The sequence below is a fragment of the Limanda limanda genome, chromosome 9 (genome assembly GCF_963576545.1).
Source record: "Limanda limanda chromosome 9, fLimLim1.1, whole genome shotgun sequence".
Classification (NCBI taxonomy): Eukaryota; Metazoa; Chordata; class Actinopteri; order Pleuronectiformes; family Pleuronectidae; genus Limanda; species Limanda limanda.
This window is the reverse complement of record NC_083644.1, coordinates 12,845,454-12,989,632: the sequence shown is the minus strand read 5'-3', so window position 1 is coordinate 12,989,632 and position 144,179 is coordinate 12,845,454. Positions and strand designations below refer to the sequence as shown.

At 41.4% G+C, this 144,179-nt stretch overlaps 5 protein-coding genes across 8 annotated transcripts; 4 read left to right on the top strand and 1 right to left on the bottom strand.

Moving 5' to 3' along the window:
- Positions 1-32,543: 32,543 nt before the first annotated feature.
- On the bottom strand, positions 32,544-34,377 carry fam43a (family with sequence similarity 43 member A). The gene is made up of 2 exons (XM_061078335.1): positions 34,313-34,377; positions 32,544-34,195 (listed from the first exon to the last, which is right to left on the bottom strand). The coding sequence occupies exon 2, from the start codon at positions 34,188-34,190 to the stop codon at positions 33,147-33,149; it is 1,044 nt and encodes a 347-aa protein (XP_060934318.1). The 5' UTR covers positions 34,191-34,195; positions 34,313-34,377; the 3' UTR covers positions 32,544-33,146.
- A 1,247-nt stretch (positions 34,378-35,624) lies between these two features.
- On the top strand, positions 35,625-41,830 carry lsg1 (large 60S subunit nuclear export GTPase 1). The gene is made up of 14 exons (XM_061077670.1): positions 35,625-35,826; positions 36,341-36,467; positions 36,729-36,849; positions 36,935-37,021; positions 37,202-37,288; positions 37,820-37,880; positions 38,101-38,277; positions 38,416-38,787; positions 39,371-39,472; positions 39,571-39,718; positions 39,853-39,972; positions 40,448-40,527; positions 40,905-41,078; positions 41,214-41,830. The coding sequence occupies exons 1-14, from the start codon at positions 35,734-35,736 to the stop codon at positions 41,391-41,393; spliced, it is 1,929 nt and encodes a 642-aa protein (XP_060933653.1). The 5' UTR covers positions 35,625-35,733; the 3' UTR covers positions 41,394-41,830.
- A 1,396-nt stretch (positions 41,831-43,226) lies between these two features.
- tmem44 (transmembrane protein 44) lies at positions 43,227-50,986 on the top strand. The gene is made up of 10 exons (XM_061078876.1): positions 43,227-43,390; positions 43,472-43,601; positions 44,004-44,094; positions 44,274-44,425; positions 44,581-44,667; positions 44,786-44,956; positions 45,453-45,614; positions 45,745-45,831; positions 45,943-46,053; positions 50,801-50,986. The coding sequence occupies exons 1-10, from the start codon at positions 43,227-43,229 to the stop codon at positions 50,984-50,986; spliced, it is 1,341 nt and encodes a 446-aa protein (XP_060934859.1).
- A 5,755-nt stretch (positions 50,987-56,741) lies between these two features.
- Positions 56,742-90,213, top strand: atp13a3 (ATPase 13A3). The gene is made up of 34 exons (XM_061078059.1): positions 56,742-56,974; positions 64,356-64,436; positions 68,749-68,835; positions 68,925-69,098; positions 70,655-70,888; positions 71,445-71,515; positions 71,794-71,877; positions 72,652-72,721; positions 73,213-73,347; positions 73,951-74,023; positions 74,814-74,945; positions 75,106-75,285; positions 75,598-75,755; positions 76,129-76,317; positions 76,566-76,627; positions 76,732-76,882; positions 77,135-77,254; positions 77,583-77,600; positions 78,054-78,207; positions 78,411-78,531; positions 78,960-79,084; positions 79,834-79,994; positions 80,077-80,205; positions 80,308-80,387; positions 80,569-80,611; positions 80,718-80,827; positions 81,106-81,202; positions 81,310-81,382; positions 81,501-81,678; positions 81,802-81,980; positions 82,074-82,162; positions 82,372-82,452; positions 83,213-83,305; positions 84,901-90,213. Exons 3-34 carry the CDS (start codon positions 68,785-68,787, stop codon positions 85,093-85,095), a joined length of 3,810 nt encoding a protein of 1,269 aa, XP_060934042.1. The 5' UTR covers positions 56,742-56,974; positions 64,356-64,436; positions 68,749-68,784; the 3' UTR covers positions 85,096-90,213.
- A 2,334-nt stretch (positions 90,214-92,547) lies between these two features.
- Positions 92,548-124,907, top strand: opa1 (OPA1 mitochondrial dynamin like GTPase). 4 transcript variants are annotated; one of them, XM_061078060.1, is made up of 31 exons: positions 92,548-92,711; positions 93,554-93,878; positions 94,122-94,218; positions 94,458-94,565; positions 95,302-95,352; positions 96,979-97,061; positions 98,659-98,838; positions 100,456-100,509; positions 100,797-100,901; positions 101,068-101,154; positions 101,415-101,528; positions 101,693-101,773; positions 101,879-101,953; positions 102,046-102,117; positions 102,297-102,396; positions 102,601-102,731; positions 102,945-103,017; positions 103,222-103,294; positions 103,380-103,495; positions 104,501-104,565; positions 104,719-104,795; positions 105,818-105,983; positions 106,244-106,396; positions 106,660-106,768; positions 106,971-107,050; positions 107,265-107,405; positions 107,501-107,617; positions 107,726-107,819; positions 108,404-108,514; positions 122,680-122,753; positions 122,915-124,907. In XM_061078060.1, exons 1-30 carry the CDS (start codon positions 92,683-92,685, stop codon positions 122,742-122,744), a joined length of 3,132 nt encoding a protein of 1,043 aa, XP_060934043.1. In that variant the 5' UTR covers positions 92,548-92,682; the 3' UTR covers positions 122,745-122,753; positions 122,915-124,907. The 4 variants fall into 4 exon arrangements, with proteins under 4 accessions (XP_060934043.1, XP_060934044.1, XP_060934045.1 ...); XM_061078061.1 differs by lacking the exon at positions 95,302-95,352; XM_061078062.1 differs by lacking the exon at positions 98,659-98,838.
- The last annotated feature ends 19,272 nt before the right edge of the window (positions 124,908-144,179 follow it).

Genomic DNA, 144,179 nt, shown 5'->3' with positions numbered 1-144,179 from the left:
TTCCTTCTTTTATAAATTCCCAATTGCACTAAAAGGATCCATTGATCAAAGCCTGCATGATTTAATAAATACATCTGTTTATTATTCATCATTTCATACAAGAGTTTTATTTTTTACTGTCGGTTATCAATCTTTGTCGTTTGTAGTCAATATGAAAAATACATGTGAGTGTTTAGATGGATCCAGGTTTTTAAGGGTGGACATTTTATGCTTTGTTAAGCTGTGTGTCTCATGCACAGATGCTGTGAAGATATAAAGATGGATGACATGATGGCTTCCCAAAAGTGGAGCCCAATTATCTTGAAACCCACCCTGGTGAAGGGCTGCAGTAGAGGTCATAATCCCTGCCTCCTCCATGTTAGCGTTGATGACATGAACCAATCAAAATTTTCAAGTACATGTTATAAATCCTTTCTTACAGATGGTTCTGTCATTTTAGGGTTGATATCACACTGATGTTTGTTTAATTGTTCGTTATTCCAGTTGGGTTAAATTAGTTGATATGCTTTTAAAACAGATTGAAACATGAGTGACAGCGGAGACTGACTTGTAACTGATCTGGCGCGTGTATCAATGGAAACTCATGGCTCCATCCTGTGATCGATTCTACACAAACCATGGCTCCAAATGACGTCTTTGTTCGAAGATGGCAATACGTATGGCAATGTATTAACATATAGACCGACAGCATTGAGCTATGTAACAGTTAATTAACTACAAAAGGTATTAAAAACAGTTACTGCTGTTCTTTAGTAAATAGTTCCTAAAGACTCTTTCACCCATACATTGTTACTGTGGTTAGAAGCACAAGTAGATTATCAGATCAGAGAGAGTAATGACTTCTCTGTTGATTTGAAATTTTTTTGATCTTGAGCCTTGGGTTTAATTTAACTATCATTAAAGAGTTCTTGAAGCTGTGCCAACTTTTGGCAAGATTAACATCCAGAATGTAAGATAAACAATTTGCAGTTTTCATCGAGATGCTGCCAGTGATTTACACAACATGTATTGTCTTCTTTTGGTCCAGTCTACTTCCTTGCAAGGTTTATCGCAGTTGCACAAATGGTGTACATTTTGTCAGTTAAGAAATGTAGCGCTGAGCTTAGTATTCTGTTAGGAGTCTTTATTTACAAAAAGACTGGTGCAGTGGCCATTCCAAACATGTCTGTTTCTGTTTTCTTGACCTGCGGTAACGCCCCAGTGCTACTTCAGAGTTATTCACTGTTGGCCCAGATGTTATTGGCTGCAGACTACCAGTTGCAGACTGCTGCTGTGGTTGTTTTGTTATTCAAAGTATTCATTTTGAACATGTCCAAAACGGACTAAATTCAGCACTGCACTTCCTTGGACAATGAGGAATACACATACTAAGTGTGCCGGTACAAAGAACAGTTTAGGAGATATGCGTTCGAGAGCCAGACAGAAAGACAAAACTGGTTAAATGGGTAGCACTGTCGCTTCAAAGCACCATGGTTCCTGGTTAAGCTGGAGTTTGTGTGTTTTCCAGTGTCTTTGTGGGTTTTCTCCTCTAACTCCAGGTTCTTCCCACAGTCCAACGACATTGGGGTTAGGTTAATTGGAATCTCAAAATGTACTGTTTTGAGTGGGAATGGTTGTTTGTCTCACGGTGTACCATTCCTTTCACCCAGTGTCCACTGGGATTGGCTAAAGTTCCCCCGCAACCCTCAAGAGAAGATAGTAGATGAATGGACACAATTTGTCAAAGTCTCACCATCGATCAGTTCTGGACAGAGCAAGGTGTTAACAGCAGCGTAATCCATTGTCCATGCTGACCTACATTTGCTGCGCTTCTTGTGACATGTATTAACCTGATGCAAAGATTACAGCTGAAATGTCCAGTGTGTGATCATCAGCGATGACTCAGTAACCAGGTAACATGCTAACCCTCAGTCCCGCAATTTCAATCATGGGATTATTTGTACAGTAAAGTTCTTTGTTCGCCGAAAAGGTAACTGGTGGAGAGAGTAGTCATTTCAAGACCTGGCAGTTGATGTGGTGTAAAAGACAGTTGAATTAAGTTATTTTGATTGTAATGTTAAATGTGGCTGTGTTATTGTTTCCTGGCAGTTTTTATTATTCCAGATCATTGTATTGAGGCTGAGATGCTCACCCGAGGTAAACCCTTGATGACTTGTTTCCCCCATTTGTGTGCTGCAAATTCAATCAAGGTCAACCTCAGGGGCGACATTTATCTGCCTCAGCACTCACACAAAGGGAAAGTGTTTAGTCAGAGGTGAACAGTGTGGTGGTAACTGGGGCAGCCCACTTTAATTCCACGGATGTAGCAGCTGACCAAAGGATGACCTGTCTTTTGACGTCTGACTTCTGGCTCAGAAATAGTGGGCACTTTAACGGTGACACATTCACAAAAAGAACAAGGCACTTATATAGAAATATATAATGTATTGCGGTAGACATCTTGAATGATAACCTACAATGTTAGATATTTATTGTGTTATATGATCAAATTAAGCTATAATTAAATAGATAGATTTATTTTAACAGATGGCAACATTTGAATTCAGCTGATTAATATATGTGATTTTTATTTACATTGAGTAGACACAAGGCCGCATATTAAATGAAGATTAGAAAAATGCATCATCCGACTCATTTGACTAGATTGATAACATTTATGATCCACGTGTCTTTAAAGGTTGGACTAGTAGCAGGAAATAACTTAAGATATAGCAGACTTTATAAAAACATCAGATGTACCTGCACAATAAATAGAAAATAGTTCACACATTTCCCTTTTTCCAGTATTTTCTTGACTGTCTTTTTTAATTTTTTTAATAAGACATGAGAACGCCTTGTTAAGTTACCAAGAAGTAATTGAAGAAACAAATTACCATTTTGCCTTTTCTACACAAACTTGCCTTACATAATTTTTTATGTAACATTTATTTCTTTAGATGTTCTGTCTTTAAGATGAAAAAAAAAACGAAAAACATTTGTGAGTCATCCTCCATGGACGGAAATTCCAGCATGTGCCACTGACCCTGTGTGCAGATGTTTCCTCTCTCTGTTGTTGTTGTTGTTCTCCCTCAGCACCCTGGGGGTCTCTTCCACTCAGCCAGGTCCAGGTCACCAAGGTTGTATTGACAATCTTTATTAACAGTGGGCGATTAAAAAGAGCATGTGTGTTTCTGACTAGAAACACGAATGAAGCAGACAGATTTTGGCTTGTTACATACAGTACCTGTCATGACCAGAGGAAGGTAGAAGGGATTTTAGGATTTTTGAAACATAATAGCATTAAATCTTTGCACTTTGCATGTAAATGCTTTAGCCCAATTTCTAAACTCAATTTGTAAGAGATAAAAAAGCCTTTTTACTGCTGACATTTTTCAATAATGTTGTCCAATAAAAACTTAATAATGAGAATGTGGCTTTCGTGAATGAGAAAATCAGTAATGTGTGGAAAACAAATGTACCTGACACTAGCTTCCTTCCTTTATCTCCCTGTTGTCTACTTCTTCCCTGATCCACATATCACATGATGTGTGTGCCTGCTGCATGTAAGATATACAGTACAGGAGTGTGTGTGTGCCTGTGTCCATAGAGACGACATGTTGCCCTTTTCCTGCCTCATCTTTCTCTCATTCTTGAATATCACATGCGTGCTGCACACAGAGGGATGGTGGTCTTGTGATGAACATGGCTATAAGGATCTGAATTTAAACCAGCGACCCACACGTTTCTCTGTGGGGATACAAACACATCATGTGCAGGTATTTATAGGAGTCATGAATGATTTTCTCCTGCAGCTTTCAGAGCACAGGCGCATACGTCTAAAGATAGGGTACCCCGACTGTGTCTGACTAATGAGATGCTCTGATTTCCTCTCAGAATAGAAAGCGGGACACTCCAAGTGATCCCACAGATGCTGAATGACTGCAGCTTATAAATGGAGACTAGGGCTATACTAAAGTCTAATTTTCTTGGATTTGGAATAGCCACTTAGCTTCACATGAATTACAATCATCTGAAAATCTTACATTTTAACTGTCAGAATTATATCTTTTTATGTCCCAATTATGTGTGAATAGTAAGTCTTCTCTTTATCTTCTCCATTAAATTATGCTTTTTTGCAGCATAATCTAAAGGCCCTTATAGCAGATGATGTCAAAAGGGTTAAGATGTCTATTATTTACCAACTACTATGTACAGTTTTATATGTACTGATTAATCAAGGAGAAATTCATCAGAGGAGTCTGCCTTAAGGGATAGTATCTTGAAAATGCAATGAAAAACAGGTGCAGCTCTCACTTAATCTCAATTTAAAAACATTAATCAAACTGCTCTTGACTTTTCTATTCTTTGTGTTGCGCTGAAATCAAACTTTGTTGTAGCTGCAGATGAACTTTACAGGGATTGATTTGTTTTGGCCTTGGTTTATGTGCTTTGTCTTTTTAGACCTTCTAGGAGGTGATGGTCCTTGTGCACAAGAGTGTTTACTTGCGCATGTTTGTGGGCACTGCTGGAAGTGAACAGATCAATAAAAAGCTGATCACAAGATATCTGGTTTCCCTGAAATGTGAAACCACCACACATTTGAGAAATTCCACAAAAAACCCTCTGGAAGACATGACAGACTGAATCAGACCTTGTTCATGCTACTGCAATATATTTGGGGGGGAAATGCTGCTGTGCTGAATGTTGTGGTCATCAATCGATGAGTCATCCCGACAAATTCACAGGAAATCATCAGGAACCTTGATTGGATTGAGATCGAGGGAATTGGGAAACCAAGTCAAAACCATGGAACTTTCTGCCATGGCCCTCCAACTTGTCTTTAACGAATTTCGCAGTGCAGTAGAGCACCTTGTCCTGCTGAAAGAGGCCAACACCACAGAGCACCATACGTCTGACAGGAAGGAGTGTACTTGGTTTACCACAATGTTTAGGTTGGTGGTCAAAGTAACCACCTAAGATTTTCCTAGCAGAACAACTTGCTACTTTCTCTTGTGAGAAAATGTGATTCATCAGACCAGGTCCTCCATTGCTGCATGGGTGCATCGTAGGCACAGTGGTTGCAGCGAGGGCACTCTGACCACAGAGCTGTGATGCACAGAGTGTTCTGACATCTTGTCCAATCCCACCTCATCTGTCGGATTGGACCACTTTTGGTAGTTTCTAACCACAGCACACTGCGAACATCCCACACGTCGTCCAGCCATCACAATCTGAGCCATGTCAAAGTGACTCAGACACAAGCCCATTTTTTTTTTCTGCTTACATCAGATCAATTTTTCACTTCACGTCACCTGTCAGTATTTTTTACCTAAGTGGCTGGTTTGTGAATGTCTCAGATTTGTTTTTGGACAAATAATGAATATGGCTGAAGCTTCTCTCTCTCTCTCTGTGAGTGTGTGAGTGTGTGTGTGTGTGTGTGTGTGTGCGTGTGTTATGTGACACTGGTATTAAACAGAGTGTGGCCTCAGGCTACATTGTTGCAAGCCAGGACTCACTGAGTCTAACCAGCACATTGTGCTTCTCTCCCAGTCGACAGTTTGCATTAGACAGAGACTCGTTAATGCTGCGGCACTTCCTCCACTCGGACTACCCCGCAGCCTTGAGGGCAGAAGTGGCAGAAGGTATACGGAAATTATTGTTTACATTTTAAGTTGCTCAACCAACTGTGAAAACCTGGAAAGTGAACAATTTACACAGAGAACATTAAATAAAAAGAATAACTAGTTATATAAATAAAAGGTAATGAATTATTAACAAAACCTTTAATTAAAAATAAAGCTGTTATACAACTTATATCATAAATAATCATAAAATATGACACCAAGGCAATTTCCTGTATGTGCAAACATACTTGGCAAATAAAAGAATTCTGATTCTGATTCTGAACAGAGCTTACAATGCATTATGTCACGGTAAAAAAAGAAAACGGGTCAATAGAAAAAATTAATCATGGCTTAATTCCATCTTCCGTCTCCACTTCCTCCCACTATCCAGAATTTAAGCCAAAATATCCGACATACAAGCTCTGCTAACTTTAGCATTTTGAGCCAAAGTCTAGTGATCAAGGGATGGAGCCAGTGTATTGAGCCCCCTCCGATACACGCCTATACTGACCTATACTGCAGCAGACCAGTAGGTGGCGATCAAGAAGCTTTGGCTTTACTTTGGTGGGGGTGTACTGACTGTCTTTATATACAGTAAATAGGTTACATGCACAAAAGCAGAAACTTCCCTATGCAGCTTTTTCCACAGTGATCCAGAACCTACAGTTGTGGTAGAATAATCCTCTCCACTTTGTCCATAATTTCTGCTCCAGCCCATGAGCCGTGGGAAAATGGGCATTTCATTCAAACCTGATTTGGTGGAACTATGCTGTAGTTTTATTTATAGATGAATGAAGCTCGATAATAACATCAAGAAACAGACAAAAAGCTAAATAATTGAATCTAACATCCTGGATGGAGTCTTCATCTCCAGGTGTCTTAGGGAGTGTGTTTTGACACTGATGCTGAAATATTATATTGACGTGTTTTTAGCAGAGAGCGTTCCCTTGTGGTTGTAATGAGATCATTGTGTTGAGGTCATACGTAATGTGGTCGTTGAAGAACCAAAGATCGATAAAATCCTGGAAAGGCACTTCCAGCGGTCTGAGACATCTGCCATTTAACTGTGATGTCTCTGGTAGTCATGCAGGTTGGCTCACTGACAACTGACTGGTTTGAGATACAATACAACAAAGAGACTATTCTTCATCTTTGTGTTTTGCTGAGTTGTGCACTGTTAGATTTCTGGCAAGCTCTAAGACTTCCTGCTAAATCTTTTTCTCTCTGTATGTTTCCATTGTTTATCTCTGGGTTCAATTTCCTACAGCTGTGGGTTTGATTTAAAGCCACCAAGCGGCTGAACTCGCAGCAGAGAAGACAAGTGGCTGCACTCATACTAGCTGGACAAATAAAACACCACCAGGGGACTTCAAGTGCTCAGCAAATGTTTTGACATGAGAACTTGATCTGAGGCCAGTTTGTAACCCAGTGTCCCCACACAGACACAGGTCATGACCTTTCCTACTGAAAGTTAAAAAGAGCTTTCGTTTAATTTTAAGTTAAATCTCTGCTCAATTTTTAAACAGGAAAAAATATATGAGGAGAAGTTTCACATTGTTTTTGAGTACGATTCCCCACACAAGGAAATTCAAAGATCTTAAAAAATGCAGAGTAATAAATTCATACTAAAACATAAAATCAGATTTAAATGAGAATTAAAAACAGGGATATATAAAGCGTTAAACTATTTAAAAAGATCATACAGCAATAACATGTCTTAGCAGAAGGCCTGTAATAGATGATCAGCTAAGCCAGTTGCTTTCTATCTCTTTACTTCCAAAATCATCAACTTGTCTCTCATGGAAGGTTCTCCTAGAAAGGACTTCTGTGTGAAGGCCTGATAAAAAATCAGTATGCAGATTGGGAAAGTTTGTTTTATACCACTTATTTTGTGGAGTACAGTTTTTTTCCTTCAAACAAGGTAATTTGACCCGATTCAGTTCTGATTAAACGATGAATTTTTCTAAGGAATTCATGAAAGGTCATCTTAATCTACCGGCTGTGTGCTCTTGTTTTTGTACCTAATGCATTTTTCATTCTTAGATCTTTCATGGTATCAACTCTCTGTTTGGTTAACCACAACTCCTTTATAAACACACACCCTCTGAATACTTCATTAGTGCTGAGATGCAGACACTCTTCAGAATGCTGAAACTTTTATGGCTCTTAACAAAGTACAAACATTCAGTTCCTTATCGGATCCTGTATCCACCTCCTCCAAATGCACCTGTTCCTTCATTTTGTCCTAAAACCTGTGAGGGCTCCTCATAAATTGTGAAGAGCATTGAGATTTCAGCAGTTTGCATCAGACACAGCTAGTGTGTGGGGGTGGATTTGTAGGCAGTGTGGGTTGTGTGGATGGCAGGTTATGTCTCTGAGGGCCTTGTAGGAGACTAGAGATTATCAGGATGAAACGGTTCAACCAAGTAGATGAGGATATTTGAGATTAGTTTTGAAGAATGCGAGTGTAGTCAAGTAAACCCCATTACCACAGTGGGTTTTAAAATGACCTTCTTCTTTTGTTTCTATCTCATGATATGCGTATCACAGTCAGTCTGTGTGTGTGTGTGTGTGTGTGTGTGTGTGTGTAAGTGTGTGTGTGTGTGTGTGTTGATTAATTAAATAGTGAGTTCAGGTTGGAGGACGACCACTCTACCCCTCAGCCACAGCTGCAGAAATACCCCCCAAAAAATCTTAGTATGGAAAATAATATAAATTCTATTGGCTGAAATTGAAAGGTTGGTGTATTGTGACAAACTTATAATGTATAAAAATGTGCTTAGTGCATTGTTAACAACATACGTAACATATGTAACCTAAATGTTTGTTAAAGATCCAGCTCAAATGAAGAGATGCATGACAAAAACATCAGATCTGTGTCGAGCAATGAGGCGACTGCTGCTTTCCTCATATGTTGATGAAACAGGCCTAAATACCACATTTACATAATGTTTACTGGATTTTTATCCCATGCTGAAGCTCTTTTAATTGTGTCATCTTGTTGTTTAAAATGAACACCACCAATTGCTCATTTTAATAAATATACAAACAGATCTCGAATGACACTTTAAATTGTCTTGCAACTCTTTTCTAATGTATAATATTGTTGACAAACCTCTTTATTTCCAATTGTCTGTTTTTTTGACTTGTCTAATGTCTGACCATGTTTTTACAAATAGTTATATTTTGTTTTCAAGGTGGATCATTTTGATTTGCCACTTTACTTTTTAAGGCCTTTTTAATTGTTTTATGTATATTTGTTTTTCACCTCTTGCACCATTGTGTTGGCAAGTTACGACATTTTGCATAATGCTCCCCTTGCAGTTAACAATCGTTCACGTCATGTCTTATGACAGTATTATTTCCTAATTGGAGAGACTGCTCTTTCATCTCAAGGGGGTGAGCCACTTTCGTCATGTACTAACAATACAATTGCTTAATAGTTATGAAATGACTGATCACCACACCCTCAAATTACCATTACACTCCACTTAAGTGTTTTGCACACAGCAATAAAAACACTTGGATACACAGTCATTACCTGCGTACACACGAGCTGGTACATTATACTGGTTGTTGTAAGGGTAGACTACATCCCAGTAAACAGTTTTGGGGGGAAGGATATTGCTGCTATTACTTATGCTCAATGCAGAGAGCATGGTTTTATAAGTATAGTGTGACATGTCCCCGGTAACATGGAGCTAAAAAAAAACACTTGCTTATTCCTTGTCCATTCTGTATCACAAGCACTGACAATCTCCTTGTGTATTTTTTAGCTACAGATGCACACATTATTACAGGTACCCCTACTGATTCTAAAGTATATGCTTACATTTGTCTCTGCTTGTGCCTGTTGTCTGCTCCTTGTGTTCAAGGTTGAACACCGCTGCTCCCTTCCCTTGTCCAACGTAACCAAGAAATGTGTGCCGACCATTCCATGAATCAGTGAAATAGGTTTAGCGTTGACTGCAGATGGCCCTCTGTTTGTCAGAGTCATAAAGATATGGGTGATAAAACTTCCCTGGACAGACATCAGCAAAGCTGATGCTGCTGGGGCCTCATCAGGGCCATGCTTCCCTGGAATATGGGCTGTCCGCTGAGCGCCTCAGTGGACAGAGCGGCAGAGCATTCATTAGAGTAAGTATACCCTCTTTAATGTGACCTACTATTCCTGCATAGAAAGCTCAGGGTCACAGTATCTACCAAACAAAATCAAACGTAGTGTGTTTTCAAAGGGAGTCGGACTCTTTGAATACAGTATGCAGCTCCTTCCTTTGGGCATGAAACACTCCCGGTCGAACTGAAGTGTAGCTTGCTTCTTCCCAGAGGACGGCAGCTGTAGTCGGCTTGGTTTAAATTTTGAGTGGATTCCCACAGTTACACTTTGCTGGAGAGAAAAATAAACCTTTAACATTCAAAGGAACTTCTTTAACTTTCACTAATAATAATATAAGTGCACTGCTATCACTTGCCAAAGTATTCAATGTACAGCTTATCTTCCAGTTGTCCCTTATTTAAACCTTTCTAGATAGAACTACACATTTTTTGATCTGTATTTACCTAACCTTCATTCTACAGATACAAAGGAAGGGTATTTCAGTCAGTTTGTCAAAAACAACCCATAAGGATCAACTATAGTTAGATCAATCACTTATAAAATTCATTAAAAACTCATAAGTTCCATTATAAGCATTCAACCACACACCCGACATTCGAATCACTGAAATGTGGCGACGCCGGCGAGCTAGTTCTGGCAGGCAACTCGAGCTGCGCTGCGCAAATCATGTTACATACATCATGTGACACACCTCACTCTCCATAACCATCTATAGTACACACCCACCTTATCAGGTGGTCTATTTAACCAGAGAGACATTTCCCATCAACCCCTCTTGCTCGCACTGCTGCTGCAGTATTGCCACCTGTTGCTTAAGTCCCTCCACCACCCCAGCATCCACCTGTAGGCTCCAACGGGGGGGTTACAAGTATTTGTTCATCATTCCCATAATTCCTGTGTAATCATATGGGGGAGTGATTAAGTTGGAGCCCAAACACTAAATCTGTTGTAATGCTGCAATAAATGTTCGAACGTGAGTTGTCTGACTGAAATGTCTTTTCTTCAGCAAAAAGGTAATCACCAAACAATTTGAAAAAAACATTGATCACAGCAAAATATCTGCAGTAGCACTGTTAACATGATGGCAGTTCTTTATAACGCCTGAGAACAAACACAGAGGCCATAAGGCCATAGATCCAAATAAGCAAAGCTTCATTAAATCCGCATTTAAGCAATTAGTCCAAGAGGCCTTCATTAAAAGCTCAATGCCAGAGCCAGTTGGTTGTTTTCATGTTATATAATGATAGTAAACAGACGTAACACTGAATAGACACAGGCAGAGGCCAGTTAATGTCTTGCTTTTAAACATTCTAGACAAAGAGGTGTTACAAGGAAAGACTTTCAATGGTAGGTGTGTATATTTACAGTACACTTAGAATTTAAACTGCAAAGTTTAAAAGGTTTCTGCTCATTCTTGTTTGTGCCCCTTTGATGCTTTGGTCTACATGTGACAGGACTATCAAGTCCTCCGACCTCACCACCGCTAACTGTAGCACTTCAACAAGTCGTGTTATTACAGAGATGCTCTGTTTTGTGGTTACAAAGCTTTGTCCCTTTTCAACGTTATACATATCTTTACACCTGCCCATTTCTTCTACGTCAAACATGTGTCATGGTGTCATGCACATGGCACGAGTTTATTTATGGGTATGTCCAAGTCTAACAAAATATTGTGAATACACAATACATGATTCAAATGAGTTGTACTCAATGTCGTAGTTATTCATGGGTCGGGTCTGGACATAACGTGTAGTAAACCAATCAGAGTTTGGTTTGTGCCTGAACACACCTAATTTAATGACCAACACACCCATGGGTGCTTCAATCGGCACAATTGCATATGGTAATTAATATGCAATTGATGACAAAATGACCACGGCATCAGTTTGGAATGAGCAAAGAATCTGTGTGATGAATGTTGACACTTAGACCTATTATAAGGTCCATTAACTACAAGAACCAACTCACTCTGTGTCTAATAGGTCTCGGACATAAGAAGAGTCACATTATTCACTTTATGTGGGAGTGGTGCCTAAAAAGTAAATGTATTGGAAAATTATAGGGGCAGCACATAAACAAAGGTATCATGTTGAAATTCTGTATTTGTCACTTCTAGTCAGGTCACACAGTGGTTACTTAGAAATTATACATCAGTTTCACTTGAAATTCATAAAAGAATGTGCAGAGCGACACCTTCTCATTATCACAAGACAGTGACTCATTATTGTGTGTGTGTGTGTGTGTGTGTGTGTGTGTGTGCGTGCATGTTTTCAGGAATGCTGGATTAGTCAAACAGAGTCCACTGCCATTGTGCTGCCATGAGTGTACGTTGCTGTGCAGCAAACATGCAGTACATTTTTCTGCAGTCAGCAGAACGTCCTGGTAGCTGACAGAAGTCAACGATAAAAACTCACCAGTAAAAGCGGATTTTGTTTAAGGATATTCTCATTTTATTTCCTTTGCATTAGCCGGCACAACATAACATATTACTCACAGTGCATATACCTATCTCCCTGCGCAAGAGCAATAAAGGGCAGGGATTTGCTGATACAGATATCATAATAGTCATATTATATACATTACTTTTCGTCAACAAATCCCACACAAAACTGTGTTACCCTGCTTGAGGTTGACCTAAAGTACAAACGCTTTAAAGCTGTGCACATAAATTGAAATCTTACAAAAATGTATTGTTCTGTTGTGTGTCATATAATATCATAGCCTATAACTTGCTGACACATTTATCAACACCCTGTTCCTCCCCCACTCACTGATGCAAACACTGATAAGCATCAGTGTCAGTCATAAATATGTTTGTAAATAACTGAGGTGGAATAGAGTGTTTGTTTCCCAGGCGTCAGAGTCAGTCTCCCATGTGTCATGTTTCAAAACATCTGAAAAAATCCAGACAGATCCCTTTTCAAAAAATGTGAGAAAACATCATCCATCCTGAGTGCACTCTAATAGTTTCAGGTTAAAATCAGGTCAGTGTCTTCAGGGCAGCTTATCTACATATAACTTCCTCAGACGTTGATTTATTCCTGGAGCTGAGAAGCCAGGCCTCCTGTGCTTAACTATACTTTGAATCTTAGTCCTCTACTTAGACAGGGCTGCCTCTAAGAATACCACATGTAACGGTATACACGCCACTAGCATCACACCCTGCAGCAGCTCCACACGCGTTGGATTCTCGTGAGGGCGTCGATTATTGTGAACCCAAACCACTAATGACAGGTGCAGCTTAAGGTTTGACTTGACACAGACGTGACGTCATCGGCTGGTGGTGACGGCTGATCAGGGTGCTGGGAGAGTTGCTGCTTCAGTGCTTGAGAAAAGATGGTGGGGGACGATGAAAAACAAATTGTCTTTTCCCAAAACAACACCTCTTGAGGTTTCCTTTATGACTCGGTGTGACTGTTAAACAGAGCATCATCCGTCCATCAACTTTATCGCGAGAGGATGGGTACACCCTGGACAGGTCACCAGCGTATCACACACACAGAGACAAACAACCAGTCACACCTACAGACAATTTAGAGTCTTCAGTCAACCTAATGTCAATCCGTCTTTGGACTGTGGGAGGAAGCTGGAGTACCTGGAGAAACCCCACAGAGACACAGACAGACCCTGGTCGAACTGGGATTTCGAAACCGGGAACCTTCTTGCTGTGAGGTGACAGTGATAATCAAAGTCAAATTAATTAATGTAATTAAAACTTAAACATAGGAGAGAATGCAGTTAACAGGAGGTTTAAGAAGCTCAATCTCAGGTTAGTTAAACAAAAATAGATGCTGAGTCAGCTCTTCTGCCAACAGCATCACAAGGCACTGCTTCCTGCAACATCAGTGGCCCTTTGTGTTGGTTCTGATCAAACAGAGTCATCCATTCCTGTCCTGTTTAAAACAGACCTCTAGGGTTCATGCCCAGGTTGGTGTCTTCAGAGGCCACGAGGATTCAAATGCCTTTAGAGCCCATTTTCCGGAGCCACTGAGGACACGAGCCAGAGACAGGGGTGGATAGGATCCTCTGCTTTCTTTCTTCTTGCTCTGGACTGCATCCTGAGGCCATGCAGGCGGCGGCTGGAAATAGCTCAGACATACGGGCCAAGTTGGAGCAGCGAGCTGTTGGTGTTGTGTCCTGTAAGACTTCCTCAGCCATGCTGCTAATCAGCACAGACATAGGAGGATGCCGAGCGGGAGCCAGACAGAGATCAGGCTCCACTGGGTGAGGGAGGCGACAGGAGCGTGCACGTGTGGAAGTATGTGGGCGTATATCAGAGTGTGCATGCAGGTAAGCATGTACAACTCTGAACATGTGCGGACATGTATACAGGAGACAGGGGAGTGGCGTAATCTGACTTGGATTCTTTCATCAGACACCTTAATTTGGAGGTGGTAAGTACATTTAGTCAGGTACGGTACTTAAGTACAAAGTTGAGGAACTACTTTCTGTCCTCTAAATCTATGTCACAGCTACGAGTTACTTTTATCATTTTTATCATCACCTTCCAAACACATTTCTACCTTCTACAGCCGACTTGTAAATGTAGACATCCATAATGCACCAAGGCACCGAATGAAGATTCGATTTTTAATTTTATGTTACATTAATCTGTTTGATCAATTATTCAAAATGTCCCTGAGGTCAGATAATTTCATTACAGACAAGCCAGATAATTGATACCTACTTTCAGGCAATATAGATCTACTGTGTCTGATACAATGCTTTTACCGGCCAGAATGTGGGTTGGACCAGAACATTAGGCCAACATGGGGCTAACATGGTTTCAAACCAGCTGTAAGGATGGTCTTTACATGCTCCAGTATTCTGGTGTATATGTATCCCAGCAGACGTAATCAAATCTCAGGTATGAGGTCATCTACTGTCCTGTAAAGCATGGGACAGATGGGATATTCCTGATCATTATTAAGCATGGAAATACGATTTTACATTGATGAAGCTGTAAATAATTAGCACTCCATTGTTTATGGAGTAGTTTTATCAATTCTTTAAGTTTTCATGGATTGGAGCCAGGAAATACATCATACAGTGCCTTTCCTTTTCTTATTTGTTCCTTTTGGTTCAGATATTTGGCTTCACTTTGCAGCCGCTCTATTTAGCCTTTTTATGATACCTCGAAAAATGAGGTAAAGCAATGTAAATAAGCCACGGGAGATAATGAGCTCTCTGGATAGAAATTGGCACCTGTCTCATAACCCAGCAATCTTTTCCAACACTGCTGAGGCATCATGAAAACTCTTTAAGGAATATAAGTGTAAGTTAAAGGTCTAAATTAAAGGCAGAGGATTTCCTTACAGACTAAAGAATATCAATAGTTTTGATATCCTAAAGACTGACTTTGGAGATCTGAAGCAGGCCACAATTAGAGTGTTCTTTGTGTAACAATTATTTTCACTGAAAAGGAAGGAAGACCTCAACAGGAAGGATCTGGATTTCAGGGCCTTTCTTGCTGCTTCTACTCATATGATAACAGCTGATTAACTTAGGCTTTAAAGTCTTATGAACCTATACTTAAATTCTTTACTGTGTATGAATCAGATATTATTATCTTTTAGATCACATGTATATGAAACATATTTATGAGTTTGATAACATTTGTATTCTGTCCTTTTTACTTTTGACTTTGGCTCATTCTCAGTCTTCTTCCCTTTATTTCCGTCCTTATCTGAGATAACACACACGTTTGAGCGACTGTGGCATTTCAGCATTTTATTTTTAGAATGATACTAATTGGCCCAGTCTTTTAGGTGGCACTGCATCGTCTGTTCATTTGGCTGCATGAATGTCAGATATGATAACGGAGCTGGAGTGTATTCCCCGGCAGCACTCTTTCTAAATCACTGAGATAAGACTGTCAGTTTAGTGATTCAAAGTAAACACAGGACTAGTGTTTGGAAAACCCTCACACTTCCCTACTGGCAGCTCTCCAGACGTCCCTGCTCTGTTTTTGCATTAGTGAAAATATTTCACTACGGTGTTGCTCATACTAATCGGGAAAATCAGTTAATTATGTCCCTGCAGCCATTGTCTTGTCTCGTTGACTGTACGCCTGCAGTGTGTGAGTGGAAGTTCACTCTATAATACCCGAAGATTACGGCGCCACCTTCAGCTGACCGTGTCGTCCTGAGTGTGCGAGGGTTCATCTGTTCTTGGCCGAGGGACTTCAAGACACATACACACACACACACACACAAACACACACACATACACACACCCCCACACACACACAGTCTGAGGTCTTTATCTACACTACAGCGAGTGTGTGAGTTGATGAATGAGCTGAGACAAAGAAAGAGAGATGTGGCGGCTGAGAGGACAGAGGAAGTTAAAGAATCACGCTTCCCCAAAACACACTGAGTCAAAACCTCTGTCCTGTTTCCTGTTTACAGCGCTGTGATGGCTATTTTTGTCCACTAGCTGTTCGAAGCGAGGCCTTCGGATTTTAACAATAGACCTTAGCTAAGAGAGCTTCCATCTAGACTTAAAGCACCCACACTCACTCCTTATGCATTTCCTGTTTTTTAGCTAAAGTATGTTATGTTAAGCTTGATTTAATTTGTGCTGCCCCCTGTTCTCGCTAGTTTCCAGTTTCTACTGTAAGCTAAGCTAACTAGCTTTTGGCCATATCATCATATTTACTGTACAGACCTGAGACTGATATTGATCTTTGAGACCGTCCACCACAAAAAAATGATCCTCAATGCCAAAGGTTTTCGGTGAAAGCGTATACGAGCCATAGTTATGTTTTATTGTTCAGCGACCTCTAGCAGCCATGGTAATTATGATCTTTAATGAGGAAAGCAGGTGACACAATATATAATGGGACAAAGTCTGCGTTAAGAGGAAGTAGAGACGATAGTCAGGTCCACAAAATAAAGTAATTTTACAGAGGAGGACCACAAAAGAGCGTAAATATTAAAAAAAAAATTTTTAAATATTCTTACATATAATGTAATATAATCCAAAAATGTTGTTGTGTAGATCTGATGCAATTACTCTTCATCAACTCCTGACTAATTACAAGTAACAGAGGCTTGACACAGACATAGGTTAAGGCTTTACTATTTCTTTCTGGTAGACGAAAGGAGAATGTCCTCACTCTATATTTGGAGGTGGGTCAAAGGTGATGTCGTAGGTTGAAGAGCGCAGGTCGAGGAAAACATCTCAGTGCAGCCGCCTGCTCTGGCCCCACCAAACTAAATACCAAACCCTAACCCTAAACCTAAACCTAAACCTAAACCTGACTAAATATAAATGTAAAAATCTGTACTATGTGAACAAATCTTAGCTGCTTTCCATAGAAGAGAGTTGCCAGCGTTTTGTAACCAGCTGAATGAAACAAAGCGTTATGACGTTCCACAGTGTTCAACTTCAGATTTTGCCCATTAATAATTTATGATTTGCCCTAGTCTGGTTTTCACTAAGGGAAACTTAAGTGTTGTGTTGCTCCTGTCTTGTTCTGTTGGCTCAGTTTAGTTAAGCCACATTCCATGTAACTGCAACCGTTCCAGTCTGTCTCAGTCCCATAATCACATGTAGGATCCTTGTCGAGTCTGTCTATTGTCTGTAAATGTTGTCAGACGAAGAGAAATAATCCCATCTAGCAATTCACCCTGTCTGCCACAAGAGTTTGAATGAAAGTGGAGAAAGAGAGACACAGACCCAGAAAACAGAGGGGATCTCCCTCGCAGCCGTGCAGTCTTTATTAAGCTCCGCCAACCACAGCTTCCACCCCCACCTAATTTTCCCACACAGCAGCCAAAAAGGCATAAGCTGCAGCGACAGCCGGCTGCAGATACCCTGTGTTGGGGGTCTATTTTTAACCACGTGCTTGTGTATTGGGCAGAGTTAGCTTTGTAGGTTTCTTTGTGCTGAGCTCTGGTTCCTGACACACAAATGCTGTAAACCCGTGTTTCCCATCCAGCCGCAGAGATAAGAGAGTTTCTGCTTTTCTAGCAGACAGGGGCCTCTGCACAACAACAACGAGCTACACATGACACACGGAGCACAGATACATGCAAAACAAACATGCACATTCTCACACACATTCTTTCCCTTGCTATGTAAGCATGTATGTGTGTGTATGTGTGTTCATGTGGGTCTTTTTTGCTCTCACTACACACAAACATAAACAAGCGAACATAGTCGGCAACATGCATGCGCGGCCTTGGTTATTATTTTTAGATGGCAGCTGTTGATATGGAATATTTTTAAACGTGAATCATTACCGAAATTTCCACAGAATGTTCAACAAATACATTTTCACTTTCACAAGAGGAGATACCAGTTTGATGAAACCATTATGTAAGTATATACCGAGTGCATACTGGCACTCCAGCATGAATAATAGATTACAGGAAGCCCTATTCATACACATTATGCCGACAGACACATGCGCCTAACGTACACACACGTTTTCAGACATGACATGACAAATCCGGATAATCGGCTATGGAGTTTACGCGCTGTTTGTTTTTCACACATGTACAAAGCAAGGAGAGGTTTTCTGCACAGACACAACAGCAACAAATCCTCCCCATTATTCAGGCGAGAGGCGGAGCAGCCGGCTGCAGCAGGCAGAGGTAACATATTACCTGACAACACACAGTCATCGGCATCATCTCTTATCACCACAAACTCTCTTGATAACTTTGTTGGTGTCTGTTGCGTGTGGGTCACTGCTTTTCCATATTTGTTTTGTTTTTGTCCTTTTTGCATCTGTCTCGTGGTGATAAGCGTTTTCAACCCAGCCACTCGTGTGCGATCTCCAGCTGTGATCACTCTTCGAATTCTTCTAAATTTCCACAGACTTTATGCTAGGAGGTCAGGTGGATAAAGTCTGCAGAAACTGTCTCTAACTCTAACTCGGACATTTGCATTCACACATGCACCTCCTCTGGAGAAAATACGGTAGATGTCTGAAAGCAGCCATAGGGAATGGAAACAAGCATATGCTGTGCACCTCATTGCCTCATTGTCACTTTATTCTCCACCCTCCGTAGTGTTTATTAAGGTGTGATAAGTGACACCAAACAAGGCACAGCAGCAAAAACATCTTGTCTGGGGGGAACGCTGTCCTACCTGAGCTCAATCTCTTCACAGCAGGCTGTTGTTATCAGGGCACAAAACAGCTGCCGCTGTTTTTTAATTGTGTTAATGCATATGCATCAACATGACCTATATTCACCCTCTGCATTTTCTCATTTCATTCATCTTTGACTCTCATTGATGTGTCTCTCTCTTTCAGGTTAGGATGGAGGGAGAAAGGGGAAGGAACAGAATGTGAGGAATTTGACTGGAGGAGAATAAAGATAATGATAAAGGACGTTCCTTGTAAATCTAATCCAAGTGGTGCCATGTCTGTGTTGTAAGGTTGCTTCTTAGCAGGTCGGTTTACGAAGGAGTCACCCTGAAAGCTTGTGTTGTTTTGTGTTAAAGTACTGCAGATGTTCTCCTTTGAAAAAAGTCCTGACAGCATCTCTTGAGCTTGCACAGAGTTTGCACATAGTCTAATATCTAAAATACGATCTGTTTCCCTGTCGCACTCATCAACGCCCTTTCCAGAGAAATGCCGCTATGGCTAAAGTCATTTGTCGTGTTCAGCTTCTGGTTTTGTCTTTACACATCACTTTATAAACTCATCATACCAGTTATACAATGTGTAATTATATTAATCTGACACATCCCTGGAACCGGAAGAAAATGACAATAATGATTTCAGATGGCGTCCTCGAATCTCTGCAATTTACAGATTATATAGGCAGAGGATTATACAAACCCATTTCATTAATTAGTTTGATTTAGAGCCCCTTGTCTGTCCGGTCCAATCTGTGGGTCTGTAACAAAGGCTGCAGCTTTCTGACTGCAGCTTGAAAGTAGCACGGCAGGCAGACTCACATGTTCCACATGTTCTAAGTCACATGTTAACTCGAGGAGTATATTCACCGAGCTGCACAGAGAGTTCAGAAGTTTTACTGAAGTTTTGGTGCTGAGACAGTCTGGTCGAACAGGAATTTGAAGATCGGAGATTAATCAAACTGAATAGAATGGCATGTGTTTAGACGGCTACAATGAAATACAATAATGCTGCAGATTGAAATCAAAAAGAAAACATTGTGTTTTGCTAGACCCTGAATAGGAGCAGGCCAAAAGTATAAGGACCCCGACCAAGCAACATTGTCTCTGTTGGCAGTTTACACTGAGCTTAGGCGTCATTGGGTCATTAGGTCTGTTGGCCTCCTCAGAGCTACGTTCGAGTACATAAGTTATAATTTCCATTCTAATCAAGAGACACTTATATATTAACTAATGGAAATGAGTAAATTGCAATAAAGTAAAATGTATTGTGAACAAGAGGAATAATGCAGTCGCATTAAGGCCGGCGCATGCTTCTGCGTTTTCACAGGCCCGGAAGCGTAAGAGCCCTTCTGGGCCCCTTACGTACTTACGTATCCCTTCTTACGTGCTTACGTGCGTCGCCAAATTTTTCTTACTAGACGGCAAAGCTCCGCAAGCGTCACGTAGCCGGCAAGGCTGTGATTGGTCTGCTAACTACATAATTTCCGGAGTCGCATTTCCGGTTCATGCCCGATAATACCGGCGGAAACCACGGAAGATTTAGAAGAACGAATATGGACCAAATAGAAGAGCACTTGGCAGAAGAGATCCGAAACTATGACCACTAGTATAACCCGTCACTGACCGGCGGATTTGTCCGCCAGAAAAAGGCTCTGAGGAGCCGCCGTGGCGATGTAAATAAACCGTGCCACACACGAAGAAGAGCCGGCTTCGACAAAAAACATTACTCCGCCTATTGTTCTGGCGGGGAATTGCATGGAAACACGTGCAACGCTTGGAAAACCATGAATGACAACGAGTCCTGCGTCACGACTGCGTGAAAAGCCGCAGACGCCGTTGCAGAAGCATGCGCCTGCCTTTAGTAGGTGCTGTGGATAGGAAGCAGACTCTCCCCAGGAACCTTCACATATGTGGTGGTGATGAAAACGGAGCACGAAGACTGAAAGTCTGGTGAAGGGCTTCTGATTGGACGGTTGAAAGGAGAGGATCGGGTAGTAGGGCTGGGCGATATGACTTCAAATCAATATGACGATTATTTCAAACTTTACCTAGATTACGTTTATTGAATGATTATTTTATAAACCCCCCCAATGGGGTGGGGGGGGGGGCTGCAACACTGTGCTGTGTCATAATCTGCAGGAAGAGCTTCTCTCCTGTCTGTAGGACGTAAAGAAAGAATGAGCTGATGGAGCAGAGAGATAGCAGGACATCTGCAGGTGACTTAGGATGGATATGAAAGAAGAAAGTACTAAACTGATATTTCATTGAGCAGATGTTTGTACGAATAGTGATTCAGTGTATTGATGAAATACATGCAAGCAGTGATATACACTCAATGCCTACTTAATCTGATTGGTTTATACGTCTGACTGTTAATGACCTTTGGGTAATCACTGTCGGTGTCTCCTCCTCCTCCCTCCTTCAGTCTGTACCTCGTTCCCTCTTGTCCTCTTCTTTGAACTCACATTTTTCTACTTTCATCTCTCCGTCTCTCAGCCCATTGGAGGACTGCCAAAGTCTTCTGGGGCCAGGCCAGTTATGAGCGGCTTTGCATTCCAGTCTGATCTGCAGTGTTGGGCTGGACAGGTTAGACAGGCGGGCGGAGGCACGGGACTCCTCTTGTGACAGAAGGGAACAAGACCCAGAGGAATCAACCTCTGCCCCCACATCTTCCAATCCTCATCTCGACTTTATCTCACTCGAGGATTTGACTTTCTCTTATTTTCTCATGACCCTATCGAAAACACACTCAAGGTTTAGCAATGTTCTCTTTTCTATAATGTTGATAGTCTATTTATTTATTACTTGAAGGCTCCATAGCCACTGTAGTTTTTTGTACAATCAAATATTTGTATAAATGAGCATTTGTTGAAGTAAATGTTTCAGTGTTTTGCTGTGGTATTGAATTGGCTATCGAGAATCATGGAAATTTCAGGATATCGGGATTGACTACAATTTTTTGGTATCGTGACATCCCTGCTAAATGTCTCCCAATTATACAGATTCTTTCTCAATGTGTTTCCTGCGGCAAATTAATACATTCAGAACCAACTAACGAAAACAAAGAATTTTTCAAATTTGTTTTAATGGTTGTTTTGGTTGAATTGTGCTTTTGAGTGTGTGTGGGGGGGGGAAGTGACATCACAGGGTTGGGCTGTTTGTAAACTTGTGGTTTGATACTTTTGGCAAAGCAAGCACATACAAGCTCACACAAAACTATGTCCCGTTCACCAATGGGTTGTAAAGTATGCACACGCACACTCACAGACACACACAGCAACACACACAGTGCAAGCCCATTTAATCACAAGAATCCTGACTGGGAGCATTCCTGTCGCACGGAGTTAGCACAATTTGCTTATTAGAGCAAACAATGGTATCTGTCAATTTCATTTTCATAAGCTGAGAGATTACAGAGTGTTGTGCTTATCCTCTGTATCCAGCTCAGCGCTCTGCAGTTCCTCTGTGTTCCCACGTCCGATAGGCTCCTCGATGTATGTGACTTCAGCAGACCTGATGTACTGCATGACCAACTCACGGATGTTTTATTGGCTGCTACTTAAATACTTTCTCTACACATGTTGAATACATATTAGAAAACCACGGGATGAGTCGTGCTTCTTGTTATTGTCTGAAGCCTCCTTGCTGATGGCATCTCTCAGCTGGCCATGTGTCACCAGGGTGCCATTATCCATAGTAAAGAACTCCCTCTCAGGTATTACTGCAGCGGTGATACAGAGGAGCCTCTGTTCAGACCTGCTGACTCCCAGTTCAACAACCTGCTGCACCTGAAAGCCTGCTGTGTCACTCACAACCACCACTAATGACACAAATTCACACGGGTACGCACAAAGTCTCATAGTTCTAAGCATGTAAGCATATGCAAATACACACATAGACTTATATAATTTTTATAATATGTTTGGCCTGTGACATAAAGTATTCTGTTTCCCAATCCTATGTACTGTGTTTCCATGTGTAATAATGAATATGAATTAATGTGAGTTATATTCATGATTGGACATCTGCTGCAGAGCAGGATCACTGTTGCTTTGTTTTGCGAAGAAACCTTGCAGATGCACCTGCGTTTTGTTTCCGTGCTTTTGTGTGTGTTCAAGAGAATGTGCAAGTGCATGGAAAGGATTTTGTGAGATGTTTATGCGGTGTGTCAAACTGTGTGTGTGTGTGTGTGTGTGTGTGTGCGTGTGTGTGTGTGTGTGTGTGTGTGTGTGTGTGTGTGTGTGTGTGTGTGTGTTTCCAGGTGGAGGAAAGAGGGGGCAGTTTGCAGCAGGGGACCGGAGAATGAAATGAAGGAAACGGGAAGGAAATGACGAAGGCTTATTCTCTGAGACTGCAGAACTGCCACTCTCACTCTCTTTTTCGTCCTGTATGGAAAGCCTGACACACACACACACACACACACACACACACACACACACACACACACACACACACACACACACACACACACACCGAACACACACACACAGCCTGTTGTTGATGTGACTGTGTTGAAAACAGGATCTGACACACGGGATGGTAAACACAGATTTTGGTGAATAAAGTCAGAGAAGGAGGACACAGACAGAGAGAGGGAACAGAAAGTCATATATAATGTTAATAAATAATGAAATAAAAAAAGACTTAGTAATACAGATGTGTACAGCTAAAATGAAAAAGAGTTGACTGTGGTGGAGAGGAACATTTTGTAAATGTCAATAGTTTGAAAAAGGTTTTGATAACTTCAATAATCGGTCCTTTTATTCAGGATCCAATTTGTCAAACTGCGGTCAACTCATAATAAGATACATTAGAATATGTCTCTAAATAAAGCACTTTCTGCATATTATAACTTTAAGCCGAGGGAGCGTAGGAAGTCAGTCCTTCCACAGTGTTAACCCTCAGGTCAGCGAGCTGCAGTGGCGACACAAACATCACTGCGGCCCGACACAACACGACAGATCAGGAGAGGGACGTGTTTCCTATTTGTTTGCGCTGTGGCAGAATTATCAGTAAGCGGTGGTTTAATGGAGATTTTTCCTGGCACTCAGGAACAAACATGATTCTTCTGCAGAAGCCGAGAAAAAAACTAAACGAGAAAGGAATGTCACAGGAAGGTCAAATGTCACAGGAGGAATGTCACTGGCTTGTTTGCTCTCACGTGTAATCACTCCTGCACCTTACACCAGGCTGATCATAAACATGTCCAATAAATGTTAGGTTGAATATGTGCATGTGTGAGTCCATTTCTGTGTTTGCAGTTTCTTCCTTTCTTCATTTATGGGTTTAGTTTGCATGTTTTTCAACACTTTTCCCCGAGTGAGCCTGTTCTGTTTCGCTGGAACCAAACTAAATCCCATGACAGATCAAATAAAGGCAGCTCAAAGCATTTTAAATGAGATATCAACTGCGAGAGACAGAGTCCCAAAGTAAGCTGCATGGATTTATGAATCGCTGATGCTTTTACAAAGAGAAATTTGCTCTGCGACTAGTTCATGGAACTAGTCCAGCCTCTTCATGAAAACTTGCTGTGGATGGTGCCTCCATCACAGGAAAAATCCCCTGGTGAACAGGAACTGATGTGTTTCATGTTCTTGGCAGCAGCAGCAACAGGAGGCTGGAATAAAGAAAAACTTTGTATTTGGCAGGATGTGCATTAACAAGCCGGACTTATCTCAAACGCCAGTAGAGGAACAAACAAACTGCAGCACATGAACACACATTAAAATCACAGTTCAGCACCTCCAAGCACAAAATCAAAGATGACACCCATATGTTGCCTCTTTCAGGCTGGCCTCCAGGTAAGCCAGGCGACAGAGCGGGGCCTAGCAACAGCCAAGGTCAGCGTGTGTTTCCTCGATGGTGAGAGGCTGATGAGGGCTGATGACATGCTAATTCCATGGAGACAGAGTTGTGGGTGGGGCCCAGATTACAGTCTGGTAGTGGAAATGCAGCAAGGTTGCTCTGTTGTTTCCTGGAGCTCACGGCCTGTGTCTTAAGAGGCTTTCAGGGGCTTGGAGGAGATGAGCTGCCATCTGGCTAAATCCCAAGCAGCCAGCCACACTGGGTTGGGGACATGTTGGCGGCGCTGACGTGTTGCGATACAGGACAGGACGTCTGCTGCTGTGGACCACTCAAATCCTACCTGGGAAGACATGATGCACAATTTAAAGTCATGTCTTGTATCCAAATCAGCCACACTTTTAATAACTCCTTTTTTGTTTGATTTATTCCTGCACATTTTGACCTAAAATATTACATGTTCACGTATTTTAATGGGGGACACAGTGTAAAGAACTATCAGCCCAGTCTTGCCACCTCTTAACTTGAGCTGCTGAATTTGCAGAAGAGTCTTGGCTTCGTTCAATAATACATTAAGTAATATAAGCTGAAATTCAAAACAGTTTTATGGTGACAGAGTTCACTGCTCTGCGGAGAAAGTTTGTCTGACATGGTTGTGAGCTTAAACCCTCAGAGAGTTTGTTAATTTAAAGTTCTGTAAAGAGAACACACAGTTTAGAGGAAACTTAATAATATCCTGGTTAATTTATTGTCGTCAGCATCAAACGTAAAGTTTGTAAAGTAACGCAACCATATAAATACTGAAGAAATATACATTTTAATACTGAATGTGTCTGTAAAATGGCAAAAAACAACAACAAATATTTCAATTGTTATGTTTAGTGTCTGCCAAGACAACATTATCATACTTTTTGATGTAGTATTTTCATACTCACAGCACATAGTTAAAGTTAGAAGTGTTAAAGTGAAAGTTATTGTGGTCTTAGTTTAACACTGTGACTACAGTCCTTCATCTTAACCTGAATGTTTTTTCCCCCCCGTCTAACCAGATGTTAAAGACCCATATCTGTCGTAAAAGTCGGTGTGATACAAAAACATTGGTATCCTTATCATGGAAAAAATAAATTCGTCTCTCACCACAAAATATATTTCTGTAGACAGGATGGCCCTTCCCCAGGACAACTTTAGTTTTTTGTCAATTTTATAAACCTAGACTATGAAATAAGTGCTGAATATGATTGAGTCATGCAGAGAGGTTGTGGGTGTTCACCACATCTGTGTTCGGTACAGTACAAACCTGCAGGAAGTACAGCTGCTGGCACACAGCCTTCACCGTACCAGTCTGCCCAGCTCTGACAAAGCTCTTCACACTTCACAAAGTTGACTTTATCCTCCTCTGCTGTGGTCTCTGCTTTTAATATAACAACAGTTTGAAATCTTTAGTCACGACAGTGTCAGTCATGATCCCGTCTGTCAGTTATGAGTCACTCGAGGGGATACTTATAGTAATATTGATATTTATAGATATTAACTGACTTATATATAACTAACTTTCTCATTGGATGCATTAGATGATATTTTAAAACTACAATGTGACAGTCTTTTAAATTAACAGCACTGCAATACAGTCTTATCATTATTAACCATCACCTACTGCAAGCTACTGCACTTATGTTCTTTTCATCTTATTTTCAGGAAGTGTATCTTCAATAGTAGCAACAGATCGATATCGCTGAAATTTCTATGTGACCTAGTTTTGTTTAGATTCCGCTAACAGGAAGCTTCATGGTTCTGACTCTGCCTGGGGCTGAACGACTTCTAATGCGCCGTCCTCAGACCTCCTGATCCAGTGGAACATGTCGCGGAGGTCAGGAGTGGACAGAAATGACCTCAACCTTTCGAGCCTGTTATGTCATACTGTCAGGGAGTAAAATGGACATAATAATGGTTCATGCAGACAACAGTATGGAGGCTCTGTGGCCAATAAAAGAAGACTGTTGGTCGGATGCTAAAATGACCCGACAGAGTGACATGATGAAGTTCATTAAACTGCTGGAGGCAAAAGTTTACCAGCTCGTGCACCTTTTCATTGACTTTGAATTCAATCAGGCTGCATCTTAAATTTCTCACACACATTTTTTAATTTTGTCGAGTAGAAACTCTTAAATCTGATATGGTGACGTTCATGTTGCCATTTCGGGCAAACGATGTTATGATCCACGTCATTTTAAGACTTGAAAGTACTATAGAGCCCGGACATATAACAAAATAAAATCTGTCAATATGACACCTATCCCCTGATGTCAGCTGATGATATGCAGAACAAAATGCTCTGGAGCCGTTGCTCGGTCAAAGCAGGGATCCTGATCCCTTCTCACAGCAACAGTTTGTCGATACCAGGCGACAGTGCAGCCTGAACACAATGACCTGCGGGGAATTGATCTACATGCAGCACAGTGGTGACGATGTATCGGTCAGTGATGAGGTCCGTCTGTTGCAGGTCATGTAATGGAAACTTCAGATTTGATTAGTGCAATCGATGCCTCTGAGCTGTTGGAGTCTGTCAGCAAACATGTCGCTGTGGTTGAAACCAGAGAAGCTTCCAGGTGTGGGGACATTTTACACAAATAGCAAACAAATTCAGCCTGTGTTGAGATAACAGCCACTTGTAAAACCCTGCTAGGTGCAAAGTAGATAAACATAGCTGAAGAATCTTTATAGTCGGGAACCTTTACACTTGGGTTCTGTTTTTTTAGGGAAGCCTTTCTGTCTGTTATGTAAAAGCACCTCTCAACTCACTCATTCATGAACACAAAGAAACATGGACATGAGGTGTTGGACACTGCATCTGTTTCCTGTTTGAAACGGGACAATGATACATGTGGATTTCACCACTGTTTTCTTTCTTTTATTTGTACATATGTAAAAAGTAGACCACAGTATCAGGTGAATAGAGGACGCCTAAACCCCGAACGATAAAAGCAAAGATAAGCAAGTGTTTGGAAAGCAGAGATGGGCTTTCAGGTGTCCTCCCTACACAAAACCTGCTGATGTGATGAGTATCTCATTAAAAACACTAAAAAGCCTCACCAATCCAATCGCGGATTCCACATAATGAATCGGGCAGCCTGTCTGTCGGAGGGTCAGCCCGTGATTTTCTCTCTCTCCTCTGTTATTATTCCATTTCCTCCCTGTTAACGGAAAGACCGAAATAACCCGGCTGAAATCTATGGCTCTCCAGGGGCAAAGCTTTTGTGTCGGAGCAAGTGGAAAACAAGAGCAGAGTTGCCTGACTGGGACACTGCGAGATATAAGGTTTCACGGGCTCCTGGGGCTCGGCCCACAGTCACGGCTCGTTACATAAGCAGACTGTATTCAGACCCACCGAGAGGTGTCGTGTGAGATGCTCGGCGTGAGATGCTCGGCGTGTATGACGGGGATATTGTAGCCTGGACTCTTGTCTGAGGCTGAATGATGACTCAGGTACCTGCAACAGTGTATTTAGTGAACTAAGAGTGGAGAGGTTATGATCCCAGCTCAGGGAGACTAAAGGTCAATCCCACAAAACCTCTTCTCCTTCTGCTTCTCTGATTTTTGAATCCATGATGTCAGAGGTAGGTTCATCATTAGATTGATCCCCATTATAATTTCCCATTCATGATCCCCAGAGAATTAACCTCAATAGGTTTGGTGAGCTTTTCCTTAGCATCACCATAAGGTCAAAGTTTTCCATTATCCTATAAATTATATAAACATCTATATGTTGGGTTGGTATGTATTGGTACAGATATTCATGGTTCTCAGATGATGATCGTAATTATTCCGGTGATCCTTTAACTTTTCCCCAGACACCACCATGAGGTTGGCATTCAGGGTTTTGGTGTCAGATCACTAGCATGAAAACATGCTAAACTATGTTGGTGAACGCGGTACACACTACTCACAATACTAACGGCTACATGGAAGTCCCTCAGACACAGTTGATTGTATTGAATCCACATTCTCAATAATGAATTAAAGTCTTTAAGTAATTAAAGTCTTTGTCCACTGATGTATCTGTTCTCCACTTCAGCCGGGGCAGCACCTCAGAGGACACAGTCCACAAAGTGTCTCCTAAAACAGGTGACCATGAGAACGACCTGTACCCACACACAGAGTGCACTTACATGCATAGATACTTACACAACTCCCAGCGGACGGCTGTCAGACTCAAACTAATGAGAGCTGAGGCTGACACCATAATGCATTTCTCTCCCTCTCTCGCTCGTGTCTTTCTCGCCCTCAGCCATCACCCTGATGTCTGCGCTGGTCTCTGACACTGACACAGACTGACACTGTCTGTCTGTGAACCATGGGGTCCATACACATCATCGTCTCCCAAAAAACACCAGCAAAGTTCCCCTCAACTTAGAATCTCTGCATAACTCTTATCCCATGTTAGGTGTATAAATTACCCGCGGCGGTGGTTTGTGTAATTGTAGAGTGTGTTGATTACACACCTCCACCCTACAAATTGTAGCGTTCCATGTCTTCCTCACCTGCCCGCAGCTCTGGGCTACAATTTGCATACAGCATCTGATTATGATCTGAGGGCTTGACGGGACATGTTGCTTCTCTTCTTAGACATTGATTCATACGTTTTTCCTCAGAAGGCAACTGTGCCTCCGTGCTCTGACTCAACCTCTCTGACATCTCTTGTGCAACTGGTGAAAAATCAAGTCCAGGCACCGTCTCAGTTGTTTTTGTTGTTCAGAATGAAACTGCGTGGAAGCCTGGAAGTGATGATGCTCATCTGGAGAGTTTTCCCCACGGCAACGTTCGACGAGGAGCTAATGAGGAAACTCTGCTCTTCTGCTTCTGTGTCAGGTCGGGTCTTGACCTCCAGGTTCAATGGTGCTTCAGTCAGACAGTAGCTCTCTCTGTGAACTATGAATGTGATCAGTTTTGATGAAGGGTTGTCATGTGTTTGCGAGTCATCGCTGCAGAGAGACCTTGTGTTCACTGAACCCTGTTACATATTTGTATATAGTAGCCTATATATACATTGTTAGAGAGCACATTGACTCAAGTACTGTGGGCTATACTTCAGATTCCATGCCTCTTTCTTCTTCTACTGCACTCAGAAAAACATATTAAATTTGATAGAAGATATCATTGATTTTAGGAATAAAGCGTCCAATGGCTCTTGCTTGCTCCCCCTAAGCTCTATCAATTATTGGATCGACACAAAACTCTATCGAAACTATTTCGAAGTTTGATTATTAATTTTAGTCTTTTTTTAACAGTAGTTCACGCCTCTCAGTTTTGAAGACTTCCTGCTTTCCTTTGACTAACGTGACAGTTAACTGAATACCCTGGGGGGGAGGTTGAACTGTAGAATCGTAAAAAATAATCAAGATAATGATCACCCGATTACTAAATATGAAAATTATAATTTATTGGAGCCTTTCACAGCAGTGTTGTTGTCTTCAGCTGTTTTTTATTTACAACTAGGTCGCACACTCATCCTCTTTTTAGATCTTTTTACCGCTTGAAACCTGTCATTTTCAAGAAAGGATGAAAGAATAAAATGCAAAAGCAAAAAGGCTTCTGTGATTGACAGTTGGATGTGTAGCCTCTTTCCCTGTGACTCACACACATCTGACAGGCGGTCGATAAACACCTGAGTGTTCAAGGGAAAAGTGAATGTGACGTGGAAAACCCACAGCCCCCCTTTTGTTTTTACTTCTCTCTTATCAGTCAGGATCTCTGCTCACTCCCTTGGCAGGGTGTGACACGTTCTAGAAACACTTGTCAGCAAACACTTTCAGACACTTTAATTCTAAGAATGAGCTATCTGCACATGTGGCTGATTTCCAGGCTACACTGGGAGACTGCAAGACCTCCATTGCTTGTGCAGAGGTGGGGCACCCCAGAGAGCCTGTATGAAAATGTAGGTCAGAGAGAAACACGGAGCAGTAGATGCGTCAAGCAGCTGCACAAAGCGGGAGCAGCAGTTTAATGGCCTGTTGCTACGTCTTTATGTTTATGAGTCCTGGCCGTCCACTAATTACATTAAGAAAGGCATATGCTGATGATGTCATGCTGTCTTTGTGTAATAAGCGTGACCTCCCTGGAGCTGCAGCTGGTGTAGACAGGGCAACAGACCACATGAGGAACTGAAGCTCACTGAGTGGGTTTCTGTGCTCGGCTGGTGTTTCAGTCTGTGTGTGTGTGTGTGTGTGTGTGTGTGTGTGTGTGTTTGTGTGTGTGTGTGTGTGTGTGTGTGTGTGTGTGTGTGTGTGTGTGTGTGTGTACTCATGTTGTGTGGACCTAAATCTGTTTACATTGTCACATTGTGGGGACTTGTCTTCCTTATGGGGGCAAGTTAAAGTTAGGTTTGATTAAGATTAAGGTTAAGGCTATGGTTACTTTAATTTAGATGTAGTTTAAGGTTAAGTTTAGGTTAGGGTTTGGCAAGTAGTAATATGGTTAATGCTTAGGAATAAGTCTCAATGAAATAAATGTAAATCAATGTAATGTCCTCTGAAGTCATGGAGATATGACTGTGTGTTTGGTGAAAGCTATGAGTTTGTGTGCGTGTGTGTGCGTGTGCGAGTGTGTGTCTCCCCCGAAGGCACATCAGCTCATAATGAGCCACTGGGAAGCTTTTGATGGGATTCACCCACCGCTGGCTGAAATACACTGACCCCCCTTCACTGTGGATTTTCGTTCTAAATCCATGGCGGGAATGTTTTTTGTTTTTAGTGAATACCTCAGCGTGGCAAACGGTTTTGTGCCAGCTGGTGAAACACAGTTTGTCCACATAACAATCCCCATATTCACCTCCTCTGGGCAACAGAGAGCCTGTTTCCTCCCTCCTCTGGCTTTACTCAGCCCTGTTAGTGGGCAGCACCAGTGGATTAAGTGAGGCAGAGCATCTCTGCATGGTTCCAACTGGACTCTGGAGGTGCAGCCCCGACACAAACATCAATATTTGCGTGTTTGAGATAATACTGTTATATTCGTCTCAGCCAAATGACTTGTAAGCACAGCCTGGTTTGTGTGCAGGCCTGCGGCTGTGTGCGAAAGTGAAAGAGAAAGGTCTTCCACTTTTAGATCCGCAGCAGCAGAGCTTGTAACACTGCTGATAGGTCACATCCTTGCAAAGACCATGTGTGATGTCACGCCTTTCAACACAAACTAATTTAATCTGTTATTAGTTGCTCTGCCACTTAAAAGCTGACATCTTGATGAAGTTGAGCTGACATCCATCATCACTTGTGCATTATTTTCGGATTTCACGTGGAGGAATTTTTACCTGCTGGATCTTGTGTATTCTCTGAAATGTCCAACCAAAGGAGGAAGGATAGCAGATAAGTAACTGATTGTGTTGTTTCAGAGCATCTGATGTGCCTGCTGCCTTGTCATTAAAGGATCCATGTAATGTTCTAAAGGCTTGTGCTCATGGTGACGTCCGCCTGTGGCCTGGCTTCCCCGAGGCCAGTCTCAATGAATGGGCCTTCAGTACCTTAACTGAATAACTTTTACAGCCTGTTCCCTGAAAGCACATCTGTAAAAAAGAAAGTGTATAAATCCAGCTGAGAATATTGAATCAAAAAAATATTAACAGAAAAACAGACGTCCTAGATATAATATTAATACTAGAAAGCTGAGATACGCAGCGTCTTTGTGTTTCCAGCTCCGGTGACTTGTGTTCAACAGCAGAAATCTGACCTCGATCTCAGACTCTCTAAATCCCCTCTCATATTAAAGAGCACTGGAGGGAAACATGGCCCACTTGTTTTCCAACTCACATCGATATAAAACTTCAACGTTTTTGAAATCATTTTCTTTTTTTTATTTATAATTCTATGAGGTTCACATAACAAACCACATTTTATTCTTTTAAAAAATAACATATTTATACTTAAAACATCTTACTTTACATCATAATACATACAGGTGTTTTTTTCTTTTGCACAGCAAAGATATGACACTTATGTTTCCGACAACAAACATATTTACATGTAGTCAACATAATACTTGAATTAATTCCACAACAGTGCAAAGTAAAATAATGAGCAGGCTGTTACAGGGAAATTAAGGATGCCTGTTCAGAACCACTGAGGGAAAACGTGCTTTAAACCGGAATGTTGTTTGGATCATTATGAGCATTGCTCAACAGAAAAATGCCTTTTTCACGAGAGAGAAAACCCGGTAAGTAAACAAGTTTGAAGCTACAACAAATCCTCTTAAATAAAAAGAGACGGAATTAGTGCCTGCGCCCCGAGGCGTGCTGGGATTTCGCCGGGAATGCACTTGTTTTTCCACTTTGTCCTGTGGTCACACGATCTCAAACTTGTGTGTCCGTGTGAATTGTCCCGGAACCTGAGAGGATCTTCTGTGGACCCTCTCAGTGAGTCGCGGAGGCACAGATCAGACGAACTCTCCCCACACACTGCGATGGAGGAGATGTCTCTTTACAAAGGAGACATCGTGGCTCATCAAAACAATCAGAGGCGCACAGAACAACCGGAGAACATTCAGGCCACTTCCTGCACCTTCACCTCCCCGAACCCGTTGCAGAGGAGCGGAGGGGGGTCCTGGTTGCTCTCTATGGAGGACTCGCTCCCCGTGCTCTCCCCGGACAGGAGCCTGGTGACCCGCAGGTCAGCCTGCAGGGTCTGCACGTCGTTCCCTATGCTCATCTCCCCCAGGTCATTAATAATCTGAGTCAACTCCTGTTTCCCGTTGGGAACAGAATCCTCGTCCGTGTCCAGAACGTCCTCGCACTCAAAGTGCATCGCCTTCTCCTCCTCCTGCTCCCCGACCAGGTCCTCGGTGATGGAGCCCAGCTTGGGCGCGCTCCGGCTGCGCTCCACGGGGGGCTTGTAGTAACACTGTCCGTTCAGCAGCTTCCGGAGGGGCACCAGCGGGATGGTCTGCTCCCCGATCAGCTGCTGCTGCTGGTGCCGGGCGTCGTCTCTCCGCTTCAGCCTCTTGAACTCGGCCAGGGCCGTGGCCGAGGTCTGGTACAGCAGCAGCGCCATGGCCTTCGCCTTCTCCGGCTTGGACACCAGCACGGCGTGGCAGCGCAGCATCACCGCCTTGTGCTTCATCTCATGCCGGTAGATCCAGGCGAACACCTTGGGCAGCCTCGGGTCCGCCACGCAGTAGGTGACCCGGTGCAGCAGGTACAGGTGTCCCGGCCGCTTGGCCTTGTCGTCCACATGCACCATGCGGATGCCCTGCGAGCTGATGGTCAGGCGCATCTTGGTGCCGTTCTTGCCCATCTCGCTCTTGCCCCAGATCTTGCTCACCGCCACGTCCGTGCAGCCGTCCCCCTTGGACTGGATGGTGGTGGCGTTGCCCAGGTAGAGCACCGTGTACGTGGGGTCCTCGCTGGTGATCTTCACCTTTTTCCTCTTGGTCTTGAACATGCTGCCCACCCGGCTGAGCGCGCTCTCGGGGCAGGACTTGGCGAAGGAGGTGAGCGCGGAGTAGTGGAGACTCACCGCATAGCCCTTCTGCTTGGACTGCTTGTCTTCCTCGATCAGGTCGAACTTGTTCTTCTTCCACGGCAGCATTTTAGCTTTGAGAGAAAGAGAGTAAACTTTTGATTATTCTATACGTCTCGATCCTACAGGTGTTTCGCTGCCTGTCACGTCATAGGAGATATTCTGCAAGAGCTGAGCGCGGAGCACCGTACGTCATGTGTCCAGTGCGTAAAGTGCTCCTGTCCATAGTGTGGCTCCAGGTCCTATCTCATCGTAGAGCAGTGAAGTGACTGATGCAGACCGAGGAGCTGTAGGGGGTATATACAGGGACAAACCATTTCTGCGCCGCTGCAGGGGTGGAGGGAACCAAGTGTCGACAGAGGCGTGTTTGAAATGCTCATTGATTGAAAACTCTCACATGTGTTCGCTGTTTTCGAAAGGCTGCAGGAACTGTTCAGTTTGGATGAGTTATTTTTTTATTAAAAATGACTCCAGGTATAAACGCTGCAATGAGTATTTAGGTGTAACAATGACCCGCAAGAATGACATTGTTGTTACAATTTTAATGTTGTTATAAAAGGAAATTTATTATATAATAGTATTTTTAGTCATTTTGTGTATGAAATAACACATGACATTCATAATTATATTCTAAGATATCAAGTGAACACAAATAAAATAAGTTCATGAAAGGTGTATATTATTTCATAATCTGTCATTTTTTATTTTACTTTATTTAGTCTGTTGACATCTTTTATATTTCCATTCTATCTATCTATCTATCTATCTATCTATCTATCTATCTATCTATCTATCTATCTATCTATCTATCTATCTATCTATCTATCTATCTATCTATCTATCTATCTATCTATCTATCTATCTATCTATCTATCTATCTATCTATCTATCTATCTATCTATCTATCTATCTATCTATCTAACTATCTATCTATCTACCTATTTATTATCTATGTAGCCATCTATCTATCTTTTATCTATATATATCTATATCTTTCTAGGAAGCAGCTGACAGGAGTCACTCTGGTTAATAACGTGGTTTTACACTGCCATCTACTGGTTCACAAAAGAAGTGCGTGTGTTAAACCTGTGTGTGTGCGTGTGAGTGTGAACACTGTTTTTATTATTTTGTTTGCAGCTTTTCGAAACATTAAAGTTTTATTTGCTACTATTAAATTATTTTCTATTTTATTAATTCAATAAATTACATTCATGTTGCTGTAACCCGGCTGTTGCGAGGAAGGAGGAACAGAAGATTGACACGGTCCTATTTTCTTCAGGACACATTTAAGAACTGGACAAATGAGCGGGTTGTACCACAATTAACGTTGCTATTGGTGGTTAAAAAGCCCAATTTCGTGAGTTTGTTTGGTGTAATAACTGCGATATTTAATGTGAAGCACTACTCATTGAATACTTATATTCATTTCGCGTTTATTGAAACAGACTCGTCCGGATATCTGTCTTCCAAATGGTTTGGTCCACTTCCGGTTCCTTACGACAACAACGCTGGGCACATGAGGAGCAGTGGTTAGCGACGGATCCTGAAGTTGTTCTCTAACGGATCAGTTTAATTTGAGCGTGTGTGTGTAGTGTGCACATCAGGAGTTGTTATGGGCAAGAATAAGCCAGGAGGAGGAGTGGGCAAGTCCCTGATCAAAGAGAGGCTCCAGGCGGGCAAAGGAAAGAAGAGGGGTGACTGCTGGGTGAGCTACCACCGCTAGCTTCTGTACAACGTGTCGGACACTAACATGTCTGAAACTAATAATGTCAACATGTCTGACACTAATAATGTAAACATGTCTGAAACTAATAATGTGAACATTTCTGAAACTATTAATGTCAACATGTCTGAAACTAATAATATATGATAATGTGTGGTCGTGATGTCGCCAAGAGTTCATCATATCATTAATGCTGCAGTTATGATCCTGGACACTTTGCTCCTTCACTGTACGTAGGCGTCGCTTCAGCTGTGACCACATTCCCATAAAAAAATGTAAATTTACAGAAGAAGGTGAAGCTAATAAACTGATATCTCCTCTTAACAAATAGGTTTCCCAGGTTATTGAGACAGATTAGCGTTGTGTTTTGATTACATGTGTATATACAGTTCATGGTTTTGATGCAGTCATGGGAATCCAACCTGCCAGAGCTTAGAGTTGCAGTGTGAATTGATTGTGATTTTATCTCACTCCCTTTTCACCTTTACGTTTCCAGCGCCACACCAGTGAGCTGAACGATGGCTACGACTGGGGGCGGCTGAACCTGCAGTCGGTGACAGAGCAGAGCTCCATGGATGACTTCCTTGCCACCGCAGAAATGGCCGGAACTGAGTTTGTTGCAGGTTTGTGGTACCTAGCTTAACTATTCTAGTTCTTGGGTTTTAAAAATGTAAACATGGTTGTACATGCTCTGTCCAAAGATTGGGAATAAGTTTCACTCTCAAGCATTTAGAGGTGTACTTCTACATGTACTCATGTATGTTAAAATCCTGTCAAAGTGATTCCAGATGTTCTATAAATCGCTGTCTCTCAAACCAAATAAAGGTTCTCACTGCACCTTTATCCTTTCATTCCGATTCCTTATTCTTGCTTTGTTTTCTTAGAGAAACTCAACATCCACTTTGTGCCAGCGGCGGCCAGAGCCGGTCTGTTAACAGCTGAGGAGAAAACCAATCTGAAGAAGCTGCATGAAGACAACAAGCATTTCCTCAGAATTCCCCGACGGTAGACACAGGAGATCTTGGTTGCGTGATAACATTTAAGTGTATTCTGTGTTTTAATAGTTGAAATGTCTCTTGATTGTTTTAAGCCCCCACTGGGATGAAAGCACCAGCGCAGTTGAACTTCAGACGGCAGAGAAAGAAAGCTTCTTGGAGTGGAGACGAGAGCTTGCAGCGTGCGTATATTTCTGTCCTCTTTGCTTTTATCAATTAGTAATGTATCCAGTTTGTATTTTTAGTAAAAAAGTTTAAAAAAATCACACTGTAAAACATTTCTACATTTTTAGATATATGACATATTTGTGTTGGGTTATTAGTGTTAATAATGTAAGAACATATCTTTGTTTCTTTAAAAGTCTGGAAGAAGAGCAGAAGCTATTTCTCACACCATTTGAGAGGAATCTGCAGTTCTGGAGACAGCTGTGGAGAGTGATCGAGAGGAGGTACAAACCAAATCTCTGTACAGCTGCTGGTTTAACCCTGTTCTCAATGGAGCGCTGCAGGAATGAGTCCTAAAGCATCAGTTTATTCCCCATTCATGCTTGTTTAGTATTTACATGTTTTTAAAATGGTGGTTGCAAACAAGTGGCTAAAGAGACTGCAGAGTTTATTGGGGACATGTAACGCACCAAATATGAAAATCACTCCAAACGTTAGACTTCATTTACAGCCTCTTTTGTTTCTATACTCATGTCATTCCAAAATATTACTAACTTTTTAAAAAGCCAAATCAAATTAGAGGTTTTAATCTTAATGGTGGTGATGTTGAAGTCATAAAACTGTGATCTCTAGATCATTTATAGTCTAACATTAGCTTGGCTTTCCATATGGAATTGTATTTAGGAAGAAAAAAATGGAAAGCTCCCATTAGCTGTTTCTTGCCCTACAGAAATACATCATCCCTGCAGCACCAATGAGGAATATCTTCATTTCATGTGACACTCAAAGCAAACTTTTGTTTTGGTTTCCTTTAGTGATGTTGTCGTTCAAATTGTTGACGCCAGAAATCCCCTGCTGTTCAGATGTCCTGACCTGGTAAGAACATATCTTTAAGGAAATGTTTATTTATGAAAGGAGTTTGAAAGGATTACTTCATTTACCTTTTGTGTGTCACATTATTTATTATCGGTGGCCGTTGTTTAATTTAAATAACATAATCCAAGAAAATCCCCAAATTCAAAATACTACACTTTAGTGAACTCAACACATCACTATTCTCTCGATTGATTGTACTTCTTTCTTGTTGTGCTTGTAGGAGTTATATGTAAAGGAAGTGTCCGGGGATAAGGTGAACATGCTGCTTGTGAACAAGGCCGATCTGCTGACCAGGGAGCAGAGGCGAGCGTGGGCCAAACACTTTGAGAAAGACGGGATGAGGGCCGTTTTCTGGTCGGCCCTGGCTGAGAGCAACAGGCTGGATGCAGAGGAGAAGGTAATGGGATGGAGATTCAATGAGCTGCTCTCTGAGTGTGTAAATACATTTACAGTGAATTTATGAAATTTCAAATGTTTTAGACATTTATAGCCGACGTTAACCCCAAATGCATGTGTCCAACTTCTCTTTTCACAGGGTTTGGCAGCAGAGAGCATGGAAGTGGAGGAGCCGGAGTGTGGAGAGAGTGACGAGGAAGAGGACAGCAAGCCGGACAATGAAGTCTTGAGCCAAAAAGGAGCGGATGGAAAGGAGAAAGTGAAGACTGAGGAGGAGGGAGATGAGAGTAGTTCAGAGGATGAGGAGCAGGAAAAGATAACCGTGGCTGATGAGGAGTGGTTCACCTGCTCAGAAGACGGGTATGAAGACGACGAGAGGGCTGGCGGTTCATCCAGTGAGTCCTCATTCCACAATTCCAGCCGCCTCCTGCATAAAGATGAGCTGCTGGAGATATTTAAGGCTGTTCACAACGGGCCCAGGTTGAAAGAAGGAGAACTGACCGTGGGACTGGTGGGTAAAAGTTCTTGCTCTGGTACATTTGTAGTCATCTATAGGAACGTTGATGTGTTTTTTTTCACCGGAAAAATAATGACAAAATAACTAATACTGGAAGATGATTTGTCATAATTTGGTGATCATATCATATCTTTCTACCCTCAATTTTGACTGGTAATGTTTTAATTGTGTTCGCCTCAGTCTCCTATTTCCATTGATTAAACGCTTCGGGACTTGGTCCCCGATAACTGTTTATGATTCGGGACTTTGTGAGACGCACAAGGGGGAAAGAGGCAGCTTTTTACTTTAGGTTCTTTCTTTTAAGGTGGTTGAATAGATTTACCTGTGGAACGCTGCCGAACAGAGTTTACTTTCTCTGCTAACTCAGGTTTAATAGATTGTTCTAATTTAGTCAAGACCCATGATCGAGACAGATATTATTTATTGGTCCAGACAGCACAGCCATCCAGTGGACAATCATTCTACTGGTTTGCAGACATAGCATTGATCACCGTTATTAGGGGCAGGTGGATTGCTTAAAGACCCTAATCACAAAATGATGTGAATAATGGTTTCTCGTCATGTCTGAATCTGACAGGTTGGCTATCCTAATGTGGGAAAGAGTTCCACCATCAACACAATTTTTAGGAACAAGAAGGTGTCGGTTTCTGCTACTCCTGGACACACAAAGCACTTTCAGGTGAGGAACTACTTCACCCACACCATATGAAATCAGATCATGTGTAACATCAACATCAGAAAGCCTGAGGTTTTTCCTTTTTTTAACATATATTTCAGACCCTGTTTGTGGAGCCTGGCCTGTGCCTCTGTGACTGCCCAGGTCTGGTCATGCCCTCCTTTGTCTCTACCAAAGCTGAGATGATCTGCTCTGGGATCCTGTCCATCGATCAGATGAGAGACCACGTACCTGCCGTCTCTCTTATATCCTTTCAATGCTTTCGGCACAGCACCTGCAGAATTCGACGGCAGCTTTTTTTTTCCCTGTAAGAAAAGAGGTGTTGATTAACTTTAAATACACTGTCATGTTAAATAAAAGTCCTTAACAGATTCGATACATATGTCAGTCAGTCCCTCGGCATGTGCTGGAAGGCACCTATGGCTTCAACATAATCCGACCACGAGAAGATGAAGATCCGGACAGGAACTCGTCCTCTGAAGAGCTGCTGATGGCTTATGGATGTGAGACAGACATCAATTACCAGACCAAAACATTTACTTGTCGGCATGTAACTGACGGAGAAGGCTTAACAATTAAAATGATAACAATAATTATTTCCAGCAGCAGTATAAGAAAAGCTCAACATATGCTGGTATAATACCCATGCATTGCACAGGCATAGTTAGAGGTTTGACTCATAGAATTGTTTTAAATTGTATTAATGTTCTACCTCAGAGTTTTTAGCTTGTGTTTGCCATTTTCTGGCCATTAAGAAGAGTTAAAAAGATTACAGTCATGTTTCTTCAACTTCCATTCAGGACCCAACATTTTTTTTTTTTTAAAACCTGAAAAAAACATTGATTTAGACATTTATCGTGATGAGTATCGATACTGACCGAAATTACATTTTATCGACTTTTTCTGTATTTGGAAAACCATGATGTTTTTAGATAAGACCTAGATAAAGTTTGTTATTCTTTGTTTATCTTTTTCCAGACATGAGAGGTTTCATGACGGCCCATGGCCAGCCTGATCAGCCCAGATCGTCCCGCTACATCCTGAAGGATTTTGTCAACGTAAGTACCAGACCATCATCCAGATTGAAGTCTCAGTTTATGGTGGGTTAAGAAAATAAGGGACCTTTTTAACGTCAATATAGAGCCTGTCTCGCTAGTAAAATCAAACATGAACATTTATCCAATTGAATGAATGTATTTTAAACTACTGGATGCAAAATGTCTCTATATATATTAAGCTGCTGCTTTAAATGCACAAAGTGTATATCCTGTCCTGCTGTATGTATAAAACTCAGTGGGGAACAAAAGTAATTGTCCACAGAGAAAGAGAAATATAGATGGCCACATATGGCTTTACCATCCAAGCAGTCATTTCGAATATGTACATCTTGTGTGGAGCATTGCCTTTGTAACATGCTCTCCCTTACACTCTGCAGGGAAAGCTTCTGTACTGCCATCCTCCTCCACATATAAATCCTAAAGACTTCCAGCCACAGCACGACAAGTTCCAGAATACAGCTTTAGAAGAATGTGACTTTTCCACGTCAACACACAAACATCACAAGATCAAGAGAATAGAAAATTCGGTTGACAAGAACTTCTTCAATCAGGTACAGTACATCTGCTGTCCTCTTACTAGTATGAACAATTAATGAGTGGTTGTAATTTATTATTAATAATTAAAAAAGAGAGTCTTTTCATTTTATAATTCAGAGTTTGAGCGTTGACGTGTCTTCTGTCTTTAGGACAACGTGCGGGCTCTCACCAAGGGCGTTCAGTCAGTCATGGGCTACAAACCAGGCAGTGGACCTGTCAGCCGAAGTAAAACCGAATCAGAGGTGCCGGTTGGCAAACCCTGGAAAAAGCACGGTAACAAGAACAAGAAGGAGAAAGTACGCCGGCTCACAGGCCATCTGGACGCCTGACGGTGATCTAGAAAATGAGCATTTTCACTTGCAGATCCTTTTTAAGCAAGAATGGGGGAGAAATAATCCAATGTACAATTCACATGTGATTCCAAGGGAATTGAGCAGTATTTGTTAAGATTTACACTTTGGCCACTTAATCCTGTGAGAATGGAAAGGTCAGGCTGTTGTGATATAAACTAAAGAGGAGCATAATCTGTCAAGGACTGTTGTGTTTGTTAGGATTGTTTTGGTGCAGTGCATTCCATCATCTGGATCACCAGTTGAACAACAGAGCTCACCACAGTGTTTGGAAATCGTGTGAAATTAGTTAAAAATAAAGACATTTTCAAGTCTTTATGAATTGACTGTATGTTGGATACATCTTTTAACCACATGTTGTGATTGACAAATGTAAAGAAGCTGGATCATAGAATAAAATCAATGTTTTCACGCTATTGTGTTGCTGCTTCCATTTCTACGCGGTTGTTGATTGGTGCTTCACAAAGTGGAAAGAAAAGTTACTTTGCATTTACAAATATAAATTATGGAATTAGGCCTTATGTCATTCAATATAAAAGATAAGACACTGACACAAGCACACACATCTGCCGATCATTTATCTGGTCTCTGGTCAAACGGTGTCTCACCTTTGTTGGATAAAACAACTCACGTGTGTAAATTAGTTGTTAATAGCTGCTGTAGTTTGTTCTTTAGTCACTGAAGTTGAAGGAAAATTCGAGGAAGAGAGACGGAGTTGAAGAGGAAACAGCGCCAAAATGTTCAGTGGCCGGAGGGGACATTACATCAATAGTGGTTTTGAATTACCACAGAGAATGAAGCTCGGGGGCTTGGAAGTCGAATCCCTGTTCTACATGTTGTCAAATGTAGAATTATAAAGACAACGCTCCCTTCCCCTTACACAACGCGTCTTCATCCATGAATATAAACACAGTGGTTCCTGGATCAAACCAATGTCCTCTCACCTACTACATTAGTTATCATGCTGATGTTGGACGGTCAAGCCGAACCCCGTTTAAAGTTTTCTCTTCCTTTTGGCTTTCAGAGACAAAGATGATTTCATTTTTGTTATTGAATCTGCAGATTTATTTGTACATTTCTAGGGGACAGTTTGGAAAGTGTCGGACCATCTAGGTCTCTTCAGTAACATTCTAATAGTGTGGACTAGTGGCAGAAACTTGGACTATGGGCAGAAAAGGTCTCTGGTTCGTCTCCACTGAGAAACAACAAAAAGATGAACCTGGATTGATCTGTCCAAAAATCCAAGAGGATTCTCCCTACCCTGTCTAGTGCCCCTGAGCAAGGGACACCCCCAACATCTGCTCCCCGGGCGCCATACATGGCTGCTCACTGCTCTGTGTGTCCTGCACCAGATGGGTTAAAAGCAGAGGTTAAATTTCCCTACAATTGCATCAGTGTGCTTTTGCATGTCTGTGCATGTGTTTGGGATAAATAAATGTATCTTAATCTAAATCCTAATCAAAAGCAGTTTCAAATTTCTTCGAGCTTGCATTTTTGTAGTTTGACCACAAGTGGGCGCTACAGAGAGGTGAATAGATGTTCTAAACTGAAATAAAATATTATGACAAATAAAAATGTGTTGTACTCTGAAAATGTTACTGTTATAAAAATAAATAAAATTCCCATTAATTCAATTTCTTGAATTGATTTTAGAAAAACGTTTTTGTTGTTTGTCCTGCACCTCGCCTGTAGGGGGTGCTGTAGCCCCTCAGCTCTCTCTCTCTCAGCAGGTGTGTGAGTTGGTGTGTGAGTTGTCTTCCTCTTGTGACACTGGATGTCTGCGTGTCAAACACGACGGGACCCGTGCTGATCATGGATGTTCACACTGGACCGGGATTCAACTCTTTCTTCTCTCATCTGTCCACTTTTTGCATGGATTCTTTCTCCACCTGTTTCTCACCTGACTCAGACAAACCCTGTGTCCTCCTCGCTCTCAGCTCTTTGTCCTCGCTCGCTTTACTTCTGTCCTGTCTGCTGTAAGTCCTCATCCTTTCGGACTCTTGATGTGGTTACTCCCTGAAACTGTTCTGCATCACACCCGTGTTCAATTGTTTAAGGTTAATGTACCAGAGGTGCAGATGTCGTGGGGGAGATCCTGCAGAAGAAACCATCATTTCCCTCTACTGCCTCCTGGGTGACCTGTGCAGCACCGTGGGAGCCATTCTGTCCACACAGCTTTATATTCAGGTGACTTCTGAAAATCCAGTTCACTTTTCTTTGTTAACATAAGTTTGAGACCTTAAAGATCAGAGAGAAACCCAACAAGGGAGAGAGAGGAGAGGTGGGTGGGAAAGAGGGGACAGAAGAGAGAGGGAGCTGGAGAGAGAAGAATATGATAAGAATGATGTTTATAGATGTAATGGTGTTAATACAGTTTATATGATTATAACAATTGTCATTATTTAGATTATTATTATTTTATAGTATTAATAATGGTGACAATAATAGCAGTTGTTGATGTTGATGTTGAGTATTGTCAGATCTGGATCCTGCCGCTCTGGACTGAGAGAAACCTGCAGAATGAAATTAATCGTACTTTATTCAACTTTTGCAGGCACTATTAATTAATGTCTGCTGCGCCCCCTGTAGGTTCTAATGGGCGCCTTTGCAGCTGCTGTGGATGCTGTCAATGTGATGTTGTCCTGCTTCCCAGTGTTGCTGTGCTGGAACACAGAGACAGGTAAGCTTAGGGTCGTATCGTAACAATTTGTTTAATACAAATTGCAGGTCGGCCTCTCAGGGGTTTTAATACTAGCACCCAGCTGGCCAACTCCTTTAGGCAAATGAACAGCAAGGAGACTTATCAGAGAATGCTGCAGATAAGCAAACAAACCTTCTCCTCTTTGTGGCCTCCATCAGAGAGGAGGCTGAGGGTCATGAGGAGGCGGAGGAGACAGCACCTCCTCGCGGTGTGCGTACTGATGGTAGTCGCAGGAGGTTTTCTGAAGTCTCCGGTCAAACCAGCAGACGGGCTTCTCAGCAGGAGGAGACTGCTGCACTTCACCCTCCAAGTATCCACTCACCGACTCAGTGGACAGTCACAGTGTGGTCGAACAGCCACACGTTTATACATATTCATCTCTTTCAGTTTAGTCAATGATTTTGACACATGTATACGTTTTCATATATAATGTTTTAACACATTTTTAAATGGTTATTCTTAAAGGACAACACTGAAATCCTGGGTTACACACTTGGCTTGATCTCTTTTGTCATCGTCTGTACCTCCAGGTTCCCTCCAGTCTGCAGAGTCGTAAGTGAAAAACTGCCCTTGAGTGTTTTAATATCCGAGCTACTCATGTCTATAGTCGGATTGCTTTCCCTAGATCCTGCCCAGTGTTAAGGGAATGACGTTTCTTTCCCCCGTGTAGTACAGAGGACGGATGTTGACCCAGGCCCAGGTGTTCTCAGGACTGCTGTGCTCCCTGGCTGGTGCCCTCTACGCTGCTGTCCTCCTCCTCTACGACACTCAGATGGGATTCCTCCTGAGAGTCATGCCGTGGCTGCTATCAGCAATATGCGGAGTCACTCTGGATCTTCTCGTATCCCTGTTTAACAAAGTGTCTCTTACTGAGTCTTTAATGTGCAGGATTTCAGCTTCGAGAAACCCAATGCACTAGCCAGAGCTGTACTTTGCAATTGGTGGCATTTATAGCACAATATTCAGCAAATGAAAGGTTTTACATTTTTGCAAAGCCATCTGGTTGCTTGTTATTTCGAATTACAAGAGTTGCAGCAACAGATGTAATGAAATAAAAAACACATCCTAAGCAGTTTTCAGACGTGAACTTGTGCGCTTATTGGGTCAGTTATTTTACTGGAAATTGATTGGATGAAATTGGATTGATTGACATATGAACAATGCAGGGGGCTTTCCTGCTCAGACACGTTCACAACAACACAGTGATCTCTGGAGCGTTCAGGTGACGGGTGGTGCAGCAGGACGTAGCAAATTAACATTAGCATCTTGAAATGTGCGTGACTTGTACATATTTTCAAATGGGAGTGGTGTGTTGACCCTTTACCCAACATTGTCAGATTCTAATCCTCCACTGGTACAAGAGAGGATCCATGCAGCAGCTTATAAGCTTGTTTCCAGACACAGAGCGTCTTTTAGGCGGCTCGGGCTTTTCCACTGAGGAGAATGTTGCCATGAAGAACCACAGAAAACAAAAAATTAATTCATCACCACAAACGGAAGTAAGTTTTCTTCTTATATAATGCTGGCTATTGGCTTTGTTTAATGTAATTCTGAATAATTAAAGTGCTAATGATATTTAACAGGAACCCTTTTGTCATCTTTTTGTACTAGTCAATGTTTTCTTCAAAGACAAAAAATGTCCAGAAGATGTCTGAAATGGGCCGTTACATGGACGTGAGTGTTCACCCTGCAGGGAAAGTCATCAAAGCATCTTTTGTTCACAGTAGTGATGTGGTTTCTGCATGTGAAGATATCAGCATATTTTCTAATCTTGTCAGTGGTCGCTGTTGGTGTGTGATATGTAAGTGGAAACTCTTCTGTTTGCAGGTTTGCTTAGAGGCAGAGGGCGAGCGTCTGGACGGGACAGGGCAAGGGATCCGAGCGGAACGCATGTCGGATACGTCCTTTGACTCCTCAACAGTCAGCTCAGATCTGGAGGTGTGCAGGAAGAATGAAACATCTAATATTTATATTTTTTATTTTGTTGCCTTTTTTTATGTATTTTTTTGAATATTTATACTTGCACAACCAGACCACTGCAGATTCCTTGTATGTGTAAACCCATTAAGCAATACAACCCGATTCTGTTTCAGGGTGTTTAGGTAGGTAATGTTTAACCGGTGCAGGAGCCGTGTTACATTTTCTTACAGAGTGGCGATGCGTAAACCAGTGGCAGATCTAGGGTTTTTGTATATTGGTATTTATAGGGCATTTTAACTGAGGTAATTTAGATAGATACATAGTAAGTTACAGCAGAAATAGTTTGGCTGTGCAATAATGAAGGTTCAGCTGCTTCAGTTTCACAGTCCTTGTACTGTCATGACTTACTGGGACACTTGTTGTAAAAAACCCATAGTTCCCTTTGATTTAATGTTTATTCTTTTTTTATGAACCAGTAAGGCCTCAGACTAGAGTAATATTTTACGTTTTATGGCCGACCACAAGTTTTCACCTGAATGTTCGCTTTGCCTTAAACAGAAATTGAAAACTGGTTTTAACAGTAATCTCGGATACAGAAGTCCTGAAGTGCTCTTTTCAAAGTGTACCACTAGGTGGTGACAGCTGTTCGCCTGCTGTGATAACTTGTGTTCTGTCACCTTGTGTGAACTGCTCTGAAGACCTGTGTCATTTCAGTTTATTGCCTCTTTATCTCCCCTCATATTACCGGTGTTATCATTTTTATAAGTTCATGAAGAGGAGGAAGTCGTCTCCTCTGCTGTCCAATAAATGTTTGAGAAGCTGAAGGACAGGAATGGAATTAAAATGCTGTCAGCCCATTTTGGGACATTCAAATTCAAAAATACAAATGGAAGGCTGTGGCCGTCAGAAATTTACAACAGCAAATCTCTGATGTCTGAGTGCAAGTGAATGCAGCAAGAAAGGACGCTCCCTGTAGACTTCGCAGTTGTACCCATCACACAACAGGAGCTGTTTTCAACTTTGTGTGCATTCAATCAGCAAACCGTGGGGTGAAGGAATGAAAACAGCTTTCATTCTCACAAGCTTGTGAGGTTGGGAAGAGATGTGGTATTGACAGAGGTTCAGAAACATATTTGATCCATCATTATAGACACAGGGTTGGTAACAGAGTAATTTTACTCTCTCCACCTCTAGTTTCTACTGGAGCCAGCAGCTTTCTGTGCAGCGTCTCCGGGTCCTGGCTGCAGGCATCCTCTGTGGATGATTTTTTTTTCTTCTGCTAATTGCATGTGTAGGGTTTCCAACTTCCACCAGTAAAACACCATATGGCTGCAGATGGAGAGTGGCAGGGTGGTAGCACTGGTAGTGACACATTAAACCTGACTGACCAAAAATTGCCATTTTTCACTCATTCTGCAGACGCATGTCAGCAATGCAGTTAAATTTATTTCAAACCTGAGGATTTCACCACATTTCAAAATAAACATCAGGGAAAAGGACTTTTACGGTTTAATCAGCTGAACATCTAGACCACACGTGTTGGTTAACCAAATGTGAGTATCCCAGTTAAATATTACCTTTTTTTAAAATAGATTTAATATCTCCATTTTGGGGCTTTACAAGCAAATATCAATATATTTGAGTGATTGCGGGCATTGATATTTTTCTGCTACCTCCTAAAGTCCCCCCCCTCTTGACAAACCATGAATATTTCTCTAGATCCACTCATGCTGAACCGATGTGCTGCTGTGCTACATGAATGTGTTTCAATGGGTTTAAAGTCAACTTTAGTAAACTCTGAGGCCCGGCAGTGTCACAGAGCGAGATGTGGCTCTGTCCCTTCATGAGGAGAACACACGTGGAGACAGCTAGTTAACGGTGAAGCCGACGATGGTGCAGACTTTAGTTTCAGTGCTTTAGCAATTTCTTATCTGAATCAATGTTTGCTCTGTCCGAGTTCTTAGAGTTGAACTCAGAATAACTACCAGTGAGGACAGTGTGTGTTTGCCGCTGGAGACCAAGCTTTGTTTTTCACGTGATGCTCACAGGAAGTAAGTCAGACAGTTGCTTGTGAGGAGAACAGTCAGCAATGTTTTTTTAAAGCATTGATGAGTCAAACTATAGAGTGATAAGCTCATGTGGACAGAGGTTTATGGCTTAATGTATGCATGTCATTTACGAGAAGCAAGAGAAGCAGGGCTTGTATTTTAAATTCTCCACAGTGGACAGTTTCCTAAGAGCAAAATTGGCCTCGACGGTTCACATTTATATAACTTCCACTGCTCTGAAAGGCAGAGTTTGAGTTTGCAGGCGGAGTGAAATTACAAGCTTTAACTTTTTCATGCAGGCCCTGATGCTCACAGCCACAAGAGAAACTCCCTCAGTATGCTGCCGCTGAGAGCCAAGCTGTGGAGGATGTCATTTAACCAGAAACAAAGGCAAATGGTGTGAGCCCAAACAATTGGAGCTTGATACTGTTGACCTAACAGGAAAAAGCAAATCGTTGGGAATGCCTTTAGCACAGTTAGAGTAAGAGGACTCTAAGAAAAGCATTCAAATGTCTGGGTTACAATGTCTGCAGAACTCCTCTTTACTTGAATCTCCCGTGGTGGACGTCTGTCATCCTCCAACAGGACTGCGACTGTTTTAGGAGCAGCTCAGATCAGTGTGAAACATAAGTATGAATTTGTGCATTTCTGACAATACTCTTTGCTGAGGAGTACTGAACAGATCTCCAATCTGTAATGTTTAACAACTGGAGAAGTCATATATTACTCGCTTCCTCCTGAACTCTCTCTCCACTTGGCAGTTAGAATTAACAGAAGCCGTTTACTTGGTGATTTAACAGAAGGGTTGTTTCCCTAGAAGTTGACTCCATGTCTAATGTATAATCCATAATACACAGAACTCTAGGTGTCAGTGAAAACTGTGGAAACGTGTTTGTCCTCAACTGTAGAATGCAAGTAGTGTCAGCAAGGAAGAAGTGTTTACATAGAACATGAATTGAATTTTTTCCCCCTGCTTTTCACAATAACTTCATAATCGCTGATCATGATAAAACCGCGCTACGCTTTGGAGCGTGCTGCCTGTCTAAACCGAGCAGTAGGAGCTCACTTGGCTCACCGCAGCTTGAATTGTCCATTGTGCAATTTGTTCCGTGAGCGCTTCTGCTGAGTGCCGGTTCTTATTTGTTTGGGTGAGGCTGAGGCAGGGGCTGGTGGACGGAGGTGGGGGGGTGGGTTGACCGAGGGGGTACAGTGAGGGGTGGAATTGTTTGAGTTTTGCCTTATGGCCCAATTGTTCTGCTGTAAAGGATCTTTGATTAAAGACCGAAAACCGGGCTGGGCCTGTCTGCCTAGGAAGTCGTGCGAGATGTTTGCCCCGTCTATAGGGGGGGCAGTGCTACCCTCTGCTATTCTGGGAGATGTTTATAGTTTCTGGTGTGATGGCTCCTGGCCTGGAATTTAACTGTGTGTGTGAACACTGCTGAACCTTTCATGTTCTGGGTTTAGTTGATGTGGTCATACTACAATGGTCATTAAAGTAGACTTGTCTGAAACATAGACAACCAGTGTTGGAAAAGGACAAGGGACAGGGCCTCAGAACACGTAGTAAATCGTCTCGTGTTTCCAAAATAATATGAATGATCTGTTTGTCTGGTTGTTTGTCAGCAAGATTATGCTAAACTTGGTGGGAGGATGTTGTGTGGGTCAGGGAAACATTCATTACATTTTGGTCTCGATCCGGACCAGAGGGCGGATCCAGGAACCTTTATATCACTCTTGTTAACATTTTGAGATTTCTGACCTTTTCACAGATTTTACCCAGGGAATAATTCATGCATCTTTGTTTTTGGGCACTTATTTCTATAAGTGTTTGATATATATTGACTATTCGACTATTGGACCTTGGCAGAGGTAAACGCTCTCCTGAGTCTCATTCTAAATAAGTATGAGGCAGAAGAGTTAGATGGTGTTGATTCACCAAAAACTTTTATGCCTTTTAACGACCTTTTTAAAAAATATATTTTTACCATGTAGAGTAAGTATGCTAGTATTATTATTATATATGTGATATGTGTTAATATAAACCATATTGATATTATATATAATTTTATACAATAATATTGTCTTTTGCACACTGTCTACATATTCTTACGCTCATAGTATATTATATTATCTATTGTATAGTTAAATACTTATATTTATACCTCTACTATATACCATATCATTATATCATACTCTTTGTATATTCTTTGTATATATAAGTCTATATACACATATTTATACATGTGTACATATTATTATTATATTTACTATTATTATATATACTGTTGCTGCCATTATTACTATACACTGCTATTATATTGGTATAATTACTATCATATATAAATATATATTATGTTGTATTATATACTATATATACTGCACTATTTTTATATACTGTCTAACAATAACATTACCATCATATCATCAGTACTATTACCATCATTTTGCCACTGCACCTTAGCTACCTATTTATCTTGTGTTTCTGTTTTTATTCTTTCTACCTCAATACTTTATTCTATTGTATTGTATTTTATTGTTTTCAAATATACCGGCTGCTATGACGACTTAATTTCCCTTCGGGGATGAATAAAGTAATCTATCTATCTATCTATCTACCTATCTACTAAGATGACTCCTTATACAAACATGGTATGACATTTCTTTACCCTTCTGCTGCAATTATCCAAATAATATTTTGACATCTCCATATTTTCCAGTGGGATTTTGAAGAGGCAAATGGTCAGTGGAGAGGACCAATGGCAAAACCACAGGAGGATGATGAGTTCCCCCTCCAACAGTGTCCAGCAAACCCCAAACCCTTCACCATCTGCACCTGTTCTATATCTGGACTCCTAAAGAAAACTCTGTCTGGTAAAGACGAGGGTGTAAGATCCACAAAGTGATGAAGAAGAAAAGAATAAAATCTGAAGAAAAGGACCTGTCATCCGTCTTGTTTTGGGACACAGCTTTATCATTTAGCAAATATGCAAAACGTATTGTTTTTTGTTCAAGGATGAGATTATAACCATGAGAGTCTTTTGGCTGGTAACAGTGGATGTTTAATTATAGATGCATTGTGCAGCTTTGTCTAGAAGTTGGGGCCGTTTCTCAGAGCAGACGAGCAAATGCATTAACTGTCGAAACTCTGTCCTGAGCGCATTCATCAAACCCTCTGACAACTGGGATCTGTTAAGGAGGTTTACGGAAAAGACCTCCCCTAATAAAACAATATTGCTCCCCCGCTGGCTTGCAAGGTTATTGGGTCACATCCTGTATTTTGCTAGTGGACCTGGGTTATCAGGGCTGGACTGGGAAAAGGGCCGACAGAGCAGATAAGCGCCAGACTAGACGGCCCGAGCTCGTCCGTCCTCTCCATCATCCATCGGACTTCTGTCCATCTGGCTGCTCTGGGGCTTTAAAGGTTGATGCAGGAACTACTAACCAGGCCATTTTAACTGAGGGGACTTCCTCAAAGCCTGAAAACCAAACAATACACAGATAAGAGCTAAGTTATGAGGCATGTTTTCCTCCTCCCTGTTACATTTCCTCAAGTGACATGTCTTTCTGAGACAAATGAGTGGAAAACCACTAATGAAGTGTAACAAAGCGATCGCCGATTTCAGCAGTCGCACTCATGTTACTCAACACCTTGTTTTTCCTGTAAACACGACTCGATGGATTGGACTGGGAGATCATTCAATTATATTGTTTACAGAATTTCACCAACACCATGCTGAGATGATAAGATCTTAATTTGTTATTGTTCTACCAATTTAAGTGGCCGATGAATTAATAATGTTGAGACAACTGTAATTAAGAACTAGCAAACTTGGCAACTGAAGTAATTGGACGGATGAGAGGAAGAAATGACTTCAACAAGGTAATGTTTTCACCCCTTTCTGTCTGTTAGTGTGTTTGTTGGTTTGTCAGCAGGATTACACGAAAACTACTGAACGGATTTCCATGAAACTTGGTAAATGGAGAAGAACCCTTTTGTTAAAAAAATTTGTTTGGGTATTTTCTGACATTTCCACTGATTACCAAGGGAATACATGGATCTTAGTGAAAATAATCTGTCATGGGACTGACAAGTGGGTGCAATTTGGTGCTACTTGATTGAATTGAGGGGACTATTGGGCCTTGGTAGAGGTATATGCTACTGCTCAAGTATAATATACTGGTATATTACTGATTTGAGAAAATCAATCTTTTAACATTGATATAATTGTTTTAACCATATTGTCCAGAGCTGCTGATAGCGTCTTGTTATGCTTTATGATTCACTACTTTTAGTTAAGTCTGTAATACCTTCTGGTTTTTGATGAATTAACCCACAATGAAGAGCCTTACGCTTCTTGCTGCTTATAGGTCAATCTTATGTTGCTGATGACCAGCGATAACTTTATCTGGTGCAAACAGGTGTTATTTGAAAAAAAAAAAACATGTTTATCCGACTGGCTGTTGTTTACCCGGGAACTTAAACCAGAGAATCTTCTTGAAAATAGACCTAACATGAGTTGTGGTTTTTAATCAATTTTTTCTTAATATATCCAATAAATTCAAGAAAGAAAATTGCATTTGCACTCCATTAATGTCGTCTGTAGTTATGATAAACGCTGAGCTAGCATTGCCCCATCTCTGGGCCTCATCTCTGTCCCTTCTGAGATCAGCTGAAAGGAAAACCAACAGCGTGTCCAACATAAAAAGGTGGAATTCTGTTTGCAGAAGTGATCAAGAGCAAGGATTAGCACATCTGAAGCAGCAGTGTGGAATGGGCCTTTCTGTTTTTCTTGGCCGTGCGTCAGTGATCACTCCAGAGAACATGTAAGATAGTGGATGATTTGAGGCCGCGGGACATTTTGTTCACCGTGCATGTTTGTAAGAGGGGGAGGGGGGCAATGTTCAGGAGAAATACAAAATCCTGAATAAGCCAGGAATGAATGATTACTGAAGAAAGAATTGTACAATAGTTCATTGTGAATTTCTTAAGAATAGTGATATGACTCATAGCTCAGTTTACTTGTCACAAATGGTACCACTCAGGCTGTGAAAACATTAACACGTACCCAATATATTTGATTGTATCATGAGAAATGAGTGGATCTGTTTATGAAACATTACTCACCTGGGAAGAATTTTTTTATATCTAAGCTTCTGGTACTTTGATTCGTTTATTCTTTAATTAAATGTTTCTCTTGCAACTCCCTCAACTTTATGTGTGTGTAGTTCAAACTCACCAGAGAGCTCGGAGCACAAATAATGAATGTTTCACAGTGTATGTAGGTTTGAAATTAGCATGATTGGAAATATCCTGTTTGTGGGCCCCGGGACAAGGAGGTTATACTTTCATCAAGTGTCTGTTTGTGTGTTTTTTTCTATTTCTGTTTGTAGGATGATGCTTAAAACTACGAAACCTATTTCCACCAAACCTAGGAGAGGGATGGAACCTGGTTCTGGGAAGAAACCATTAAACCTTTGTGAGGCTAAGGATTAAGAGGTGGAGCAAGGATTTTTGTCTCTTTGTTAAATAATGACTTATTACAAGTAATTTCTCTGACCACTTCCTTTTATCTTTTATACAGTATTTCTACTATGAGAACTTTACAATCGTGTGTAGTATTGCTGGGTCTTGGTGGAGGTATGTGCTCTAATGAGTGCCATTCCAGTTACTTGCTTTTCAGTACTCAGTAAGTACATCTGTCTGATAAATGTAAGATATTATTTTGTAATGGAAATATTCGTGAGTTGCTTAACTGGTCTACTTGACACATGCCCATGGGCTCAATGGATCAGGTGGCCCAAAGTCTTCACCTGACAATTTTTCCAAAAAGAGACTCTAAACCACCAACTTTATGCAGAAACATTACTAAGAGGCACAAATCATATACTCGATGGCAACCACAAACCAAAAAACCTGAGAGACTCAAAGCCACCCAACAACATGATGCTATAAGCCACACAAAGATGAAGAATGACACCATGGCTTTGGTTAAGAACACACACATAACACACACACACTTCAGCTCTACCCACAGTCCGCCTCTTTGACTCAGACGAGTCAGGCGCTGGCAAAATGGTAACGGCTGAACAATATACACACTTAACCAATTGTGAATCAGTCTCATCTGTCCACCATGACATTTCACCTACTTAAAACCAGACTTACAGGGGAAATAAACATACATTAGGGTGACGAGAATAATCTAAAAGGCAGTAGTGGGAAGTAACGAAGTAGAAATACTTTGTTACTGTACTTAAGTAGATTTTTCACATATCTGTACTTTACTTGAGTATTTATTTTCCTGACGACTTTTAACTTTTACTCGCTACATTTGAGCAGAAATATCTGTACTTTCTACTTATTACATTCTCAAAACTGGCTCGTTACTTGAGCAGCGGAGTTTGGCGGAACGTGCACCTTTACGCACGGCGTACCTCTCTCTCGCTCTCTCGCTCCTGAAGTCTTTATTATTAGGGCCCGAGCACTGACAGGCACTGACAGACGTGAGGCCCTATTGAAATTGTAAGGATTATTATTCAGGCAAATTAATTGGCTTTTTGAGGGCTTTTATTAGGTGGCTTTACATCATTTTTTGAAGGTATTCCTTTTTCGATTCACATTCGTTTTCCCTTTCCTGCTTCGTGTCAACATCTGCACATAAATACATAGCTCGAAGCAGCAAGTGGTTAACTTGTCTTAAAGAAAATATTGGAAGTAGTTGGTTTAAACAAAAACTGTTGGCAAATAGACTATCATTGGTTGGCCGTGTCTACTTAGTCTTAAACGTCCACGTAAACAAAACAAACAGATTTAAAACAAGTCAAGATGGAAAAACACACAACCACTTATATAAACAAACGCAAAAACAACTTACAGCCAACGCAACCTAAAACAAACACTGTGTCGTGGACTACTGCATATTTACGCACACAATTCAGGTTTTTTAATGGACCTCGCCAAATGGAACTCTGGGTAATCAGGCCCAGTTTTCCAGTCACTATAATGGCAATAAAATTTTTGCAAAGATATTATATATCTATATATTGCCAATTCTAATGATAAATAAACAGGCTTACATGTAGATGCATGGACAAGCTGGCGGGCAGTTATACAGGTAGGTAAACATTCAGCCACCTACAAAATACAGCTAATAGACACAAAAGGTTAATTTGGTCTGTTAGTGGCAGGTCTATTAGTGTTCTTAGGTAGAATCAAAAGGCACTTGATGTTGTGTTGATTCTTTGTTGTCTCTAAAAGTTCAGATGCACTTGTCCAATACTATTTTAACCTCAGCATCTCGGGTTCAAAATTTGTAAAATTATACATTATATATATAGTGTTGTTATAATTTTTCAGTCAGTTGAAATAAATCCTGAACTGAACAATTTTGGGTTGTTTTGTGTCTGTATAGGCCTACTATAAAAAGCACTTAGCTTTTTTTTTTAAATTTTGGTACTTGTACTTTTACTTTTGATACTTAAGTACCTTTCAACACAAGATACTTTTAATACTTAAGTACATTTAATATGAGCAACTCTAAGACTTTTACTCAAGTCATTTTCTGACGGGTGACTTTTACTTTTACCGGAGTCACTTTAAAGTAAGATATCTGTACTTTTACTCAAGTATGGCTTTAAAGTACTTTATACACCACTGTTAAAAGGAAAGACACCATGTTTGAGAAAAATTAACTGTGACTAACTCTGGCTCTTTGGTTTGATAATTGCCCCCTCTGCTGACATTATGACCTTCACCTCAGCCAGACAATAAGTTGGACCATATCCCATTTGCTAACATTATTATTATTAGCTGTTAGACTTTTTAATTTGGTCTATACATCATTTGCTAACATGGGGGAGACAGGGTGTATGCACTGTACCTCAGCCAACCACCAGGTGGCGATCAAGACAATTTGGCTTCACTTTTGCAGAGGGAATACATGAGTAGCAAAACAAAGTAGCATAAAGAGTAAAGAGTCAGGTTAAGTATAGGTCCCTTGAAATTGTACTTATATACATTAGTTGAGTAAACACACATTGTCATTAATAGCTGTATGACTTTTTAATCTATCCCATTTGCTGCCATGGGGGAGGCGTGGTTTATGACCTATACCTCAGTCAACCACCAGGTGGCGATCGAGACGATTTGGCTTCACTTTTGCAGAGGGAATACATGAGTAGCAAAACAAAGTAACATAAAAAGTAAATAATCAAGTTAAGTATAAGTACCTTGAAATTGTACTTATATACATTAGTTGAGTAAACACACATTGTCATCATTAGCTGTTAGACTTTTTAATTTGGACTCTATCCCATATGCTGGCATGGGGGAGGCGTGGTTTATGACCTATACCTCAGTCAACCATCAGGTGGCGATTGAGACGATTTGGCTTCACTTGAGCAGAAGTCCTGAGAAGCTTAAAAATGAAATGCTTAAGAACTTAATTATAATACTTGCTGCAACACACATGTTATTCCTATCTGTCAGTACCATCCCGGCTGTCAGAACCATCATGGCGGTCAGTATCACCACCATGTGCCACTAGCGGCAGGTGAGAGACCTCCCTCCCTCCCTTGAAGCACATTCTCCGGGGGAGTCGTGGGCGGTGTTCTCGCTCCCGTGATTGCAGCACATGTTACTTCCTGCCGTCACGCAGCCAGTTCGGGCCAGTTCACCGCCGCTGTAGCTCCCAGTCTGTCCCGCTGAGCTGTCAACACACAGCGGCGCTCCGCTCCCTCTCGACCCGTCCCACCGACCGTGTGCCGCGGCGACGTCTCCCCACGAAGCCCCGATCCTCCGTCCTCCTTCAGCGACGTCTCCCCGCAGATAGCAGCCGCCCTCGCCTCGCCATGACTCGGAGGTGATCCACAGCGTGACCAGGTGGTTCTGGGTGAGTGTCTTCATCGCCTTCACGGCTGTCATCCTCACCCATGTGTCAGTCGAGCTAAAGCGGCGACGTTAGCAAAAGCGTGTGTGTGTGAGTGTGTGTGTACGCGGGTGTGTGTGCGGACGACCACCGTCCTCCTGGCCGCGGTAGGTGCGGGGGAACCGGGTCAGGACTGCGGTTCGAAGCCCGGTTACCCACTCGCACTGTCTGGGGGTAGAAGCACGACCCAACGCTCGGGGACACATGGAATTTGTTATGAAGCTAGTGACCGAGTAGCAGGCTAACAATGAAGCTAGCGTTAGCCTGCTAGCCAGCAGACGTCTTCCCGGTGAAGCGCTGACCCCCCTGCCCGGGGCTCGAACCCACGATTAACCACATTTGTCACATTTTAACACGTAAGCTAACGAAAGGACAACACTGTGTAGATGTAATTGATCTTACAACGAGGCTACACACGCCACACAGATGTGAACGTGTGTCTGTTTGTTTTCTAAATGGCATAATTGAGAGGTGTATTTTGCGTGGCTGGGATTGTTGGAGCTACATGTCATACAATATCCATAGATGGAGTCATCACAATGAAATCCTGCTATTATAGAGGCTGTAAATCGTCAACACGCCTCCTCTCTGACAGCTTCAGTGCCTGTGAACACCTGCCCCAGTGCTCTGCTCTCTAGTTAAGACAACTTAAAGGATAACCCGGACGTTTCTTCCTCTAACCTGCTAACCGGCTTTTAAATGTAAATGATTACCAGGGGAGGAATATTTGGAATCTTGAAATCCACCCTTGAGCAGGATCAGCATGTTTGGCTGCCATGAATCAGTACTGCAGTGTAATCAAACACCAGCAACTCTTGTTCTTTGTGTCTCTTTGTGTGATACTTTTTAGATGATGATCAGAATCTGCCCGATCGAACCCTGAGACCTGTGCTCAATCGCTGTTTTTCTCGATGGAGTCTGGTGGAATTGAATATTGCAGAGTAAAGGCGTATTTTTGGGTTAAACAAAAAGCGTAGTACTCTTTTACTTGAAGAACAAACTGTCAAGGAATACGACCCATGTGTTTACAATGACACTCTGAATCTGCTTGTGTTAAAATTAAGCACCTTTGTGGACCTACTTTGACAAATGCCCAGTCGGATTACATTGCACCTCTGTCTTGCAGTCGCTGGGTAGATGTTGCTTCTGCTCAGTAGTGGAGCTACTGCAACGACCTGTGTCCCGACTCCCTATCAGGAATTTACACCCACAACATGAGAAAACAAGGTCCAGGTTAAAAAAAGCACAGAGTTATCCTTTAATGAACTCATTGAAAACCAATACCATGTTGGTTTTCAGGTTTATTTTTAATCTAGTTTTTTATCCCTTCTAGAATGTCAGTCTAAACGCCTGCAGTTCTTGCACACAGACAAGGACTTTGGCATTCAAAAACAATTCTAATCTTTGGTCACAGTGGATTGCCATTATCTTCTCTTAAATGGAAAACTGATATAAGTTTTGTTTAACTTTTAACTTTTTGAAGGAACAGAATAGAAACAAATGTTTTAAGGAAGGTAAGTTCAAGTTATTCCACTCCAACTCAAAATATATATAGGTATGAGACTCACATGGCCAATACAGATTTCCGATTAGACAGCTTGCACTGTTCATTATGTGCAATCTATCCTGCAAAGAGTAAATAGGAGTTGATTGAAACACTTTATGTTGTAGCATCATCATTGAGCTGTCTAGCTTTAGTTATTGGTGTCTTATGTAGTGTATATAACTTGAAACGTATCATTTAAGCAGTAATGGTAATTGGTAATTAAAAAAGGAACATAACATAAAAGTAAAGATAAAAATGTCAACTTTTTAAATGAATAGATTAATTAAACAAATAATACTTGAATGTCTGCCTAAGCCACAATTTGTTTATGCCAACAGAGCATTCAATTGCTGAAAGACGGCCTTTTCAATGATCTGAAAGGCAGCAGGTACCAGGCTTAATCTGATTAAGTCTCCTGTCATGGCTGCATAGTCTTTGCGATGAAAATGTGCCAAAGTAATCAGAGCTCTTATCTAGAAGCACAGGCGACATAACCCTTCTGAGATCGAGTTACAGAGTATATGTCTGTCTGACTTCTGGGATTTTCTTAGACACTTTATTTCCCGGTTTCTCACAATCGGCCTTATTGTACTTAGATTAACACCTGTATAACTGGAACTTCATCACTTTCTTATTTCTGTCGTCAGGATATACGTTTGATCCAGATTATGTTTATTTTATATTCTTGAGTAAATGAAAGAGAGACGTTATTGTCATTGTAAAAGATTAAACAACAGAAGGCAGATGAGTGAACAGTGGAATGCTGTCTGGTGTTTTCCCTGGCTCTGCTGGGGCACAGGGAGATGTAGATGTCTTCCAGGAACAGAAAGCAGCAGAGGTTTTTTTATATACTCAGCATTGCTTTCCAGAAGTGCCAGCTGTCAGCTAAATAACGGACTGCGCATTACTGTATTTCCTCAAATAGGTCCAGGGCCACCTCAACTGCAGAAGGTCATAGGCCTTAAATTGAGAAATGACTTTCTTCCTGATTCTGTGTGTGAGTTTGACCACATTTTAATATAACGTTTGGATCAGCTCACCTTTGGCCTGTTTCTCCATATCCTTGTGGAAAGCCCTGATATGATGTAGTTTCAATTTTATACCATAATATTTTACATGACTGAAGCTTGTCACAAAAGAGGAATTACTACTTTAGAAATGCATGTATATTACATTTTAGTTGGTTTAGATACATTTGTGGAGATTCATTTTCACCAAGATGGTAAAACTCCTCAGGGCTGAAGAGTGTGTGTAATTCTGAATGGTTGGGTTATGAATTTATTGCAGTATAACCTGTGTAATATTTGTATTGCATGTGGAAGACGGAAGCCATAATTGTATAATCAAGTTAATTAAATGTGTGGGATTTGGAATACTGGCATACATAACACACGTGGTTGTTGTCTGAGAATAACCAACGGTATTTAACACTCGCCCAAGTAGAGCCCTATGTGTGAGAAACACTGAGATATTGTAAAGACTGTTGGCTGCTTATGATTTAGTCGTGCCATGGTTTCTGTGGTCTATACACGACAAGCAAGGCTTTCAGCGAACAAAGGGTGAGAAAGGGATTGGAGACGTAATCAAGCCAACACCGATGAGTTAAAAATATCCGGATCATGTAGCATAAATATTAATTATACTCAGCAGTGATCAGGAAATCAATTCATTGTCTTTTCTCTTTTCTGTTGATATGTTAAAAGAGCCAGTGGGTTTGCTGGCACATGTGTCTTCTGTAGTGTCAAGGTGAGGCTGAGGAGATAACTGGTTTGCATAGAGGAATGATACATGCATGACTTTTGCAGATTCTTAGCACGTTGAGGTGTTATTAACTTTCCTAATTCATGTTACGTAGCCGTGTTAATACAGATTCCTGGACTCAAGATATCGAACTTGCTGCTTTCACCTTTTGAAGATCCCCGTCACTGTGAGAGATCTTGATGTCAAAATGGAGATTTGGAGGTAGTTGAGTCTCAGTTTAAGAAGTTAGGCGCCAATATTCCATTGGCCTTTGAGCCTGTACCTCAAGACTTCTCACAGGTGAGCTTTAAAACATCGGGATCTGATGGAAGGCCTGCCAGTGTGGATTCAGAGTGGAGATGAGAAATATCTTGACATGGAAAGTCCTCTCCACGTCCCAGAACTGTTTAGTGTGGGAGCCCAAGTGCAGTGTGATAGAGAAACAGAGCTTTCTAGTGCCGGCATCGCGGTTTGCCTCCAACAAGATCAGGATAAGCCAGCGACCCACATCAGTGGAATCGAGAACACTTTCAATGTAAATACGAACAACTGTGAAATGTAACGCAGTAATGCAAACCTGAGAACGCAGTTGAGCAAGGTGAATACAGTGAGTGCTGCAGATGGATTTAGTTAATTGACTGTAATTCCCCTCTCTGATATAAAGTCATATGGTCAGATCAGATTAGTTTTTAATTTCAAATAAAGATAATAGTTTTCTAAAACTTGTTTATCCTAAGACAAGTAAAGCAAACCTGTTTTGACAGTTATGTGAAGGTTTGATATAAAAATACCCATACATATTAATTTAAAGATGTTTAATTTGAATAGTTTACAAAGTGTATATAGAAAATATGTCATTTTGTCATGAAATATAGAAACTGAATAATTTAATAGCGTTTTTCATCTATGTTGAATATTATGTCACTAAGGGTTATTATGCACCAATTAGTCCATGTTTTAATCTCTTGCAAAGTGGTATCAGCAGTTCTCAGACTGTCAAGAATTGCCGCTGTTAAACCAAAGCATGTGCTGTGACTTAAAACCCAGTAAACTTTTGAACTGTAAGATACTTTTTTCCCAGCCCTTTCACTCTTATTTTGTTGTCATACTGTTCCTTTTTTTTCTCCGAGGGACACACTTCTTCTAATGTTGAAATATTTAGGAGGGGCATAAGGAATTTTTGGGACTCAATGAAAACGTATCAAATATAAACACAATATCAAATCTGTTTTCCTTAACACTGGAACCCAATTCATTTAATTATGTAATTGTGTATGACCATGTGTCAACCATTTATTTCGGCTGCATCATTGCCACAGAAACACAAACTTTTTCTTTAGGATTAAGAGGGCAGTGGGCCATAGTTTGACGTAGACTCCCTCTTAGTTATATGTGGCAAAGTTTCTATAAACTTAATATAAACTTCTGGTGCTGTTATAAGTACTATTATAACTAAATTAATCCACCTAGAACCACTGGTACTTTTATTCTGAAGCATGTAAGAGTTTCCTATGGACATGCAGATTAATTTGTGGTGTGTTACGCTTTTCATCGCAATGAGATGGACTCATATCCCTTGTGTCCAGAGTTATCGGGCATGCCTCCATTACGCAGAGTGGAGGATGCCCACAGGTGTAGAGGGGCAGGTCGGAAACCATTTGGTGCCTCAGCGGCAGAACTGTTTGTGTCAGGAGAGATAATGCAGTTTCAACTGGGTTTTTTTCCTTGCACCATCAGAGCATGCTGGGTGTGGAAGTATTTGTGCATGAGTGGCGTCATGCCCTACTGTATGCGTTTCTGTCACTTGCCCTGATTTCTCTGACACTGCTCCCAGTTTGGATGAGCAATTTGTCCCTGACTCTAATAGCTCTTTACTTGTGGTCCATGCAGTTGCCCATGGCTCCTCCTGCTGTAGAGGGAGTTTCTGTCTGAGGCGCACAGAAAGATATTTTGTGTCCACGCGCAGTGACTTGTTCTGTCTTGGCCTGTGAGTCTTTTAGTTTAAAAACGTCTGGGCTCTCGTGGGGGGTTAGTACTACTATTCAGATTACAAGGGGACCATCCACCATGTCTCTTTGTGAGTGTAAGTGGAGAGTTACTGCAATTTTGTCTTTTCTGTCAGACTTCATCAACAGCAATTAGGCATTTTCTATTGGGTCCTGTTTTAGGGGGTCTGTATCTGGGGTATCTACTCTGCAGCTGGCTGGTCGTCGCCCCTCACATTTGCTCAAAACTGCCAGGCACTGAGAGCTCAACTTAAAGTGGATCTTATTATTTAAGAGGGGCGTTTCCCACTAGACATCTGACTTGTACTACTCCCAGGAGAGGGGTTACCGAAGTAACCTTATACATTGGTGTATCTGACCAGTTTTTCCATGGGAGAAAAAGTGAACAACTTTGTGTGTGATGGCGAAGGAAGTGTTGTAGTTGTTCAGACAGCAGCAGAAGGGCAATTGGTCAGAGATTTTTGTAGTAAGTGATAAACAGTGATTTAAAAGCTTGATTAGTCCATGATCTGGAACAAAGCTCGGCTATAATACCCCATGAGTAGGAGGGGAAGTGATAAAGAAAGGACATTGAGTGCAGAGCATGATGGCAACAAAACACTTTTTCCTCTTAATGCTTCCATGAATTATAGACTTCTGTCATTCTGTCATTAGGTCATGGCTCATTGTTCACTTTTTCCCTTTTGTCTGTGTTGAAGACCACGACAGAAAGGGAAAGGAGGACATGTCTAGTCTGTGCTTCCTTTAAGTTAATTGTTTGTATACTTTTGCTTTAAACTTTAAGTGGCTCATAATTGATAAGGGTCCATTTGCTTATGTTAATGAATATATTACCTGTAGTAGTCAGAAAGCAGCTGATGCATTGGAGGGTCAGAATGCTCATTGCACAAATAATGAAAAAAAATATCAACAGCTGCCTCACGTTTTTTTTCCTGCTTGTCGTTCTTCCCCCAAGGCCGTCATTGTTTATTGCTACAATAGAAGACTAATCAAATGTGAGACAACAATGTGGCTTTAGGCTGGGTTTGAGGAATCTATAAATATCTCTGAAGTCAAACTGACCCCTAGACTCTAGGACCTAGAGGCACCAAATATGGTACTCTATAGTCCAGTGTGAACATTGGTTTCTCCTTTAATCCCCCTATTCACATAACTTACCTTAAAATATGTTTCCCTTTCCTTTTCAATGTAGACTACATCAGAGATAAACCTGCAGCAGATTATTTAGTTTTAAAGTTAGAAAATCTGGGCTAAATCTTTGTTGTCTGGTAAACCTTACCAGTTTTCAGTGTAATATCTCCCCGCAAAAATTATTTCTGAAATATATAATGCAAAACTTTGTCTCAAATACAGGTAGACCGGGAGGAAAAGAAAGCTAATCTGTGATTTTACTTGCCAACTTTTTGTTCTGTGCAATAGTGACCTTTGAAACATCCACTATTGGTCGACCTCGAGCTGATTTATTATATTATTTCATCATCATTTGTACAGGATAGGAAACCAAGCCTTGAGTAGGAGTCAGGAGGAATCACCCCCCAACTGGCGCTGTTTCTGTATAAAGTCACAATTATTTTCTCGAGGCATAGTTTACCATGACACATGCAGCTCCCAGTACCTCTATTCACTGGAGGAAATAATTACTGGCAATGAACCGTAAAGAAACAGGATAAGCGGCAAGAGGAGTCCACAGAAGCTGGTGGGAACAGGAATATATGAATCTGAACTTGGATGGTGGGATTTCACTTGCCCTCTAGTAATTCTGTCCTAAACGGAGAATATTCATGTGGACAGGGTCGTAGGATTTTCACTCTCCTTTAGGGTGTTCCACAATGCTTAAAATTTAGTGTTGAATTTATTTACTTCAGACATTAAAATAATTTGTTTAATTTTTCAACTTTAAAAACAATCCTCAATATTCTGGATGATGTTACTGTCTCTCCCAGGTTACCTACAGATTAAACATTGTCAAATTAGTTGATAGACTTGAAAGACTATTCTAGAAAGCTACTTTATGCTCAGTGTTTACAACGAACTTTCTCCCCCCCCCCCCCAGGGTTCCAGGTTGGTGTGGTGAGAGAGCAAGCTAACTACGGGGTGGAGGTCCGCCTGGGGCATCCTGTCCCTGGTTCTCAAGGTAACTCGAAAGTTCTTCTTGTGTAATGCTTTTGGATTGCGGAGAAAATGCAGCCTAGAAGAGTGAATTCTTATAAATGACTGAATTGCAGAGAATATTGAAATGTGAAAGCGGAACCCTGTGAGAAAAACATGAAACTACAAAGAAGCTTATTCAACTCTTGTCTTAACTCTCTGCTTTGGGCTCTGATTCAGCATCAGCCAATTATGCTTTTTTCACATAGACATCGAGTGATTCAGTAGTTTTCATGTCCTGTTCGGCCAGATCACCATCCTCAGTTTCTCATCCAAAGAAGTCCCTCAATTGGCTGCACACCCAGTCATTTAATCCATTGAGCTGACAGCGCTGCAAATATACCAATGAGCTATGTGAATTAATTTGGTAAAACTTAGAACCTACCATCTATTTATATTTATCGGACAACGGGTTACTCTCGATCATTTTGATTGTTTAATGATGCAGATATAACTTAGCAGTGCTCATTTTCTAGATTGACTTTTAGAATCCTGTGTTATTTTACTGTATGGATTATGAAGCAAGTCATATTTGGATGGCTGCTTCTAGATGAAACATGATCTCTATTGATCTAAAGGCTTGCACCCTGACATTAAGAATGGTAAAACCTTAAAACCTCATCCAGCATATTGCTTTAATTCTGACCAATGTATTCCTCAGCTTGACTCTGCTGTATAACTACTAACCACAATAATGGGCAGCAAACAGTTTTCCGGACAGAAACCGGTCTTGCTATAATTACTAATGATCTATTGCTACTGATTGTGGGGCTGGTTCAATTTTAATTTAGCTTGAAACTGTCAACTTTGGTCTGTTGTCTGTTTGGCTGCTTGGAGCCTGTTATTATAGAAGCCCTTTATGTTTTCTGAGCTTACCCTGCTGTTATCTGAACAGATAATTCATACATAACATAATGCGTTACCATCTCATTCTCTGGTTTCAAAAAAACATCTAACTTTGATACTTATCAGTTCCTCTTGGGTGCAGTTTTATATTGATGTGTTGTTTCTGAGTCGCCATCCCACCACCAGCAATTTTGTGACGAACTGTGTCCATTATGCCCTGGTGTCGGCATTTCCAGTCATTGCAGAGACTGGGGAGGGAATGTTCTTGTTGCACTGCACCCACTGCCTCGCGCCTGCTATTGTAAAATACAAGGAAGGGCTTGGTCCTAAGCAAAATATCCCGCTGTATGCCAGAGAAAAAGTGCAGCCGGGTGCAGCTGGCTGATAAGATCGAAGTGCGGGGGGGCCGTGATACAGGATCAGTGAGTCTTGTAGGTCGGTGGCAGCAGTAGCAGGGTGACCCTGTGTAACAGCTCCTTGTCGCACCATGCGCTGCTCTGATTCTCCATGACTCAATTTCATATTTTTGGTATATTATTTTGTGTTTGTGTGCGTGTCCGTCTCTTTTTATACCATCTCTGCATCCTGTTCTGCCTAAGCGTGCTTTCATGTGGCAGTTATTAGTTGACAGGTTACAGTTTAGAAAATGGTGTTTTTGTGTTTCAGTTTTTAATGAGTCGTAGAAGCTAGAAGCTTGCAGATTAATTAATGAATTGAGGACTGTTTGGTTGAATGACTACTGCATCTAAGAGCATTGCAAATTATTTTAATCATTAGCAAACCTATTTTGTCTGTTTGCACACATTATCCAATGTAATGTGTGTTGGCATGGACACTTCCTTGTACAGTCTATTTATTTTTGTGTGGCTAGTGGCTACTCTTCCCCTTTGCCACCTTGTTCTTTTTCACCAAACCCTAGCTACCTCAGTTATGATGTGTTAGTGTTAAGATGAGAGATACTGATTTGTTTTCCAGTACTTTTTAAGTTCATTCTGTGGAAGTGCAGGATTTTACCTGAACTCAACATGACTCATGATATGATGTACAACAGTAGCATAGTGTGTGTGCTAATGTACCAAGCTGTACTGTTACAAAACACAGAGACACAGAAGCAAGTTTTGTCCTGCCCTCGGCTGGATGTGGTTTCAAGCAAATCCATCATGTAAAGAAAGACGCCAGACATTAATGTCCATCTCTAATTTGTTACTTCCTCAAGTTTTTTTATAGCATGATTGTAATAACCATGACAAAGCTTGTACACCAATGTTTTGGCTTGTGCCTTTATCCCTCAAAAACCTGATGACATAATTGCAGGGCATGATGGGCTTTTGCCAGTTCCCCCAAAATCCCCAGTGAAAGTATACCTGATTGACTAATTGATTCCCAACTGGAACTGAAGCCATTAGCCAAATTAAGCTCTTGTTTTTTTTCACTCACAGCTCGACTCTGAACAGTCTGCTTCATTGTTTGTCTCGGTACCGTGTATGATCCATAAATGACAAAGTAACCTGCTGAAGCTTATTTTTGCTTTTAGCCTCATAGACAGATTTAAGCGTTTTTAACGGCTTGTTTGTTTTTGACCCAGATGCCACTCTCTGTCAATATCAGAATTCAGAGTGACTCACACACACACTGTGACAGTGTAACTTCCTTGGCAGCTCGCTACTCCTCTGGGACAACTGAGGGGAGGAAAGCGAGACAAGCTTGATATTGGGTAACGCATATCTGCTGACTCAGTCGTTTTATGTGCGGAAGTGTTAAGAGAGAGTCTCAGGTGTACTGATGTCAAGCAGCTGTCTAATAAGGGCTCTACATTGAGAGGCGGTGGACTAGTGGCAGAAACTTGGACTATGGACAGAAAAGGTCTCTGGTTGGTCTCTGGTTGGACTCCACTGAGAAACAATAAAAAGACGAACCTGGATTGATCTGTCCAAAAATCGAAGAGGATTCTCCCTACCCTGTCTAGTGCCCCTGAGCAAGGCACCTTACTCTCCCAACATCTGCTCCCCGGGCGCCTTACATGGCTGCTCACTGCTCTGTGTGTGTCCTGCACCAGATGGGTTAAAAGCAGAGGTTAAATTTCCCTACAATTGCATGAGTGTGCTTGTGCATGTCTGTGCATGTGTTTGGGACAAATAAATGTATCTTATCTTAATCTTAATTTGCATAGTTGGTGTTTATCTGTGTGTTTCAGTGAATTACTGACCCTTGTGTTAACTTCCCTGTACTTTGTATCCAAAGCTTTATCTGTCTTATGCTTTTTCCCCATAAACAGTTGAAAAGTTCACTCTATGTCCAAAGGATGTCCTAAGAAAATCATAATATGTCCTCTCACACAGATCCTCATTGAAACCCATGCACTATTGAACATTTCACAGTGCATGCATGTTTTACATTTTCTATGTATGTCAGCCTGTTATACACACAGCGACTCATAATCTGCATTAGCCAATGTCTGCATTCACAAGACCAATAAACAAAAAAGTCGACCAAGCCATCTGCAGCCACTGTCTCCAACTGATACTGCTGTGGACCACCAACTTCACGAATGTCCGCTTCAGGGTATACTAGAGGCAAAAAGACCATCCCCCCCTAAAGACTTCTCTAGCACAGATGCCTTGTAATTATGTGTCGCTCTCATTCACAAATCCCTCATTTATCCATTGTTGCCTTTAGCTAACCTTTTTAAAGTTTCTTCCTTGATTTGCACTATTGTCCAGCAATTTCCACCGAGCTATTTATCTATTACTTTAATACTATAACTTAGCTATTTAACTACTTTCAGCCAACTATTTAAATTGTTTTATCTATTTACACTTTAAGACAACTTTTTCAACTGTTACCGATTCCCTAGTAGTAGCAGCAGTTATTAACGCAGAATCAACAAACGTGACATAATAATGGGTGATCTTTACTTTTTTTTAAATGTCGTACTTGAATTCTGGTATTTTTAGTTCTTAACATAGAATGATGTGTTGGAGTGGGACCAAGGTTGGTTAGTCAGAATTGAGGTGCCTCCCATTTGCCCTTTTGGGTTTGCACCACCCCCGTACCACTAGATTTTGATACCAGATTAAATGGTAACTGGCTGCACAGTACCAGTTCCAAATCCTTCTCAGTTTATAAACCCCATCTGTGAAGCGATGCGGAGTGAATGCAGGATTTTGCAACCACAGAAAATACAGGAAATGAAAACAGTAAATGACCTGGGTTTTTCCCCTTTCAGGCTTTTTCAGATCATTATGTAAGATACAAAATGTGATTAATGCATTGATGACAAATTCAAAGCATTTTCCACATGTTACTCTACTGCACAATTTCCCTAGAAAACCTTGTGACCCCCGCCTGGGGTGTGTGACCCTCTGGTGTCGAGCCACTGTTTTGATAGGCTGTGGCAGAGCTGAAATATTTCTCCAAAGTTCACACTGACATTTTGTCTGTTGTATTTACAGTGACTAAGGAAGGGGCTTGGCACACTGTTCTGCAGCATGGAGAAGGAAGACCTGAAGGTCCTCAACAAGGGCGAGGAGGAGGAATTGGTACTGTCATTTTACATCAATGCCAATGTAGGAGGTGTTGCTCTCACACTCCTGAAACTGTAACCGTGTTTTCTTGATACACATTTTAGGAGCTGCAGGGCTACCGTCTCTGTCGCTGGCGGCTGGTCCTCGTGGGCCTCGGGGTGCTGTGTACAGGGGGCTTCCTCCTCCTGCTGCTCTACTGGATGCCAGAGTGGTGCGTCAAATCCACCTGCACCCGTACCACAGCTCGTGATGCTGAAGTGGTGTTGCTGCGCTCAGTGGTAAGTAACATGTTCAGCTGCGGTAATAAGCTTAATTATTCTGTAGCCACCTGCTGACCGATTTATCCTTTTAGTAATTTTCCATTAAAAAATATGAGCTACGATGCTAATCAAATGTCACGATGGCTGCATTTTATATTAATAATTCAGGGTTTCCCCCAGTGCTGTATAGGCCTGGCGGGCCTGTTTGAGTAGCTGGCTGAAAGCAAAGAAGTAGTAGGCTTACCTTTTATTGGTAACCAAACTGTTACGGTTCATTGTTTCTGAAATAAGAGGACTGACTGCTATGTTAATGCAGCACAAAACAAAATGTAAACAAAGGCTCAAATATTAAAGTGCAAAACTGTAGGTTTAAACTAGCAACTCCAACGTGATAAAAATAAATAAAAAAGAGGGCTTATAAGTTAAGTCAGCAGTGCAACTCAAAAAGATATCAAAGTATCTATTTAACCCCTTTTCAAAATAAACAAGTTAGGTGTGCATATTAAACAAAGTGCAACCTGTTTAGAGTATAAGATGGTATGATATATGGTGTCCAGCTCAAAATCCGATTCAACCCCCCCCCCCCCCGCGGGTGCCTTCTAGCAGCCCTACCACCAGGCTTAGCAAGTTTTCTGGGGGAAACCCTGTAATATGTAATTTTTATAACTGACAGTAAACTGAAGATCATTTCGATTTTGTTATTTTGGTTGATCAAGAAATGCAAACATTACTGTGAACTTCAAGTATTTCCAAAATTTCAATTACAAATATTTTAATGTTAGTCGCAGCTCTTGTAGCAAACTAAGGTTAGACATTTTATATTTACATTTCATTATTTTGAATCATTTGTTCATCTCATGCTGAGCCTCTGAAAGCCTAGAAAAATAACTGGATGGTAAAGTAATCACAGTTGAAGAATTAAGATTTATCATCCACTGTAGTTTGGAAAACAGACTAAAAGACACGCTGTTGCCCATGTAGGAGGATACAGGACACATGATCATACATTATAAGTTACATTGTATTATATAACTTAATTTATAGGTTTGTCTGTAATCGTAATATTTTACAAGCAGATCTACTTATTATACAGTGATTGCATTTTATGTTACATTTTTCTGAGATTGTAATTTTTAAAAACAACACTCATAAATTTAACTGCCAGGATTTCATGTCCAAATGCTGTCAGGCGTAACTTAGTAGTAAAATATATGCAGAAGATAAATCATGAGCTCATATGCTCTTAAAGCTCTCAGTGAATACAACTGATGTATTGTTGCAGCACAGTAAATACATTGAGACGTTCTGATTCCTGCAGACGGTCACACCAGCTGGAATGCACAGATAGCTTGCCAACAGTGTGTTCAGAACATTTACTCTGTGTGAGTGGGTGTGTGTTTGTATACATTACTCTCTCTTCTGGTCTCATGCTAGGGTGCATGTGTGTGTATTCATCCTTTTATCATGTCTATTTGAATCTGTGTATCTCATTCATCTCTATTTATAGGATGTGGGATGAATGAAGGGACCTAAAGTTCAGTAGTTTCACTTTCTTCATGTATTTGTTTCACCAGGATGAGTTTCGGCGCTGGTTCCTGGCCAGGGTGCGAGTGATGCTGGCCCCGGGGAGTGACCCCTTCCACAGCCTGGAGACCCAGACCACCTCCCCCTGCTCCCCTTCTTCTCCCTCCTGCCCCTTCTCCTCCCCAGCCTCCCCCACTCTAGCCAATGGACACACCACTCACCCCTCCGATGGCAGCCCCGCTCAGGAGCTTATCAGAAGATATGCAGACTACCAGCCCACACAAGTAGGTGCCCGTCTCAGCAATGTACTGTATTTACACACAAACCCAGCAATGATTGCAGCCATCAATCACTTGGTTTCAACAGTTGATAGAATGGTTTTGATGTTTCAGACTTTGTATTTATGTCGTGATGGGGACAAAACTAATTCTTTAGTGGAGCACTTCCACTAAATAAGTTAAAGAGAAATTGGTCTCAAAGTTTTGGACCGAGGTGCGTTAGATAATACAGACCGCTGCCTGTCCTTTCTTTTTCTGTTGAAGACGGAGACACTTGCCCTCCTTTGACTTGCTGTTCTTTTGGCTACTCTACATTGACCACATGCTTTCCATAACCAAGCAGTAAACCTAACTATACAAGTGCAATACATTTACCTCCACTGAAATATTTACATTGACTTAGTTGAATGGGATATTGCACTTTCTCGAATTGTTTTTTTTTTATTGTTGCTGTTTTCCTTGTAAACTTGCTTTGAATTGTATTGACAACATTGCTGAAAATGCTGACATGCGTCAAATGAAAATCTTTTCCCACTGCCCCTCTCACCTCTGTATCCCTCAGATTCGCTATTTTACCTTGCATAGCACAAAGTATTACTGGAATGACAAGCTGCAGAACTTTCAAGATTTAAGGTAAGCACTTACAGAGATTGTATTGGCTTTGTTTTATACCATTTTTCCAGATGTAGCTGGATTTATATTTCTTACAGTAAGCTTAATTGGCAAAGGGTTTTATTTGGAAGCACGTTTACATTAAAACTCTGTCATAATGATAACAACAGGTGGAACAATATAAAGATGAAACAAGCAAAACAGCTGTATAAATAGTTTGACTTGCATTGATAGCGCTGTTGTGTGTAATTATAAATGTCCACTTTGTCTTGTACTTTGACCAACATTCCTTGCCACAGTGGCCTGGAGGACTTACAGATCAGCTGCTCCACTCTCCACTCTGAGCACAGTGGAGGCCTTACCAGGAACCAGCAGGAGTACAGGTAACTGTCTGAGGGATTGGTTAGGCCAGATATAAATGCAGGAACTCCCCAGATATGACAATTTAAATGGTACACAGCCCAGTGGATCAGGCTAATTCAGAGGTGGGCAACGTTTGGCTAAAGCGGTTTGACACACTCGCTGACCAGCATCATACTGACTGTAAAGAAGGAAGTCATTTTGTCAGAGACATCGTTATGCAGACAAGTTTTGTGGTTTTCGTTGTTTCAAAACTCCGGCAGGAATTTGATGAGACATTTTAGAATATGAAAAGTCAACAAAATAACTGATTATATTTGTTAAGCCATTTACTGTAGAGAAGAGCTATCGTGCCTGATCCAACAACGCAAAATCATTGAGCTGCAAAGCATTTCCATCTCTCAGTTTGGGACAACCTACTATGAGCAGTTCTTTTAAAGACGCAGTTTCCATTGAGTCTGACTGACCCAAACCTGATAAAGCAACTGTGAGCACCATCGTCATCACAATCATCTGACGTCCGCCCACTTGCCAAAGAGAAGCAGCTCAAACCATGGGCCCTCAAACGATGTTAAAAAATTGTAACGGCCCTTGAAAAGGAAAAGGTTCCTAACCCCTGCCCTTACTTCGAAGCTCTCCATCGAAATCATCTGGTGAACTTATCTACTTAAAAAAGATGACCTAGATATTTTAATGGTGTCTGTTGTGTATTTCTGTTCCATCCTGCACGTGTTTGTCTTTATATGAGCTGATTCAGAACACTTGACCTAATGAATGTCTCTTTCACCACTTGTCAGGAAACTGTTCTTCGGAGTGAATGAAATTTCAGTGAAAGTGCCTTCTGTTTTCAAGCTGCTTATCAAAGAGGTGAGGCCCAGTTGGCATTGCCTTTAACTCATTTTGCTTATTTGAAAACACCTTTTAAACTTGTGGCCTCAACTATTAATTACTACAATTCATAACATTTTATGCTAAACATTAATGATGAGTCTGTGTGGCACGTAGAATATATAGACAATGGAGAACAGATATGTATATCTGATGTGTGCTGCCAATTGATACTAGCTTTGAAAAAACTGTATGAATGATACAATATGATAGTATGTGTCCTCAGTTTGTAATTATTTAGTGAGTGATGTCGTCTTAACTTACGGTTATAAACTGAAAACAACTGTTCAATGACTCAGCTCTATCATTTTTATGATATATATATAATTTATATGAGCATTTTTCTTTCCTCAGTTCTAGTAGCACCTCGGTTATGTCCTCAATTGGTCTGTTTTTATCCGCGCTTACAATCTTTAAACTTTGACCTCGGCATTTGCTTCACTAATCTTTCACTCTGTCTCCTCCTGCAGGTCCTGAACCCTTTCTACATCTTCCAGCTCTTCAGTGTGATCCTGTGGAGTGCCGATGAGTATTACTACTACGCTGTGGCCATTGTGTTCATGTCGGTTATATCCTCAGCTACCTCTGTGTACACCATCAAAAAGGTGATTTCCACAAATTGCTCAGACGCTTTAATAATCCAGATCTGTTTATTATTCTGCAGATTTAAGGGAGAAACAGGTGAAAGTGAATTGGAAGAGAAATTAGATCCATTTGCTGATCCACACTTCTTCAGATTTTAACAATTAGCCCCACATAGTTCACAATTTGGATGTATTTGCTATTTGGATTTACAACTGCATGTGGAAAGTGGTATTATTTTACTGATAATAATACCAACAATATGCATCAGTATGGGTTTATTCTTACATTGGCTTCCACAAAAGTGGACCTCCACTGTAACATTATTTGTAGAACCAAACAGACAAATGCATATTATATGACAAGCCTATTCTACTGATTTTATTGACTGCTCTGGTGCAACAAAGTTTGTAATGTGACGGCACCAGTGAGAGTCCCTGTCAGAATGACTGGCTGCCAAACTCGTGTCTGATCCAGGGTTTTGAAGGTAGCATAAAGGCTCAAATTCACACGGTCTGCTACCCCTGGCTTTACAAACCCAGACAGAAACACCCTTGCTGTAACAGAGGTGCTCATGGGAATAGAGCAGTTTTTCATCACTCTTTTCTTTGTCTTTTCTTCTCCAGCAATACGTCATGCTTCACGATATGGTGGCAGCTCACAGTATTGTCCGTGTGTCTGTATGCCGAGCCAACAATGGTTTGTAAATACATTTTTTTGTGTGTCCGTTTTTCATGAATGCCTCTGTACATAAATTGAAGTAGTAGCTCATATTGTGTAAGGCTCCCAGCCTTTTTGAAGAGTGCTTTTACAAACCAGACAGTTGGCATTTTTCTGCTTCTGTGCTGGACCAGACTCAGTCGCACACTCACTCGCACTCTCCTTTGGCTGTCCTCCAGATGGCTACTAGCTGGGGAGACCGCAGAGTTAGTGTGTGTATGTGAGACAGTGGGTTTAGCACAATGTATACACTCTTTAATGGTTTTGCACTTGCCTTTATATAGCTACATGCATTTTACAATGGGTGATAGCGTCTGCAGAGGTGAGGAATTCGCTCTGACAGTTTCATCAGGTATCTTATCAGCTAATTAAGATTACCTCCATGAGTTGGACAAAGAAGAATATTTAGCTCATAGTCTGAATCTGTCAAAAAAACATTGCTGTGAAGGTTCATGCACCACCAACATTTTTCTTTATGCGTCCATTCATTGCCCTGGCCCCCCGCTTGTGATGCCTTTTCCTACTGCTGCCTAAGGGGCGTGAGTAATGAGACATGTGCTGAATGAGACTTTGGGACTCTGTCACAAAATATCTCCTTCCTCACTCCTCCATTCCCCAAATCCACCATCTGCTGTTGGATCATGTTTATACTCTAGCCACACTCATAATTGTCTCTCCTGTATTGTATTACCCACTTTGATCTTCACCTGTTTGTCTAATGCACACATTTACCTTCTCTACTCCTCCATTGTACCCTTCTTCCTGGCAGATATCGAAGAGATTCTGTCTACTGATCTGGTGCCTGGTGATGTGATGGTCATTCCCAGCAATGGAACCATCATGCCATGTGATGCAGTGTTGATCAGCGGCACCTGCATCGTCAATGAAAGCATGCTCACAGGTTAGAGGACATATCTGGAAATCTAAAGTCAGATAACTTTGGAATGAGATTTGTTGGAATATTTTATATATTTGTAGATACAGGAGACTCCAAAACATCAAACACTTGTGTAAGTACACCTCATAGAAGCCAGTCTTGATATAGGTCTACTCTCCGTCAGGTGAGAGCGTTCCTGTCACAAAGACCAACCTCCCAAACCCAGGGCCAGAAGAGACGGGGGAGGCTGACAGTGCCTACAACACAGAGGACTATAAGAGACATACACTCTTCTGTGGCACCCATGTCATCCAGACCCGCTTCTACACTGGTGAAATGGTCAAGGCTGTGGTGGTCTGCACAGGTAGGTGTGTTATTAAATGTGTTTTGAGGTTAAATTGATGTAAATGTCTTTGACTCTTTGTATAAAAACTGGTACATTGTGAGTAAGATTTAAGGACACAAACTCCCTTTATCAGAAGAGCATCTCTGATGTAATCATTAAAGGTATCGACCACACACCCACATTACCATAAAAGTGTCAGTCTGTTGCGACTCCCTGCTCGAAAAATTTTGGCAGCGTTTGGAGCTTTCTGAGTGCGTTCTCACAGTATTCTAATTCCCATATAGAAGGCAGGTTCCACTTATAAAATACTTGTCCTCTTCTTCTTCTCAGGATACAGCACAGCCAAAGGTCAGCTGGTGCGCTCCATCCTCTATCCTAAACCCACCGACTTCAAGCTGTACCGTGATGCCTACCTCTTCCTGCTGTGTCTGGTGGCTGTAGCTGGAATCGGCTTTGTCTACTCTATTGTCCTCAGCATCATAAACAAGGTAAGGTACGGGGTGACAAAGACAGATTAAACAAATGCAGTGTAAATGGGGTGAGAATGAATTATACTATGGAATATAATTAACTGTTAAAACAGCTTCAGATTACACTCCAGGCTTTTGGTTGGATATGCACATTATAGATTATACATAGATGAAACGTATCCAAGAGAACTTTGGTATCACACTGTTCAGTCATCAAGTGATTTTTATGCAACTCATGTTCAGAAATGTCACATACTTGACTCCCAAACATGGATTTTAGCCAATGAGAGTGATATGTGAATTTCTAGCTGATAGAGCTGATAATAAAAGACATGGTGATAATCAGACATGAAAAAGTTTAAAGACCTTTTCGCTTTTTTGCCTGCTCTAGGTGCCAGCGAAGACCATCATCATTGAATCCCTAGACATTATCACCATCACTGTGCCACCGGCGCTGCCAGCTGCCATGACGGCCGGAATTGTGTACGCCCAGCGGCGCCTCAAACGCATTGGCATTTTCTGCATCAGCCCACAGAGGATCAACATCTGTGGCCAAATCAATCTGGTTTGCTTTGACAAGGTGAGCACGAGAAGTTGACAGCTGTGTTTTTTTTAACATAGATTAAATTAATGACTTCATATTCCATATATATACAGAAATACACAACACATATAGATAAACTAAGGATTTGGAGCGATATTGTTGATGTTTTTACGTGGTAGATATCGATAAATTAACTAAAACTGTTGTTGCCCAGATGAATTCCACCTGCCAGTGGTTGTGTGGCACTGCAGTGCTCATCAATTCTACTTTATTTCTTCTTATAGACAGGAACTCTAACAGAAGATGGATTAGACCTGTGGGGTGTCCAGAGAGTTGAGAATGGCAGGTAAGATGAACTGAACTCTTAATTAAGCGAGCATGAAACTACCACTGTTTCATTACAATTCAGACTGCATTGCTGAAATGCACCTACCACTCCTGCCCATCCAGTTTCCACCTGTCAGAGGAAAATGCCTACAAGGAGAATCTTGTCAAGTCCCAGTTTGTGGCTTGCATGGCCACCTGCCACTCCCTCACGAAAATAGAGGGCCAGCTGTCCGGGGACCCACTGGACCTCAAGATGTTTGAGGCTACAGGCTGGGTGAGTTGTTTTGTGTCTGTCCATGAACTTAAAGTTGGTGAGGGCCTGAATGTGGGAATGTGATAAGGCAGACCACCCTGAATAAAATATATGGGGGCAACAGCCACATGGAATCAATTTTATGTGTCGGCTACCTGTGTGTGATAGACGGAAGAAGATATTTATTTTAACAAATGTTTTTGACCCATTTTTGAAGGTTTTCAAACACATTTTTCTGATTCCTTTTTTTTCTCGAAACCTTTTCCCACACAGATCCTGGAGGAGGCCACCGAGGAGGAAACATCGCTCCACAACCGTATCATGCCCACCGTGGTTCGACCCCCAAAGCAGCTGTTGCCTCAAGAGCCTGCAGTGTCACAGGAACAAGACATGGTATGTGGGTTAGGGTTAGTGAGAAGTCTGGGAAATACGACAAAATTATATATATATATATTAATTTTCATCATTGTAAATGAACGTGAAATCTATTAAAATCTAATAATCTAATTTCATAGTTATGTATTAAAGAGATTTGATTATAAATATATTTTATGACTTGTTTTATTTTATAGCCTAATTCAAGTTGATTAAAGCTTAAATTCACAGTATATGGGCTATAATGCAACATATCGACCCTACCATTGCAGTATACAGTAGCAACAACAATTGTATTATATTATGCTTTTACCAACATACCTCTCTGTTCCTTTTCCCTTTCTAGGAACTCTATGAGCTCTCGGTAAGAATTCTGCTTCCTCTTTGAAAATGTAGTTTTGAATTCCTCTTGGCTTTCTTGAACAACAAAGATGAAAGAACTATAATATGTATTGATAATTAACAGTTTGTATCGTTATGATAGTAATGTTGCAATTCTACGTCAAGCTATGTTAAATTTGCATTATATATGATATGCATACAGATTATTTTCAGTTTCCCATTTCCTCCATTACACAGACACATTGTCACACACTCTTTACTCCCTTGTTCCGTTTGCACTGTCAGCCTGATGCAGAACTGAGTCAGCAATCACGTGTGTGTGTGTGTGTGTGTGTGTGTGTGTGTGTGTGTGTGTGTGTGTGTGTGTGTGTGTGTGTGTGTGTGTGTGTGTGTGTGTGTGTGTGTGTGTGTGTGTGTGTGTGTGTGTGTGTGTGTGTGTGTGTGTGTGTGTGTGTGTGTGTGTGTGTGTGTGCAGTCTGTGTATGAGATAGGTATTGTGCGCCAGTTTCCTTTTTCATCAGCTCTCCAGAGAATGACTGTGGTAGCTCGTCTGCTAGGGGAGAAACGTATGGACGCCTACACAAAGGGGGCGCCAGAGGTGGTGGCCGGTCTCTGCAAGAGAGACACAGGTGAGGTTTGCACCAGCACTAGGAAATGCTTGACATTTTTATTTTATGTTTTAAGGGTTTTAGCAAATACAATACACTACTTGTACATTGATGGAAAATTAATACAAAATCGGTTGCATCACAAAAGCCTCAACTTTTTTTTTTTGCCCTTTGTGCATCTCTGTCTTGATGTGTCTCTCCACTGTCTATTTCTCTCTTTGCAGTGCCAGATAATTTTGCAAAGATTTTGGAGGGCTACACAATGCAAGGTTTCAGGGTCATTGCTCTGGCACACCGGCGATTAGAATCCAAACTTACCTGGCACAAAGTTCAGAACGTCAACAGGTAACCTTGACTGTTTATGTTGTTGTTTGTCAATTATGGTACTTATGGTTTGAATTTAACAACCTATTGTGTGTTCTGTTTCTGGCCCTGTTCATACCTTCATGGCCACAAGTTACCATCATCCAATGGCAACTGCAGAATTATCTAATGCAATCATATCAACATGGAGTAAAAATTTCAAAGAAATGTGTACATCTAGATGGAATCCATGCCACGAAGAACTGAGTGTTTCTCGGTCAAAGGGAGTTTAAGAAACGTTATAGTAAAGTGTTCATTGAGTTAAATAAGAACTAAATGAACAGGTCCCTGTGTCAAGCAAGGAGCAGCAAGTCTGTTGTGTTGAAATCAATAACGATTTATAGAGAGCAGTACTATACAAGTTTTTGGGATACTAAGTGCTAATGTGTTTGTGTCTTCATTTGAAACAGGGATCACATAGAGATGAACATGGATTTCCTGGGCCTGATCATCATGCAGAACAAGCTGAAGGCAGAAACTCCAGGTGTCCTGCAGGACCTCCGCCAAGCCCACATCCGCACAGTCATGGTTACAGGTGAGCGCATGCACACACTGCACATCAAAACATTCACTCCAACATAACCTAAGCCTAACCCATAAACTATGACAATATGTGAGTCATAGAAGTCTTGAATAGGAAAATAATCTTGCAAAAACCACGGACTTTAAAAATAGATGGATTAGGCAGGGTCAAGGTCAAACCTCTTGAGTTTCTATCACACATGCAGAGCAGAATTCGATAATCTCCTGTGTTTTTTGACATCCGGTTTAGTCACTCTGGTATTTGCTCAGCTGTACCCATAATCTCAACTCACAAAACTTCTAGGCTACCCAGTGCAACACACAACCTCAAATGTCCACCAGACAATCCTCTGTTTGCCTTTGCTTTCCTTTTATTGTCCATTGTATTCTCAAGGTAGCTTCAGACAAAAGGACATGAAATGTAATTTATGCTTGATTGATTATCTACACACAGTAGATGCTATTTCAGTCTCAGGCTTTCTTGCAAACTCACCCAATGTCATCAGCCCTTAAACTCATTTGATAGAGTGTCCCCTTGTGGTAATAATGTGCCCCAGGACTATTGGCCTCTGTTTTAATTCAGCGTCCTACCATCAGTCACAGGCAGGTAAACTCTCCACTTGTGGGATAGGCAGATAAGATTGTGATAGTGAGTAGCAGAAAGGCATGACATGCATCAATAAAATTTAAATAAACAGTCTATAAATCCGTAGCACTTGACGATATTCTTTATTTGATCTTTACGATTTGACCACATTCCAGGTGACAATATGCTGACAGCAATTTCAGTGGCTCGTGATTGTGGAATGATCCCACCCCGGGACACAGTCATCATTGCTGATGCCCATCTTCCCCGTGACGGACAGACCGCCAAGATCACCTGGAGATACGCTGACCAGCCGAGCAAGACGTCTCGCCTGGAGGTGAAGCGATTGGGCTGACACTAGACACGAGTACTTGCACAAACACATACATGGACAAACAATAATTCTACTTTCTTTATAGGAAGTTAACATGAGATTAGAGGACGTGTGTCATGAAGACGAACCCAAAGCACAAGAACTGTACCACTTTGCAATGAATGGAAAATCATTTGCTGTAATCTCTGAGCATTTCCCTGACATGCTTCAAAAGGTATGAGGTCTCTTCAATGAGTGTGGACATAATTTATAACTGATGCAGCTCCTACTGTTGTATTGGGACGGTGCGGTTCTGACAATGTGTTCTGCCTCGTAGCTGGTGCTTCACGGGACAGTGTTTGCCAGAATGGCCCCAGACCAGAAAACCCAGCTTATTGAGGCATTGCAGGGTGTAGAGTGAGTATTTCAGTCAAACAAGTTAAATACACACAACCTGTGCAGCTTTTAGTTTCTGAGAATGTTAGCTGTTTTCATTAATGCAAGAAATACCCTTCAATAAAAGCAGCAGGATAAATTTTTAAAGATTAAAGTGTTCAAATTAAGCATTAAGTTACTGTTATTTATCTCTTACATGCAGCTACTTTGTTGGGATGTGTGGAGATGGAGCTAATGATTGTGGGGTACGTAAACCACGATACAAACAAATGTTGGATCTGACAATAACTTATTGAAATGGACATCCTTTGATTTTAGTCTGTACTTAAACTATCTGTTTTCCTCACACAGGCTTTGAAGAGGGCTCATGGTGGCATCTCTCTCTCAGAGCTTGAGGCCTCTGTAGCTTCTCCCTTCACCTCCAGGACTCCCAACATCTCCTGTGTCCCCAACCTCATCAGGTATTTCTTTCATTCTTATTAGATTCATTCCACACATTGTACTAAATAAATAAACAAAATGAGCGATGAAATAGAACTTCAAGGGAAGCTCCTTAGGATACACATGGACAGATGATGTTTTATCTGTCATAGGCTGTTGTCATAGTGACTGGATAATTGTCATGTTATACCATTGACTTTCCCTCATTTGGTGCAGTAGTTTTAGTATTTAGCTTTGAAGTGGATTAAACTTTGTGTGTTGGATTTAGAGATGACATGGTGGTTAATTTATTTTACAGGGAGGGCCGCGCCGCTCTCATCACCTCCTTCTGTGTGTTCAAGTTCATGGCCCTCTACAGCATCATCCAGTATATCAGTGTCACCCTCCTCTATTCTGTACGTACCGCTGTCTCCAAAATCGATATTATCAGTTGAATTATTAAGACGTCTAGTGAATGCTCAGGAGTGTCTGATCTGAACTGTCTGTTGTCTTTGTTTTTTAGATCCTCAGTAACCTGGGAGACTTCCAGTTCCTCTTCATTGATATCGCCATCATCCTCCTTATTGTCTTTACCAGTAAGTAGAAGAGGAGTAACAATATAAATAAAAGCAATATGAATTACACCAGGGTTATGTGTCACACATTTATTTGTCTTAACCTGTGTCTTTACTTACTGTCCTTTCTCCTTTTCAGTGAGTCTGAATCCAGCGTGGAAAGAGCTTGTGCCGCAACGGCCGCCATCAGGTCTGATCTCAGGGTCTCTGTTGTTCTCTGTGCTGACACAGATCCTCATCTGCTTGGGCTTCCAGACCTTTACATTCCTGTGGGTCCAGAAGCAGCAGTGGTACACAATCTGGACACCACTCACAGAGTGAGTAACTGCTGTTATGACCAATGCACAAAATACAATATTTTATCATGTGTGTCTTTCACATTTTTTTGTTGTGTTTTGACTCAACATGTTTATTTTGAATCAAACTCTGTCCTCACTCAGTGTCTGCAACATGTCATCGCACATCAACATGTCTGACCTCAACAACACAGAAGTGGACGACCACAACATCCAAAACTTTGAGAACACCAGCCTCTTCTATGTGTCCTGCTTCCAGTATCTCATTGTTGCTGTCGTTTTCTCCAAGGGCAAACCGTTCAGGCAGCCCAGCTACAAGAACTGTGAGAAACTTGAATAAATCTGTCCTAAAATAGTTACAAATACTTTAACTTTTCTACATTGTAAGTTTGTTTGTGTTTCTTTGCTCTCTGCAGGGCCTTTTGTGGTGTCCACCCTGATTTTGTATATTTTCCTACTGTTCATCATGTTCCACCCTGTGAAAACTATTGACGAGTTTCTAGAGGTAAGAAAACGTAAACCTCAAAAGAAATACACACCTTTACCATGAAAATTGTAACTGGTTTTATCATACCAAGCGCCATATCTACTTTATATGTCCCTAACTTAAGATGTAGACCCATAAATCATTGGTAGTAGCTACTTAGTGAGTTTTTAATGTCACTAGATAGATGATCAACATTGGACCTTATCTCTCTCTCTCTCTTTGTGCAGATTGTTTGTGTCCCGTTTGACTGGAGAGTAAAACTTTTCCTCCTCATCATAGTCAATGCTGTTGTGTCTGTGGTGGTGGAGGTAAGACATACACACATACTCACATGGTAACATTAGATGTTTTTCTCATGTTCAGTTTTTGTTTTTTCATGCAATGTGCTCATATTTGTCTCACTTTTATCTTGTGTTCTGAGAAGAATATTATTAATATTATTGTCTTAACAAGAGGATCTTTGGTATTTGGAATTGCTAAAGCTTAAAGTATGTGGCTTATTTTAACATTTTTTGGATGAAATGTATGCAGGTATTTGAAATCCCTCAAAGCAGAGAACGTTTGTCTAATCTGTGGACAGACGGATGCTCCTTAAGAAAATAACTTATTATTGTACAACTGCATGGCAATAGATAGTTTATGCTGACCTGTCCCACACAGTGGAGGAGTATCACTGTGCCTCGGATTTCCTCCAGACATCAGCCAAGTTACACAAACTGCATTCACCTAAACTCCCAGAGCAAACTGCTTTCACATCTACAATGAAATAAAAAAATATACCTAAGTGATTGCACATAATCAAAACTTAATAGTTTTCTATATATATAGAGGACTGATGTGATGTCTTACTAATTCTATTAATTGTCATTTTTATCTTTGCATGTAATTATTAACACACAACTTAATGGAAGAATAATTTCAACAAATGATCACTTAAACTTTTGATACATTGTGAAAAAAAACAGTTGAAGACCTCTGTGTAAAAACACAATAGCAGGAACTATGTGAACTCAAATTTCAAATCAAATCTCTGTAATTCTTTCCCCTGCCCACTGCACTATTCCATAGACCTTCATCCTTGACATCATCTTATGGAAGCTTGTGTTCAGCCGAGACAAACATGGCAGCTTTGGCGTCACTCCTGCCGCCCCTACACCACAGGTTGGGAAAATCGGACACCTTCTTCTCTAGCCCTTTCATTTTCCTCTTGTGTGGTTTTCCCTCTCACTGTCCCCACTTGTATCTCTAATACTTCAGAGCACACCTTTTTATTTTAACACCTAACCAAGACCTCAGTCTCTTTCTGATCTTTCTTCTCCACCTGAGTTGTCCTGACGGACACTGGGTTCAATGCTTGATAATGGGTACAGTTGTACTACACTCAGTTGTGAGATTAGCTTCAGCAGCAGCTGTTTATCCTCATTACACTGAGATAAACGAGTCAATCACCAGGAAGCCACTGGCTTGATGTTCAAGTGAAGGAGTAATGCTCACTTGTCCTTGAAGCAAGTACCATACATGTCTTTTTAACAAGGTGGTTAACACCTTCATGCTCGGTTGTCAGCATGTTACATTTGTTATTCACATTTGTGCCTTCAAATTTATATTTCAAAATTATGAATAGGAAAGCAGTTAGAGAGCACGCTGCACTGGGGGTGGATCAGCGATATATCCAACCAGTCCAGTCATGATATGATAGTTATCTGTTAGATAATCTTCTAAGGTCTTTACATACATGAGTACATATTAAGTTTCTAAATGTTTTGTGGCATGAAAAACTTTGGGCACCCCTGGTCTGAGTTTCTATTACAGTGACGAGAAGATTGGCAGATTTCCCAAAAAGAATACGGTTAATTTAATATTTCAAGCAATTAACTATTTATTAATTTCAATGTTTTAAAATAATAAGGAAAATGTCCCAAAACTGACAATTTTGGTCACCCTGCATGGTATGCATTAGTAACCCCTCCATCTTGTAAATGTTTTTTATGCATACACATCAGTGACAGCTTGGGTCAGACGTGTTATCTTTTCAGGTTGTCACCCCCAGAAACATAGAACAGACACAACACATGGATAAACAACAAGAGATAAATAAACTGTTTGATTCCACTGTTAATTGTTCAAAGTTTATTTTTGAATTAATTCCGCCTTTAAGCTTCTGCACTGGACTGGAACAGCAAACCCAGAAATTGAAATTGTCTTTGAGCTCAAATGTCATGGGGTGCTCAAACTAATGCACTCCGTTTGCTGCACTTGTCGCTTAGATACCCTGTTAGCTAAGTCTGTCAGTCAACACTGTCAGTGGTTCCTAACATATGTAGTATGTTCAGGACTTAAAGCAGGCTATTTTCAAATGTTAGTGAGCTATTTTCAACTGTTGAGACCTCCTGTTGAATCCTTTGTTCTATCTGTGACTCCATGAGCTTGTTTTTAAGGAGAAGGCTCGCTCTTTAACTGTCCACTGGCAACTCCTTTAACTATCATGCTGAATTTTGTTTTGAACGACTTAGATGCATGTGCACGTGCTGCAGTTTACCAGTGTAAAGAAATGTGCCTGTGTATCGTGCAAATGTCTTCTCTCCAGTTTTGTTTTGCATGCAACAGCTATAGATGCATGTCACAGTCTGATGAAAGTGTTTTAGAAAATCTGAAAAAAGTAGGAAACCAGTTGATGGAACCTTTCATCCTTCCCTTCTTTCCACTCTCCGCTATTATTTATAAATTTTTTTGTTATACCGATGTGGTATTTTCAGAGGGGCATTGACCTGCAGGCGTTCAAGTGTCTGTCCTGGCTGAGCTGCTCACGCAAGATGCCCAAGGCCCGCTACATGCATCTGGCCCAGGAGCTGAGTGTGGACCCTGACTGGCCTCCAAAGCCAACCACCACCACAGAAGCCAAACCCCGTCCCGAAAACGGCTCCACTTATCAAATCATGATCGACTCCTAGCACCCCCCCACAGCGCCTCCAGCTATCCTATCTCACCTTTCATACTGTAGACATTTTTAAAGGTGTGCTTAGTGAAAGCACATTCAGTAGGATGATTGCTTGTCATCACCGTTCAGAGACTTGCCTCCACCACTGTAGTTCCAGAGACATTACTGCAAAAACCACAGGATTTCACAGACCGTGGGGTCCATATGTGTCGAACGCGGTCTCAGACTCTCAGGTCTCTCTTGCTTTAAATGTCCCTAAAACATCTGCACGTCAAACTTAATTCCCTTCCTTTGTTGCGATGTCTGTTCACCAAAGCTGAGCAGCAACTCTAGTTCAAAATCGCAAGTCAACCGAATAATGTCTCTCGTCTTTGTGTGGAAGTGATGTAAGATAGAGCCAACCACTGTATTAGAAAATCCATTTAGACTTCAGATTAAAATAGTTGATATAATGTCTGAGCTTTTCAGAAGGATTATAATGTTTTTTAATAGAAACTTGGGAAGTATAGGCCAAGTTGAGGGGTTGTACTCTTATCCTCAAGTTCCACCCACTCTGACTGAATTTACAACTAAGAGAATTGGCTTATATAGGAAAAGACTGGCAGAGTTTGAGGAAGAGGACGGAGGATAGAAGTTCCAGTTTGAGATTGAGAGATTCTGCTGTTGGAAGCCTGGAGTTGAATGTGGACAGAGTAATTGATTACTCTGCACTGACCACCTCAGTGTGACGTGATCTTACAGTTTTTAAAAGAAACAGCAAAATGTCCAATGCTTTTGTTTTTCTGAGCAGCCATCACCCCACCTATAGGACTTTGACCCTGGTCTGACCTGTTGTTGGTGTTGCTGGCTCTGATTGCTAATATGTAGTGGTCTTATACATCTAATGTACATATAGACTCATTTTAATGAGTTGGCATAAACACCGAACAAGAACTCATTTTGTGATAACCAGACTATTTTCAATCTCTCCCTGTGATGAATGAACCACAAGTCCAAGCACACAGAGTTGAAGGAATTTGAGAGTGATGAACGGCTGTGGTCTCATAAATTGCATATAATAATAAACCCAAATATACAACTATCAAAGTGGCTGATCGTACAATTCTGGAAGAGTAAGAGGAAGAAGTAAGGGAAAGTCTAGATTTAGTGTGATTTGGAAACTGCACAATATGTCTGAAAATATTACAATGTACTCAAAGTATTTGTAGACCAGCTGTCGTCAGTCACATTGTAATATTACCTATATAAATCATACTTTTTATTTGTGATCACCTTTTAAATTTATGAAAATGCAGAAAAGCTCTTGTAGGATTATGTAAAGTGGACTTTTTAAATTGGTCACACATTATACATCACAGGTTGAAGACTGAAAGTACAAAACAATGAAAGTTAGGGACATTCTGGCTTGTCCAAAGTGACCTAAGAAGAACAATGAGGTAGAAAGACCTCAGATGTGCTCAACCACTCTCAACTACAGGCTGGGACCTGTGACAGGCTCTCCATCATTTTGTCAGAGATTACCTTAGAGATTTTCAACAAAGGTATTATTATGTAGAACATTTTAAAATAATGATTAAAAAAAAGACTGAATGAATCCTTGCTTTTTAGCCGTGCTAGCATCTTGAATCAACTGATCGGTTGTTCCAGACGTAAATATCTCATTAACTGTCAAGAACTCCAACACGGATGTTCTTCTCTGTAGCTCCTCATTCATCATGCGATGTCACCAAAATGAGACGAGAACATAACAGGTTACCTCTGAAGCTAATGATTAAATTATCATCAACATTAGCTGAACTCTGGTATTCCAACACAGCGTGCTAACATACCCAGTGTTTTACATCCATCAAAATCGGTTATCAAGTGTGTCATGAACTTTGCACCCTTGCAGGCTGCTAGTGTGGCTATAAACCGTTAAGCCAATGTGTGTGCGTCGGTGAGCCATGTCCTGTCAGCGTCTCGTAACGTCAGACATGTAACTTAAAGTACATCAACACTTGCATGAAGCCACCTCCCTACCTGTCATGTTCTGAGGACTTGAAAGACTAAACGGTTGCAATACTGGATCTATTACTACAAATATACAGCATTACTGTAGAAGACACATTAACATGACTGTACTTTAAAAAGAAACTCCACACGAGAGGCAGCATAAATCTGTCTGGCTATCGTGGACAGCTGATTAAATGCATGAGACCATATGAATCAAAGCATCCTAAATCTGCAAACTCCAGATTGGCTAAAAGAAAGCCAGTAGTTTATTTTTCAACACAAATTCTTCCTATGGAAGACTGATTAAAAGTGTGATTGAGAATAAAGGTAAAGAATCTCGCTGCTCTCGATGCAATCAAACGATCCGCGCAACAGCACACCCTGCATAGGACAGATGCAGATTAACATGCACAGTTGTATTAATGTATTACATGCTACCTGCATAGAGAGTTAAGGGCTATATTTATGTTCACTGCTATTTCTTGCTGCTCCCCAATATCAATATCTGTTCTGAAAGTATTATGTACGCACACAGTCTGGAGACTTTGAAAGTGGCTGTAGAAGTTTGTAGTTTCATCCTTTGTAAAACATGTTTGTGGAAAATCTAAGTACTGAGAAAATAGAAGCAGTTTACACTTTATGAGTGGATTGAGTTTTTTGTTGGTAAATTTTAGTACTTCAAAAAATGCAAATACATACTTTTTTTATATAACATCGTATGGGAAATTCTTCATTAATCATGATGAACAGTCTACTAAGGAGAAAACTACAGACTTCTTAAAGTCACCAGAGATGATTTTTAAAAGTCAAAATGCTAATTTATGGTGGAGGTTCACATGAAAATAGCTGGTTCCTATTGTCAGAATAACTAATTCCAACCTGTCTTTCATGAATTATATGTTTTAAATTCTTGTCAGAGTGCGACTCAGTGGCTATGAGACACCACGTCTAAGACACCCTAACAAATGTCAAGGTGATACAATATGACTCCTTCTCAGTGACATGAAGCAAATTACATCTCAAACGTTTGTTGAATGTGCTGTGTTGTATGATATTTATATGGCACAAAAACATCATCTTTAGCTTATTGATCATCAATGAGTTTATTCAATAGTTGCAAAAGGTTTCTCCATATTAAGTGATAACAAGAGTCTGAAGTTGCTCATTTGCTGAAAGCCATCGTCTATTGAGATGCATGTAATAATATTCCAAATGTATATGAAATATTTGATCCATAACATTTTTGTGACAAGCTCAAATGTGACATGTGACCATAGTTTCCATGGATATATAGTTTATTTAACGAGGAAAGTATTTTGTTATACTATTTTGTGGACAAATTGTCAATGTGAGAGGGGTGTATAGTTGATAAAACTGGTAAGATGAACAGTTTGGCTGAAATGGACATTTTGGTGCCAATTTACAAAAGTCTGATATTTTGTTTAAAAAAGATCTTTGTTTAAATCTGTTTATTTTGTTAAATTGAGACAAACTTGCTGATGTGCTCAAACAAGGGCCACATTGGCTCCTATGCTTCTGAAATATTCAGTGGTATTTTTCTTTTATCGTTGATTTCAGGGTTTGATATTTTTTCTCCATAGATTCTTACTGAGGCTAAAATTGAATGTTTTGTAAAGAACAAAATTGAATGAAATGCAATACTAGAGTTGTTGATTCTATTCCCAAAGACTTCATCACATCTGTATAGGTTATTTAAAAAATAACAAAGTTTTATTTAGCTTGTTCAGTTCTGTCAAATCTGATTTAACTGGGCACAAATGGACTTTAAACAGTGATAATAATATTAGAAGTTTGATTTTGTCTGTATATATGAGATACATTTCTAGTGTGTGCATAAAATTCAAAGAAGATATAGATATAAAAGTGTATGTTTTTGGATTATCAAAGGGCTGGTGTGTCTTTTTCTGCTATTTTGGTACTTTGTGTTACAATCACTTGTTTGTCAACTTTTGATTTGTATTGTCTGTTGGATTTGTTCAACCTTTCACTTTTGTCATGGACTTGCATTCGGCTGGATCTTCCTTAATTGGGCATAATCCTGGGCATTTATTTCACAATCTGAACAAGTTATTGAGAAGTATGATCGGTGTTTGTTCTGTCTTGGGTAAATCATACTGCTGCCAATTTTGACTTAAAAGTTTGAATTAAGATGAATGGAAACTTTTTGACTAGGAAATTGTCTTTTCAAGTTCTTGTAGCAGATCTACTTCTCAGCTTGTCTTTTTTTTCTCTCTTTTTTAAAACTGTTTTTTATAAAACCAAGGATCTGACACAAGAAGGGAATAATTCATTTGATGTCATATATAATCACCTCATTTCAGCAAATTTAAACATCTGACAATCTTGTTACTTTTCTGTCCAATCATCCAATGTATGTGTTTGACTTTTTTATTTTGGTCTGGAACTTTAAAAACAATAGTTTGCATCTGTGTAAATTTGATATGAAATTGGCAAAAAAGAATGTGCATTGCTGCTTAATATCAGCAGTCTATTGTAGAAGTGGTTATATTGCTGCTAGGGGGCAAAGTTATTCGGTATCAGCTGTTTCATGACTGCACCTTGAAACATAATTCATCAATTTAATGATGGCAAAGTGTAAATACTATTGCTTTTCCTCTACGCTACAGTTTTACAGCCTTTTATTCTGACACAACTTTGCCTCTCTGTGCTCATACAGGTACAACATATACCAACAGTCAACATTGGCCTCTCTCAGATGATGTATTGTTTTTTCAAACCATCGAATGACTTTAAGATTGAGTCGGCCACAGAGTACATGAAGCCTCATTTCGATTTTGTTTCCTCAGGGAAATGTCTATTTGTAATAAATAGAGAAAATAAAAGTTCATACCCAAACTGAATTAAAATATACTTGTGGTAAAAACTTCTTACAGTCCATGTGTATGTCAGTGCTTTTTTTCATTTGCAGCTCCAACACCTCATCAAGAGACCAGGGGTTTATGTATTTTTGTTAGTGGCAGAGATGTTAATTTTTTTTATTCATTCTTTTTTTTTTACCTCCATAATTTATTTTTTATTTATTTTCTTCTTTTTTTCTAAGGATTGTGTTTCAGATTTATCATGATTTCTTTCTTTTCAATAAATGTTTTGAAAACTATCTGCAGCAAGTCTCTTTGTCATTTGTCTCCATTCATGTCGTTACATGTAAAGAATGTTTTTAAGAGTACACCTGGATGTAATGCCTTGTAAATGTGAAGAGGGCGCAACCCGTTTACTGGATCAAAAAGTTGACTGGAATCACCTAAAAGTAAATAACTTGGAAACAAATAATGGCTTGTGGGATAGTAAGGGCTGCAAAGGTCAGACATATTAGGTTATCCAAGTTCAGACACAAGATAACTCATTTAAAAGAGACTTTAAAATTCGATAGGCCTTGTCACATTTCTATGCATTCTCACTATACATGTGGACTATGGACGATCCCGACCTTGAATTGGGTAAAATGTGGTTTAAGGTTACAGCAGTTCATGCCCTCACTAGTGTCATCACTCACCTTTAAATGCACTAATGTTGTTTACATGCGATGCTTTACAGTACACTGATCACCTGGCAGAGCCTGTGTATCAGTCTGTTCGTTCTCACCTTGTCAGTTGCACCTTGCCCATGACTTTATAATTGAACTGTTTATTCAAATTACATTGAGTTATCGGTATTTCTCATTTACATTAAATAACCGATAGTCAGCTCTCGGGATGGTGCAACCTATGGGTGCAACTACCTCACGAGCACTATCCACATGTCTCTAATCTAAGGTTGCAGAATTTGGTGGTTTTCATGTGTGACAGTTGAACCGGGGATGAAAAGAAACATTTCATTTTAAGCATATTAACAGTATACTGTAGCAATCATTTAGTGTAGTGAACATCAAGTTAATGGGGGCTTCTTTATGATTGTTGTATTCTCATCGGTTTGCATTACAAATTGCCTCTATGGCCCTGTTAATTCCAAAAAGGCAGCTGCCCAGGCACCCTAAAACCCTTTTTTCCCACATATTATTATTAATCCCACATCTGTAAAAAACAAAATTAGATATTATTCCATCATGGAAATACTTTAAGGCTGCAACATTTGCATTCATAATTAATGCATCTGATTGTTTCAGATTAAACATATAAACCACTTTCTCCTACAGTAAAACAAACTCTTTAAAAAACATTTTCAATCCAAATTATTATAATGAAGATAAAGTTTGCGCGCTGCAACAAGTGCAAACGCTTCACTTCCTGCATCCGTCACGTGATGTTGATTCTTGCCTGCTAATTGGTCATTACGGTCAATGCTATAAATTGAACATCACACTGAAAATGTTATGTAAATTGAATGAAAGTTGTAAAACAAAGTTTATTTCCTGTTGCCAGTAGGTGGCGCTATCAGTATTATTATATACAGACTAATAGATCTGTTCAAGTAGGGGCTCTAATGTAGCGTGAGCAATTTTGTGTCAATTAGACAACGTTAAAACAACTTCATTTTCACACTGATCAGTAGGTGGCGCTATGGCCCTGCAGTAATATTAATATATGGAGCTGTTCAGGTCAGGATTGTGATCATAGGTCAGTAGTTCGGGCCGGTTGGATTCCTGCTTTATGGCGAATCAGTAGGTGGCTCTATGATCCTGAGGAAATATTGACACATAGAGCTGTTCAGGCTTGGACTCTGATCATGAGACAGAAGTTGGTGGTGATAGGACAATGCAAAGTGGAGTAATGACAACATCATCTCCTTTAGTGAAGGATGAACCTTCGCCGTATCTCAATGTTTACACGGTTTGAGGAAATGTCCCAATTCTGAGAGAGAGAAAGAGAGAGAGAGATGGATTTCACTTTTGCAAGACATCAAAGATTCTGGAACGCGTTCACATTGACCGATCTTCACAAAAATCGTAGCCCAGGTGTATCATGACCAGACAAACAAAATTTTTTCAAGGGGCATTATGAAAAACGCAACGGGAAGCCCGCCATTCTATATTTAGTGGCCATTTTGCCTATATTCCACATTTTTACTTTGAGGTACTTACCTCAGATCTTACCTCACCTCAACAAGATGTAGATACAAACTAACTCAAAGATCGATTTTTCGTCACACGGTGTGACTAAGTTTGATTACACACCATCAAAACACGATGTTCTGTATCTCGGACATATATGGACCATGAATCCTTTGATGCTGAGCCGTAAACAAACAACTCGACTCCTGCAGTGACAGTATCAGTGATCATACCCGCCCATTTAAAATTAGTCCAGAATACGTACATTTTCACCACTTTCTAATTTTCTGAAAAGTTTGGTAAGAATTTGAGCATGTTAAGCCCTTCAAAAAGACAATTCATATGCCAGAAAAAACAAGATTACACCAATACATAGGAACTATTTCACTGGTGCGTTCTCTGCCGGGGCCGATCTGGCGGTTGCACCGTCCACCGGAAGTGGACTGTCATTCTGCCTGTGTCCTTGCTAGCTAACCAGACAGTAGCTGTAATGTGCACCATTTGGGAAGATGAACTGAACTGTGCCTGAACAGAGGATTTGAAGGAGATTTGTGTTCAGCCGCTGTTAAGAACCGCGACATGTTGCGAGTCGGGGGGAAAACCGCCTGGTGAGTCCGTGTTTAGTGCGGGTTGCAGCGGGGAAGCTGGATGTGTTAGCTGCGGAAGGAAAGCACTGATGGAGCTGCCTCTTCTGACAGCTGAGGACACACAAGCCAACTGGGAATCAGATAGCTCTTCAAACATATTACACCTAACATTTATCCACCTGTCTTCACACTGTCACTGACATATTATGATTATTTATTACACTGCGCTATCTGGACATTCAACCGTCCAGCTGGCTGATTAGCAAGGAAGCTAACTCGGGTGGCTGTGACTTATCTCAAACCGATTTGTTTGACAGGCTGTTGTGAGCTGACTCGAAATGCTTTTTACACACTATATCAAATACTGCGCTTCTCAATGTACGTTAGTGACAGAACATGGAGTTTAGATGTAATATTAAAGGGATTGTGACGTATTTAGCTGATAAGTGTCTTATACTGGCTTGAATCTCTATGTAATGCTACGTTATAGTAAGAAGATCACTAACCTAACTGCTACCTTGTCAAAATAAGACTGACACACGCACACCCCGTCCTCCATTATTACACTTATCAGTTCTCTGTGTTTTGGTGTTTAACTCGATCCACCACTCACCGTCATAGGCTGGGAATAAAACAACAGCATAAACAACTAGTGCAAAAAGCTGTTAGATTACTTAGTTTCTAATCATCACGTTTTTATCTGCATGCCCGATTCTCTTGTGACTGAAATCAGGGTTTATATAACTCTTCCTGCATCTTTAGGTAAAGAATAGGATGGACGTCTAGAAGCTCCCTCTGATATTGTGCACATCAGGATTGTGAGGTTTGTATAATTTTCTCTTCTGATTTCTCCATCCTTCCAGCATGGCCTGCAGGAGCATGCTCTCCACCAACATGGGGGTGAAATTTCCAGTACCTCTGCAGAAGCTGCACCCTCTGTCCCGGTCCATACACCACCGCTTCTCGGGAAACGCCAACCCCCAGCGACCTCCCCATCGTATGGCAGCACGCTATTTCACCTCCATGTCACGGTTGCCAATGCGACCGCCCAAGCCGCCCCGTGGGTCGGGGGGCCGCGGCTACCAGCAGCAGCGCAACTTCTGGATGGTCCGCCTTGCTACTCGGCTGCTGAAGCTTCGATACATTCTGCTGGGCGGGGCAGTGGGAGGAGGGTACACAGCTAAAAAGGTTCGAATTATGTCACTGAATGTTTGTAATTTGTTTTTAAACATTGTTTATTCATAAATTGGTTTTACATGCTCTGTTATCCTTAGCTTTAATATCTTGTATCTTGTCGTTGGTTAGTGTCCAGGCTCTCATCATGCATTTCTGTTAATTACCAATTTCTTTGAATGTCGTGGAGCTTGTATCAGTATGATATCTTGCACTGCTTGTGTGTAATATGACAAGAGTTTGTCATTTCTCTTCCAGACATATGAGGAATGGAAGGACATGCTGCCGGATTTTAGTGAATACAACTGGGTCATTCCTGATTTTATCTGGGAACTGAGTGAACAAATTGACCTTGGTAAGCCTCTTTATTTTAGCTTCTTGATTCAAGGACAATACGTACAATTCAAATCTGGATTTTGGGTGAATCTATTCATTTGCGGCAATACATTTATTAGAAATTATCCCTGTTTCACTTATTCGAACAGGGACAATTGTTCTTAGATAATACTTGCGGCTCCTTAGTTACTTATCATGGGATAGGATTCCCTACCTTGCGGTCATCTCCATTTACCTCGTTTTCTCTTCTATCCACAGATAAATTGGCCAAAGCGCTTCCAGAGATGGAAGAAATCGCCAAACTACTACCTGATCTAGACAAGATAGGAGAGAACTTCGCTTTCCTCAAAAGCCTCCTAACATCTGGTGAGTGAACAAAACCTGACATGTGCTCCACAAAGTTACTGCATCATGACAAAAATCACATCATTATTTGCAGACATCAGATTGTCCAGAATTTAAAATGATTACAACAGGAATTGTAGTGAAACAAACCTCATCTTCCACATCTATCTATCAAGCTCTACTCTTATATTGTGATATAATTCAGTGGGCAGCGCTCACACTTAAGTATTGTATTTGCAGTTACACCTACCTCAAAGTGACCTCTGCACAATGAGATAACATAGACTCATAGTTATTCCAAAATATAAGGAAGTAACCTGCTTTATGTTGTAGATTTCTGCTCTTCTGTGCTTGCTAAAGGATTCTTCAAAGAGCCCTTGTTTATGTTAAATTACTTGTGACTAATGTGTTTTGAATCAGTAGTTTTTATCAGCAAAGCTAGAATACCAAGTAGTGTTACGTATTTGAGTCCAAATTTACCTTGTGTTTGATAACAAAATTTGCGATTTTGGGCTCCTTGAGAATCGCACCAAGTTCAGGGTGTGCTTATCTCTTTTAACAGTTTCTCATTAAGTGGCTACTTCACTTGGATTTCTGGCACATTGGCTGCTTTGGCATAATACACACCATTTAGCTGTGTCCCTGCTTTGACCGTCATCCCTCAGCTTCTGTCTTTTATGATTTTTTTTATCTTGTGTTGTTCTGCCTTTCTCCTCCTCCCCTCCTCTCCTGTCCCCCTCCTCCACATTCTTCACAGGTGTGAGATTGGGTAGTGAAGTCAAAGGAGCTGGTCTGCATCTGTTGTTAGGTGTGTAAACCCTGCACTCAGTAGCGCTGCCCACTCCCCCTCCTTACTTTCTGCCGCTGTTTTCACCACCACCTTGCCACGATATTGGTTTGGTTGTGGGTTCCTGCTCGGATCCAGAGGAGTGCTTGCCAATGGTTTGTTTCGATAGGCCACATTGAGTTCCAGGTTGCAGACCAGTGCTGCTGTCAACAACAGCACAGCTCATGGTTAATTCAGGCTCTTTATTTAGTGAAGCGTGTGACCTGTGGCCAGGATGGTGAAAAGGTCCTTGAAGATGAACAGGAGTTTGATTATTTGTGCAGATAACTATTTTACCCAATTTCTGACATCTGTTTACTTGAATCAGTGAATAGTAACAAATCTGTAGTTCAGATCAAATTACCAATGGAGCAATAACCTGCCTATGTTTACATTTTTCCTTCATAGTCTAGAAAGCTCCGAAAAGCACGTCCACTGTGTTCGACTTTAGTCTCCTCTTCCCTTTTGACTTTCTTTAACCTGCCTGTCTTTGGGTGTACTTTGTCCAATCTGTGTTATTTTTTGCCTCCTTTGACTTCCACTCTCTCTCCCCTGGCCTGTACCTGCTGCCTTCTTTAATTAGACTCCCATCACTAACCTTCAGGGTGATTTCTTTCTGTTTTCATTTACTGACACTCAGATGTTTGGAAAATGCACACTAAAGGAACTTTACTTAAGACATCAATTTAAGTCTTCAAATATTCAATAAATATATATTTTTTAATCAATTGGTTTAAAGTTGTTAAGATAAATAACAGTGATGTAACCCTAAAGGTATTTAGGTCGTGTACAAAAGTTTATACGGAGACATAATTAATCTAAAGATATTTGTACAAGGCTTGTCAGGGCGGACTGGACCACACCTCTGCTGTGAGTCATAAAAAATGACAACGTCTGTAGTTCTTTCCATTATCGCTCCGTCTTTGACTGCCACATATTTTCGTAAATACCTTTCTCATTAATGTGGCTAAGCAGGCTTTTCTTTTTGCACGGTCAGATTATGCAGCCCTTAGTTGGTCTGTTCAGACAAGGTCCCCATGTAATTTAATACTTAAATACTATACTTTAGTGTTAAGAGAAAGTCAAATCAAATCAGACCTTATTGTCTGTCTCTCTAATTCTAATTAGCAAACCTGATTTAATAATTATTCAAACTTAATTTTTGCTTAGGCATGTACTATGTAAACATTATTGCTATTTATTAAAATGTTTAAATTAAGTTACATGAATAATTCAGTATTCACAAATAACTCAAGGACTTGGACGGATGTTCCTATTCCTAAAATTAGGTTGCCAGTTTTTCAGTTTTGGTCATGAGAAGTTACTGAAAAATGAATGCCTTAAAATTGCCTTATATAATGTGTATTGTTTACTCTATGCGTACACATATGCACATATTATAAATGTATTCTGTACAGTTCAGTGCAGTATTTTCCAAACATTTGAACTCACACTGGTCTTTAGTTTTCTAATCAAGCATTAAAGTATTATCCGTCTTATTTTGTCATTGGGTGTTGCTCCCTAAACCTGTTGATACTTATAGCACTTATTAGTCAATGATGCATTTTATTTGTAACATTATTTTGTGGTGTATGTCTCCTCTGGTAGAAACCTCAGGTGATCCTCCTCTAAAAGCCACAGACTCTTCTTCTGCAGCCGCACAAGACCCCAGTGACAAGCAATACAAAAAGGCAAGTCGATAAATCCTATTGACACTCCTCAGCTTTCTGCTCTACTCCACCACAGCTCGGCCTCACTCCGCTGCTGTCTGCATCGTGGCTGCGTTTCACTTCAGCGGCAGGAACTGTACCGGATTGAATTTAAATGTACCCAAAGAAACTATTTGTATATCAGTCATATTTAACTTGGGTTAATGGATCATTTCACATTACAGAAGTTGTTAAAACTTAAAATTAGAACAAGATCCTGATGACATATATAATAATACTGGGTGCCTTTTGCTTCAGTCTGAATATGAAATGATTCACACTGGCTGTTAGTTAGTTTTCAAGATAAGCTTTTGTGCCATCAAGCCAATTTTATGGTAAGAAACCTAAGTGTGTTTTTCTCACTTCATGCCAGCTTAAATTAAGTGTGGTATTACGTGAAAAAGCTTTTACCACTAATACAGGTTGCCATGTGCTTACTGTGTGGCATTCATTCTGATATTTACCAGCGCTTCAAGTGCCTTTACTGCCCGTCATTCACCTCAACTTTTTTCCCTAGATTTCTGTCATGGAGAACATCCCTCCTTCTGCAGAATATCATGCAGCAGCAATCGCTTTGTATGCATGTGTTTTATTTATGTCGTCCTCTCCTCGTTCACTTTAGTTTTGTCCATTTCCACAAAGTGACCAGTTTACGTGTCTCTTTGTTCAATTTGTTATTATGTTACTGTAAGTAAGTTTTCTATCACTACACAGTTACGCTTTGAAAAAAAGAAATTACACAAAGGTTTGACTTTGAATATTCAAAGAGAAGCTGCATTGAAAAAAAAATCCTTCCTTTCCTGTTCCTTGCTTTTTGTCTGCAATCATGGTCTCCAACATGAACACATTACACAACAAAAATCTTACAAGTTTATATTTCAGCTCAAAATACATTTAACATGTTTCTTATATGTATTTGCCAAAGGAAAGAAATATAGAACAAAATTAACAGTATAATCATGTTGGGGACCTCGAAAACAAAGCAAATGTCCCCTGCTGTACATTCTGCTTTGTGCTTCACTCCTGATAGAGCAATATCCCAATGCTTTGCTTGTTAGATCATCATCATAATCTTCAACATATCAGATTAGATACAGTCAGAACCAATCAACATTGTGTTGCAACACAACGCTGTGGACTGAGCCTTGGTACTGCTTCATTGTTACAGCTACTCTATGTACTGCTGCTAAGTATAAGTATGTAAATCAGTTGTTTGAATCATCGATCCAGTGGTTTGAGGGTTAGAGTCACTTTTGTTGCCACTTGTCGAGAGGTGCTGGTTTTGGTATTAGTTGCCTCTTCTGCCGTCAGTCTTGCAAAGTTTGGCGTCTCCCTTTAGTGGTTGAGAGAGACTCACTTTGTTAGGTCACACTGATGATGGTGGCTAGATTAACAAAGCCCAAGATCTTGATTCTGTTTAATTTTAGCCTTGACTGATACGTGATTCTCCAGCATTAACAGAACCAAGGTTTCCTGTGTTGGGAAGCAGCATTGGCCTGTGAGGCCGACCAGCCCAGTGGCCGGTTGTTGTGTTTTTTTGCTGCTCCTACCTCTCTCTCACTATGACGTACCCCAGCAGGGTCTGCTCGGCGAGCTCATTCTAATTCAACAGCAGATCCAGCGGCATGAGGAGGAGGTCCGGCGGGCCGCTGCCGCCAATAGTGCGCGCCCCCCACCGCCAGAGCCCGCTCCCAGTCCGCCTCCGCCTCCACCTCCGCCTCCGCCTCCGAACCCCAGCCCCCCTCAACAGAAGCGCAAGGTGAAGGTCCCACCCCACTTAGATCCGTCCTTTCCCACGAACGTTTGCTAAAAGATCACAGCTACGGAGTAGGATAAAATAATTATTCCGAAACAACTATCTAGACCAAACATTAGAGTAACTCAACACCAGGCGGAAAGCAGGTTTTTACTGATCCTTATAGTCTGCTGCATCTCTGACCACACCCTGCATCACTGTTCAGTGGGTTTGGATATGCTCAGAGATGTGCACCTGTAACCTAAAAGTGATGTCACAGTGTACTGACATACCATGGAGTACACTGCATGGAGATAATTTATAGTACTGCAGATCAGTAAAAACAAGATTTTCAGTTGGTGTGGAGTCTTTATTAAAACTTAACTTGCAATTTAATTAATCAAATGAAACTTTTCTTTTAAGGACGATTTGTCTTGCTAGCAGGGCTTTCTGTAAATTCCTAGTTTGAAGGGGACAGAGGACACAACATAAGCAGCTGCAAAATAATACACTAATCCAATATAATGCTGTGCAGCATTGGATTTCATTATATTTTGCTGGTGTTTGTGTGTAGTCCTCTACTTTCAGTAGTACTTTCATTAAATATTTTTAGTAAGCCTTAAGACTGATTTAGTTTATAATGTAAACAGCCCTTTAGTCTCTCCTTTGATATTCTCAACAGTAGTCTCCATGTATCACCCCATAGTCTGTAAGGCTGTGTTAAAATTTGCATTATCAGCGGGCAGTGGAGAAGGCATGCATGGACCTTCGTCTCCAGAGGTGGCGCAGTAGCTTAGTCTCACTCTTGTGCAAGTGGATGGATAATCATCAGGAGCTGTCCATTAATGTACAATGTAGGGAGACACGGCATGGAGTGGAGTGGAGTGGCCACTTGCTGCATGGTGTGAGCTGCACTTGTTGAAACTACCACAAACGGACAACTTTGATTAAACATTAAATTACGGTTATCGACTGCACGGAAGAAGTCTTTAGCTTACAAGAAATTTTGTAATGACCACACATCTTTTAATAAAACACATTCAACCCTTTTTAACACACTGTTGGTACATTTAACTAAAGGGTGATTCACCGCTCACTTTCTGTACCGCTTATGTTATTGCTTTTGCTTCAAGTAGTTTGTGTGTTTGTTAAATCCTCCTCCTTCTGCTGCTAGTCCCATCTGTCCATGTACGCTTTCTGTCCTGTCTCTCCTCCTGCATAAACCTGTTGCAAGGGTAAAAATATACATATTAAAATGAGGTTTTCCTAGTTGGGAAAAATCAAGGGATACTAATAATAACTAAAAAATTATGGGATCAAATTTATTTGTCTATTTCACACATTATCCTGTGACTTTTGCTTGTTCTGTGAATCAGAGCTGGTTGATCCAAGCTGAGTAATCCCAGAATGAATAGTGTCTGCCTGAAATCTGATTTTGTTCTGTTAATGCATTAACATGACTGTCAACTCTGGTTCTCTCTGTAATACATTGTGCACGTAATGAGCCTGGTGGTGCTGGGATTTCATGTTTGTAAAGTAGCACGATGAGGGTTACGGAAACCCCTTATTTTCAAAACTGAAATGAATCATTAACAGTTTGTTGCTTTTCTTGTTTTCCTATTGTTCTACTTCAATCTCTAGTCATCAGACAAAGAAAAGTTAGACCAGCTTCAAGAAGAACTGCTTCGTACGCAGGTACAGTACATTTTGTGATACTTAAACTGACATCATCTACAATGTGATGCAATAGAAATTTTATGTTAAATGAAAATATAACAAATTCCTGAAAATGCCCAGTAAGTACTCTGGAATAAGAACATTAAAAAAAGTTCTTTACATATGTAAAAAACTCTTTTATAGCAAAAACAACATATTACTTCATATTACTTGATATTATAGTCGAGTGAAGATAAATAGATCTGGACCTTTGTAAAGGGTGTGTGATGCTGATTATTCATGTTACACTTCTGTTTATTTCATAGCTAAAATACCAGCGTATGCTGGAGAGACTGGAGAAGGAGAATAAAGAGTTAAGGAAAGTGGTGCTGCAAAAAGACGATAAGGGGATTCACCGAAGAAAAGTCAAGGTGGGTTTCTGAACTCAAACAGATACAATTAACACATTACCTCTTACGACTTGTACTACTCTTGAGTTTCATCATTATATATCCTCTCTAGAAGTGTGAACTAGATGCCATGAAATATAGGTGCATGCTGCGTCATTAGTTTTCATTTCTGTGTCTCCTCATGTAGAAATCCCTGATTGACCTGTATTCTGAAGTTCTGGACATCTTGTCTGACTACGATGCCAACTACAACACGCAGGACCACCTACCCAGAGTAAGTAGCAGTCACATTTACTTCCTAATTCGCTTTAAATGGTTTGTTTTCAGAGAAGGGCTATTTTTTTATTCGTTCTACAATTTTTGCCAATGAAAAACAATCGTACTGTTATTCAAAAAATATTTAGTTTCAATGTATTTTAGACTTGATTTTTTGATTTTTTTTTATGAAACCTCTCACCAGATTCCTTCCCACTTAGTTTGTCTTATCTGTGTACTCTGTCTACAATCACCCACTTTCTCTCTCTTGTGTTTCAGGTGGTTGTGGTTGGGGATCAGAGTGCTGGGAAGACCAGTGTGCTGGAGATGATCGCTCAGGCCAGGATCTTTCCCCGGGGCTCAGGAGAGATGATGACACGGTCACCTGTCAAGGTTAGTGGTCTCAGACCAGCAGATATTTGTGTATTAATGTCCTTTTAGGATGTGAAATAAAAAGATTTTTCGCCACATCTTGTTTATTTGAAATCCTGCAATTACTACATGTCAGAATTTTAGTTTAGTTTTAGTTGTTGACAATGTTCATCTTCTCTTTGTAGGTAACACTAAGCGAAGGCCCCCATCATGTGGCCATGTTCAAAGACAGTGGCCGAGAGTTTGACCTCACTAAGGAGGATGATGTAAGTCACCAAAGCAGTAACTCTGTCCACTTAATATGAATTACACCTTTAACTTTGTTGCCTGTTTACACAATTTGATCACACGATCTTTCTTGCTTCTTGCAGCTCGCAGCTCTGAGGCGTGAGATTGAACTGAGGATGAGGAAGAGCGTGAAGGAGGGTCAGACAGTCAGTTCGGAGGTTGGAAATAGTACTTTTACTCCGACCGAAAACATAATGATTTATTTCTGCAACGTTTCATAGACTAATCCTGTTTATTTTTTACATGTCAGACAATATCGCTAAGTGTCAAGGGCCCCGGCATCCAGAGGATGGTGCTTGTTGACTTACCGGGTGTCATCAGTGTGAGTATACATTCTGATAAGCGTGGAAACTTTTGCAACTTTCTTTTCTTCTTACTTAAATCTTTCAGTAATGCAGTAAATATTGCTTTTTTTTTATTATTACTCTAGCTTTTCATATACATCTTAAAAGGAAATGAAAATAATGAAATCTAATTGGCTAAAATGTTTGTCTTTCTCAGACGGTGACAGCCGGCATGGCATCAGACACTAAAGAAACCATCTTCAGCATCAGCAAAGCCTACATGCAGAACCCCAATGCAATCATCCTCTGTATTCAGGGTGAGCCATAAATCTGTCATTCCTGATTATAATAAGTAAGCAGGGATCTGAAGTGTCAGAGAACGGACTTTCAGGACCTCACTCTTGTTTTCTTAGGCAAAATAATAAATCCCAGCTTTCATTTGTTTTAAACTCTACCAACCAAAAACTCTATCTGTAAACTGTTGTCTCATCTATTGCGACATGTGATCTCTCTCTGCTCAGATGGCAGTGTGGATGCAGAGCGCAGCATTGTAACCGACTTGGTCAGCCAAATGGACCCCCAAGGAAAAAGGACCATCTTTGTCTTGACCAAAGTGGACTTGGCCGAGAAGAACCTGGCCAGTCCAAACAGAGTAAGACGTTTTAACTGGTCACCTGCCCCACCTTTGGGCCTGTAGTGCCAATACAATCAGGCAGCCCAGAACTATGATACAGCTGCACCACCAGAGGGCGTCCAGTGCATAGATTTCAACCAGCTGGTTCCTTCAATGAGCCAATGCTTAGGGATCTTGTGCAGACTGGATGAACCTGAGATTTGATATCCTTTTTTTCACTTCACATTTCAGATCCAGCAAATAGTGGAAGGAAAACTGTTCCCCATGAAGGCCCTGGGCTACTTTGCTGTGGTGACAGGCAAAGGTAACATGTACTTCTTAGTAAATGTTTGTACTTTGTGACTTGTGTTTTCTGCTGCGTATTGTTTGTGAGGTGAAGTTTTTACCTTATACGAGCTGAATTATGTAGTACCCATAATTCCATGGTTTCAAATATTATTCTATGAAGTCCAACATTACCTGAACTATCATTGACTCACCCCTCGTGCTGTGGTAAAACTCTGTGCAGGGAGCACCGGTGAAAGCATAGACTCCATTAAAGACTATGAGGAGGACTTCTTCCAGAATTCCAGGTTACTGAGGCAAGTAACACCTGATTCACCAAACTTTAATGCTGAATCACATTTATTGATTGTAAATTGACAATTGATCTATTCATGTGATCAGAGATGGCATGTTGAAGGCCCACCAGGTGACCACAAAGAACCTGAGTCTGGCTGTGTCTGACTGCTTCTGGAAGATGGTCAGAGAGTCTGTAGAGCAGCAGGCTGACGTCTTCAAAGGTGAGACTGCACTTTCAGGATACATTAACCTTTGTCACAAAGTGGGTTATCTGATTCCTCAACATTGCTATTTCACAGCAATTAGTGAAATCACATTTTGAGATGTTATTCATTACCTGTGATGCACTTGCCTCCATCCATTACACTGCACAGGGAACAGGTGCTACTTCTCCTGATTCTTCCACCTCCTGGTGATGCTCTAACTCATCCCACCCTGCCACACTCCTGTGCTCTTCCAGTCCTGCGTTCCAACTCAAATTAGTCTAGACAATTACAAGCCCATTGCTAACTGTGCTGGAGATTTATGACCATGAGACTGCAGGTCCCATAGGCACATTGTGTGGTGTATTGATCCATAGCTCCATCAAATTACACACAGCCGGCCTCAATCGTCCGTGCTTGGCGCCACTGTGGCCCCACAAACCAGCAATTAGCCTAATCTCCACTGCGGATAGGGAGCTGTGGAAAGGGACAGCAGGCTCGGTGTGTGTCTGTGTGTGCCTTTGTGAGAACTAAAACTCTGACTTTTGATAAGGCGTGTGTGATTGGCCCCATCCCCTCTCCTCCTGAGGGACCAGTTAAGAGAGCGAGTGTGCAAAGTCCTCAGCCACTGTTAATAAAGGATCGGCACCATTAATCGTCTAAAAGCTCCATATATCATAGCAAGTAAAAACAAAGCCGACTCTGTCCCTGTGCGGTCACTGCCTGTTGATTATAGAGTCTTATTGTTTAATGAAGCGTAACAGCAAAAGTTAGAATGTGATAAAGACTCATGGTGGTAAGAGACTAATTCAGGCATGATGGAAAAACACCTAACAAATGACAAAGAGGGAAGATTTATTTAGAAATTTCCAGAGATGGATTAAGTTTCTACATTTGTCTTCACGGTGGAACCACTTGTGCAAATTATAATGTAACTAATTTTGAATCTGAAGTTGAAGATTTATAAATGTTGAAAGTCTGTTTGGATCAAATATTAATTGTCATAGTCCCTTTATTGCACAGCGTCCCGTTTCAACCTGGAGACAGAATGGAAGAACAACTACCCTCGTCTGAGAGAGCTGGACAGGGTGAGAGACTCCATCAGATGACACGTGCATACATTTTTCAAAATACTTAAACGGACATCCTAAAACAGCAGATACGACAGATGTACACCACAAAAATTCTCTGAAGGCAAATAATATTAATTGTGCCTTTTTTTTTTCTTTTTTTTTTTACAGAATGAACTGTTTGAAAAGGCCAAAAATGAAATCCTGGATGAAGTCATTAGTTTGAGTCAAGTGACCCCACAACACTGGTAAGTGATAGAGTAAGTTATATATCTATCAAAATTAGAGCCTGACTGATATGGATTTTTGGGGACTGACGGACACCACTTCATTCTTGAGTCAGAGGTCGGTTGTCACAATGTAAATATACATTATAATTTATTAGAATGCCATGTTATATATTCACCTATGTAGATAATTGGTCTCAACATTTCACCACTATGGGACTGAACTTTATAAGAATGTAACATGTATATGAAGCTGATGCAGAAACTCAAACCAGACATAAGCAAAAGCTATTTTTTTAGCTCAAATGGCTGTTCTTTCTCTGACTAAATGAACCTGTGTAAATGTATATTTACACCTCACCCCCCCAAACGAGGAAAACCTTGATAAAAGAGATGTATGCATGGTGTGGCTGTCCCCAGTGAGTGTGCCATCGGTTCTCACAGATCAATACTCTGATGAATCGCCCTTGGACGGGAACAGGGGTGGCCCTGTTAGCCAGCAACCAGCCAGCACTATTGGAGAAAGTGGCCATTGACAGTGAGGAGTGCTATCCTGAACAAAAGCGCAGCCTAATGAAATATGAGTGTGTTTATGATAAATGAGATGAGAGAGGTGCAACACTGCTCTGGTCTCAGGGGAACTTGGGGAGGGTTTTGTTCCATTGTCATGCTGCTGTGGGGAGTTAGAGTGTGGATGCATTTAGCTGCTAACAGGGTCACAGTGAAGCTGTATCAGGACCTACAGTCATATGCAATCACAGGAGCATTGAATATCCAAGTGAAAGCAGCGGAGCTGAGGATGATCCCTCTTCACTCATTGTTTTCACGTCCCACCGGGGCAGTTGAGTGACCTGAGCTGGACACTTAACTTTGTTCAGAGCACTATGGCTTGTTGGATCCGTCTAAGATGCGAAACGAAAAATCAAAAAAAAAATGTCACCATATCTATGTTAAGGCCTGATCTCCTTTTGTATTTTACTAGATCAAGCAACCCCAGAGTGATTTACAAATCCTGTTTTTTGCAATTTCTTTTAACCCTGAAGGGAGGCCATCCTGCAGAAGAAGCTGTGGGAACGTGTTTCCACCCATGTAATTGAGAACATCTATTTGCCTGCTGCCCAAACAATGGACTCTGGTACCTTTAATACAACAGTAGACATCAAGCTCAAGCAGTGGACTGACAAACAGCTTCCACACAAAGCTCTAGAGGTAAAGCAAACTGTCTGTCTTAATATCATATTATGATTCTGATTGCCAAAATTAAAGAATTGTAAAATTAAATCATTTTATATGAATTAGTGCCTGAGATCGTACTTTTTTAATTTCTTTCCTTCAGCTACTATCAAAACTGAGTTATTACTGTTTGATATAGTATTTAAATGACATTAGAATTTCAAATTCTTTCATATTCAATAACGCAATGGCCTTATGTTTCTTTTCTTTCCCCCAAACACTTCTCTCCCCGTCAGATTGCCTGGGAGACGCTGCAGGAGGAGTTCGCCCGCTTCATGGCTGAATACAAAGGCAAAGACCAGGACGACATTTTTGACAAGCTGAAGGAGGCTGTGAAGGACGAGAGCATCAAGAGGCACAAGTGGAATGAGAGAGCCATGGACGGCCTGGTAAACTCACAGAAAATCCACTTCATCTTGGCACAAGGATACAGAGGGATTATGTACAAGTTTATGCAACCAACTCTTTTTAAAAGGCAATTTAGGCACCATGTACCCTGGAATATAAAGAAAGTGGTCTTGCTGACATTGATGCACTAATGCTAACAACTTTCATATCTACTAGTGGATTGATTATGCCTTTCCTTTACATTAAATTACATTGCACGTCTCTATAATTATGTTATTTTATTCTTTCACTTGACATCTGCCAGAGGGTTATCCAGCACAATGCCCTAGAAGATCGTTCCATCACAGACAAGCCTCAGTGGGATGCAGCGATCCAGTTCATGGAAGAAACTCTCCAGTCACGCCTCAAAGACAGTACGTACGCCACGAACATTCAAAAACAAACAAATCACAAATGTACACGTTAAGAGGAGGACAACTGTTGTAGGCTTTAGACCATAGAAATTCAACATGCAACCATGAGGTTATGATAAATACTTAAAGCTTCAGCTTCTACAATGGATGGTAGACTGAATGTATTTCATTCTCTTTTTACTTTTGTCCTTTCATCTTGTAGCTGACTCAGTAATCAGAGACATGGTGGGTCCAGACTGGAAGCAGAGGTGGCTGAACTGGCAGAATCGCTCCCCAGATCAGGTCAGAGTTTTAAAGAGTCTCCCCAACTTCCTTGAAATTACAGTGCTGTTGTTTATGGAGGAGTTATATGACACTTGAAGTATAGTTCTGGTTATAGTGCAGACCCCATTTATAAACTGTCAAGGTCCCAGAGTTTTATAGTTGCACACATTACATTCAATAATTATCTCTCTCATAGCAACAGTGCTCACTTCCTCTTCTTTTTCCTTTTAAGCACATCCGTAATGAAACGAAAAATGAGCTGGAACGTTTGTTGAAGCTGCACGAAGACCACACAGCGTACTTGGCCAATGACGAGGTCACCACAGTGAGGAAGAACCTCGAAGGACGATCGGTCGAAGTTGACCCAGTGCTGGTGAGAACATAATACCTGTCTCTGAACTTTTAATTAAAAAGTGATCGGAAGGAAAATAAAAGATGTCACTGATATGATGACTTGTTCCTGAACAGATCAAGGACACGTGGCATCAGCTGTATCGCCGACACTTCTTGCAGAAGGCGCTGTCTCACTGTAACCTCTGCAAGAGAGGTTTCTACTACTACCAGAGACACTTTGTTGACTCTGAGGTAAGGAGGGAGAAAAAGCTCTCCTGAGTTGTATTTCTTATCAACTTTCTTCTCACCAGATTCAAATAACATTGTGTGGAAATTTTAACTGTTCACCTTTTTTTCTAGCTGGAGTGCAATGATGTTGTTCTGTTCTGGCGGATCCAGAGGATGCTCGTCATCACAGCCAACACTCTCCGACAGCAGCTCACCAACACTGAGGGTAAGGATAAGGGACATTCATGATGTAAGATTGTTCTAAAAGGAGGTTTTACTTACCAAATTACTGACTGGTTAAATATGAGACCCTCTGCTTTTTTTTATTTGTCAGCCATGCTTTGCCTCATATGTTCTCATGAAATATTATGATTATAATAATAGTCGCTTATTTTGGTTTTGTTGTTTGTTACTGGTCATTTTTATATTTTCAGATGTAGCTTTGTCTGGTGGAGTAAATAGTTGCATCAGTGGCACCTTCAGTAATTTAGGCAGAAGATTCAACACCGAGGTGATTGGATAAAGCTTAGTTCAGGGTGGCCTATATCGATTACTGAAGCAGCGGGACAACCTTTACTTATGGACTGAGCTTTGTGATATAATATACTCAAAGTCTATAACCAGTTATCCAGGTAATGGATAAAAATTCAATAATGAAATCGGTCCTACAACCCGAATGCTCGAAATCACCCATTGTGAGAATAGACGATGGATGAAAGTGTTGATCAAATAATTTAGTCAGAACAGCGAGAGAAAATTGCATTGTTGTTGGATGGGATATTGATTGTTATTCTTCATGTATCTTCTCAGTGCGCCGGTTGGAGAAAAATGTGAAGGAGGTATTGGATGACTTCGGGGAAGACATGGAAAAGAAGACCCATCTCATTACTGGCCGACGAGTCCAGCTGGCTGAGGATCTCAGTAAGACGCACAAACACTTTCAAAAACAGACACTTACATTTAGAGCCAAAACTTAAATGGGTAGAGAGACAAATTGTCACTGTTTCAGTTTGTCATTGGATCTTGTAGTGATCTTATGTGATTTTAAGTCTAAACCTAGAGCCTTGTATAACTCAAACAGTAGGTGGCAGTGGTGTTTAAGGAATCTCAATTGACCAGTCTGATGCAGCAAGATTAATTTGGTTCATACTTGAAGCTGATTCACGGCAAGCAGGTTAAAATAGCTTGATGTTGCTTGTGCTGTTTCTTTTTACTTATTTTGTCCGTCGATCTAGCTCTTGGCAGCTCTACTTGATACACAGTGATGTATTTTTAAAATATTTTGGGACGCTTTGTCATATAAGAAATTAAGGAAAGTAGGACGAGTTGTCTTGTGTCCTGTTTTCTTGCTTAGTGCCCACACTCAAACACACAAATAAATGACTGCATGCACTGGTAATCTTACCTACATATATGAATGTCTATTTACAAATTAGGTCCAGAATCTAATGGAGTTTGTCTGATTTCCCTTAGTTAAAAATCCATTTAGGTATTAACTGAGTGAAGCATTTGAACCGTAAACATTGTGTTTCTGCAGTTGCCCAGATTGTGTAGCCAACTTTTACATTGGTTAAAGGCTACAATACATTCTCATGCGTGTTTGGAAAAGGCATGGGTGAGGGGAGGGGTATTAAGTTGACTGCAGTCGGCAACCAAAACACTAGATGCCACTAAATCCCCCACTCCGGTCGTGTAACTATCCTGTGGCTACAATAAGCATTAACAAGTCAGCTATGTAGTGACAGGCCTGGATTGCCTGTGCTTTGCCTTCTGGTCCTGAGAAAGCTCATCCTTCTCTCTACTTCCTGCTGCCAGATACTCTTGGCTTTTATATCCAGAAGCGTCAGGTGTTGCTTGGCCCTCTCACACACACAAACATTAACCCTGTAAGAGCATTTTTGTTTAAACTCTTACTCATGTATACAACCGATTTAGTTTGGCTTCCTGACTGCTGATAGCGGACTCCTGTTGTAAAGGTGTGGGTGTGTGCGTGTCTGTGTGAGTGTGTGTGCGTGCGTGTGTGTACCTACGTTTAGTTTAATTAGGACTCAGTTATCAGCTCAAGAAAGCAAACACACACCCCTTCATTGACTTTTATTTCCCAGTTTCAACAACCATGTTCACACATGTATCCATATAAGAATAGGATACACCATGTATTTAGGTTTTAAAGAAGAAAATATTTATGTGCATTGTAGACATGTGCCATCACACAAATAAACACACACAGTCATATTAATACAATCAGGGACTGTCATAAACAGGGGGGCTCTTCTCTTCCACCCTTGAGTCTAGTTTTCTTTGACACAAGCCTGGGGGAAGAAGAGAGCTCATTCATACATAAACACACACATACACACACCTCTCTCCATTCCACACACTGCCGGGAATGCCCAGACCTGTCTGGCCTTGTAAATCCTATAAGGCAAGTCGATCCCAAACTTTCTTAAACAGGCATGACGTTCCCAATTCCCACCGCCGAAGACCCCCCTCAGTGGTAGCTGTGTGAATGTGGTTGAAATCTGTCACGGGATCCTATAGGACAGAAACGCACCTGTTCACACACACGCTCATGCACGCAAGCCATACACACACACACACACATGGACAGGTTCCTGGGGTCCTTCATGGGAACCTTGTAAATTCACTGGCTGTTACATCTCAGGTTTTCCTTTTTTTTTTTTTACTCAGTCGAAGGGACTTGTAGAGTGGCATATTTAATTTTCTGACACAGCACAGATTATCAGGGATCACCTGTGTGTGAGAGGCAGTCTCACATTCTGCACTTACATCAGTACAAGTTCTCAGTAGTAAGAGGGCACAAGGATTGGAGCCTCATCAAATATTTCAGTTTTTCTACAATCATTAAATTGTGTAAGTGCTAGAGTTTGTGGCAGAGGGGTTATAGTTGCTGACCATAAATTAGAGGTTCTCCTGGATCCAAAAACTGCCCAACCTCCACCATGAAACCATATTAGAGATTTGTGTCTGGCTTTGTTTAACAGTATTCTCCATATCACTGTAGCCTTATTAGCCGTCTATCTCTACCATCCATTTTGTTCTTTCTTATAATTGCAACATTTCATCTCAGCATATCAGGTTTTTCTTTTCTACCTTACGAGGAACTATGTTCAAGCTGTGAGGTTGAGTTAGTGGATGAGTTGTGGATCCGGGTCATTAGATGTCTGACACTTTCCAAAGAGATTTCTGTGTAATGTAGTGAAGACCCATGTGTGTGGGCGTGGGTATGTGGGTCCATCAGTCTAGACTGAGCTGCATGGCTGATAGGCTGACTTGGTGACACGCCTCAAAGCACATCGGGAGGCAGCTTCCTTGGAGCCAAAGTAAACATAGTTAATGGATGTTTTTAATGTCAACTTTTGCTGCTTTATTTTGATGGTGAAATATGGAAATATTATGGAAATAATATGGAAATATTAGTGGTACTGGCATTTATTTGACAGTTGTATTTGTAGAGCCCCTTTCAAATAAGAAATGGAGCTGAAGAAACTTTAATCAAATACTTTACATGTGCTAAATGATTCACTTATAAATAGACAAAATGAACACAAAATAATGATGAAATGTTAATATGACACAAACTGGAGAATTACAGTGCAGCCCCCTTGTGGTGGGACACAGTGTAGCTGCAATTGGCAGCTTCCTTAAAGCCCATACAGTGTGATTTTTGGTCAGCTGGTTAAACTGAATACCACAGGGAAATTTGGGGAGGGTTTAGCAGTAAAGTGTGTACGGCCAAACATTATTCTAGAGTTTGCAGCTATGAAAATCTACACATTGCATTTTACTGGAAGCCATTTCAGCTCACATGCAGGAATCTAAGGCAGGAACCTTTAATGTGTATTTTCAAAACAGGGGCTAAAACACTTGATAGGACTTGCACACACATTTTCTTTGCCATACAATGGTTCAGAGGACATTTGGTTTTGTCCACGTCTTTCTATGAACCAACTTTTCTCACTCCATTATGAAGAGCTGTTGTCCAGCTCATTCTCCAGCCCTTTAAAAGACACCAGGTCAGATCGCCTCAGGGCCAAACTGTAGCCTGACCCCACAGGTCAGCCAGCTAATACCACAGCCTATTTGATCCAGGTAGCTTTATTTTCCCTCTCTCCATCTTTTTGGATCTCAGTCACTGTTTCACTGCCTCTGTCCCCATCTTCCCTTTCTCTCCCCTGACAGAGGAGGAGAGGGAAAAAAATGGGAAACAGACGGGAGACAACTTCTCATATAAGAAAAGGAGGGAGAGGTGGGAGAAAGGATAAACATACTTAACAAAGGCAGAAATATGCTCCCAGGGGCAGTCTGCTGTTCATCTCTATCTGCCTCTACTCGCAGGCAGGCGCAGCATTGCTCAGGTTACAAATACAGGTCAGGTGTGTGCGTCAGTGGGTGAGAACGTGAAAGCCCCAGTAATGAGTGGTACAATGTGCACTGCAAAGAGCTGTGTTTGTCAGCTTGTGCCAGACCAGCTGTATGGCACAGTGCCGTCTCTGGAGCAAAGCCCAGCCCTAATGTGCAAGCACAGGCCTCTTTGGAGACCACTGGGATGTCGCTTGGCTGCTTCATTGCCCCTCATAGAAATGTTGTTTAGTGTGTGTGTTGTGTGTGTATGTTGTGCGTGTACTGGAAAAAATACCTTGATGCCTGATTTGAGAAAGTGCAGTAGTTTGAGAGTGTTTCCAGACTCAATAACTACTATTTTATGAAGTGTAGGTTGTCATATTCAATACTGTGAGATACAACACTACTGAACATATGACAACACCATAAGGTTTGCGTCAGCAAATATATTTCAAGTGGGTTATTTTACATTTATAATGTTTAAAGGAACTTTAGGAGGCATGTCACAGCTATGTAAACTTCAAGCTTAATTTTAGTTTTAACCCTTGTTGTACCCAGATAGTATTTGTTTTGTTTTCAAACCATATTATCTTGTTCCATATACATATTTATACATATTTCCACCACAGACTTTCTTCGCTTGAAGTTTTGGTAATTTTCTTTGTAAATAGAGGCAGCAGAAGAGACAGTTGTTTCTTCCTCTGCTCCTCTTATTATTACACCTAGGGAATAAGTGCTGCCTGGCTGTCCCTTCAGTCTTGGTGGCAGTTTGTCACCCTTGTCAGATTGATGAAGAGTGTACTTGCACATGTACGCACACAGACACACACAAAATCTCTCTGACATATTATTACATCAGCTTTTCCTCGTTAAGTTTAAGTCAGTTGTGAGTTTAAATCCTGAGGAAAGAGGTTATGTGAGTAACAATGGTATTACTTTACTTTACACCTGTTACTTTGTATAATGTGTCGGTTGTTCTTGTTATGATGTGCATGTCCTCTTGGTAATTATATTGTTGTACATAGTAGAACATGATTTTTAGACAATGAGGAATTTTTGGCAAAGTGATGCCAATTTTGCAGTTTATCAGTTCTTGCTTTGAGGATCAAACAAGCATTGGCAGATCGTTTTGAGTATATCGTTTAATAGCAGTAAGACACAGTCACAGACTAATTAAAATTATTATTTATAGATCATGCCTGTTAATGTGCTTCAACGTTTGCGATCATAAATCTAGTCACAGTGGAGATTACTTTTATTACTGTACTACTGACAGCTATAAGATTTGAATCACTCATAAAGGTTGACAAGTGTCTTGGATTGCAGCAAATACTTTTTTCCTCAATTGTTTAACTGAACAAAATCAGCAACACATATAGTATAATTTATGATTTGACATTCTCTATAAGGTATTAATGCTATGTGGTGATTGAGATTTCCGTTTTATTAGTCTGAAAACATCTTGTACTGTGAAATACCTCCATAAGGCTTGAGGTAAAGTAGTTTCCTGATTGCAAACTCAAGTCCATTAGTATCATACTTTGGTTTCTTGCAGTTTTTTGCAAGGGCTGATTTCATGATCGATCCCATAGTCAACGTACAGCGGTAAATTCACATCTTCACTACAGGCTCACTGCTGCTGATGAATTCAACACTGTGCAGAAACCTATGGATTCCAGCTCTTCTATTGAGGCTATTTGAGGGTTAAGGAATTAAAGGTGTCAACCGAATGTGCTCTCAAGAACCGCGCTAATGTGTGAAGTGTTTGCGTGTTTGCACATGCCGTCACTTTCTCTTTTTTCTTTATCTTGTGTAGAAGCAGAATACAATAAAGCTCTGGTTGTCTGGGCTTGCTCACCGGAATGCCCTCTCAGCCTCACGCTCACTTTGTTTCTTTCATCTCCTCCTCCTTTGAGCAGCTTCCTCCAGAGTGATTAGCGAGGGCTCAATGAGAAGTGCTTCTCTGTTCTCGTCTGCTGTAAGGCATGACGTAGCATCTTAAGGTTTAGTGTACGCTGGTGCCTGTGCTCAGGAGGGAGAGCAGCGCAGAGCATGCTGCTCCTGCACAAACCTTTCAGTCGGTCCATGCTTTCTAAATGGCTCTAAGGACAAGTCCTGTTCTTAGGTATTAATGCTTCTGTTGCCTCAGTGGCCATGCTTCTGAAAACTAGATTATATTGATGCTAGTTACAATATAACCTGTCTTAACCGCCCAAGGAGAAAAGGGACAAAAGGATTACCAGTTATCAACTTGTTTTAGTTTCATTGTTGTCTACTGTGCATTCAGAAAGTATTTAGTCTCCCTCACCTTTTCACATTTTATAATTCTGCTATTTTCTTAAAAAATTATATCAGGTTTCCTCACTGTGAAGATGAAACACCTTTTGGCAGCGATTATAGTTTCAGGCTTTTTGTGGTCAGATGCAACAAGCTCTGAACACCTGAATTGGGGGATTTTCTACAAATCTTCTCTGCAGATCCTCTCAACCAGTGTCGGGTATTTTAGGGACTTTGTGCACAGCTGTCTTCACGTCTCTCTAGAGGTGTTTGATTGAGCTTGAGTCCGGTCTCTGGCTGGACCACTGAAGGACACTTATTGGGTTGTCCCTGGGGCAGGCCTGCATTGTCTTGGCTTTGTGTCCTGGGTGATTGTCCAATTGGAGGTTGAACCTTTGGACTAGTACGAAGTCCTGAGAGCTTCGGACCGACTTTTCATGAAGGATATTTCAGTACTTTACTCTGCTCAGCTTTCCCTTAATACTGACGAACCTCTCAGTCCCTGGCTCTGAATAACATGAGGTTCCACCACCATGCTCAACTGATGGGAAGGTTTTAGGAAGATGGAGATGAGCGATGCCTAATTTTCTCCATTTGGATGTTGAGGGACTCACAGTCTTTTAGGTGCTTTCAAGTGTCCTCCACTGAGGAAAGATTTTGGTATGACATCTCTGCTTTAAAACCCAGATTGTTAGTGTGGCAGTTTAGTTTTTTTTGGAGCTGTGCCTCAATATAATCCTGCTTCTGAACTCTATGCAGCTCTTCAACTTAATTCACATCTTTGTAGACATGGCCTGAGTCGACTGTTCAGCCATTTGGAAGGTGCGCTCAGCTTTTCTGCAGTGAGCTAGAGGGAACACTGTTTGCTATTTGGCATGTTGGGGATTAATGCCATTATATGCAGTCTTATTTCATTGTTTTTCTGTTTCTCTGTTTACACTTCTCCCTCGTGTCTCTCTAGATCACTCTCTTGCACACTGCACTGCTTCTATAGCTCTCCTTCCTTGGCTACTGTCCTTTTTTTTTTTATATATCTCCCTCGCTATTTCCACCTTTCTTACTTAGTAAAACTCACCTCCATCTTCCTGAGCACTCTTCATTGTCTCTGATTTCATAGACACTAGTTATCTGTAAGCCTTTGTAAACTGAGAGGCTTAGTAGAGTTACAATACAAGTTTGTTTTTTCCCACGGATGAGGAAACCACAAGCTTCAGTGTCGCTGCCAAATAACATTTTCTCTCCAGGTGTGTCGGGTACACAAACACCAGATCTACTGTTGTCATAACACTGGTGTAAATGAGGTGGCCCCTCCTACTTTGTTTCCAGTCATGTTCTGTTCATGTCGTGTTAAAGTATATGAACAGACTCTCAATTGCAAAGCACCTTTAACATCTATAATTGCCCTAATGATTATTAGTAGTATCGCTTTGATGCTCCCAGTATATTGTTTCAGATGTTTTATCATCTACGTCACGTTTTCTTTAAAATAGCTTTGAAGAGGATCTTTATTTGAATTGATACCAATTAAGTATTTAGTTTTAAAGGTTAGAGTTTGACCTGGATTCCATGCATTACTCCAGTTGACTGTGTGTTTCTCTTTAACACAGTAAAGTTTGCTCTTCTCTCCACTGTTTCACTACTGACTGATTGATCTCTCGCTTTTATCCCGTCTCGTCAGAAGGCAGATCATAAGGAAGCTGGTTTGAAGTAACTTTCTGAATTTACTTCCTATATGTATCTCCAATTATTAGTCAATTTTTCTAACTGTTTTCTCTCTATCATACTTTGCTGTCAGGACACAGGAGTCTCTTTTCCATCTCTGCTACTTTCTCCCCCCCTCCTCTTCATCACAGCTCCAACCAGCCAACTGACCCTCATTTACCAAACTTATGACCGGCTTCTCTTTCCACTTCTTCATCACCCATCTCTTTTTCATATTCTCTCCCTGAGGCTTTTTCTCACTTCCTACTTTCCATTCGGTACATCCATCCATCCTCCCAGGTCAAAACCCAGGAATGTCTGTCTAAGAAATTAAGCTCTTGATTATACAGTTGTTGATGAGTGGCTACGGTGATTAGTTGTTGAAACTGACTCAGAGAAAGCACATAAATATCAACTAAATACAAAAATCGTATGATATTAGTAAAATATTTATTCTCTAAATTCGCAAATTTAATTGCAGGGAATTTAGAGAATAAATATTTTCCACTAAACTGCTAATATTGAAATTTTGTTTGTTGGCAATCCTGCTCAAACACCATTTCCAGTGTTTACAGTGTCAGAAAAAGTTGGCTGAAGGTCCATCTGCAGGTGATGTGGCTGCTTCTGAATATCCTCCCTTGGCGCAAACTCAGGAAATAACTCCAGCGGACTAAGGAAATAAGAAAAAAAAGACCTGTGTGTTTTAAGCAACCAATCAAGAGGCGATGATGGAAGTGGTGATAAAGAAACTGAACTGTGAAGGAGAATGTAAAGCCATCCTTCGTTCTCCTCAGGGGCAGTGAGAGTGCAAGTGTGGGAAAATAGGGAAAAGAAGGAGGTGTGTGATGGGAGGGGAACTTCTGCGGGGCTTCTGTTCACTTTTGTCCAGCACTGTGGCCACTAGGGAGCCATTCCCACTGATCCACTTGTCACTCACACACACACACACACACACACACACACACACACACACACACACACACACACACACACACACACATATATATATATACATACACACACACACACACACACACACACACAAAAAGATCAGACATCAGGTGCTGGTTAAGATGAGGTCATAGGAAAACCATAGACTCCCACTCTATAACAGTTAAAAAACATGCAAACTTCAGGTTTGAATTTTCTCATGTTATGACCCAACTGCCCCTGGAGCCTTGTCTGACCATCTTCTTTGATTTATTGTTGTCTAGTTTATCAGACATTTAAAATTTAAGTGCCGGAAAATACTATAAACTGTGTTTCCTTAGTGTAGTAATGTTACCTTTATCGGGTACTCAGCCACATTTTGCGGCACCAAAAGTACTTTTTCCGCTTTGCGCTTGCAAGTAATGCACCTGTGGTCCCGTGAATCCATGCTACAGACATGAACAGGCCTTTTCTAGAAGCTCAAAGGAATTCCAACCCATTTGCTCCTCAGTGTTGTATGGATGTGAAGATGTTTGAGAACCAGAGCAGCTGGAAACATGTGTTTACCCAGGGGCAGCAGGGGGAAGAGAACCGCTGGTCTGTATTATCTCTCTCCGTCATCTTGTTTAATTGGGTGGTCTGGGGTCAGTGCTGTGTCAAGAAGGAAGTTAGAAAGGTTATTTCTTTTTTTTACATTTACGGCCAATTATCAGCAGGGCTGGATACATGCAAGTATTTTCACTCACTTGTGTGTTTGTTTTGTGTGTGTGCTCATTCTGGAATTGTGATAAGTTGGTCCACACACCTGTGGCGGATTCAGCAGAGGAGAGCTTCTCTGAGGGATTATGACAGGATCTCAGTTTAAACCAGACTTGTCAGCCTCACATCCCCAGGCCCATGTGGCCTCTCAAGATTGATCGCCACTTAGCCTCAGCACAGGCCTCCGTTTGGGTGCAAAAGGTGAGTCTTGGAAAACTTCAGACCACAGACCTGGTGATTTACACCATGAGTCACCAGTGGACTTACTGCGTCAGACCTGTTCAGTTTTAACAATGGTTTGGGAAATGCTGTAGACTGTTTACTGATATATTTTTAGATGATCTTGGTTTATCTTTCTCCTCCCTTGCCCTGGAGCTAAATCTACCATCTTCCATCCTCATCTTTACAATCCCCTGCTCTAAAATGTTTGAAGCCTGGCCCTTCAAAGGTCCAAGCAATGCTTGTCAATAAAACCTGCACCTCACCTGGCTCATTCATAAGAGGTTCCCTGCATTTTGTTGTGTTTTGTTAAGTCTACCCTCTGGCTGACCCCAAGCTCTGACCTGCTCAGGCCTACGTATGTCTTTCCCCAGGTTGTGTTGCTCTTTCACAGGCATCTGTTTTCTAGATAAGACCCGCGAGTGTGAGGCCTGATTCATTGCTCTGTCACTGACATGGCGTTTGGGCCGTCAGCGTTACCGCTCTCCTTGTGTCTATATCCCCCATGGCCCAGTCTTTATAGCGAGACAATCCAGATTTAGGGACAGATCAGGCAGCATGCTGAAGAAAAAGCGTATTTTCTGTTTGTTACATTAAGAGATCATCTTTCAAAGAAGGAAGCACCAGGCCGTTTAAACATTCACTGTCTCCACCGACACTGTGACCTTGGCCGTCATGAGATATAAAAAGTTTCTTCATGAATTATGACGGGTCGGGACAGGAACTAAACCCTCCGCCCCATTGTCTCTAGTGACCATACCGTCGAACTACAGCTCTCTTGTCAGTTGACCGTTTCAGAGCAGCACGGCTAAACTAGCCTGAACCTTGGCACCACACCTCATCCACTGAAAACTTCTGTTGTCACTTCTTCATATCATATTAAAGTTCCCTCCCTCTCACATCCAGTGAAGTAGAGTAGCCATCTCCCATATGAATGGGATTAGTTTTTTTTCTGTTCCACAATAAGTTGCAGGCCTCCCTCTCATCCGTCCCTGTCCTCTCTTCGCTCTCTCCTCTGTGGTGGCTACTTGTCCAGCAGGGCCACGCAGTTTCACTGTCTAATTACATGTCAATTAAAGGATTTTTGGCTCGGCCGTCCTTCTGCCAGCGCTTCGGCCGTAGCAGGCTTAGGGGACTCTGCCGAGTGAGAGTGAATGAGATATCATTTCATGTGGAGATCAGCCGAGAGAAGGCCTTGAAAAGAGGGGAGTGGGGGGAAAGGCTCCCCTGTCTTTCTCTGAATGGGCGAGAGTCCCGCCGCCCTCGGCAACCCACACAACGCCCAGCATCTTAAACAAGGGGCCTCTGGGATAGAGGCCAGAGGATTATGGGAATATTCATGACCAGATAAAGGGGTGAGCGGTTGAATGACTGTGTTTTGGGGCTCATCTCTTAGGTAAACAGGAGCCTAAATAGAGTTTTAGATCGCTACTCCCACCCCTCGGTGAGGAACAGGTCGCAGTGACTTTTTTTTTTGTTGCATTTCCACAGGTTTGTGAAAAGAAAGCCTTGTTGTGGCCTTTTTATTCATCTCGGTGCTGTCTTTTGGTGGCAAACAGATGGTGTTGGGGGGGAAAGAATACCTGTTTCATGCAGTTTTAAACCACAGTATATTGGCTTTTTTCCGTGCACATTCACCCGCGACCTCCTGAAAGCTTCTGAGGGACCATTTTAAAGTCATTAAGCATCCTGCTATATCGCAATGGTTGATGGACCATTGCTCTACTCATTGATGCTTTGCTGTCTCACCCCATATTAGAACTTTAATTTGCACGGAATCCAATGCAAGTAAACCTCAAACTGGAGTTTATATCAGGATGGATGGCTGATGAATTTGTCCATGTTGGTGGGCTCCAGATACCAGCTCACATTTCCATTGACAGTCTTCACTCTTTACACTTCAGGTTTCCTGATTATATTGTGTTTTGAATAAATGAAGAAAGTAGTATGGAATGGCAGTGGGTTATTTGAGTTTTACTTTGAGTTGGCATCAGCAGGAGCTAGCTAAAGCAGAGGTCTTGTTCTCGGTAACTCCAAAACTGCCTTCTACAAATTTTGTCTTTGAAGAACAAAAAGGTAATTAGCTCGAGTGTCGGGGAGAGGCAAATTGGAAAACAGGTCTAAGCTTTCTCTCAGTCTGAGTTCAACCTCCTGGTTTGATCCCCAGCTCCTCCAGAGTGTGTCAACGCGTCCTTGAGCAAGACACTGAACTGTGTCATCAGTGTATGAATGTATGTGTGAATGTGACATGCATTGTGAAGTGCTTTGAATGAATGACAGACTGGACAAGTACTATATAAATACAGTTCATGTATCTGTTTACTATTTGCACCTGCACCTCTGATCTCTAATCCTTCCTTTAGAGACCTGCATGTTGTACAGCTTGTAGAGCCATAAGGCAAACGTGGGTTATGTGATTGAATGTAGAAATCAAATGAACTTGACTTGATAAGAGTTGGACAGTACAAACAAAATCTTAACCTGTGCTCTATTTGTTGACTGGATAAAATGATGGGTTCAGCTGAACAGGATAAAAGATTTTCATCCACCATCAGCTCCAAGCCAATCTAGCGATTCAAACCAATGTCTTTTCTCATCCCTCCCTCTCCGGTCTTGCCTCTGCACCACCGTGGCTCCTGGTGATCTGGCAGAGCTCCGTGTGTCTCTGCCCAACAGTTGGCATGTTTGACCCGTGTTAAGCAGTCAGCATCTGAAAGGCCGATGCTCCTTCAAGCACATTATCATCAGCCACATCTAAACCCAGTTAGAGGCTTTGAAGCTTGAGCCAGGGGATTTCCCATGTTTTGATGAGCTGACAGTCAGTACCCTCCTTCTCTGCACACCAACCAAACCTCAACGCCCTCGCGTCTCCTTTCCTCCAGGTCGGACAGATGTTGGTAATCCTGCGCTGATTGGCTTGGATTGAGTTATGTTGTCCTGTGGTCACGGTGCACAGGCCACACGGCTGAACTCTGTCATTTGCCTTTGAGCCATGCCCTCCGTGGGCTGTGTGTTGGAATGGCGTGGCACGGGGTTATGTTTCATTCAACCCCACACCTGCTGCAGTGCCTTGTCAGCAGGCCCCTCGACAGGCCCCTTTAATGCCTCCATTAGGTGTTGTAATCTCCCCCTAACGCCCTGCCATTTTGCCTGAATGTGTTAACAGAGTATCAAAGGCTGGGGATTTTTTTAACCATCTGCCGGCAGTGAGTGTGTAGGAAGGTGAAAAGAGGTGGAGGTGGCAAGACTGCAGAGCCCTAGCTGGTTTTCAAGTAATTGGGTCTGTGTGTGTGTGTGCGTGCATGTGAGTGTGTGTTAGTGTACATGAGCCATTCAGGGCCAAGCTTTTCTGGCTGTCAGTCATGTCTTCTCAGTTCTGTCCACCTGTGCGTCAGTGCGTGTGCCTCACATGCTATCCAGCACTTCTCGGCTCTGCTAGTGTTTCAGGACGTGTGTGGGGGTGTGCCTGCATCTCTCCCAACAACCATTTGCTTTTCATCCATCAGGAAAAGGATACCTCTGCAGCCCTGCTCCCATCAAAGGGGCTGCTCACAAGCCCCTGAGCACGATATTTTGTTTCAGTCTAAAGCACGCACACAGTTATCACCTTTGTGCCGACCTGAAATAGACACTTAGGACATTGTTGCTCTGAGGTCCAAACCACAATGATTTATATCCCTGAAAACGGACGAAGTCTTTTTTAAATCTGTGTTTGCATTGGGCCTGCTCGTAAGGAAACAGTCCACAATAGGCCGGCTATGGATCTTGTGTGGCTGATTGATCAAGATACAGCAGTGCTAGTTTGTTCTTCAGAGCCAGTGTTTGAATTTGTGCTTGGGGGGGATCCAGACAGATTAGCGAGGGTGAAGGGGGAAGCTTGGAGAGCCAACCAGGCCAGGAGCTGCAGCTGGCATTACGAGCCTGGGCTTCCTTTTCTCTGCATTGGCCCGCAGACTTCCCTCAGCCACTGTTTAATCAGCGCTTAAGACTGCTTTAGACGGCTCGCTCATCTCGTGTGACAGTACATGTTTGGTGGAAGGATTGCCGGTCTTATATCGTCCCCGCACAATGGGAGTGTACTCGTGAAAAGAAGTGACTGTTTTTCCAGTAAATTCCCTCCTTTCATGTCAAGTGTTGTTGTTATGGTATCTCCTCCTGTCCGTTAGCAATGTGCCCGGGAGGTACATACCATGAGAGAGAGGACGGGGAGAGCTTTGATGTGGTGTGTGCTCACCGGTAAAGGATATACAATTTGTCATCATCAGATGTGTGACAGAGGTCTGCCCTGACGTTTGGCTGACACCGTCAGACGGGAACATCTGGTGTTTTGGTGAAAAGTGTAGAGGACTTTCTACCTGCACAAGTTTAATTTTGCAAAAGGAATTTGTTTGACATTTTCTCTGTTTTAGGAACTGATTTATAAACAGCTACTTATGCTGATTTCATTTAGTTTTGTGTATGTTTCAGTGACGTGCAGAAGCAGCAACAATTTTCTGCAGCTTAACGATTGTGTCTATTATCAATTATTTTACTGATGATCGATTCATGATTTTGTCAATGTGTCTATTTCTTTGTGTATTTGCACCAACCCAATGTGTCATCCTAAAACATTGTCAGTTTATTTTGAAATAATCCTTTGCTAAGTTGTAAGAAATAACTTGTTGTTTCAGCTCTGCATTTTTCACAAAAAGACGAAAAGCATATTCTTCAAATATTCTACAAACATTTTATCATTTTTCAAAATCGCTGCCAATTAATTAGCACGGTCTCCGCTCTAACAATTATTTTTTATTTGTGTCGTTATGTGAATAACCCCTTTGTTTGCTTCTTTGCAGAGAAAGTTCGTGAGATCCAGGAGAAACTTGAAGCCTTCATCGAAGCTCTTCACAAGGAGAAATAAGAGAACCAGGTATTTGTCTCCGTCACAGTCGATAATTCAGCATAAACGACGCAGTGACTTATTATTCAGTTATGACTCAAATAATTTTTAGATTATAGAAAACATTTTAGCGATCAGTTCTGTCACAGGGATGATTGACACCTGAATGTTTTGTTTTTTTCTCCTTACAGAACTATTTACAGTAAATGTTTGGATTCAACAGAGAAATGCACTGAACGAAGACAAGAACATGTGTAAATGTCCGTCAGCCTCACCACTCACCTGATTTTAATGCTCCTGGCCCGGCTCCCTGTTCCCACCTGGGCACTGATGGAAAGATGGACCTGATCAGATGGACCAGATGGAGGAATAGTTATCAAGCTTTCTCTTTGATTTTCCATTTTTGTATGTTTTTTTTCTCTTCCCCTCATTGCTTGAGAGCTGTCGCGAGGTGAACCTGTGCACCGGCGCCCAAAACAGTAGATCAGTAGGGAAACCAGAAGCTTCTGTTGAGCTTTCACTGAGACGATTGTCTACATGTTTTTCATCCGACCTGGGATGTTTGTGTGTACATGATCATACCAGTGTGTGTATTCAATGATCTATGTACCGTGAACACCTGACAGGTGAAGTTTCATACCTTTCTCTCACCTGGAGCTCACAGGAAACACCAAGATACACAACTCAGTGGGTCAGAATCTGTGTCAGTTTGTCTTTAGTTGCACTTAGGATCCAAAGCTCTTAAATTGTCCTCCAAGCGTCACCTGTATTCTTCATTCACTCTGCATGTCTCCCTCAATGAAGAATTGAAAGTATCTACCTGGTTCAAAATCCAATGTCCTCTCCGATTAACAAGAATCATCTATGAAGGTGTTTGCAAACTTTATTATATAAAGATTTCATTTATTATTTTTGATCTATTGGGGTTATTTTGACAAATTGTATGTTTGAATTTCTGCCAAATACACGTGATGCTCTAACTCACGTTTGTCTCTGTAAATCTAAATGTGTTGCTCTCTCATTATACATGAACACTTCAGCTACTGTGGATCCATTTCCCCGTGTTTCAACTGACCGATAATAGTAAAACCACAAAACTGATGCCCTCTTAATAGATATAAAATGAAGGGTCTCTTACATACACATTATTTATCTGAGTTCTGCAGCTTTGAACTGTTTAGTTGATCATGTATTTGTATATAAGACATTACACCGTTATACTGATCATCAAGTTAAAAGATTTAATTTCTCAATTTCCATGATACATCATCAGTTAAAAATGTTGAATGATAAAAACGTCAACAACCAATCCAGTTGCGCATATCAGATTTTGAAAGTCCATTAGTATAATTGGTGTCTGTCAGTTGTTACCACCCACGTCTATTTTTTGTTTTTCATTTCATCATTCGGTCTAGTCTTACAGAGGTTGGAGGGTTCCTGTGTTTTCAAACTGTTCCAGGTTTCATCTTATTTGTTCACTCCCCTCTGTACCTGCACAGAGCACAGGCACCTTGTATCTGCTCTCCCTCTTCCCATGTCCGGCTCTAAGATCTCACCCCTCTTGCTGCTTCAGGAATACGCTCACTCCGAAAACCAGGAAAAGTGTACAAACTCCTCAAAGTCATGAAAAAGGAAAAAATATAATATTCTGGCTTGTGATTTTTATCTGAAAATATACGTTGCTTTTTTCAACTCACCGCTTCTCCCACCCGTCCCTGTCCCAGGCCCTGAGGCTTCCCGATCCTCTGCTTCTCCCTCGCTCTTATCATCAACCCTCCTCTTATCTCACATCACCACGCTCGTTGCTCCGCCTTCATTTGGACTAGTACGACTCTTTCCACCATCTTCTGTAAATTCAATTGTCCTATATTTGACTAAAAGGGGTTGAGAGATTGCGTTAATCCCATCCATCCACTCACATTTCAATATGGGTATTAATATATATATATATATAAAATGCCGTACATTGTGTACAGGTAGAGTTGAGGGGAAGTTGTGTACAGCACATGTCTGCAGAGTGAACTTGTGTAACAGGAAACCGGTGGGTTGGTTCAAAAGCTGTTGTATGTTGTAGAAAGTAATGTTTGCATGGTGTACCCCATCAGATGTGCTTTATTTATTGAATTTGTGTTGACGAGAAAAATAAGAATAAAATTGAGATAAATAAAACAAGATTTTTCATGATTTGTCAGCTTGTTCCGGTGCTGTTGAAACAATCTGCGGTCGGGTGCATCATCATCCAGCCTGTTATTAACAGGTCGTGCTTTTCTGCCAAGTCAGTGGTGACGGCTGCTAAAATATCTCGACAACTATGGGATGGATTGTCATGATTTTGTCCGATTTTTATGTTCCTCTGATGGGTCGTGAAGTTTACAGTTTTATTTTGTAACTTGATCATAACCTCGACCAAGGAGGTGTTTGTTTTCACCCATCTGTTTGTTTATTAGTAAGGAGGATACTGAAAAACAACTTGACAGATTTCCACATAACTGGGTTCTAGTTTTTACTGCAGCATTTTACTGCTGTATAGTCGGTTGAGGTATAGAACAAGTCTTACAAAATGTTCAGTAGTGTAATCCTTAATGTAGCATTTTATTTTACAGGCTCATCGCCCATCCTCCTGTCCATCCATTATCTATACTTATCCTTTAAGGGTCGCAGGGGGAGCTGCAGCCAATCACAGCTGACAATCACTGCAACAGTCAATTTAGAATCCCCATTTAATCTCACTCCTAATATATAGTTTTAATGTTATATCTTCATTTGATAAGTAACTATATCCATCAAAATAATGTAATGGAGTAAAAATAATAGTATTTACAGATGAATTTACATGAAATAACGTTTTAAAGAGCAGTACTTATCCTCTCAAGTCTTGTTCACAATGTCCTGAATGAATCAAATCTCAATTTTACCTGAACCTTTAAAGTCTTTAACAAATCAATTTAAAAATGCTGAGTCATCGGGAATCACTTTGGATTCTCTCTCATCCTTGGAGAGTTTTAGTAGAAGTACACATGTTATATTTCGTAGACCCCTGTGATCTCCCGGCACACAGGTCGCTGCTCTCTGCTGAGACCTGTGTGCCGACGTGCTGAGGCCTCTGCTCCGGGTCGGGACAAACCCTCCGAGTATTTCACTCTGCAGGCTGTTATCTCATCCCAGGGCAGGCTGCCGACCCGATGCAGCCCGAGGCAGGCGGACAGGCAGGCAGCCCAGGCCCCGACTGATTAATAAGTCGGAGTCCAGAGGTCCTACACTCCTGGGCATCCTCTCGTCTTTCACAAGAGCCTGGTTGTTACAGCATCGCCACGTTACTCAGAGGGGCTGGGAGGTGGGGGGGGGGGGGGGGGGGCTCATCCTTAGCACCATCACCTGAGGCTTCACACATGAAGGTAACTGCCTCACATCGACGTGCTGCTTTCTGTCTGTCTTCCATGTTCTGTCTGTTTTCCTAAAAACAAGAGCGAGGGAATAAAACCCACCCTAATGACTTTGGAGCAGCCATGAAAAGAGACGGGGGAAGAGTCAACCTCCAGCAGAAGGCCTTTGTGCAATCAGATAGCCACGTTCTGGGAGGAGGGAGGCCGGCCGGGACACACTATACACCATTAGCATCTGCAAAGGCCGTCACATTGACTAATAGCCAGCGCCACAACGGCACAGTGGTTCAGTTTGTGTTTTCCCTCAATCCCCTTTATGCTGGTGACACAAAAGCAGCCGGCCCAGACCTGTCAAATGTGCCACAGCAGCGGACGTGCACAAAGCTTCATTTCTACTCTTTCTTAGGAAAAAGAAAGGGCCAATCTTGTTGCTTCATTTTATTTTAATCCCCCACCTCATCACACGAGACACATTCTGGGTGTTTGGGCCTGGTGGGGGGGTCTGACGCTTGTCAGTATATGATGAAACCCTTAAATAAGTCTCAGAAAAGGGGCAATAAATTGTGGGGCTGGGTGTTTTTTGGCAGAAGCAGCGGTGTTAGCATTTGTTTGCCTTCCTGTTGGCTGTGTTGGCTTTGTCTTGGTCTCCGTGTCTCCTCTGGGATCGAGCGGCTGAGGTTGTTGGCGACTAGATGAACACACTTGGTCGTCCTCGCCTCCTCAACGGCACCAAACCGCTGCTGCAAAGCATCCTCACGTGGACGTTAACCAACACCAGAGTTCCACTTTACAGATCGCTCTATACATTATCTGTCGTGGTTTCCCGTGACATATCATCAAGCTCAAAAGTCATAAAGAAATAAAGATGGGTGTAGATCTGTGCATGTTTGAAACCTGTTTGAAGCCTTTGCTTAATAAGTGTCTGTAAATTTGGACTCTGAAGAGATTCCTTCCTAAAGCTCATAAAACTTTTTGCAGTGGACTTTTTTCTGTCTTGAAAACAATATTGAATAGTTTTGATATTTCACATTAGAGATTTTTTTAAAAAATGTGTTCGTCTGACCTCACTGACAGAATGAAAAAAAAAATTTGCAGCATGCAACCAAAGACTTTTCGCTCATACATTTTTAATCGATATAATTAGTAATATAATAATAATTATTATTATTTTTATCACGTTATTTATACTGCACCTTTCATACATGCTGCTCATAGTGCTTTACAATAAAAAAGACATGAAATTATATAAAGCAACAAGTTAGCAATGAAATAAAACAGCATTGTCACTTTAGACAAATGATGTTGGGAAAAAAAGATCCTGTGGGAAACCATGATTATGTTAAATGTTGGTGCTCTACTGATATATTTATATTGTTTGTTTGTCTTAAGTATAAGGTGACATTTCCCAAGCCACAGACAGAGCATTCATTTCCTTGATGATATCTTGGTAGACATGACAAATACTTACAGCGCATGAGATGCTTGCTAACACTCTGTACACAAGACACACTGTACAACATTCAACACGTACACGAGACGTTTCATATTTGAAGAGAGGCTCGATCACCTTAAAGACAATGCCTCGGCCTGTGAGGGTCACTTATCAGCACTTCATTCTACAAGTGCAGATAAACACAGTGGATGTAAATCTAACACTTTGCACCCCGGGAGACAAACTACCACAGTCAACGCGGATGAATCTTATCAGAGGCTTGTTGAAGCAACAGGCTTCCGTCTCCGTTTCAGGCCACAAACCCCTCTACTGTCCCCGGGGCCCGCTGCTTTCTGCCCGGCACAGAAAAGCGTCACAATTGGCCTTTGTGTTCATTATGTTTGAGGCATCTTCCCATTGCACTGTGGGGTCCATTCCAACGCTGAATTAGGCCCATGGGGATTTTAGCCAAGTCACAAAGGTCAGTGACCTTCCTTGTCATACCCCCCAACACACACACACACACACACACACACAAGCACTCACACACATACAGAGAGCCCGTTTCTGTGTGAGCTATAAATTACGGCAGTACTCAGCGTTTAGATTTAAGGACCTACAGGGCTCGACCGTGTGAATCCTGTGGTGGTCCTGTAGCTGCGTGTGTGTGTGTGCGTGTGTGTGTGTGTGTGTATGTGTGTGTGTTTTTCCACAGGGGTGGCAGGGCAGAGGATGACTGTCCACCATTCAAATGTGACGTGCACCCTGAAGAATCCATGAAGTGACCTCATCGTCTCTCACGGTGCAGGACATGAATCAGGCCATTGTGGAGTGACACATTCTCCATCATTAAATCCCTGATGGGGTGTGTATCTATATATTTTCCTACTAATCCCTCCAGATGCAGGGTGTCCGCTCACACACAGGGTCACTCTCTGCACAAGGGACAGACAAAACACACACAGAGGAAGGACTGTCATGTCAGCGCTGCTTAAAATATCACATTAAAGATTCATATTAGAATTATCATTTGGTTGTTAATGTGAAAAAGTCAAATCCTGCATGAGGGAACTCTTGTTTTCACAAATTGTTACACATGGATACTTAATAGGATCAGAATGGACTTCCATACTCTCTGCAGATTACAACTACAACTAACAGAACAATTTGATGAGAATCTCCCTGAAGTTCAAACGTTGTCCTAGTTCTGATCTTTAGTCACAATTTGCAGGATCCTCTCTGTATAATTTAACTGTCCCTCGAGATTTGCATAACAGGAGGTGTTTTATTCTCACACACTTATGAATTTTGTTTCGATATATGTACGAGAAGGAATAAAATGAGCTAGTTTATTTTTGCTAAATTGTTGCCATCGTGATATAATTATGTATCCCTATTCACTAACAGCTGCTTCAGGCGCAATAATAATTGTCGTCAGTGAAGACTTCAAGCTGCTTCTTTTTCTTCTAGTGTTCAGTGCTCCTGGTCCAAATGTTTAACAAAAAAATGTTCACAATGCAAACAATCCAAACCATGTTCAGAACACATCTTTTAGTCACTGAAGTTTGGTCTGTTCCAACTTGTGGGCCGAGGAACATTTCATAAGTGATTTGGTTCAAACTAAACTGAAAAGTCTGAATATCTGAACCAAACAAGGTTGGTGTGAAAGTAACCTTAACAAGAATTTATTAGTGAGGCCATAACAATAAATAAATGTAATAATAATAACCTAAAACTGCTTAATGAAGCCAATATTAGCATATTAAACAATAACTGTATTGAAGAATTCTGTGATATGAAATGTGTTGGAAAACATGCTTTAAAAAAATCTTACTCTGTGGTAATGTCTGCTCAATCTCACTTTTCATTTCATATCAATGACCAATATCATCTTAATATTAGTGACACCTCATGAGACATGCACAGAAATCATTCTGCAGTGTGAACATTACTATAAGTACAAATTTAAGTCTAACCCATATACACAAGATGATGGTTAAAGTGTGAGTGAATGGTAAAATACTGAAGCTGTGGGAGAGGAAATAAAAGGGGTGTGTGTGAGAGAGAGAGAGAGAGAGAGTGAGTGTGTGTGTGAACTTTCCTGTGCAGAATGGAGATACGCAAAGTTGCCATGGAAAAAGTGATCGTCGCACAAACTGTTTCTGAATGGAGTGGAGGTCTCGGTGAGAGGGAGGGACTCGGAGCTTTCAGCACCAGAAGCAGCTCTGGGTTTGCATGGACTTAGTGGGATTATGTGAGCATTCATGGCAGCCAGCGAGGCCAGCAGGTGAGGCCTGCGCTCCGCTGCCTGAGCCGTTAGGTAAACAGAAACAAGCGTCCTCAAATCCCGGCTGCGTTGCCAGGCTGAAATTGTATCTGTCCACATCACTTACGTCAGTCAGGCTGATCTGATGGGCCTCCTCCTGCAGAGCCGCGGTGACGGGGGCCCGCACTTGTTGCCGGATGGGGGACACTGAGGAGCAGCTTTCATCGACTAAGTGCCATAGTGAAGCCAGACCAAAAACGGTCTGGTGACATTACTTGACTGGCCGTCAATAGTATCTTAGCAGGCACTAAAACCAAAAGCAAACAGGCCGTGCGGCTGAGTGCAGATGTTTGAGGCGAGGCTTCGTCCGGCGTTAGCAGCATCGTGTGTTTAAGTTTGCAAACTTTTGTCTCTTTATAAGAAATGCTGATCTGATTTTCTCAGGGCTTATACTTTTAATTAGATTTGCATTTTCAAACAGGCCGGTTTTACATGTGTTCTGCCAGTAAAACGGAAAAAACAAGCTTAAGTTACAGGGACAGCTCAGTGTCATCGCTACAGATTAGAAAAAGAAAATTAGCCACATTACACATTCAGAGTTGTCAGGGATTCTTGCTCTTTATTCTCAGACATACTATATGTTTTTTTCTCATGACCTTTGTACAAATACGAGTTGAAAATAAGATTAGAAGAGATTTGGGAAGATGTTGTGCTGAATGAAGACCTAAGACCTTAGACAGTGAGGTGACGCATGTTAACCAGAGGACATTCTGTCTGGACTCAGTGATGTTGAAATGTAACACACAGTGAAAATACTGAAACAAAAATCCTGTGGTCGTCATTGTGCGACTCCCCAGGGTTACATGGAATTTAATTGTCCATTGGTCCATGTCTCTGTCTCTCATTGTCTGCTTTTGTGTCTCAACCAACACACGTTTGTCAGCTGAATATTTTAAAAAGTTAACTTGTAACTTCATTGTTCTCCCGAACGTATTGTAAAACCGAACAGAACCTTTAAAGTGAAATCCATCACAGTGGTATCCTATCGTGTCATGGTCGTGCTCCTCCTCCGCCGCTGCCGCTCTGTTTGTTCACCTGCTGGTCAGTCGTGTCCGGGCTGAAAGGCCAACGCTCGGCCCTGCTGACCTCCTGACCCCCGGCTGCCTCCACACGCCTCCTCTCCGGAGCAGCAAATATTGTCATTCAGTCAGTCGGTCAGTCGATCACTCAGTCAGTCAGTCCGTCAGTTGGTGAGTCGGTCAGTTTGTCTTCGCTGCCCACTTAGTGTTTGACTGTTGACAGATAACAGCTCCACCACCATCGGACAAAAGCAATGGCAGGCCTTGTGTACGTGTATATGTGTGTGTCCATGTGTGTGTGTGTGTATCTGGCAGTTGAAGGGTGAGCTTCAACAACTAGAAATGTGATCAGGAGTAAATTTTGGTTAAATATATTATTTTATTAGATCAAAACTCCTTTCTTTAAATCTCAGTTTAGCCCATAATATTAACATCAGTCCAACTTTTATACTTTTTAACAATTTATACTAACTGCAGTTATTCATTAGACTATACGACAGTTTTAAAACTATACTCAAAACAAATCCGTTTGTAAGATTCAAATTGAGTTCCAAATATGAATTTATTGTTTTATGATCACTTTGAATATGACTAACCCTTATTTTAGATTAGTTCATTTCAGTGCGGCCAACCAGTCAGGTCCGTTTAAATGCATATGCAGAGGAGGCAACAATAAATAAACCACTGGAAACTGATTCTGTGCATAAAATGTTTCCACAGTAGAAAAGCAACAAAATCATTCAAACTTAAAAATGTCAATCTGCAAGCCAAATCCACTGATCTGCATTTTTGCTCATAGAGGTGTTTGAGGGTGTGTGTGTGTGTGTGTGTGTGTGTGTGTGTGTGTGTGTGTGTGTGTGTGTGTGTGTGTGTGGGTGTGTGTGGGTGTGTGTGTGTGTGTGTGTGTGTGTGTGTGTGTGTGTGTGTGTGTGTGTGCGTGTGTGTGTGTGTGTGTGAATGGTCCTGGGTGCTCAGGAATGTTTGCTCTGCCCACACTCAGCGACTGTAATCGTGCTCGTCTCTGCAGCCGGGATTGAAACAGCCTTTTATCACCCGGACACGGCCTGTCCCTGCAAGAGGAGGAAGGTAAATACTGGCAGCCACTTTAATAGGTGGATAATGTGGTCGCAGGGCACAAGCCTGGCTGTCCCTGAGCAAACAGGATCATAGCAACCTGCAAACACTCACACACACACACACACACACACACACACACACACACACACACACACACACACACACACACACACAGGCACACAGGCCACAGCTCTCGTACAAAGAAGACATAAAGAATGTAAAGACGAAATGTCCACGTTGTCTTTTAATTCACCGACCCACAGTCCAGCAGCTCGTAGTTCTCTGTGAGGATTTAAGTTACTCAAACATTTTCATTCTTTCAAAGACACACACACAAACACACACTCTCACAACACTTGTTTATTTATTTATTTAAATAAATCACCTTGCATTGTGATTTCCTGTTGTCTTTGTTGTCCTTATTTCATGATCTTCAAATGAGTAAGACTCTAATAGGAAATCCGTTTTCTCAAAACAAATACAGATCACAGTCAAATGCCCAAAAGATAATTTTAAAACAAGTCATCTTTATTTACTTTTCTTTTCCATTTTGTCTTGTTAAGCCACTTATCTACACAAACAATGTAAAAAATATCACTGATCAACTATAGCAGAACTGTGAAAGCTGAAATTAGGACAGCACTGGACATAATAGAAACCTTTGTGAAATGTTGTCATGTTGTTGCTTGTGTTAATGAGTTTTTTTATGTGTCTTTTTTTTCAACGTCATCATCCTCTCATCTTTTTCTTCCTCCTTCTCCTCTGATGAAGTAAGTCTGCTCCATCACATATGAGGCAGTTTTATTTCTAAACCAAATTTCATACACAGAGGTTTTTTCAAGGTGCTCTACCAGCACATGAGGCAATGGAAGAAATCAGTTTCAAATCAAAAAGCACATTTTCAAACAATTAAAGCTTAGAGATTCAAAAAGAGCATGAAATCAAATGTAGTGTGTAGTTTGTGTTGCTCTCCTTGTGAGGATGTTGCATTGACTTCCATTCATTGTGACCAGCCAAACCTCATCCCGAACAGTTAACTTAACCAGGAACCAATGTTGCCTCGTTAGGACTGTTCCCGACAAGGTCTGTGGTTAGACTGGAAAACGTCCTAAAGAGGTAACAAAAAACTAGAATACACACACACACACACACACACACATTCATCATCATCATCTTATGAAACATACCAGCTTATCCTGGCTTATCACCACATACAGACATACACTCCCACATTTAAACACCACCAGCACACACACACACACACACAAACACACACACTCCCCGAAGTCTCCAGAGGCCAATTAAGAGAGTCTATCTACCTTGAGGCACGTACACCTCCAGTCACCACCACCATCAGCTACCTCCTCCTCCCCCCGTAGACCCTTTGACCCCTGACACACGACCTCTGCGCTGAATGAGTACACACAGGGGCGTCAGAGCAAGACCCCCGGCCATTTCTGCCTCGCTATGACACACACACACACACACTCACACACTCACAAACCCTCTGGCTGTGCACAGTGAACTGAGCAGTAAAAGAAGTATGGACCACTGGTCGTACACAAGGCGCCTCACACCGCTGCCTACTCACCGCACACATGCACACACACAGCTGGGAGGTGAGGGGTTATTTGGGGGTCGCAGGTTAATACAGTCCAAACGGACCGGACAGCTGCAGGATGTAGGGGGCGCTGTTGAGATGAGGAGTACCTCAGAGAGTGTCGTTTTTCATCACCGAGGGTCATTTTGAGGAAAAAGTGTCATTTGTTGTCATTGGTTTATGTTGTCGTAAAAAAACTGACTTCAACTTCATTCATGACTTGTAAAGAATGAAGAAGTTATCGAGAAGTAACTGAAAACAAATAACAAGATCAAGGTAGGGAGGAAGGAAGAAGAGAAGCAAGAAGCAGCATAGAAAGGAAGGATGGAATGTAATCTGATTACAAGATGTGGTGCATGTATCATACAATGAAAAATCGTATTAAATGGAAAAAAAACTCCTGCTGCCCCTGACGAGCTTAACAAGTTTAGACATCTTACATTTAGAAGTCAGTTTTTTCCATGAGAGTAAAACTAGTCTAAAGTTTTTCCCTCCAATCACCTCAAGTTGACAGGGGGGTTTCATATTGTCACTGCAGCTGTTTCATCTTTCGAGTCTTACAGATCACCTTTGCACCAAATCCAACCCAATCCCCCAAATTTTGGGACGATATGTGAATTGTTGCGACGTGGTGGTCAGTGTATGAGGACATCAAAGGGATCAGCTCAGCGGAGGCAGCACTGGGAGGATAAAACCAGAGCCAGCCAACAAAACTAAGCCCAACCTGAAAGGCAGGCCGGCCCAGTAATACGGGATCATCCCTGGTGTAATTCCTCCCTCCTGGCCCCAACAAAGAGACCTGGGACAAGGGCTGCACGTCTGGGGGAGGGGAGGAGGTGTCAGGGAAGGTCCGGTGGTCCGACAGTCACTGACCAGGTCGCCATGCCAACAGCATACATGCATGTATACACACACACACACAGAAACAACCTCCTGCAACAGTCCTGAGCCCTCTTGCCCTTTTTCATCCCTTCTATATTCTAATCGGCCGCTCTGGGCCTCACATTGTGTGTGGACGTGTCCAAACATGGCGGGAGATCACAGGTCAGCCTGGACGCTGACCTTGGCCCCTAACAACGCCTTTTGGGGGCCCAGTGAAGGGGGGGGGGGGGGGGGCTGCTGGATGTGGGTGGTGTCCAGCCACAGCTCCATCCCTCTGTGGCAAGTCCGGTTCCTAATCGGCTCAGAGGCCGGTGGGAGGCCGGAGACCAGTCAGTATTGTCCACATGTGGCTGAAAGGCCCGGCGCTGAAAGGCCGGGGCAGGCCGGGGGTCAGACTGGCCACAGCGCTCTGTTGCCTTTCAAACGCCATCGATACACTGCTTCACTCGGGCCAGTCCCGCATGGCGAGCACCCAGCCATGTACAGCGACCGCTTTCAGGTTCACCAGAGGATGACACCGCTCTCTGGGTAAAAGCATCATAGCATCATAAAATATATAATTTGATCTTTAAACATGAAAAGAATCTTGTTACCCATCATATCATGTGGATTCAAAGGTACATTCCCTTTATATGATCGTAAATGCTTCTTTCTTTTCATTCCACCCTTCATTCGTGACCCAGACACTGACGGGTGGTTTCCTGGCGTTCCTTATGGTCAAAGTATTTTTTGTCCCGTTAAATATAATCATCAATATTCAGATACTGTAAGAGCCCTGTGATTGGCTGTCGAACTGAAACCACTTCAGTTTTACTGCTGCATCAGGTCTCTATCTCCCTCTGTTGTATTTCCTCACCTACTTTTCCTGCTTCCTATGATCTCAAATATTTCCTGGAGGGAGACGCACGATTGCATAGAGAAGACGAGAAGTTTGAAGATCAAATGTTTCACCTTTGTTCGAAAGAACTGCTACTTCAGAGACTTCAATGTCAAAATAGAACAAAAAGCTAATTTCCATAGTTTATTTTGACAAGTTTGTTTATGTTGCAGGAATCCAAAGCGCTATGCAGTTTAGATGGCGGACACACACACAACAATAACACACATACACACACACACACACACAGACACACACTGCCTCCACTTGTTGACTCAGGACTCAATTAGCAGATGTTAAAAAGACGTTCCAGACTCTAGATTCACTTACACTCACACAGCTGCCGCCTTTTTTCTGAGTCTGACCCACACACGTTAATTCTATTACAGCCGTCTGCCAGACTGATTTCATCAAGCGTCTCTCGCTAACTTACACACGTTAATCACATTTTCAGCAGAACTAATGCTGATCAATGAGGTGGGAGAGGAGATGAAGTGGTGTGGCAGCACGCGGATCCACTGGTGTGACACAAACCTCTGTTTGAGACACATTCCTCAGGACCAGAGAGAGAGAGAGAGAAGAACAACACGCCGTGTTTCTGATGAGAACTAAATTCACTCATGACCACGGGGTATTTACATTTTGTGATTAATGCTTATGGACTCCATATGGGACGAAAGAGAACTGAGATGTGCTGTCAGCGATGAGCTTAATGGATATTGCTTTTTAATGAGGTGAAACAAAAGCACATTTGGCAGAATCACCACAAAATTATTTAAAGACAATGAGAACATAAATAATGAGATATTCTCATATTTATAAGGAAACTTTATGTCCCAACACAACTTGAAACCACCTGTGGAATTTTGTTTTCATCTTGGGAATGATACATTTTTCAAAACAAGTTTTCAGTTCTAACAGTTATACCTTGCACAGCTTTGTTTTTCCAGTTAACTTAGCCTAACCTTGGAGTTTTGATTTTTTGTTTTTGTCTGATTGCTTTTATTGCTTCTCCCACTCGACTTAATCCTTTGCCCCGGATCTCACATATCATCACAAATAGAAACAAACTAAAGTATGAAGTATAAAACTGAGATATCACCTTAATAAGTCGACTCCCTGTCACCCCTCTTCTGCTGCAGCTCATCGCAGATTGTCAAGCCTTTGATAAAAGAAGGTGACACTGCAGCGAGTCCTGGGAAAGTCCAATTGCACCTAAGTGGGTATTTTTTAATGAAGTGGGCTACAACTGTTCTTCAAACACACACTCACGGCACATGTGACATCCCAGACTCCTCAGCTCAGGCTCATAGCACCTGCCAGTGGAATCGTCTCTTTTTCCTCTCCCAGCCAAGTGAAAGACGAGCAATTAAATTCAATTGGAGCCCACAGCAGTGCTGGAACATGGGCCCCAGAAGGCCCCAGCGGTCCGGACGTTTAATCATCATCTGACCTAGTTGCTCGTTCTGATAAATGGGCTCGGGGAGGGAAAGCGTTGGCCAGTCATTAATCTACAGTCAGATGGGGACAAGCACACACGGTCGCCGCCAAGTTAATTGGCCACTTATTTTAGCACGAGCGGGAGGCTAAGGCGAGATGGAGATGGATGTTCCTCCGTTGATCCATAATACAGCCCTCCGGGGTACTAATACAAGCAAAACAAACAGAATAGGAGGAGGAGGAGGTGAAGAGAATAAGATGAGAGGGGCTGTGTCTCTGAGGATATCTGAGCGTTTTCCATAACTTCATAGGTCATGAAAATACAGTCTAAGGTGGCTTAAAAGAGAGCTGGCTTCTGGGTAAAACCTGTCAATCATGACGTCTCATTGGTCTTTAATCTATGGTGCAATGTACAAAAAGTATTTCAGAAGATAGTTAGCTTTAGTTATAAAAAGATAGTTTTTCGATAGTTAGAAAAAGAGAGCAGAGTTTCAAGAATGTGCTCAGGCTTCTTATCTGTCTTATCTCCTCCACCCTGTGTGTCCTCTCTTCCCGGCCGGCCAATCAGGCGGTAGTGAGGGTCAGCAGTCGTCCAGGTGGCTGCCCTCGTGATGGATGATGGGAACAGGAGGGGCGGACCCAGGCGTGATAAGGACCATATCTTGACAGGGGCTTCCTCTGCTAACCCGAGTTTAGTCGCACAGTGTCGACAGAGACAGATCAATGTGCGGTTGGATGGATGGATTGATGGATGGATGAGGAGGAGACAGACATGGGTGGGGTCTTACGGAACAAGGCACAACCTGTCCTGCTGTGTTATCAGTTCACCTCCTGACCCCTACACTTTCTTACCTTTTCCTCCAGGGTTCACTTGTTCGGTGGAGTTTTCTGGTGTGTTCTCAGTCAGTCCATCAGTTTGGTTCAGATCAAAATATCTTCACATTTATTGGATGGATTGTTGGATTTTGTGTAGCGACTCATGGTCCCTACAGTTTGTTCCATCATTCCTTTAGATACAATACAGCTGCAACAAACCCTGATACCTGAGGTTTGTACTATTTGTCGACCCTTTATTATTCTATTGTTCATACAACAGTTGCCACTTTGAGGTTGTACTGTGTTGCCACTACCCGAACTAAGGGATGAATTGAGACAGGGCCTTCTGATGTAGGGGTAGTGGCCATCTACCCCTTCAAACACCCCTTCAACCGTAGTGTGATATAATAATAATAACAACAATAATAATAATAATAATAATAATAATAACAATAAAAATAACTTTATTGTATCAAACTTATCTAAACAAGGTTACAAAGTGCCTCACATAGTTCCCAGTGTATCAAGGACCCCCTTAAAAATGAAAGGGTAGAAGTAAATTCCTGAATGCTTTACGAACGACCGAAGCGAATCAACATGGTGACGGCTGTGGGTATAATGCTCATAAATGTCAGTATGAAATCCGCCAAAAAAATGATATAAATATATTTAAATCCAGCACAATGTCTTATTTTAATCCACTGGCAAATGAAAATGTCATTGAATTGCTGTGACAAGCATTTCAGGGAAATCGTTCAATCAAAACCAGCATTTAAACAGTGAGAGTAACGAGTAACGTTCATACTTCTGTGTCCGGCGTGAATTTTGAAATAAACTTCTCCGCTCATTTTCAATGCAGGGCAGAAGTTTCTATGAACAAGACTGACATTCCATTGAATTAATTGATGTAAACCTGCCGACTCACTGACTGTGTATTGTTCATTAGATCAATCAAGTCCAGTTGTCAGATTTTGTCTCTGTTTTAATGTTGGTTGATAACGGTTGTTAATATAACATTAGTTGATATTGTTTGTCACTATAATAATGTTTGTTGGCTGCTGATGACAAAGCGAGTGGTGTCCCAATTCCTAGAGGAACATGTTCTAGCCCTCCCCCTATGGCTCTGTTTGGAGGGGGACACCAACCCTAACCCCCTCATATCTGGGGCCAAGGAAGAGGAATTGGAACAAGGCTTTTGTTTAAGCTCAACTATAACTACTACTTCCCCACCCTTAAGCCTAACCTTAACTTAACCTTAACTTAACCTAACCTAATGTAGTGATTTGCAATATGGGGACTTTCTTTTTTCTCTTTCTTTCAGTTAACACAGTCATGTAATGGGGACTCATCCCCATAGAGATGAGTCCCCATTACACGACTGTGTTAACTGATTCAGGTTTCCACAAAAACAGAAAAACCGTGACCACTCACACAACACACATAATGAGCTGAGGTGTGACCTGTGATCTGAGACAACAAACAGGTAAAGAAACCCATTAGTCCCATCGATCACCTGAAAGATCTCATATAATCAGAGACTGGACGTCCTCAGGGCAGATCTCAGTGGGTGAAAGTGGGTCTGTTTTCTTGTCCGGCCATGCAGTGTGTGAGTATTTCTGTTTTATTGTCACATGTAAGGTTTGGGACATTCACCATCTGGAGATTCTTAGTGTCGATGTTGCATAGCTCCTCACCGTCACGCCTTGGTGAATTCAAGGAATTGGACTGAACACCAGGAGTCTGATCAATATGATAAATTAGGGCGTCACTGCCCTGTGCAACCTAATTCCAGCTAATTGGGACTTTTCACACATATCTCTGGAGCAGAATGCCTCCCCTAATGAGCGTGGCTGCTTTCATTCTCTGATCTGTGGACAGCAGCAGGAGCTTGGCCTGGCTGACCCGCTCGGTCCCCGGTGGTGAGTGCTGAGCCGGACACATCTCCTGGTGCAGCCCCGCTGAATAGCTGCTCATCCCCTGCTCTCTGCAGGAGCCCTCGGTCTTGTGAGCGCCAGGCCTGACCCCACGGGAGGGGAGCGAGCCAGGGTCAGCTCCTAGAGTCAACAACCCTGGACTGGCCTCCACACCAGTGCCGTGCCCTCCGACCACAAGCCTCCACTGACCTGACCCTGCTCGAGCCCGGCGGGGCTTCCTGTGGTGAGTCAGGGGGTCAGTCTCCCAGTGGGTCATTGTAGCGCTCGCTGACCAATGATGAAAGGGCTTGTGGTCCAGCCAAAAAGGCTGTAGGAGCCCGGAAAGTGAGGGGAGAGCGGCACCCCTGCGGCTGGAGTCTAATTTAGCGGGATGCTGGTGCGTTAGTGACAGACGCTGGGCCAACAATGGCTCAGTACTGGTAAACAATAATGTTTGTGCAAGGTCTCTTTCTTGGGGCCAATCTAGTGTTCACAAAGCCCATCTGGCATCAATAAGATGTCCTGAGATGCTATTCAGCACATCAGTCTTCATTTTGCCTGGACCTTCAGCAGAGGTCCTCTCTGGATGCTCAATACCCATGTGTGGCCGGACACTTAAAAAGTGACAGATGCTATAGATCTAAAGTTTTGGAAGTGAAGTGAGCATATGTGAAATCTATCTATTAGATTAGAATCAATGCACGCTGCCATGCATGGAAGTCTGAAAAGACTTATACAAAGCTTAGACTTCATTAGTTGCTTTTTGAATCCAGCTTAACTTGACCAGATTAGATTCTAGTCTCAGAATTGACATTTATTGGCTTAAAGTTAAATTGAAGATATTTTTTAAGTTTCTTTGCTATTATGAAGAGATTCACAAAAACAGGCATTTATAAAACCTTTTCAAACATGAACAAAATACAACTTCTCGCCTTAGCACTCTTTATTCAGTTATTGATGTAGATTTACTGAAGTTGCTCGCAGTAGAAATTCAGCCGTTCAGTTCATATTCAGGGGGAAGAAATTCCTCAAAGCAACAGTTTGAAGAAATGTGTTTTTTGTTTCTTGCCAAAACTTTAATGACAACATTGATGCAAACTTCATAACTGCTTTACATGTATCAAAGCCAGGATGTGGTTACCCCGCTTTGCATTAAAACTGGAAACGGTTAAAAAATCCACCTGCCGGCGTCTTATTAGAAGATTATATCTTGTTTTTTAATCTGTCTGACCTGAACTAATACATTATGTTCTCTACATCAATGTTCAGTCAATGTACTCACAAGGTCATGTGTTCGTCTGAGCTGCACCAGTCAATGAAATGGAAATATCTTGTTTCTCTTGTGGATCAAGAAAGAATTCTCAAAAATCCCAAAAGTGTAAAACAGTTCACAGAATTTCCCCCAGAACACGGAGAGTGTCCAAAATGCAAAAACATCGTCATTCCAGTTCAATTCAGACACAAATGACACATGGTCTTTATGCAGAGGAGTGTGGGAGGAAGTTTGGAACAAGATGGCCAGTGAGTATTTTGTTCCCTGTGATGAGGCTGGGCTGGGGGTGAATAGTCAGGAGGCTAATGAATCAGAGCGATACACTTTCATAGAGCGTGAGAGTGGAGGAAGTGAGCACAGCAAGTGGCAGATAGAAGCCAGGACTCTCTCTCTCTTCCTCCCACTCTGTGTCTTACTCCCTCTGTCTCCCGCCCGATCTGGGACAGGAAGTGGGATTGTTTGTGACCAGCACGTGTGATCCACAACCCAGCATGCTCTGCTCTCCTGAGGGAGGTCAGGCAGGAAGTGGCCAGGCGTGGGCTGTGACCTCTGAGTAATGAGCGAGAACCCTCAGGGGGAATCGCTGCCTGCTGCCACGTTCTCTCTGCGCGTGCACACACACGCGCACACACACACACACACACACATTGGACCACTATGCAGGCAATAGACTCAGATTCAGTTAAAATCCCCAGTTTAACACGTGCAGGTGTTAATGGTGATGCTGGTGGTGCTCGCTCTGTACAGGCTGACCTACACAGTGTCAGACTGGACCTCAAGCACATGGAAAGGATGCGTCAGTGGTTTTGAGCCCCTTTTAAACCATTTTGAACCTTATAAACAGATCATACTTACAGCGTCTGTGTTGAATAATCGTATATACAGTATATATGTATATATTGAGAGTGCATTAAATGTACATAACTGTCTGAGGAGCTCAGATCAGCAGAGTAATTTATGTCTTAGGACTTTTTATATATTTATATATGTATATATTTTTGTTGTTTTATATATATATATATTTTATTGTACTTTCCACTCCAGCAGCACAAGAACACTTCCCTACTGGACACTGACACACATCACATCATTGCATTTTATTCCTGTGTCTGTAAATATGTTCTCCGTATGTGAGTTTGTATGTATGTCCGTGTGGTGTTTAAGTGTTAAAGTATAAGCTACTGGATGATCTGAATTTCCCTCTGGATTAATAAAGTATCCATCTATCTATCATCTATCTATCTTTTATCTGAAAGCCTTCCCTGCATTAATTTGATTTTTTATTCCACATAAATTACTTGTTTAATACAATTGCATGTATCTCCTCCGTTTTGAAACAGTTGATATTATGACCAATCAGTTTTATTTTGCTGCCATTGTGGAGGGCTTTGTGATGTGGATTCTAAAAAGTGCTCTATAAATACAGTTTATATGTATGATTACAGAAAGTAAAAATAAGATCAGCCGGATTGATCAGACAACCTTGTCCCTATCTTGTTTTGATAATGTATGTGTAAGTATTAGAGTGGGCCACCATATGTATATCTCTATTTCTCAAATCATACAGACAGAACCACAATCTAAACACAAAGCAGGTCTCACATGTTGATACTGACATCGACAGTGTAACGGTTTTTCTACTTTTGGAAACTGAGCCGTACCTGCCAGAAGTCAGACGCAACTGAATTAACTTGTTTTCTTTAACTTGGTGGCAGCAGTGTTTATGTGTGTGTGTGTGTGTGTGCGTGCATGCGTGTGTGTGTGTGTGTGCGTGTGCGTGCGTGCGTGCGTGTGTGTGTGTGTGTGTGTGTGTGTGTGTGTGTGTATACTTTCTATTTGTGCTGTAGAAAATTCACTTTGGCAAATTGCTCTTTTCCCATGCCTCTTGCCCTTTCTCTGGCATTCAGCTTGTTAAGCTCTGCCATTGTCAGTGCTATGTGTGTGTGTGTGTGTGTGTGTGTGTGTGTGTGTGTGTGTGTGTGTGTGTGTGTGTGTGTGTGTGTGTGTGTGTGTGTGTGTGTGTGTGTGTGTGTGTGTGTGTGTGTGTGTGTCTGTGTGTGTGTGTGTCTGTGTGTGTGTATATTTGCATGACAGGGTCCATGTGTGTTAATGTGTCTGCTTCATATGTCAATGTCTTCATGTAAAGCGTGTTCATGTCAGTGAGTGGACAGACTGGGTGTCAGACAGTGGGCTAATAAGGGATAATTCATAGGGTTCGTCCTGAGGGGATGGGTGTGTGTGTGTGTGTGTGAGTGTGAGTGTGGGTGTGTGGTGGTGGGGGGGGGGGGGTTGTCAGCAGGGCACCCAGCCAGGTTCCCAGGACACCCTCAGCAGACCACTTGAGACGAAGAGAAAGAGTAGAGAGAGGCAGCCAGGGAGGAGGAGGAGAGAGGGAAGACGGGAGAGACGTTCCCGAAAACAAAACACAAAAAAACCTGAGGCCACAAGTCAGTCGGGGAGGCATTCAGATCCCACGCAGGTAGCCGGGCCAGAGCAAAGCCAAATTGTCCTTTGTGACACAAGAGCCTTTCAGTGGGAACAGGATGCTGTCTGCGGGATGTCCCAGACCCCTCGGCGCTGCATTGTGGGGTGTGTGTTTTAGTGCGTGTGCGTGCATGTCTGGCCCAGTGTTGACTTTCGGGAAAGATTGACGAGGGACGACTTGGCTCTCTTCTCTGTCAAACCTCCCGACAGTGAATGAACGCTTCATAGACAAACTCAATTAGTTGGCGTGAAGATTTGAACGAGGTGTCTGGCGCGACAATAGGTCTCCCGTTTTGACATATGGCCGCGGTGAATGTATGGCAAACATATCTCTCTGTGGGTGTTGAGTCCGTGGCAGACAGGTTAAAGACGCTCTGACACCAAGAGACAGAGGGCAGGGTGGATGGAGTGAAAAGCCCCAACAGTGGGAAAGTAAGTGATAATAACAGTGACGGCCCGAGACACAGATTGTTAATGTACACAACAGATCAACTCAGAGTCGTGAATCAGGACCAGGTGCATGATGTCATCAGACGTTAAAGGGTCAGCTCACCCGATTCACAATGTGACATATAGTCCACATATCCTCCAGGGGTTTCAACCTTGGCAGATAGCTTTGATTTTATATGACAAGATTTGGGAAATTCTGCCACTGAGATCTTTAAATAAAACGGAATTCTCAGCAGAAACACATTTTTCAAGAAAGGGTTATTTATTTGTTCTCTGTATTCTGTGTGTGACACTCCACAGACCAGATGTTAATTGTGCCTTTTGTGCAATATTGTGCTATCATCTGATGATTTGTTAGGGTCTGAGTGTCCCACATTTTTGAACATCCAGTTTAGACAGTGGATGTTCGGGCCAATTCTCAACCTTCCGTTGTACATTATTTACAGTGCGACTAGTTTCTTTTATCATACGTGTCAAATGTTCC

Bases quoted from the DNA above. Each gene is read 5' to 3' on its own strand.
- fam43a (XM_061078335.1), bottom strand. From the start codon at position 34,190: ATGCTGCCGTGGAAGAAGAACAAGTTCGACCTGATCGAGGAAGACAAG.
- lsg1 (XM_061077670.1), top strand. From the start codon at position 35,734: ATGGGCAAGAATAAGCCAGGAGGAGGAGTGGGCAAGTCCCTGATCAAA. The intron at 36,850-36,934 runs GTAGACACAGGA...GATTGTTTTAAG, and splicing joins TTCCTCAGAATTCCCCGACG to CCCCCACTGGGATGAAAGCA. The intron at 38,788-39,370 runs GTGGGTAAAAGT...TGAATCTGACAG, and splicing joins GAGAACTGACCGTGGGACTG to GTTGGCTATCCTAATGTGGG.
- tmem44 (XM_061078876.1), top strand. From the start codon at position 43,227: ATGGATGTTCACACTGGACCGGGATTCAACTCTTTCTTCTCTCATCTG. The intron at 44,426-44,580 runs GTATCCACTCAC...TTATTCTTAAAG, and splicing joins TGCTGCACTTCACCCTCCAA to GACAACACTGAAATCCTGGG. The intron at 45,832-45,942 runs GTTCACAGTAGT...TTCTGTTTGCAG, and splicing joins AAGTCATCAAAGCATCTTTT to GTTTGCTTAGAGGCAGAGGG.
- atp13a3 (XM_061078059.1), top strand. From the start codon at position 68,785: ATGGAGAAGGAAGACCTGAAGGTCCTCAACAAGGGCGAGGAGGAGGAA. The intron at 71,878-72,651 runs GTAACTGTCTGA...ACCACTTGTCAG, and splicing joins AGGAACCAGCAGGAGTACAG to GAAACTGTTCTTCGGAGTGA. The intron at 76,628-76,731 runs GTAAGATGAACT...CTGCCCATCCAG, and splicing joins CAGAGAGTTGAGAATGGCAG to TTTCCACCTGTCAGAGGAAA.
- opa1 (XM_061078060.1), top strand. From the start codon at position 92,683: ATGTTGCGAGTCGGGGGGAAAACCGCCTG. The intron at 100,510-100,796 runs GTACAGTACATT...TTTATTTCATAG, and splicing joins AAGAACTGCTTCGTACGCAG to CTAAAATACCAGCGTATGCT. The intron at 108,515-122,679 runs GTAAGACGCACA...GCTTCTTTGCAG, and splicing joins CCAGCTGGCTGAGGATCTCA to AGAAAGTTCGTGAGATCCAG.